Below are 139,231 nucleotides of genomic sequence, written 5' to 3'. Positions count from 1 at the left end.
TCCTACTTGTAAGTAGCTGTAAGTATCCTACTTATGCTGTTTAACTCCCAGAATGTAGCAGGTTTAGTCCTGCATGTTATAACATAGTAAGTACGTCAGAATGTCAGTTTACACAGACATTCGTTAGAAATTTGATTAAAATGGTTTAAACCCCCAGACTGAATTTAAAAGTGAACAGTAAATCTCTAACATCCCCCATTTTCTCAATTTAACACTTGTACCACAATTATACTTGATTTTTGAAAGCATGCCTCAATTTATACCCTAATGGGAACTATAACTGAGAAACATAAACATCATATTTGAACTAGTTATGAGACCACACACAGGATAGTGTTTTCTGTGGTCACAAAGCAACAGAGCTGAGCCCTGTTGCTACAACACAGCGGCGACAGGACTTTTTAAATGACGAATGTACTTGTGACAATGACAATAAAGAATATTCATATTCATTCATTCAATGCAGTTCATGAAGCAGCTTTCATGCCCAGTTGTGTCCTAACAAAGTATAAATCCAAGAGTAAGCACTTTTAAAGGATCTTTGTGCTCGTTTTCATTACATGTCTCCCTATCCTACATCTACATGCACCCCTTTTAAAACCTCTCATGATTGAAAATTACGGCACTTGGTAATGATAACTCCGACTTACCGATTGTGCTACGGAGATGTTTAACTGCTGAGAAAACACAGTGAGAAAACAGAGATGAGCCATCATATTCTTGAATCAGTAAACCAGCATTTGTCCTTGTGCTGTTGTTCAGTACGAGGACAAATGCAAGAGTTACAACTTGTTTTACTTGTTTCAACTACTGACAAGAAGGAAAGTGGATGGGTGCACTTTATAAGGATGTGTTTCTGTATGTATGTAAAAAAAGAGATGAATTAGAAAGCAAGCATCCTCCAGTCAACAAAGCTGCACATGAATAGCTGAAATTAGTTCAGATGAGATAAGAGGGAAGCAAAGAGGAAGTGGTAAAGATGCAGAATAGAGCACGCATGATAGAAAATGCATTTGTGAACGTTTTTGAACATTTTTTAGTGACAGTCAAAAAAGCATTATCAGTCTGTTTGCTTATTGTATATCACATTTAACCTCGTGTGAATTATAATTTTATATTCTGTTGTTTTTTTTAGAAATGATTTATGAATGCAAGCTGTGTTGTTAGTCCAATCTCTTCCCTCCTGTTATATAACAATCACAGTCACAGAATGAAAGCACGGGAAATAAAAACGCCACCGCTAATGACCAGCGTTAGAACAGAATTTGTTGTGCACTGAAATACTTACTACTCATGGTTCAGTATCATTACTCATATGTTTTCTCACAAGTGCAAGAGCAGTGTAATTATATAAATATATAATGAATGGAAATAATGTAGGAAGCAGGAATACAGATAGACATTGTTCAGAAAGAAAGAAAGCAGAGGCCGCTAAGGGCTAACAGGCTCATGAATTTGAACTCCAATCAATTAAAATGACAGAGAAGTTGGTGAGAAAAGTCATAAGTTCAAGCAACACAAGGTGTCAAATGGGAAAAAATAAATTGTAGGCTTACAGTTTTGCTGGACTTGTCAGAACACTCCTGTCAAAAGGAGAAACAGAGTTGAAGCAACAGCAGTAACAGACAACCTAAATGTCAAATAGATGCCAAGCAGCAACATCGGCTACTTTATCAGCTATCTATTCCGCACTTCACCCACACAAAGTCAGCAGTTTTCTTGTAGCTTACATGAGAATGGTGCAGGTGAATCCCTGAGAAGAGGCTTTTGATTCACCAATTCAAAGTTTTACCCCTGACATACTGAAACCCTACGTTACACGTCTATATAACAACCTAAAACCTAAACGAAAAGAGAAACACTTTGGATAACAAAGTATGTAATCAGATAAAGCAGACAGGACACAATAACATCTGACTGCTTTTTAAAAGATGGTTTTGTGCATAATTTTGTTGAATTTCTTTATAGTTCTAAGTACCACCACATAAAAAGAATCACAATACAATTTTTCACTCACTGGTTGGTCAGCTTACCTTCAGAGCATTAAGCTCTGTATTGGTCGATAGTACCGATCGTGCTGATGCACAATTATTGGTAGCAGGAGCTGAAAAGGATGAAATGACAAAAAGAGCCAGAAGCATTGGGAGCAGCATCCATGAAGAGGTGGAGGTAGAGGATCCAGTCATGATGACAATAATAGATATAGACCTGAGAGCTTACGCTGAAATATTCTTTTAGATTTTCAGTCAATATTTTAATTCAAATAATTGAATAACAGGCTGTATTTTCAAGCTCAGATTCGGTCCCTGCAAAGGTACTGTTAACTGTATAAACTGTTAACTGTTTATACAGCTTTATCAGTTTTCGTCCCAAGTGTTGTTGCATGAACCTTCTACTGAGTTTGTGGATAGGTGATAGCTTGCCACCTTTTTAATACACCGGGTCGACACATTTCCAAACTTTGGGGAATCCCTACTTGTGTGTCCATTAGGTGATGCTCCCACACAGGATGTCCTTAGTCAATAGGACCCTGACATGGTGGCAAGACTGATACAGCATGTTTGTGCTCATGCTAGCCACATATCAGTGAGATCTCACTACTTATGACTGTCGCGGCATTTCCTCACCTCTGTGAAGAGCTGGCCGTCACTGTACAGAGGAAAATAAGTCAGATACTTTCTCTTTTGTAGTTTGGTGGCTGTGCACTGAAATCAGGTTTTATCCAGCCAGCAGCTCTGAGACTTGGTGTCAACTTGGTGAAACAGGTAACAATGTAGCACGATGGTAGAACTTGGAGAAAATTTAATTTGATTGTATTTATACAGCTCCAAATCACAACAAGTTCATCATATTGTAATGATAATAATGTCGTTTATTGATCCCCATGGGAAAATTACTCTCTCTGCAATTGAACCATTCTCTCAGTGAAGCAGTGGGCAGCCTCTAAGCAGGCACTGTAAAGTGCTTTGAGTGCTCAGAAGAGTAGTAAAGCACTATATAACAACCAGTCCATTTACCATTTAGCAGTAAATGCATGTAAATGTCACTTTCCAGTGATTATTTTCATGTTGACTTGTAATAAAATATCTCTGCTGTTACTGCAGTTGTAACTTTGCATACATTTCATCTTTTGGAGCATGAGAAGGACACAGTGGACTTTACAGTTCTGTGTAGCATAGCAGAGAAAACAAAAGACATGCATAGATTCATGCTTTTGTCTAGTTGGCTAAGAATCTTACAATAATAGTATTTTTGTGGGCTAAGTGAATGAGCAGTTGTATTATTTTGTTGGCCATTATATGCACAATGCCAGTTACAGAGGTTGGGGACCGCTGCTCCAGACCATGCACCTGAACATATAAAAGTGATGAGCACCACTTTCATTGAATTTTGAGTGTTTTAATCAACCTTGTTACACCTGTGGGAATCCACTCACTCGCTTACTGACTGAATTTGGTGGCAAAAAAATGTTTTTGTGCTAATTTAAGAGCAGTTAAATCACACCGGTCCATCTTAACCAGGAACACTAAAGTAAGGGGCGGGAGGTGAACACAACCGGAGGGCTAATCTGTGCTTCTCTTTTTACTGTGTGAGAAAAGGGTGATGGAGAACACAGTGTAGTGGAAGAATGGGTGAAACTGAAGACTTACGGAGCTCAAGGCTGGAGCTGAACAAAAACACCCTGATAACGACTGTGTTGAGTCTGTTCCTTCCCATTCCATGCAAGGCCACCTGGGTTGGCTGGAAGACTGTTTACTTAGCCTGGCAGGGCAAAGGACACTGTCTCAGCTGAGCTATGGACACGCACACACATACATATACTGATAAGCACTCACTGACGCATCACCCTCCCTACCCCGGATCCAACGCTTACCTCCCCTCTGATGTGGACATCGGGTCAGCTGGAGGCGCAGTCGAAGATTGCAGCGGTGCCAGATCAGATGTACACACTGGAACTCTTTGCCATGCTGCTGTCTGTGTTTATTGTGCTATGGTGTGTTGATATCTATGCATTCCTGTATTATCCTTCTGTGTTACGTATTTCCATGTTTTTTTCCTCGCTACCGAGCCTGACCTGTCTCCCCAATGTGATGTTTGTATTGTATGTACGGTCAGCAAGGTCTGTCATCTCGGTTGTGGGCAAAAGACCTGCAGCTGACAAATAAAAGCTATCTCTCACAGGCTAGCAGTCTTGGCACAAGCAGCGAAAGCAGATATGAGGAGATGTGTGGAGATGAGAAATGAAATGAGAAGAAAAATTCTCCCTTGTTTTCTTGTGAACCTATAAACATACTGAAAAATTATGCAAGTAACTGACATTTGTTTGTTATAGAAATCTGCAACCTGCTGTTGTTTAGTAAGATAAAATGTGTCAGACAAAGTTGGATGAACAAATATTAATTTTCATGTAATTACTTGTGCTTTTGGAAACTGTAAAGTTTGACCTTTTATTATGGAAATAAATGTTGGCATTTAATAAAAGTCAAATTCACCCAAGAAAAGCTTAATAATCTTTCATGTTGTGTTCGGGTCCAATTTGACTGATTTACAACTTAAAACACTCATAAATATTGTGTTTTACATCTGATTGCCTCAAGGCCTTCTGACATCCTCCAGACCAGCGGTCTCCAACCTTTTTTTGCGCCACGGACCCGTTTATGCCCGACAATATTTTCACGGACCGGCCTTTAAGGTGTCGCAGATAAATACAACAAAATAAAACTAGTACCAGTACTGAAAAACAGAAAATTTATTCATAACACACGTGAAAAGACCCAGGAAAACAGAGTTAACGATAAAAACGATGACAAAATAACGCTGGAAACCGATAAAAACCCTGAAAACCAGACATTTCACACCTGAGCCTCAACTCTCGCGGCCCGGTACCAAACGACCCACGGACCGGTACCGGTCCGAGGCCCGGGGGTTGGGGACCGCTGCTCCAGACCATGCACCTGAACATATAAAAGTGATGAGCACCTCTTTCATTGAATTTTGAGTGTTTTAATCAACCTTGTTACACCTGTGGGAATCCACTCACTCGCTTACTGACTGAATTTGGTGGCAAAAAATGTTTTTGTGCTAATTTAAGAGCAGTTAAATCACACCGGTCCATCTTAACCAGGAACACTAAAGTAAGGGGCGGGAGGTGAACACAACCGGAGGGCTAATCTGTGCTTCTCTTTTTACTGTGTGAGAAAAGGGTGATGGAGAACACAGTGTAGTGGAAGAATGGGTGAAACCGAAGACTCGGACTTACTTAACATTCTCTTATTAACTGAAATTAAAATCAAGCCTTTCAGAACCTTAACTCTGTGTTTTATGTGACAGAAAGAAATTAAGGCAAACATCTCTAATTTGCACGTCTTCACCCGAGCCATGCAAATGATCAGTTCTGAATTTTGATCAGATTCTGGAACAGCATTCATTATGATTTTGGTAGAAGAACATTACATCAGGAACTGAAAACAAGCAGTACATGACCAAGTTTTCAGAGTTCACTAGAAGTGTTCAATACAAAGTGTATTTCACCCAGCTGCAGTGAAGGGTTGCTGCTGTGGTGAAGACAGATATTAGTAAAGTGTCAAGATTAGCTTTATGAACCATCCCCATCCTTGCATTTTGAAACTAGACACTCTGTTCGGCTTACCATTTACCAGTCACATCAGCTTTTGACATATCATGCCTTTTGAACATGTTAAAGTAGTTAAAATATGAAATAAACACAAGAGAATAAATGATCCTATTAAAATAAATACTAAATGAACATTGACGTTTTTGTAAAAACAAGTTTTGAGGAGTGATTTAAAAGCAGACAGCTTGCTAACTGCAGCTGCTCCATCCCTTTTGCATTGAGGCGGGCTGTGGGAAGAGTTAGGAGAGGTGGGGTTAGGTTAAAGTAATAAATAAAAGTTTAAATGAGTTTGGTATCTTAAACTGATTTAAACTGGTTTGGTATCTGGTGGCCAATGTAGTGGAGCAAGGGTAGGAGGGATATGCAGTCTCTGATAAAGGTTTTGAAAAGACTGGAGGGGAAATATTCCTCTTCCATACTGGTCGATTGCTTGTCATCTTTATTTTAGTCATTAGACACCATCTTGCTCAATTATTCCATTACATTCCCCTGGAATTACCGACCAAGACACTTTATTAATGTTGGTGGCAATGTGGGTGCAAACCTCACACAGAATTCCACTGATGAAGTAAAATGATAACAACGTGGCTTTGTTTCCTCTGCAAAACTAATTTTGCTTTGAAGGTTTTCAAGCTGCCGTGTGAAAGAAAGAAGACAAAAAGTTAAAAGATCATTTTTTTAAAAGAGGTATCGTGACAAACAAAACAAAATCTAGCACATTTTCGCACTAAAAGCCTAACATATCGTTCGTTTGTGACACAGACGAACTCAGCAGCGATTCTTAGAAAGTAAAACCACCTCGCCACATCTGAGAATTGCTGCTTTATCAGAGGGATACGAAATGGAAGAGTTCAGGAAGTTAGGGCGCACAGAGGTGCACGTCGCTTTGGTATCAAGCTAGTCTCCAGTATAAATGAATTAAACTTAATTTTATACCCATAAATCTCCATTTGAACTGGTCTGTGTTATGTAATTCATTTTGCTTTGCTAGATGACCTCATACGCCTTTGTTAAAAAACAAAACTAATTACAAAAAAGAAGCAGACACCTTTTCATCTTTCTTTCAACAACATGTTATAAAAAGGGTTGTGAAGTAACGTTTTGTGTATCTACAACATTTTGCGGTGTGATGTTGGCCCGCCCTTTGCAGCTATAACAGCTTCCTCTGGCAAGACCTTCCACGAGGTGCAGCTGCGTGTTTATGGACCATGCCGGCCTGACAGGTCTTTAACACGGCAGTATCGCTTTACCCAGCTGTGCTAGCTAATTATAGGTCACTCTCCAACCTCTCTTTATTTTCAAAGATTCTTAAAATATCAGGTTTATTTGGTTTATTTAAAGCAGGGGTCTCAAGCTTAAATGAGCTGTGGGCCACTGCTATCACTGTCGTCTCCTGTGAGGGCCACAACAAACAAATGAGAAAGCACAAACATTTCCAAAATTCTAATGTTTTGTTGTATTTTTAAAATTTCAAATTTTGTATAACAAGACAAATTTTTTCCTCTCACTCTTAACTAACTGAAGCCTTTCATTAAACTACCAGTTAAACACTTTTTCTGTCCGGACCCGTGGCAGCACCTCTGCTATAATTTTGTTCCTATTTGTTGAAATTTAATGCAGACATAAGTGTACACATTAGTTTTTGACTGCTCACACGTGTGTACTCTCTGCTGCACATATTAAACCATTTTGTGCTTTTAAAAAAACGTATTTTAACATTGCACTCAGCAATGAACAGAACAAGTAACTTCAAGGGTCAAACTGCGTTGTATTTATTCACGTCAATATATGGGGTCACAAGTATGGGTGGCGTGGGCCACAAGTGGCCCCCGGGCCACGAGTTTGAGACCCCTGATTCAAATCATCACAGCGACAGTGATTCGGAAATCAGAGACTTTTAATATTAGGCTTCAAGCTTTCCCTTCTAATAAAGCATATAGTTAGGCCTGGATCAGGTGACCCTGTCACGCTGCACAGGCCTCGGCTGCTGGGGATTCCCATGATGCATTGAGCATTTCTTCTTCTCTTCGTTAGTAAAGAGTTGTGAACAAATGCATTTACTGAGACTTTAAAGACAAACTTCAGCTCTCAGCTTTACTTATTGCTTTTGCAATAGGAGTTGGGAAATTCAAATACAATTTCCATAACTGAACTTGTTTTTGCTTTTTTGTGATTTTAATAAATAAATCACCCTGTCTAATGTTTCTTTAACTTTATGGATGTTTTCTTCTTTCGGGACTTGATGAGCACTCGGGCCATATTTTTATACATTTACAGCAGTTGTTGTACTCGTAGATGTGACAATGAGTTTTGTTTCTGATTCACCAAAAGTCACGTTTTCTAATGTTTTCTAATGTAAATATCTTTGCAGATCTTTAATTTGTGGAGCCTTTCATTCAGACCAAAGTTCACTCTAAATGTTCTGTAAGACCTTTTCATCTGAAGTTGCTGATATAAGGTCACCAAAAACACCAGGACACAAACTTGTCAAGGGGTCATCAAAATTATTCATCATGTTGTAGAAACGCGTTGTAAACGATCCTATGAGAGACTCACACCTCGTTTGTCAGCTCACTGAGGTTAACCACTCTGCAAATATGAAAGCGTTACTAAATAAACACAAAAGGATGTGAAATGAGTAAGAGGCCGTCGGCATTCTCTGTTTAGACATTTTGGGGAAAATACTTGTTTTACTTTTTGGCCAGATAGGATCAGACCTGTTCATCTCAGTAGGTGATGTCCATCAGAGGAGGTGGGGTTTGTGTTACTTCACCAGTAAGCTGAGCTACAGTGGAAGTGGCAAACACAATGCAGAGTTGCCCTTTCTGCTGTGGTTAGGCAGCAGAAATACGAGGCCCTTACTCTGCGATTACTGCTGATGAAATTTCAGTGTTTTACACTTGTTTCAATAACATTTGGCAAACTCAAGAAACGTATCATACATACACACAAACACACACACACACACACACACACATATATATATAATATATATTTAATATATAATTTATTACGTGATCCTCTTTGAAAGCAACAGATAAAAACAATATAGTAATATAGTATATATAATATAATGTATATAATATAATATAATATAATGTATATAATATAATATAATATAATATATAATATAATATAATATAATATATATAATATAATATAATATATATAATATAATATAATATAATATATATAATATAATATAATATAGCAAAAAACAAAAACAAAACTCCGATGTACAAATCCTGGAATTACCTCACATTTGACTTAAGATAACGGAAATTAGTAACAATAATAATAATAAAAAAAAACCTACTTAGATTTTTACACATCTGGCATCAAAAATGTGTTTTTGGTGTGTGTGTCATCAACATGTAATCCATTTTTTTCTGACTGCAGGACATTCAACTATTTGATGCAAACAAACACAACTTTCTAGGGAAACAACCTCACACCATCTCTAAGTATGTTTGTGGTTTGGGGTTTCTTTAGTGCCTCGAGGTCTGGGAAACTTTGAAGCATGACACTTTGAAGATAATCTGAGGCCAACTGTCCAAAGTGTCAAAGGCTGAACACACGTTAACCTTTTCCTCAGAAAAACATTGAAAGCTAAAATGTATTTGCTCAATACCTAAATGAATGGAGGAGTTGATATTCCTTGTGATTTTGTGATTTTCAGCTTTATCTGTGGCTGACGAAAGTAAAATAAATTAAAAAAAAATCAGCAAAAATGTGATGTAGCCGACTATCTAAACTGATATGGTTTATAACACATAAATATATCACATTGGTAGGATATGCATAACATAAAATGCTACAACAATAAATAATTTCTTAATTAAATATTTTTGTTTATAGCAAAGTGTAATATACAAATCTGTACTTCCCTACTTGGGCTGTGTTTGAATTGTGTGAGCCGTTGTGGAGTGCTGTTTGGTTCATTTTCTTAAGCACACATCTGGTTGTGGTCTATCCACTCCACTGGGGCACAAACTTGGGTTCATCAGGACCCTACACCACCAGGCAGAAAAAAGGGAGCATATAAAAACACAAAAAATAAAGAAAGCAAGAAGACATCAACCACGGAGAAACAGAACCACAGACAGGGTCAGTTTGAATGTCTGAGCACACCCCAGACCCGGAAACACCTTCAGACAAAAAAAACTGGTTGAGCCAAAGAAGAAAACTCCCCACCACAAGCTAAAGAACATCTGTCATGGTCCTCCGGTTTGCCTTGGGTTGCTGTCTTCACCCCCTCCCGCCAGGGCAGCGCCTTCTGCAGACTCATCATTCCTGATCATTCCAGCCTGTACTTAAGACCTGGGCGGCGTACTGTTCCTCCCTGGATCGTTGTACTTACCTCAGTTAGTGTAGTCTCTTCTTAGTGAATTCCCTTGTGTTTCCTGGTTTTCTTCAAACAGCTGTTTGTCCATCTCCTCATACAGATCTCCCTGGATCCTTCTTGGCTGAGGATCAGTGAGGATCTGCGTGGAGTAGATGGAGTACAGGGAGTGCAGAATTATTAGGCAAGTTGTATTTTTGAAGAATAATTTTATTATTGAACAACAACCATGTTCTCAATGAACCCAAAAAACTCATTAATATCAAAGCTGAATGTTTTTGGAAGTAGTTTTTAGTTTGTTTTTAGTTTTAGCTATTTTAGGGGGATATCTGTGTGTGCAGGTGACTATTACTGTGCATAATTATTAGGCAACTTAACAAAAAACAATATATACCCATTTCAATCATTTATTTTTACCAGTGAAACCAATATAACATCTCCACATTCACAAATATACATTTCTGACATTCAAAAACAAATCAGCGACCAATATAGCCACCTTTCTTTGCAAGGACACTCAAAAGCCTGCCATCCATGGATTCTGTCAGTGTTTTGATCTGTTCACCATCAACATTGCGTGCAGCAGCAACCACAGCCTCCCAGACACTGTTCAGAGAGGTGTACTGTTTTCCCTCCTTGTAAATCTCACATTTGATGATGGACCACAGGTTCTCAATGGGGTCCAGATCAGGTGAACAAGGAGGCCATGTCATTAGTTTTTCTTCTTTTATACCCTTTCTTGCCAGCCACGCTGTGGAGTACTTGGACGCGTGTGATGGAGCATTGTCCTGCATGAAAATCATGTTTTTCTTGAAGGATGCAGACTTCTTCCTGTACCACTGCTTGAAGAAGGTGTCTTCCAGAAACTGGCAGTAGGACTGGGAGTTGAGCTTGACTCCATCCTCAACCCGAAAAGGCCCCACAAGCTCATCTTTGATGACACCAGCCCAAACCAGTACTCCACCTCCACCTTGCTGGCGTCTGAGTCGGACTGGAGCTCTCTGCCCTTTACCAATCCAGCCACGGGCCCATCCATCTGGCCCATCAAGACTCACTCTCATTTCATCAGTCCATAAAACCTTAGAAAAACCAGTCTTGAGATATTTCTTGGCCCAGTCTTGACGTTTCAGCTTGTGTGTCTTGTTCAGTGGTGGTCGTCTTTCAGCCTTTCTTACCTTGGCCATGTCTCTGAGTATTGCACACCTTGTGCTTTTGGGCACTCCAGTGATGTTGCAGCTCTGAAATATGGCCAAACTGGTGGCAAGTGGCATCTTGGCAGCTGCACGCTTGACTTTTCTCAGTTCATGGGCAGTTATTTTGGCCTTGGTTTTTCCACACGATTCTTGCGACCCTGTTGACTATTTTGAATGAAACGCTTGATTGTTCGATGATCACGCTTCAGAAGCTTTGCAATTTTGAGACTGCTGCATCCCTCTGCAAGATATCTCACTATTTTTGACTTTTCTGAGCCTGTCAAGTCCTTCTTTTGACCCATTTTGCCAAAGGAAAGGACGTTGCCTAATAATTATGCACACCTGATATAGGGTGTTGATGTCATTAGACCACACCCCTTCTCATTACAGAGATGCACATCACCTAATATGCTTAATTGGTAGTAGGCTTTCGAGCCTATACAGCTTGGAGTAAGACAACATGCATGAAGAGGATGATGTGGACAAAATACTCATTTGCCTAATAATTCTGCACTCCCTGTAGATGGAGTGTGTTTTTGCCACAGACTGAACGAAGAACCTGGAGCCCCCCTTCCCCAGATCACTGTATATGTATATATTTCGCTTGGTGTTGATATTAAATTCCCCCTTCGACTGCACAGTTTGAGACATGGCTCACCCAGCGTGACAGCGTCATATCTGAAAAAACAAACAAAACACTTAAATGTTTGCTTTATTTCCTGTGTTTACCTTTACTAATAGCTCTATCTCTAATATCTCTCTGTGTGATAATAATGTCTGCTATAATGAGACACAACACATTTCCTTATGAAATTTCTCCATGCCTGCAGTAGTGGGCCTACTGTTGCTTTTAAACAAATGTTAAACTGCATGTATCTGACTGTTTTGAAGCGGTTAAGTTAAATTATATTGTACATCAAATTATGTGTGCAGTGATTTCTGTTTTTATTTCAAAGGGGAGAGGTGTAACAATTAAAATGTGCACGTTGTTCAGTGAATGAATGAAATAATTCAACCATCTGTAGCTCCGTAGCAGAAAAGACCCCATCTGTTTTTCACATGTCAATTTCTACGTCCTGTCTTTGTCATCTCTACTTTATGAACTCACTCCTCAGACTGCTGTCACTGTCAGAGAAAGTGAGAAACTCCTTGTCCAAATCTTCCCCCACAGGCCTCTGGGATGTCTGTGCGTTCCCCTCTCCTCCTCTATTTCCCCCAACTCCTGCATCTTGCTTATTTGGCTGACGTCAAAAGAGTCAACAAAGTGCATATCCACGTATACTCACAATGCTTACATATCAAAATTAAGTTCCTGGGAACCATCAGGTGAATGAAAGAAAGCTTCTTGTGATTCTCAGGTCAGAGGTGCTCCCATCATTACTGAGCTGCCAGAGCCAGACTGCACACTTCCTGCTTTCAGCTCATAGAACAACTTGAGTAGCACGTTTCCATGAAGCTGTTACCTGTAACGATAGATAGCATCAATCTCATGTCTTCATGATGAGCCTCTGAGATTAAAGTAAACTTTTATTATTTATTTAAATTGTACAAATTACTGTGAATGATGTTAAGCAAACTCTGTGTACTCAGGCTCTAATCATGCCCTGTTCTCCCTGCCTCAGCTCTTTCTGAGGGTCCTTGGCTTTAGAAAACATTGTTAGGAAAAACTTAACTTGAAATGACACAACTGCAGAACTGATCCAGCATGGTTTTATAATGATGCAAAAACAGCATTGTACGACATGTGCTGGGTTGGCTGGCAGGGAGATATCTGCAAAGTCCCTGGACTTATTAGCAACTGGTGATAATCGTTGGTAAGGACTGGAAGATGGAGACTTGTGGAAGCAAAGTCACCAGCCAAGGATACGTGGTTAGAATTGTCTCCTATGGCAGTTGGAGACACGATAACTGGCGCCTGATATCAGTCACCACCAACTGCTTAGACGGATGCACATTCTCATATGAAACTCTGTGAACTACTGGGAGAGGTTACTCTCTTCAGGGAAGTTGGCTGCAGCTGTGCCTGGTTTCTGAACACAAGAGATCCACGTACATGCTCATATTTAATCATCTAATGACTTAATAAACAACAATCACAAGTTAAGCCTTTTGGCTCGTCATTCCTCAAAGTACATCTGTTGTCACACTTTAATAATTATTTTGCTTTAACATCCATCCATTGGAGCCTGTCCAGCTTCCAGATTTATGAATGCATATATAAGATCTAAGGTATTTGTATTTGATTTTAGTTTTTGAGGTATTAAAGCATGTCAGTAAATGATATGTGAGTGACCCTTGATGTGACAGGTTTCCACAGTGGCCCTTAGTAATAGTTTGACTCACCTGCTTAAACGTTTGAAGAGTTTTGGATAAGGTTGTTTTTTTTGTTTCTTTCATTTGCTCAGAAGTTGTGGTTTAAATGACACCTCATTAAATGTCATCATTCATTCTGGCAGTATAGAGTAGATTCATGATAACTAACCTATTTCCTTTGCTGAATTTTAATCTTCTCTCCATTTCTTTTTTGTTTCTCTGGAGGCCTGACTTGTTCCAAGATTTGAGCTTCCATGGAACATCGCAGAAAAACCTGTCAGTCAATTTGAAAAGTGAGAAAGGTCTTTATTTCTCAGTTCTGAAATGTTGACTAATTTATTGGTGGAAAGGGCTCTGTGTGGCCTGACCAATGTGATGGTGGTGATAGGGAGAGAGAAGAGCCGCTGGGTTGTCTTATCTTGTTTGGTTTGAATGCAGAAGCACAAAGTTTTCCACCAGTCTGTTTGTGAAAGTGAAAAATCACAATGTTTCTCTGAACAATCCACAATTCAGTGAATTCTTTTCACAAGAACAATGTTCCTCAAAATGTTTGCACTTTTTGAGGTTTTAGCTTTTTTTACTGCCTTCTTTGTGTCTCTCGGTAGTTGTACATTCATTAATAACTGAACTCAAACATCTGAGGGCTGCGATGTGTTCCTAATGAAACGCTTTGATTTTAGTGACGTCACTGAGTTAAAGTATGTTCCAGGTTTACATGCACATAATTTTCCACAATCTCATCAGAAACTACTCTTGTTGAGTTGAATGAGAAGCAATGCAGCTTATCTTATTGCTGCTCTTTCTATGAGTGTAATGGGAAAGCCTCACAGCTGAACTTGCAGTAAAGACCGTTGATGAGATAGAATCTTAAGATTCCCCTTTTCAGTGTGTAGCTTATCCAGCTGGGGGAGTTCCAGTGTGGGATGTCACAGGGCTGAGACTACAAATGAATATATATTCATTAATATATACATTTAATTTTCTATCTATCTATCTATCTATCTATCTATCTATCTATCTATCTATCTATAGATATGTAGATATATCTATAGATAGATATGTGTGTGTGTGTGTGTGTGTGTGTGTGTGTGTGTGTGTGTGTGTGTGTGTGTGTGTGTGTGTGTATGAACAGAATCAACTTCTGGAGAGTTACTTGGATGATTGAGCATGCGTCAAGACGGCAAACATTTAGTTTTGCTCACTCAGAAGAATCAAGTTATTCTCAGTACTGTTTACTCACAATGTTGTGCTAACTTAGTTATTTTAAGTTCATTTTTTAAACTTTACTTTTTGCATAATTTCCCCCCCAGTTCTGTGGACAAATTAGATTTCCCTGTGTATGTATGCTCACCACCCAAGACTCTGTAGAGTCTTCAACAGCATCTTGAAGCACATGGCAAAGGCACACTTCATATAATTGAAGGGAATAAAATCTGCTGCCATCTTCATGATGAAGATGAAACAAAGACGTTTCAGGAAGATTATGACCCAAGACCAGCCAAGAAAACTCTTAAATGGTTTCAGAGGAATAAAAAATAAAGTTGCGCGAATGGCCCAGCCAATCGCCTGACCTGAATCCAACTGAAAATCTATAAAAAGAACAAAAAAGAAAGTTTTTCCCCTCTCGCACCTGCAGGTGATTTGGGTCCTCTACCAGAGGCCTGGGAGTTTGAGGGTCCTGCAGTATCTTAGCTGTTCCTAGCACTGCGCTCTTCTGGACAGAGATCTCTGATGTTGTTCCTGGGATCTGCTGGAGCCACTCGCCTAGCTTGGGAGTCACCGCACCTAGTGCTCCGATTAAGTTGAAAGTTGAAAGCCTTTGTCATTATACATAGTATAACGAAATTAGAAACGGCTCTATAAAAGTGCACACGTGCTTATAGCACATTATAAAGACTATACAATAATTTAATATACACTTACTATAAATATAAATACACACATAAATACAAATATACTGACAGAGACAGACCGGCAGAGAGTTGATGATATTTCAGTGCAGATTGCTTTTTGTACAAGTTTGAGGTGAGTACGGTGATGGCTTTGGGGAAGAAGCTGTCCCTGAGTCTGTTTGTTCTGGCCCTTATGGATCTATAGCACCTGCCAGAGGGCATGAGGTTGAAAAGATGGCAGCCGGGGTGGGTAGTGTCCTTTAAAATCTTTCTGGACCTACTAAGACAACGGGAGTTGTAGACAGCAGACAAATGGTAAATGGCCTGTATTTGTATAGCGCTTTACACATCCAGTCATTCACCCATTCACACACACATTCACACACTGGTGATGGCAGCTACATTGTAGCCACAGCCACCCTGGGGCGCACTGACAGAGGCGAGGCCGCTGGACACTGGCGCCCCCGGGACCTCTGACCACCACCAGTAGGCAACGGGTGAAGTGTCTTGCCCAAGGACACAACGACCGAGACTGTCGGAGCCGGGGCTCGAACCGGCAACCTTCCGATTACAAGGCGAACTCCCAACTCTTGAGCCACGATCGCCCACACATGGGCAGCCGATGATTTTTTGTGCTGTGTTTACCACCCTCTGCAGCTGGCGTGCCACACTGTCACTGCACAGGTCAGCAGGCTCTTGATGGTGGATCTGTAGAAGGTCACCAGCAGCAGGGTGTTTAGTTGCTCCTTCCTGAGCACCCTTAGGAACTGTAGCCGCTGCTGGGCTTTCTTGACTAGGGCCGTGGTGTTAGCTAACCAGGAGAGGTCTGCAGAGATGTGGAAGCCAAGGAATTTGAAGGACTCCACTCGCTCTACACATTCTCTGTTGATGTGCAGGCGGGCAGGGGTAGTTCTGTTCTGCCTGAAGTCCAGGATGAGTTCCTTGGTCTTGGTGATGTTAAGTGCCAGGTTGTTTGATGCACACCATTCTCCCAGTCTCAGGACCTCATCTCTGTAAGCCGCCTCATTTCCTCCTGTGATCAGCCCCATCACTGTTGTGTCATCAGCAAATTTGACAATGATGTTCTCTGGGTGGGCGGGACTGCAGTCATATGTGTAGAGGGAGTAGAGTAGTGGGCTTAGTACACAGCCCTGGGGGGAGCTGGTGCTGAGAGTGTGAGGGGAAGAGAGGTGAGGACCCAGTTTCACCCGCTGGGGTCTGTTGACCAGGAAGTCCTTTATCCAAGAGCAGGTGGATGGCGGGAGCCCCAGGCTGGCTGACTTGGTGATCAAAATGTCTGGAATGATTGTGTTAAAGGCAGAGCTGAAGTCGATGAAGAGCATTCTGACATAGTTCCCCTGTTGTTCCAGGTGGCTCGGTGCTGTGTGGAGTGTGATGGCTATGGCCTCCTCAGTGTCTGGTATGTGAATTGGTGTGGGTCCAGAGTAGGGGGGGGAGGCAGGTTCTGATCATATTTCATTTAGTTGAACTTGAAATGTTTGTCAGTAAGTAAACAATTAGTATTGTACAGTCAGAAATATCAAGTTATTCTTAATACTGCAGACTTGCACTGTATAAGTCGTCCTAACAGTCATCTTAAGTAAGCTTTACTTTTTTGAGGCAACGAGTTTCCTTAATTTTTTTGAGTTCTGGGAACTAACAAGGCTGTACAGTGTACTCAAAATGAGTAAGTTGCCCTAACTTGGTCATCTTACGTAAACTTGATCCAATTTTTTTGAGTTCTGGGAACAAATGAGCTTGTACAGAGTACTCAAAATAAATAAGTTGTCCTAATTTAGTCATTTTTAGCTAAGCTTTACTCAATTTTTTTGAGTCAACGAGTTTCCCCAATTTTTTTGAGTTCTGGGAACTAATTAGATTTTACAGTGTGGGGTCTGACCGCAGCCTCTATGGATCTTGTGCTCAGAGCTTGTTCCTGTGCTGCCATGATTAGTGCCACTGTGCTGTCTTTCAGTCCAGCTTTGTCCAGCCACTGGAAGGATTTCTGCTTAGCGTACAGCCTCAGGGTGCTGGACTTAGGGTGAAACCCTCCATGCATGGTCAGGAGCTTCCTGGTCTTGATGTTGGTGGCTTCTATCTCCTCCTTTGTCCATCTTATTATCCCAGCAGGGGTGTGTTTCTTTGGAAAGGTATTTTATGTTCTCAAATGCCCCATCCATAGACATCCATAGACATCCATAGACATCCATAGACACTGGAATGCTTGATTTAGACCTCTATGTAGTAGCTTACGATGTAACCTGAAACCCCTTTTAACTCGATGCCATAATCTTCCAACCCATTCAAGCATTACGGCACCAACATCAGGAAAAATGTTCATGAGAAAATAGAGAAGTACCATGGGAAACAGCAGTCCCAGTGGTAAAGGAGCTGTAACCCACAAACTGGAAGAGTGGGTCCTGCAGATACCAGGTACAACATCAGACTCTAACCAGTCCTACGATACAGCGGCGCTCTGTTAAGACAAGGAAGGCAAGGACTGACTGCCTAATCAAATCTAAAAATAGTCATAAACTAAAATGTACTACAGTAAAAATGATGTCTCACCTTTCATTTCAGCATCATAAAGCTCCTTGTCTGTTTGTATCTATCCTTTACATACCTGCCATCTTGTGGCTGCAGATGGCTATTGTCACTGGAAGCATTCACAAGAAACCTGATTGGTTCTTGCCATAATATGAATTCTAACAGTTGTTAAATAGGGCCGCCAGCTGTGTACCAACCTGACTTCTGCACTGATGATCCCAAATCCCATGAAGAAGGCAAGAAATTCCAGAGATGAACCCTGACAAGGCAAACCTGTGGGGTGAAACCATTTCAGGTGACAACGTCATGAAGCTCAGTGAGAAAAGTGCAAGGGTTTGCACTGTCAACAAAGCAAAGCGTGGCTCCTTTCAGGAATCTCAAATATAAAACACATTTAGAGTTACTGATCATTTTTTTCTACAATATTCCCCATTTGTTGTGGATTATGGAGTTGAAGCAGCAGCTGCAGAATGCTTTGACAAAAGTTGACATATTTCAGTTACTTCATTTCAAACCCTATTTACAGGAATATCATGATCAAAATCAGAGTTCAGAACAAGCAGGCAGTCTTTAAATAACAGAAGGGCTCATAAGCACATCGAACTAAGTAAAAAGCATGTGAAATAGCAGCAGCAGGCCAGAACAACAACCTCTAACAACAAAAGACAGAGGAGGGAAGACGCAGTAAGAAATGCTTTTTCTAAGAGAGTACATCACACGTGCACCATTAAAATGCATAGTTTATGTAAATGCTGTTAAGATGAATGGAAAATGGGTAAAAATAAATGGTCAGAAAATAGAGCTCAAACTATTTCTCTCGTGTGTTGTTATGTGTTCAGAAGCGATTGTCCGTTCTTATTTAATTCACTTAATGTACAGACTTTACCTGCTTGCTGCATACATGCTACTACTGCACATCCACCTAATGTATATGTTATATTATATAATGTCCCCCCCCCTTTTGCTCAAGTCAAGGAGCGTGTCAGGTTACATTTGATTGTGTGTTATAACTATGCATGTGACGAATAAAGACCCTTGAACCTGAAACATGTGGCAGGATAATGTTTTTAAGTTTGATAGCTGTCCTTAAGTGATGTCACCTGAGTCAGGGTCAGCTGCCCTTTGAGTTATTAAAAGTGCAAATTGGTTGGTGTACATTTACACTGCTCAAATCTGCTGCATGCTAAAGGCTACCTCCATCACTGACTGCCCTGTTGGAGGTTGGTGTTCAACTGCAGTAAACTTAGGCTTTGATAAAAAATAATAATAATGTCATTTATTCTCCTTCTTCATAGATTTTTATCCTTATTTTTAAACAGTGTGTGCTTGCAGACTGTCACCTATGGGACGGCAATAAGAGAAATTAACCAGGAAGGTGAAATAATAAAACCACTTAATAAAGCCACTACTCCACTTTTTGTCTGTATAAAGAGAAACTTAGTTTAAAAGCTACGGTGGGTTTGGGGTGAAACTGGTCAAACTGAAATTAAAATATTATCAAAATGATATTAAAAATGATCTCTTTAATTTTAACTTCCCCAAACCACTTTCATTTTCTAGTGTGGTGTCTGTGATGCCTGGGATAGATTAGTATTGCTGTAAAGTACGAATGTAAAAGTAATACAGAGATCCATACATACATTTAAAACACTGATATCTGTAAATACAAGCATGTCAAATTATCAGTCAGTTAATGTCTGCGTGATTATTATTTATTATTGTTGTTTTTGTTAATAATTGATTTTGGCAACTTCAGTCCTTCACAGATGGAACCAGTTTTCTGGTCATAACTCACAATATGACCGGATGACTGGTGGACAGGTAAATAAATATGCCTCCTAATTAAAATAACACTCGTAATTAGCACCGCTGCTACCTGAAACCAGCAGCACATTTCTAATCTCACACTCAGACAGGAGTACAGGGCGAGGATGCGAGTGCTTGTGGAAAGGTTGTACACACACTCTGTTTAGTCTAATAAAACCTCAGTTTTTTCTTTCATTGTGCACCTTTAAACAGCTAACAGTGCCCATGTAACCTGCAGCAAGGCAGCTATCAAAAATGTTGTCCTGCCCCCCAGGGCTCCGTTTCGGCATGTGCATTTTGTCCAGATGTGTGAACCTCTGTCCAGCACCTCTTTGTGTTTAGTTCCGTCTCTGACCCGCTTTCTTTTTATCAGTTCTTCCTCCTCTCCCCGATATCTCCAACTCTCCCTGGGCTCCTCTCTTCCTCCAGGTGATGACAGTGAAAAGGAGAGGTCCTGCATCCCAGGTGAGGATGAGTCAGTGCAGCCCAGCCAGTCTGCAGCAGAGGATCGTGGGTATCCATCATGCAGTGATGAACCTGGAAACATGAACTTCCAGTAGGACTCTCCTTTAAAGAGATAGACAGAGCCTGGAGAGAAATAAAAGAAACTTCACTGAATTTAGTCTGGTTCTAGTTAAATTAAGTCAACTTTGTCCGTTTATTTCATCCTTTAATAGAAAGATCTCACACATGAATCAGATCCTCACCATTAGTGTCTGTAGTGATTCCATTCACACCCTCTTTGAGCAGTTGTGTCCAGGTGTCTCCTTGATTCTTTTGTTTGGCATCTCCAATTTTTCCCCACACAGCCCCCTCCTCCGGGTCCCAGACCAGGCCCCATCTCTCTAATGCTCCTGCTGCCTGCTCGTCATCATCGTCGTTATCAGTGTCTGCTAAATCTAAGCTGACGCCCGTCCTGAGAGCAGACAGGGGCTGAGGGTAACCTTCTTGCAGAGACAGGTCCTTGAAGAGCCAGAACTGGTGACCTGCAGCAAGACGTCACATGAAAAGGTTAGTAAGCCAGTTCGATGATTCGCAGTGAAACACCATCGATTGTTTCAAAAAGGTTTAAGCTTGTCCACTGTGACTGCTTTGATGTATTATTTTGTATTTACACTCTCACTTTATCATTGCATGCATGTTCTAGGCAGTGGATGTCTGTTGCCAAAGAAATAAGAAGGAAAGGTTTAAAAACCTGAAGCCACATCCAAGGCCAGATAAAGTTTAATAATTGGACACATCAGTTTTGATGCTGGAGAATTTAGTCCTTAACTATGCTAAAAGTATTTTGGTTATAGAGAATGTAATCTACAGCCAAACTGTAGGAGATGTTCAAAGAAGCTATAGGACAGGTGCATGTAGGTCTTCTGAAAGTAGCAGGAAGTAAGTAATAATCTCATAAATCTCAACAAGTTCTGCTTTCTGAAGACATCACTATCTCTCAAACGTATCACTGCTTGCTTGAAAAGTAATTCAGGAATGGCTATAGGCAAATTCTATGAAAAAGACAATTTTGAAGAACACATTCAGTGTACTTCAGTGTGCAAAATGTAAAGGCTAGAAGAGATATGAGCTAAAAAAAACTCACGTCAATCAATTGTTACAGAAATAAAGAAATAAGGAATCTTCTTAGATTTTTTAAACAGTTTCAGTAACGATTTTAATAGCCAGTTATGGTGCGTAATCTGCACTGACTGTTGTGGCCTTTACACCGTTTTACCCCTCTCACAAGTAGGTTACTGTACTGCACCACTGATAAAGATGATCGCATGATCCGAGCGCCTCTCCAGCACAGCTTGAAGATGAAGCAGGTCAGGGGGTAGACCCCTCCACAACCTCCTCACTGAAGAACCGCGCCCCGACACCAAGCCTCCGCCATTGACCCTCCACATCATCGGACCTGAAGCGATGACCCAATGAAAATAATGAATTGTGGTATCCTGTTACTATAGATACATCTTCCATAGTTAAACTACATAAACTACATTTATAAAAATCTGTTTTCAGACCTTTGAAGAAGAAAGTTTCTCCTCGAATCTTTGCCACAGCATCAAAACTGGTGTTACAGTGATCTATGGAGGGGCTGAAGGGCAGAAGCACACAGGGATACTTGTTAAAGGAATGTCGGGGTTTCATTTGGTTAACAGTAGTAGACAGCACAGCCATACTCTTTGTCCTGAGACAGGGGCGAATTTAGCCCAAAAATGGGCTAAAATCGCCCCATGAATCAACTGACATGTCAGTGCGCCCCAGGGTGGCTGTGGCTACAATGTAGCTGCCATCACCAGTGTGTGAATGTGTGTGTGAATGGGTGAATGACTGGATGTGTAAAGCGCTTTAGTATAGCGCTTTACACATCCAGTAAAGTGCTATACAAATACAGGCCATTTACCATTTTTAGTACAGACAGACAGCCAGGTTCATAATGGATATAAGGAAGTTTTTTTTATTATTTTTTTTAAAAGGAGCCACATTCAGGTAAAAGTGTAAAATCAAATGATCCGTCAATCAAGAATAATGTTGGATCAGTGTTTCAATATTTATCTTTTATTAGATGTTTGTGTGGTTTGGTTATTTTCCTTTTGGTTGAAAGTACACTGAGAGAGGACTTTTTGTTAGTGATCTTAATAGTATTTTTTTCATATTAATGTAATTTATCATCTAATTGAATACAATATATTTGTGTATGATTGTCAGTCCAAAGAGGGAGAGAGGAAAGAGGGAACGTGAGGAGAAAGAACAAGGTCAGGAAGAACCAGGTAAGCAAACAGACAGGGAGCAGTGACAGGCACAACAGCAACTGTTAAACTGACAAAGAGGAAAAAACCTGATTTTACTCACAATCTGGAAGTTGTGTCCTCCCTATATTAAAGCTGCTGTACAGAATCTGCTAAACAAACTGGTTTGAAACATTTCTGACCCTCTTTAACAACATTCCAACATAACATTATCATTGATCGGGGAGATTAAAATTAATGATATATTTTTATGTGGTTCAGCCACAACTCTACTAAAACCTCAGCCAGTAATAGGTCGGCCAACCTTTGGACCGTCCAGTTGTCTGTATGACTGCCGCATGTACGTGCATCACATTTGCTCACTATCAGAAAGAGCCAAACAGCCCTGGTGGAGTGAGCAGCTGTAAAGAGAAGCAGATGCTCTGTTTCTACAAATGTTTTAAGCTTGTTTCAAAGATTCTGTACAGCAGCTTTAAATGTTTTCCAAAAGCACACACACACTTATCAGTGTTTCTCACACTTTTTACAGTGTGGACCACCTGATAAAAATGTCAAGCTCTCCTAAGGACCACTATGAAAGCATGAAAGTCATAAATCTTACAACACAAAATTATTATTATTAAATTAGTAAAATTAGTGTCTGCAGTAAAGATTTTTATTTGTAACAATTTATTCTGTTTTGGGAGTGTTTTTCATGTATCTGTATTATATTATACAAACGCATTAAAAGTGAATCTCTGTCCAAAAAATGCAGTCAGTTCACTTTTTACTCACTATGAGCATCATTCATTATTAATAAACCAGTAATTAAGGCTAGGATACGTATTTTTATTATTCCAATCCATTCTTCTTTGGCAGCATTTAAATAACCTTTATCAGATTTGACGGTTTTGTTACAGACTTTGCAAAAAAGTGTTTTGCTTTTCTTTCACAAATGTGGGATTAAATTGTGCTAAAATGTACAAAACAGTGACGTCATGTTTTGAGACGAGGACCCAGGCACAGAGTGACTTGATGAATTTCAGAATCTTATGATTTATCTTGCCTGGCTGGGCAGCTCTCTGGGTGCTCAGCACCCCCAAAGCTCTGATCCTAGACTCGCCGCTGTCCTCAGATGGTAACGAATGTCTGTCTGTTGTAGCTGTTTCAGGCGGAACTTGCTAGCATTAGCTGTTAACTTAGCACTGTAAACATTTTCCTGTTTACAAAATCTATCTATTGTTTATCTAGCTTGTTTATGTAAATATCTTTGGTGGCTGAAATTAAATTTAAAATCTTAATACTGATATTAGATGATTTTGCAAAAATATGGAAGAAAAGAGGCACACAGTAAGAATTCTTGTAGCCATCTAGAATATTTATGACAAAGAGTTTTTGTCTCCTTCTGTCCGTGTGAACGTCCCTTCCCCCGTTTGGCTTTTATGGGATCTAGACCTTCTGCTGCTCTGCTCCTCGCCTCTGGAATTCCATCTCGCCAGACATTCAGAACTCTGACTCTCTCCATCTTCACATCCCGTCTCAAAACACACTCCTTTAAATGGGTTTAATTACTCATCCTGTCACATGAATCCTCTGCTTTTTATTTTTTTTTTATAGTCTTATGATTTTATTTATTCTTAAATGTATTATTATTAATAATGATAATATTAATATGATTGTTATTAACAGAAAAATCTCTCAGTAAGTCATACCCATGCCTATGATGATGCTGACGACGATGATGATGATGGCCTCTGTGGTGCAACTCTGTGGTGATACGAGGAGCCTCCGTAGACAGCAGCTTGTTCATTTGGCCTAAATCAAAAATCACAACAATTTAAATGGAAAAGCTTAAAAAAAAAACTAAATTCCCCCTCCGCCCCTGTGGAGAAGAGAAGCTGTGAAGAGAAACTTCGAGCTGCAGGAAGAGAGCCATCAGTAAGATTTCAGGATAAGACAAACCCATAAATCTTACAACACAAAATTATTATTATTAAATTAGTAAAATTAGTGTCTGCAGTAAAGATTTTTATTTGTAACAATTTATTCTGTTTTGGGAGTGTTTTTCATGTATCTGTATTATATTATACAAACACATTAAAAGTGAATCTCTGTCCAAAAAATGCAGTCAGTTCACTTTTTACTCACTATGAGCATCATTCATTATTAATAAACCAGTAATTAAGGCTAGGATACGTATTTTTATTATTCCAATCCATTCTTCTTTGGCAGCATTTAAATAACCTTTATCAGATTTGATGGTTTTGTTACAGACTTTTCAAAAAAGTGTTTTTCTTTTCTTTCACAAATGTGGGGATTAAATTGTGCTAAAATGTACAAAACAGTGATGTCATGTTTTGACTACCGAAGACATCACAAGATGGTGATGGCCAGCACAGTCTCCAGACTTAAACCCCATTTAACTGGAATATAAACGTAGATTCTCAATGGAAAAATTTAGCCAATGCAGAAATGCCTCAAATCTGCTTCTATCTAAAGGGCAGCAGCCAGTGATAGATATAAAAAGTCTTGCAGCACTATATGGGTCCATACACAGCAAATCCAGCATGTCCAAATTAACACTGTCGGATTTGATTTCAACACTATTAAAGTGTCTATATGGGTCCACACCAGAGAGTGTTAATTTAACTCTTTTTGGAGAGTTGGTACGTTAACTCTGATTTAGTGTTAAACACCAAATCTGTCTGGAGTTGATAATTTAACACTTGGTGTTAAGAGTTTATATATTAACTCTCAAAGAGTATTTTAGTTTAACTACGTAAGAGTTATCTTCTAATTCATTCTAAAAAGCGGGAATTTTACTGTTCTGAACTTCTAGAAATTTCTTTTGGAAATAAACATTTACTAAAAAGACGCAATGGTTTTTGAAAAACATTTATTCTGAACTGTGCACCACAATTTCAAAACATTTTCTGAAAGATGTAACAGTGTACATGTTCTCACTTTCATTAGAATTTTGTTTATCAAAAGGTCTGACATGGTAAATGCAAATAACAGCATCTCATCACTTATTTCTTCAATACAACATGCATGTCCTTCATTCATCCCTTTGTGGAACTTCAGCGCACTTCTGCTCTCCCCCATATTCCATCTTCACAAGCATATCCTGTGCGGAGATTGAATACAAATTAGTTGACACTAATTAATGGCACAAATAATCCAGTAAACAATTGCAGCACAGTAAAAAAAAAAAGGAATCCTCTTTGAGCCAGGTAATACTGAACTAAATGTAAAACTTTTTCATTTTTACCTAAACCGTGTGCACAAAACTCTGGAGGGATCTATGCTAACGTAGAATCCAGTCAGGACGTCTGCTACTGCTGTTTGCTCGTTTTTTTTTATGGGCGATCGTTTTCAGGCTTCAAGTAGCACCATTATACCAACATTTCACATTCTACACATTGTTTTAGGTGTATTTGACCAAAGATTTGACTGAAAATTCACATGCAAGCTTTTTTTCAAGGCTGTGGTATTTGCCCGCAAACAATACCTTTCAGCTAGCTAAAACAGAATATTATGCTATCAGCGAGCAACATGGCTAATGCCTTTCACACAGCTTTGTCTCAACTCCAAAGAGCCACAGAAGTAAAAGCTCATAATAATAATTGAAACAATCTTTGAAAAAATGACTTACCAAGCATGGCAAACAACTCAAATATGTAGAGCAAAATGTTCTGAAACGGCTTCACTTCAGCTTCGATTGGAGCCGTGCTGAGGGCGGAGTCTGTGAATTTACTCTGTTGGTGTCATAGCCCCTCTAGGAGTTCAGAGTTAAGAGGTCAAGAGTTAATGTTTCCATTGTAACACCTCCAGATTTGACAGAGAAACACTCATTTTTAACACTCGATTTTAACTACTATCATTTTACACCTCAGAGTTACATTAAAAGAATGTGACTCTGCTTAGAGTAAAATTAACTCTACTTTTGCAAGGAGACTATTAACACCAAAACATTTAACACTTTTGAATTTGCTGTGTAGGAAAACGTCATTCCTGACCTCTGCAAACACTTCCCTGCTGAGTTCACGGTGATCCATTTTGGGTTATACTGACTGGTTCTTCAATGCTCCTTCTGCGGTTGGCTCCATGCACCACTAAAGGGGCCCACCTGACAGTCTAAGAACCACTGCTGTCATATGCTGTGGGAGTGTCTGGTTGGGCGTGGTCCAGGTTCCTGTCATTTGTCCCTGGGAGTGGAGTTGGCCAGCTCATCACCTGTTGTCAATCTCCGGGGCTCCACCTAGAGGGTTTTTAAGCCAGCACGGCCTGCCACTCCTCGCCAGTTCGTCCTGCTACCATCTGTGATTCTCCACCCATCGCACTCACCAGTAGTGCTGTTTTGGTCTCCATCCTGTTCTCCCGTCTGCTCGGAACCCGAGGATTATATACTCCACTTCTCCTCAGCCTGCCCTTCAGTCTGTATTCTCCACCTCCTCGGAATCTGGACCGGACTCTCCACTCTTGACCCTCTCTGGAATACACCCATGGCAGCCTTTTCCCCGCCTAATAACTAGGGTCTCCAAGTAAGCCCAAGACTATCCACTGGCACTCCGTACCTCTGTCCCTTACTCGTTTTTTCCCATTCAGTAACATCTCTCTCCTGTGTTTACAGAAGTTCCCGTTAGAAGTTTCCCCGTGCTCTACGCCGGTTTCTCCGCCCACGGATTTCCTTTAGTTTCTGCGTATGGTTTCTGTTAAACCCAGTTCCATTCAAGTTTTGTTCTTTTCAATAAATTATACACAGTTCTAAGCAAATTGAGTCTGCTCTTGAGTCCACCGCATTCTCGCCCTTGACAACTGCAGGTTGGTGGGACACAGCCAGAGCTACTGTCACTTCCAGTGTGTCACACATGCTTGGTTAAGCCCAGCCTACTGTGATGATTACTCATTTAGCTTCATTTTAGAAGGTTAGTACAACACAGTTCAATGTCCCAAACTATTGCCACAGTATTTGGTAACCAAGTATTTTACAGAAAGGCTTGTTTTCTCTCCAGCGTGCTTCATATTGTGAAATTATTCATTTATAAACTACTTGTCAGACGATAGTTTTGCATTTCACTTAAAACCACAGATACAATTCCATATCATATCTGTGGCAAAGATATTCAAGTTTAACTTCTAGGAGCCACAGACCTTAGTATAAAATGTTGTGCCAATGAATAATATATTTTACATGTTCATTAGTTTAAGTACCAAACATTAAAAAATGGATTGTGGTTAGTAAATTTTCACAATGACAAATTGTTAAACCCGAGATGCAAATATAGTTAATGAACCTGGAACGACACTGAGTGGAAGGATGTATTTTTTGGAACATGTGGGCAGAAGCTTGAATATCCACAGACACAGCGGTTTGCCTGTCAAGCATTCATGACATTATGCAAAAGCAAAATGAACTGAAAAAAGTTAAGAATGGTTTCTGAGCAACAGCGCAGTCAGACATTTCCTCGTTTTTATATTTTACAGTATGAGGCTTTCATGAGAGTCTTCGCTGAATGTGGAGGCTAAAGCTGTGAAGAAACTAATTCTGTCCTTCCTCAATAAACACACCAGAGGTCAGACCAGGGAGCTATTTCACAGCTGTCCTCATCCATCCTTTAAACTGCACTTCAGTGTTTATCCTTTTACATCAAACTTTATATTATCCTATGTGTGCTAATACTGAAATTTTACATTCAGTCTAGTTTACACATCCTCACACATCAACTATAATCAGTATTAATGATTAAATCATGGTGTGAGAAGCTTCACCATAGAGCTGAGTGATGTGCTCCAGGTCTTGGGGTCCCAGGCGGTAGTGGAGAGGGTCTCCGACGGGACCCAGGTAGTATGGCCTCATGACTGAGTGACGGGATGAGGAATGAGGAAGGCCCAGTGCGTGGCCAAACTCATGAACCAGCACTGTGAATAGGTCGGTACCCTCAGAGACTGGGAAGGAAACAGAAGAGGAGGAACAGAAAACAAAATGATGACCTGATTAGAAGAAGAAGAGAAACAAGTCATGGTTTACTGGTATCCGGTTGTTCAGTCTGACGTCACTAGCCGTGTCTGGGTCTAAACTCCGCTGCAGGTCCATATATCAAACGATCACTGTGGCATTACTGAGAGTTGAAAAACTGTCTAAAGTCTTTCATCTTTAATAAAATGATCAGCATTCTGCTCTACTAGGTGTAACAACTGAGTTTAACATCCAGGCATCCACGAAAACGGAATTTATGACATTTAACGGAGTTAGAAGTTAGCACGGAGTTAGCTCGCTAGCTTCTATCTAAATACAATATAACATGTCCTGACTGCGGGGTTTTGGAAACAAATTAAAACGTACAGCTCTGTTATCACTTCCAACATAAATGAAGACAGAAAACTAAACAGCAGTGACGTTTGTAGGGTTACTGAAGTTGGGCTAGCTGGTATATAATGATGTGCTACGTGACCGCTAGCGACACAGCTATGTTAGCATAATATAAACAAGCTAACTTTTTTTCCACTCAATAAAAGTTAGCGTGAGTGTTCTCGGTGGTCAGGAACAAATGTAATCGCATGGCAGGATGCTGTAAAAGGACCAAACTTCAGCCAGGAGAACAACTGAGATAATCCATCCACAATACGAGGTTAGTCACTTATATCATGCTGCATGGGCTGGGCTGTAGTTACATCCTAAGGTTTTAAAAACTGAGCTTAAATAAATGATTAGCGGTAATAAAAGCCGAGGGAGGTCAACAGTGATCACTGACTGTTTTAGGAGCTTTTTGAGATCAAATAGAAGAAAATACAAAACATTAAACATGTTAACAACACAAAAGCCATATTAAACGCAGACTACTTTAGGCCCGGAAGTAGGATTCGTCGCGTCATCACTGAACAACCGGATAGTATGGCCATAGAGTGTATGGAGGTAGCATTGTGGTCCAAAGCTCACTGGTTTTGGACTCAGTGTTATTGTTTTGTCCACTGCCATTTGGCAACTTTGGAGCAAGAAAGGACCATAACTGAGTTACCACCTAGCACTGTCAAGCTTGGTCACCAAGCTGCATTAATCTACACCATGTGAAGACACAAGACAAAAGACTCATAAAAGGTTAGACTTTTATGTTTTTGAAGTGTTGTTCTACCTGGCTGTCTGAATGCCCACTCTTCTTCCGCATCCAAATGAACTACTCCTGCCCGGGCTGGGTCTGAGGGGAAGAAAGCGTGGCCTACTGCTCCACCTGCCCCATCAAAGGGGTAGTCATCACCATGGTAACCATGGAAGAAGTCTACCCACAGGTCAGCTGCATCCGGACTGCCCACCTGGAAACAGAATGAATGAAACTCATCGACTGTGTGACAGAATGGCTAGTTCTAGTCAAAAGTGGCATCTGACAAACCTCATGGAACTCCAGTGGCGTTGGCTCGGCCCACACTCTTAAAGCGTAGAAGATAAGTGAGCGAATTGTTTCCCGAGACAGATGAGAAGAGGAGGGATATGATTGCAACCTGACGAGGTAAGATAGACGCAAAGACCTCACCGAGTGGCAGATACTTCACCAAGCACAGCTTACTGACAATAGGAAGCCATTGTGAACTACTACATCGAACTGATCACAGTCTCCTCGCAAGTTTTATCCCACCTCCAGTTGATGTTCCTGCGCGTCCACATGGAGACAGCCCATCTTCTCCGCCTCCTCATATTTATTTTCTCTTGGTTGGATGATTCCTCCTGGTCCGGTAGTGAGCAGCGTGGCGTGTTCATCACCGCCATTGTCTCCTCATCTGGACACCAGAGAACAGACTCTATCCAATCACACAGAGAACACTAGATTTGAGAAGCAGCATAAACATCTTTTTAAGACACCATCTGTATTCCTCACCTACAACTCCGCTGTCTTTTAGGCCTGCAAACCTTTGCATGGCCCTCACAGCACTGGTGACACCTGTCCAAGCCTGCAGCTGACCGGTGGAAGGGTCTGAGGGTGGGAGGTAACCATACTTCATCAGCCAATCCTAACAAAGGGGGTAAATGATCTCTTTAACAGGGTGTTCTTCTTCCATTTCTATCCTGCAGTCCTGTATCTATATTATATATAAAGCTCACTACCAATGTAATATATGAGAGAGTTGGTAAAGATATTATTAATTTCCCATCAATAGTTGTATGGTTTCTATTACCACAAGTTTGGAGCTCTCATCTTGAGTGGGTGTCACTGGTGCAGAGGATGGTGACAGAGTCACACTAGCAGCACAAGTTGTTTGCATCCATCCACAGCTCAAGCAGAGGAAAGTCATATACATCTTCATCTTGATTACATGTTTTTGGAACTGAATATTCAGTGGAAAGCAGTATTTTCAGTGTGTGGAAATCCACTGGAAATGAAGCAAAGGCATTTTAAAACATTAAAGACAACGATACAGACAGGGCAGCAAAAAACCCTAAAGCCCGACATTTAAAGAGTTTTCCTTAAGTTATCCAAAGTAAACAAAAATATTTTAACATTTTGCACAGTGGTACAGAGGGTGGCTTGACACGGACACAAGGTCGGGTGCAGTGGTTAGTTCTGTCGCCTCACAGCAGTCACAGAAGTTTGCATTCTTTGCAGTTATTAAAATAGAAAAAACACTATATTCTCTTAAAAGGCCGCAATTCATTTGTGTCCTCTGTGAAGGACATGAACCTCTACATCAACCAGAATCTATGCAATCTGAGTCCTACTGTGGTGTCGGGGGACACGCTGGGCTTTTATTGATGCCACATTTTGGGGGATTGGGCTAGTAGAGTAATAACAGAGTTCTTTTCCAAATGAAAAGGCACTGGAGGTCCCACATTTCAGATTAAGTGATATGATATCCGGTTGTTCAGTCTGACGTCACTAGCCGTGTCTGGGTCTAAACTCCGCTGCAGGTCCATATATCAAACGATCACTGTGGCATTACTGAGAGTTGAAAAACTGTCTAAAGTCTTTCATCTTTAATAAAATGATCAGCGTTCTGCTCTACCAGGTGTAACAATTGAGTTTAACATCCAGGCATCCATGAAAACGGAATTTATGACATTTAACGGAGTTAGAAGTTAGCAGGGAGTTAGCTCGCTAGCTTCTATCTAAATACAATATAGCATGTCCTGACTGCGGGGTTTTGGAAACAAATTCAAATGTACAGCTCTGTTATCACTTCCAGCATAAATGAAGACAGAAAACTAAACAGCAGTGACGTTTGTAGGGTTACTGAAGTTGGGCTAGCTGGTATATAATGATGTGCTATGTGACCGCTAGCGACACAGCTATGTTAGCATAATATAAACAAGCTAACTTTATTTCCACTCGATAAAAGTTAGCGTGAGTGTTCTCGGTGGTCAGGAACAAATGTAATCGCATGGCAGGATGCTGTAAAAGGACCTAACTTCAGCCAGGAGAACAACTGAGATAATCCATCCATGAGGTTAGTCATTCATATACTGCTGTATGGGCTGGGCTGTAGCTACATCCTAAGGTTTTAAAAACTGAGCTTAAATAAATGATTAGTGGTAATAAAAGCCGAGGGAGGTCAACAGTGATCACTGACTGTTTTAGGAGCTTCTTGAGATCAAATAGAAGAAAATACATAACATTAAACATTAACAACACAAAAGCCATATTAAACGCAGACTACTTTAGACCCGGAAGTAGGATTCGTCGCGTCATCACTGAACAACCGGATAGGGGTCTACCTACAATATAAAGCACCTTGAGGTGACTATTGTTGTGATTTGGCGCTATGTAAATAAAATTGAATTTAATTGAATATTTTAATGAACCCTCAAATTGTTTCTTCAATATTGTCATTGTCCACGGCCCGGCGTCCGGGGTGCTGATGGGATGCCCACGCCCGTGGGCGTGGCTGCTAACCCCACACCTGCATCCCATCCCAGGCGATCACCAGGTGGACTATTTAATCCTGCCCTACCTGCTGCTCCACGCCAGTCCGTAGCCGTCGCTCAACGGTAACGCACACCTGCGGGAAAGCCCTTATGAAAACTTATCCGTCTGAACTAACACTACTCTGCCCTGTGTACTCAGATCACAACTCGGCGTGTTGTGAGCCACCTGCCTGTCCGCCTGCCCGTCTGAGATTTGGATCACGATCAGCACCCGCCGCCTCGACCCTTTTGGTTCTGCTTCTGGGTCCAGCTTGTGCGCGGAACCTCGGTTCATGACAAATATTAGATTGTTATCTTCAATTTAGTAGAATTTCAGAAATGTGCAGTAATGTTAACACTTTTGAAAGAGAACTTTTATTCAGTGTCCTTTGTAGTGGACAGAGGAATTACTAACTCTGATTTGTGAATGAGATTTTAAAGGATTTCACTCAGTTTGTAGGCAGGGAGTCAGACGAATAGCTGTCCCGGGATGGTGAAAGGTCAGAGGACACACTGGTATGTTCTGCACTCATCTTCCATTATGTATAAGAAGCAATGTGTAAGCTAGGCCTTGGAGGTTTTTTCATTAGAGTTCAACTCTTTTGAAATTGGGTAGAAAGACTTTTTAATGAGAAAACAGATCAACTACAAACCAGAGGGAGGTGCTCGTCTCTTAAAATTGAAAGCATCATTCAGCATATCTGTATATGTGACATGACTCGGATTATCTTGGGTCCTAGTTATAGCCAGGACCCGGTGTATAACTCAGCATCTGGCAGTCAGTCAAAGTCACGAGTCATCTTTATGTCTCGGGTGAGAAAGAAAGAATGTCCTCTGGCTGGTGATGCAACAAGGCTGCATTAATGAGACCAACTAAAACCTTTTTCTGGGTCTCAGAAGGATACAAAGATGAGTACATTACATTTGCACCTGCAATGTAATAAAATATAAGAGAATAATGCCTGTACCAGTGTGCTTCACATCCACCACCATCATCATAGTCCCAAAGAGGACAGCTGCTACCTGCCTGCATGACTGCTGCCCATGGCGCTCAATCATCATGAAGGTTATTCATGGCACGTCTCTGGATGCTGTGCAATTTGCACTCCAGTCTAACAGATCCACTAAAGAGTTACTGGTAATCTGGCATGCCCGGTGTGCTGATGTGTCAATATAATTTTTTGGTCGATATAGTTACACAGGCCACAGACTGGATTGAAGGTCTGCTGTGCACTGGCCCTACAAGCACTGACAGCAGCCCATCCATTCATTTTTATCAGTGACACTAGATTACCCAATCAAATCTCTTCATGCAACCAGGCCCTTCCCAACCTTCCCTGTGTGGTGATGCACGTCCTGTGGCTACTTTTGCTACTGCTAGAAAGTAAAGTGCAAAAACTGTCACAGAAGAACAGGAAGCACACTGTGACACTCCATGTCACAATAGCACGGACGCGTTAAAGCAGTGAGTCAAAGAAGCTGATGGGAAACGTTGTATATTCCCACAGGGTGGAGAAACCTACCAGATTCAATCACGAGATGGACGAGAATTTCCATAAAATACAGAGAGGAGGGCATTGTGCCCTGCCCCATAGGACACTGCTAGATATGTGTGTGCCCATGTCAATCAGAAGATGCCTCCATTAATTAAGTTAGAGGGTGTACCATTTCAGTTAGAGCACTGGGGCAGAGAAGGAGGAGGGAGGATGAATGGAGGACAAGGCAGCTTTAAAGTAATGAGATTAAAGCAGCCACAAGAGTAGAGGGCGAAGGTCGAAGGAGCCGACTGTCAGAAAGAACATTCTGAATTAAACAAGCTGGAATGAACATTAGAGGAACTGCTTTGGTGGCAAATCACGTTGCATCAAAGCAGCTGATCAGGTAAAGTTCATGCTCTAAAATGTAAGTGCATACATTTTTGTCTTAACCCCAAAGCTGACTTATTTTTGCATTTCACAGCGTTTGACTAGTTAAGTCAGGCTTTAAATGAAAAGCAGAGTTTGGAGGAATTCGAGCAGCGGTATTGGCACAGCTGTACAGTAATTCAGGCTGTGTATTAGTCCCTGCACATGTAATATTGTCACCATCTGACAATGAAACCTAACATCTCACACCACTGACCACGGCACATTCATTCATTACATTAAGTTACACTAACTCCAAATTTAGTCTGAAAGCTGAATCACAGCAAGTTAAAGATGAGAAAAGTGCTTTTAACACTTACCTTCCTGCTGCTCTGCCTTCTGCTTCTCCCTGCTCTCTCTTCATTTGCCACAATGGGAACAGATGGATCCTTTCTACTCTCCTGCTCGTTTCCTCAAAGCCTGACTCCTAACCCCCACCCCCTACCCCACCCACTGCCACAGCAGCATGACAAATGAAGAGTTTCATCTTTGCAGAAATATCTTCCTTCCTCTATCCCGAGATTGTGCCTTGGTTTTTCCCAACTTGTTTTTCCTCCTATCAGTCAGTTATTTGCCCTCAGTACACAATTTATGAACAAAGAAAATCTGATTTGAAAACCATTAGTTGTGGCACAATACTCTGTGAGTGCAGAATGCAACATTTGACTCGTGCAGGATTAGTGATGCACAGTAAAGATGGGTTTAGACACGTGTGTGTGCCTTTGCATGTGTGCAACATCTGCATGTTTATGTGTATCTTCTCTCATGATGACATTTTTACACACAATCCTCTTAACATGAGGATTAAAACAAAACCAAGACAGATTTGTGGCTCCCTCTCGTTCTGCTGCAGCTTTTTCCTTGTGTTTCTTCTTTGTGTTTAATCCACTGAACTGGTGGGAGGGGTGGTCTCATGTTGGCCTCTTTCTTTAAATGCAACTGATATCCTACTGTTCATGTCAATGAAAAAAGCATGAACTGCACTAAGCCATGTTCTCCATATTCTTGTCAATGCTAATGTTATTTCTTCCATTGGTGAGTCCCCTTCATGTGAACCCTGCACCATCCTGCTGGGATCATGAAGCTCAATCTAATCTGGTCTTTCTCTGCTGAGAGAAAAAAGCTGCAACTAGAAACACGTGTAGGACGAATGCAGTGTGTTTTCAGGAAACCTGATTCCTGTTATGTGTGTCTGTAGCAGAACAGGCAGATCCAGTGACGGACTGATGCTCAGGACTGACCGTTCTCTGCTCTTTGACTTCAATTTCTTAGACTGAAGTACATTTGTCACGGGTGTGCTGACACACAGGATGCATAGCCAGCAGTGATGGTGCATGTCATTCATGATGTTCATGAACATCATTAGTGGCCTATCCCTGGTCAAAACCACTAAACGAGTCTACAGATGCCCTCGTTGTAGGGGCCAAATGTTCAGGCCTAACTAGCATTAGTCAAATGCTCATTTCAGGCTCCTTTTGAACCGTCTCATGTAAACTGTTATACTTGCTTTATGCTTTCTGTTGCTTTCTGTGCTCACGTCACAGCAAAGTCAAGCAGTGTTTTCAGTGGGAAACATTAAGTAATTTAAAAAGACAGCTGCTGATGAATTACTGTAACAACTTAACAACAATTTCCATCTCTGTCTTCACCAGAACCTGTTGGTCTTCATGGGTCCTGGGTTATATGTGTGTGTTTGTGTGTGTGTGTCATTTTTCTGGGTATTTAATTATAAAAATTACAGCAAAGACTGAGTGAATCGTCCTCCTGGTGTACAAGTAGAACATGACTCATGAACCAAGAGAACCAAGTCACTCCCTCATCTAACTCATCACTCTTCTGCACTTCCATGGGTTCAACTTCTGCTCGCATCCTCACACACCTCACTAATGCTCAAGGATCGCAGCCATCAATGAGCACATTGAGCAATCTCAACTCAGACAGTATTCCTGTTCAAACACTGGCCAGTCAACCAGTTTTGTGACTGAACGTTCCACCCCAACAGTGAATCCTCTGTCAAAGACCTTTACCTCTCATTATGAGAAAGATAGTAAAATGTTTTACTAATAATTTTTCCCTTTCTTTGTTGAACAAAATGTCCTTCGCTGCTTCTTTTATTGCAATACGATACGATTGGTGTGATGCAAATTTTGTGTAAACTGCAAATAAGAATGCAGTTGCATGTAAGACATGCTTTTCTTACATGCAAATGCATGTAAGACATGCTGAGGAATGCAGTTGTTTATAGGATAGTAACACAGCAGAACAAGAAGATATTTAAACTGAAGTCAACACCGTCAGGAGAGGACAATAACTCACATTCCTAATGGATCCTGTCTCTGTTTTTAATTGTGGACAGCTTCTGGCTTTGAAAAGTTGCCTTGAACCTGCGTTCTTTTTAATTACCAGCAGGGGGTTAGCTACTGTGGCAGCCAAAATAATTTTGCTTGTATAGACCTACAGGGGAAAACAACGCTAAGCTCCTTTATTCTATGATCGCAGTTACTTTCCTGGTGGGCTCATGGCTTCAGTTGCTTGTTTCAAGGGTTACTGAGTACATCATGAAGCTGATTTTGTAAAATATGGTCTCCTTTAGCTGCTACAGTATATGAGAGTGCACTGTCTGTGATATCCACGTCTAAAAAGCTAAGATTACAGTACAACAACTGTTCTAGTCCTGGTTAGTTACAGCATATGGTACTCCAGCTTAAAACACTTTTGCAGTCAGAAACATTACCATATATATTTCCATACAGGGATAAACATGTGGATAATTTACAAAGAAAGTCAGATTTTAAACTTTTTATTCCTTGTGTGTTTTTGTTCACTGTTTAAGGGGTAAATGAAAATAAAACTGCTCCTCAGTCACCATGACAACAGCCTATTTCCCGATAAATGCAGCTGCTGGGAGGTGTCAAAGGTCACTCTGGGGTAATGGGTGATGGATGATGGGTGGGGGGATCTTGGTAAATATGTGAATGGGGCTGTGTGTGGTTCATCTTGCTGTTACCCGTAGTGACAGAAATGGCCCTTTTTGGTGTGCATGGTGTCTCTGTTAACTTGTCTGAATGAGCCTTTCTGAAGCGCTGCACACATGGGATCGCTCTGAGCACATCTGTGTTGCAGTGGGACTGATGTTCTGAAGGCCATGTGGTTATTTTGAAGCTCAAGTTGTTAAAAGACAATATATTGTTTCAGTATCCATGATTTTAACAGACATGAAGTCAGGGTGTCCGCAGCTGATTACCTTATGATGGAATATGCCATTGGCCTGAGGTCAGGCTGCACTGTATGGCGCTAACAATGGCCAGCCTGGTCCTGATGGAGCTGACCTGGTGATCTGATGATGGCAAACCCCAAACAGAGCTGTGGGTGGAGGAGAGGTCATGACCACAAAGAAGGCAGTGTGAAGAGTGATTACTAATGTAGATGTCAGAACTGAGATCATCAGACTTTATGAAACTCACAACAAAGTTAACTTGATATTTCATGTAAATCTTTCTTAAATTCATAACAGGATAAAATCCTTACTTGGTTCAACAATGACACTGCTGTCAGCTGGAATAGTACAATAGCACATGCTGTATTGCCAGTTTTGAATGCATTTGGCTACGGATGCATTTTCTGTTGCCCTGAGTGTTCTCTCTGTTCCAGTAAAGGTGATGATGGTGATGAAAACTACGGGAACCTTTTTCTGACAAATCATTTGGTTCTGAATTTCTTACACAGGTGGATCTCATGATATGTAAAGTGGGCAGTGGTGTGGTTGTCCATACTGCTGACTCAGAGCAAGAAGATTCTGGGTTTTGCTCCATTCTCCATGCCCTCTCTGTGCCGAGTGGTGCATGGATTCTCTCCGTCTTCCTCCAGCAGTCCAAAGACATGCATGAGTTTGGTTAATCGGTGATCCCCCCCACTTAGAATAAATGGATGGTAGGAAAGAAGTCTCAAAGGAATTGGATTGAGCAGCCAGAACACAATGACAAAAATATAATTGTTCTTTACAACCTAAAATCGTCTTTAAAATATGGGAAACGGGGATATGTCATCTAACTGAAACAGTCACTTCCTGCACTTTGTATTTTGTCTCAGACATCGATTAAAATATATACTTTAAAATAAATAATTAACTTAATTTTACTTTGAGATCTTCCTGCTTTTGTTTTGAACATCATACTAACAGTGCTTTCAAACACAGAGTAACTAGTGCATTTGGCAAACTAGTAGCTTAACCATGAAACGAGATATATATTACTAATTGCTACTTTTTTAAAATGAGAAAATTTGACTCGGACACAGAATCCAACAGTCAATTTATGAATTTATTAAAAAACAAACAAACAAAAAAAACGTTGGAGATGCCGGGGATTGAACCCGGGGCCTCATACATGCAAAGCATGCGCTCTACCACTGAGCTACATCCCCACACGAGCGGAGGCTCACACCGTAGCCTATATAAACATGGCACGTTTCGTACTATTATACTCTCAACGTAAGCATAGATTGTCAGTGGCAACATTCCGTACCGTCACTTAGAAGGACTTACACAGGCTACCTTGAAGCACACGTTTCCTTAACCATACTGCGAACTACGAAACACGTGACACTAAAAATGTGCTGCCTACTAAAACTTGGGCTAAGGTTTATTTCGCATGCTAAACCTGAAATATTACATAAAGAGATAGTAAGACTTTCGATTGCTACTATTTATTTTATTGTTCTGTGGGTTCCTGTCATAGACCGGTTCGCCCGAGGCTGTGAACGCCATGACACGGCCAACAGGTGTCGCTGTTGGCCGTGCGTGCCTACAACACGTCAGATTGTGCTCTCGGAGAATTTCACAGCGTTTTGTCAGGAACTGTCATCATGCCACCGTGTAACAACGTTTTCAACATGCGGAAAAGCATGAAAGCGGACACGCGTAGATGCTTGGCTTTGACGTAGGCTAGAATCACAGTTTGACCAGACACTAAGCGTTTCTTCTAACTTACCTGCATTTACCTGGTCCGCTCACATCCACCTGTTGTCCCATCGGCGGCAAGTAGGCACACAAAGACGGTGGGACTGTGAGTGAGGAATGAGATGAGGTTTTACCCCTATAAATTAGCATGTCTCTTGGCGTTCGGGTGTTTTGTGTCGGTTACTTGGATTAAATCGATTCCCAGTGATGAAGGTGAGTGTACCTGCTTTTACTTTTCACATGCTGACTCAAACGGAAACTTTATACTCATCTGCTGTTTATTCTCATGGAAACAGAAAATACCGCAGGGTTAAAGTTCGCGTCACAGCGTAGCATGAGCAACTTTTACATTTTTATGTTTTTAAATTATTTATTTATTTTTACAAATTATTAGCATAACCTTCTCGATCGTCGGGCGACGGTCTCTCTGTATACAACACTCTGTTTCACATGGAGTACAAACGTCTTATTGAAGAGGCTGTGGGAAATGTTGTTTCCTAAGAAAAAAAAAGAAAGTTATACCGGTTATAAAGTCTTTCCCTAACGTCATAACATCACCGTGTGAGTTTTAGTAGTAAGCCAACACACCCACCATCTCGGCCTGCCGACCTGCTCCATTACTAACAGCGAGGTATTCAAGGAACAAACGCTTTCTGCTGTTGCTTTTTCACTCTGTTCTTCTCATTCCGAGCTCTTGTATTTTTATTGCGAATGACTTTGTTTATCTTTTAGGTACAAATACTTATTTTACTGGTAAACAGAAGGGAGTAAAATGTCTGTGAAGGTTCTCAGTCATCCAGGTCATCGTAGTCAAAGGAGCTTGCAAAGAAAAGCGTCTGGACTTCTTTAAGTTGCTTGAAGACGTTTCACCTCTCATCCGAGAAGCTTCTTCAGTTCTAAGGTCAAATGGTGGAGAGTCCCAGATATAAAGATAAGATAAGATAACCTTTATTAGTCCCACACGTGGGAAATTTGTTTTGTCACAGCAGGAAGTGGACAGTGCAAAAGTTATGACGCAAAAATTAGAATACAATAAGAATAAATACAGTACACAGCTGTACAGAATAGAATAAAATAAAATACTATATACAGTAGAATAAAATAGAATAAAAATATACAATAAGATAAAAATAGAATACGAATGCTATATACAACTGAGTAAAAATACAACGATGCCAGAAAAGATTATTGCACATGTGTGGATGTGTTTGTTTGTTCAGTTAACCTAGTGGGAGTGACCCCCCACAGAGGGACAAAAGGACCCCCTGATGATCCTCTAATCACCTGAGCCAAGGTGTGAAACTGGGTGTGGGTCCCAATCAACCAGAGTTTCGGGTGTGTTCATTGTGAAACCTGGCCCCACCTTATCATGCGAATTCCTGAGGTCAGAAGGCCCAGGATGTGAGTGGGCGTTAAGGCGTCTGGGAAGGGATCTCAAAACTGGATTATAGATGGCAGAGAGTTGGTGTCGTAAACCCCCGCCTCTGTTCAAAGATGGTCGCTCACAGTGGACTTAGATGGCTTCTTTCTACAAGAAGACAGCTCCTTGGAGGACAGGACCAACTTCACACCCGATCAGATCTGCACACTGTTAGACCTCTGCCTCACCACTACATATTTCAAGTACAACGAAGGCTTTTACAGACAAAAACATGGCTGTGCCATGGGCTCCCCCGTATCACCTATTGTAGCCAACCTTTACATGGAGGAAGTGGAAAGGAAGGCTCTTGTCTCTTTCAAAGGAAGAGTACCCAGCCACTGGTACAGATATGTGGACGACACCTGGGTCAAAATCAAGACACAAGAAGTGGAATCCTTCACTGCGCACATTAACGCTGTGGATAAAAACATCAAGTTCACCAGGGAAGACACAAAGGACAACTGTTTGCCTTTTCTGGACTGCGCCGTGCACATTGAAGAGAACGGCAAACTCAACATCGAAATTTACCGGAAGCCCACACACACGGACCAGTACCTCCTCTTTGACTCCCATCACCCTCTGGAACACAAACTTGGAGTAATTAGGACCCTACACCACCGGGCAGAACATGTTCCCTCTAAGCCTGAAGGGAAAAAGAAGGAACACACACATGTAAAGGAAGCACTCAAAACATGCGGCTATCCTAAATGGGCGTTCTTAAAGTACAGTGCAGCGAGGAATGCCCAGACCTCTACATTGGAGAGACCAAACAGCCACTTCACAAGCGCACATCTGTTATCCAACTGCAATAACACATCTGAATACTACAAAAAAATGTCCATCACGCCACTCTTGTGTTAATCTATGCACGGTCTGAAGCATGTGTGTGGGAATGTATGTGAATGTTTTACTGTTATATCTTATTAGTATTTTAAGTATTCTATCTATTTTATTTATTGAATTTTATTGTTTTATTTATATTTTGATATTGCTAGGGATGATGCAATGATCGGGGACCATTCTTAATTTCGTTGTTCTCATGACAATGACAATAAAGTTTCTGATTCTGATTCTGCATGGCACAACACAGAAGAGCCACCTCCACAGGACAAGACTCAGCAGTCCATCTGCATCTTAAGGATAAAGGTCACTCTTTCGAGGATGCCAATGTTCACATTTTGGACAGAGAGGACAGATGGTTTGAAAGAGGAGTGAAAGAAGCATCTATGCCCACTGTGAGTGACCATCTTTGAACAGAGGCGGGGTTTACGACACCAACTGTCTGCCATCTATAATCCAGTTTTGAGTTCCCTCCCCAGACGCCTTAACGCCCACTCACATCCTGGGCCATCTGACCTCAGGAATTCACATGATAAGGTGGGGCCAGGTTTCACAATGAACACACCCGAAACTCTGGCTGATTGGGACCCACACCCAGTTTCACACCTTGGCTCAGGCGATTAGAGGATCATCAGGGGGTCCTTTTGTCCCTCTGTGGGGGGAAACTCCCACTAGGTTTATATCTGGGACTCTCCACCATTTGACCTTAGAACTGAAGAAGCTTCTTGGATGAGAGGTGAAACGTCTTCAAGCAACTTAAAGAAGGGAGTAAAGGCCTAGCAAGCTGAAACACAGTTTTAATGAAACCAAAAGTTTTATTGAACATATAATATTTGCATGATTAATAAGGCACTGCAGCTCAGACAACAGACATCTTAACATAACAGCGAAAGCACAGGTATCTTCACAGCTGGGCTCCTCTCAGCTGCTGTCGTGGCTTATTGGGACGCTTGATGGAAATGAGCCATTGTCATTAGGCTTGTCCTTTTTCCTCCTTACCTTGACAAAGTTTTATTAATAGTGGGATAGTAGTTTAAAACTGGAAGTTAATACTAGAACTTTATTTGGTATATTTTGAGTTATTTGAGGATTTTCTTTTTGACATATTCAAGCTGTGCAGGTAAATGTTCTATCATAAATACTCCAATAACTGTAGACACCATTAAGTCTGCTGCAATACTGGTGAGCTCTCATACCAGAGCTTTCATCTTAATGCCAGAGCCACACCTGTGAAGTTGGGTAGCTGCATTTTACATTGTTGTGAAGGTATTGTGTTGACAAAACCCGCCCACAGAAAAGCAGACCTATACGGCTAGCTGTAGAAAAGCTAAATGGAAAGGCACATACAGAGTGCTCTTCTAATCAATTTGAGCACCTGATGTGCTTTGTTCCTACAAGCCTGCATTACAACAATGCCTAAACAAAGTCTTATATGAGACTCCTCCTCACCCACCCTCAATTGTATTCCACAACTTAGATATTCACATTATTCACACTCTCATAACACATACATATAGGACCTTGGGGGTGGGCACGCTACACGCTACAAAAAAAAGGGATGGGTATCGTTTAGGTTTTATCCGATACCGGTGCCACACCGGTACTTTTGAAACGGTGCTGGTGCTTAAAGAATGGAGAACACAAACTTTGTCCAAAAACCTCTCATGTTTAGCTGTTTTTTTGTAAAAAGATAACAATGTTAGCCTTTTCTGCAGCTATAGTTCACCGTACATGCATTAATGTAATAACGTGGTTGGCCTACTCAACATAAATTACACACGAATATGAAGCTACTCACGCAGAGAAGAACGGCTGCTGCTGCATCATCATCATTTCTGCTACACTGGCAGGGCTAGGGGCCAGGACTCTCCTCTTCGGGTTTTTGGGGGATGTTGCTAACTCCGATAACAAGGACCACACCCGCAGTAGGTACGGTGCATTTCTCAGCTTTAAAAAAGCTGATGTTTCATCAGATTCGAGGTGTTACCTCCTTTGACAGTATTACAGTATCACCTTAAAGCACTTGTTGCTGCTGAGTTTTCATCTTTTGCTGTGAAGTACAGCCAGACTTTGGACCGCTTCGCCTTGGACATTTTTAATCTGTAGCTCGGCTCTAAAAGAACGTACGTACCTGGGCCCTCCTACTATCCTCGGAAACGTAAAATGATTGGCTAGAATCCAAAGTGTATCACAGCTCAGGAAAAAAAAGCACCGAAATTAAGCACCGAAATGCAGTGTTGGTCAAGTTACTTGAAAAAAGTAATCAGTAACTAATTACTGATTACTTCCCCCAAAAAGTAATCCCGTTACTTTACTGATTACTTATTTTCAAAAGTAATTAATTACTTAGTTACTTAGTTACTTTTTAAAAACACGATTTACAACCTGAATAGGCGATAAAGCGATAGATCTTTCAGCCCAGTTCTACTTTTTCTGCATAATCCATCATACAAAATGTAATCAAATGGAAAAGTCTCTTTTTAAAACTTGTTTTATCAGTTTTAATCTTTTAACTTTATGCATCAAGCAAAAATTTAATTATATGCAACATTCTCTGAGTTGAATAAATTAGTTTAACATTTAAACCTATTTTCTGCACATTCCAGCACATAAAATAAAATATTTTTTGTGTTTACACTCAGTCTTTCAAATAGATGCAAGTAAAACACAGCAGAACATAAATAAAGTCAAAGACTCAGCGGTCCTGTTGCTCTATTTTCACCTGTAAAGCAGGAGTGCGGTAGGCGGAGGTTTACCCTGGTGCAGGTGTGCCGCGGTCAGTTGAAGAATCCGCGAGTTTCTCTGTGAGTTTCCCATTACGTCGTTACAAGTAACGCATTACCGCCCATCTCGGCCGAAATGTGCGCTGCTTTTCGGTCTGGTTACTACCATTTATGTCAGAACCCAGTACCCATCCCTAATACTAATGTGACCCTAAGAGCCTCTACAGCTTAGGAAAACTCAAAGTCATTCATGCATATAAAAAAAATTGATTGTTGAACGTGTAACATGTCCTTTCAAAAGTAATCAACTGTCATTTATAAAAGTGGCAGATAAAAGCACAAAGTGTGAACTGATTACATGAAAATGTTCCGTGAGTGAACGTTGATGTCGGAGAGTTGAAAGCAGTTGAACAAAGAGATTGGAGTGATTGAAAACAAGAATCTCTTCAAGTGCTGCAGACGTGTCTGCACTATAAATAGAGCTGCCTGGTGTATAAACAGAGAGAGAAGCGTCTGTTAGAAACATGAATGTCATTGTGAAATACAAAAATATGGGGAGATGCTGAAATGCCAGCTCCCAAGCAAAGATGACAAAAGCTTACTGATTCCAACTTCTTTGAAGATTTGCATATTTATTTGTTTTCTGTGGTCATTCAGATAAAATAAGGAAAGTTGACTCAAGTTAGGCTTTCCACCATCTGAAGGGACATATCTGCTTAAGGTGGGCGGTTATTATGGAATGATGTGACTTTAAGTTAGAAATTAAGCCGATAAGCAGTCAGTTTGCTGACAACTAGTGTGTCTTAACTCTTTAAACTTTGCTGTATGCATCCAGGTTCAACAGTGATGCCTGACCTGCAGATCCTGTACAAGCGTCTGCTGGTGGCCGAGGAGCTGGGGGGGCAGGTCAGTCAGGATCTCAGCAGCATCCTGGAACAGCTAAGGAACCTTTCCAAAACTGGCAACGACACCTATCTTTACTCTGTCCACAACAGGACAGGCTTTAAAGGTGGGTAGCAGAGAACCCAGCACTATTTGTTTTTATGACTTTGAATAAAGGCAAATGTCTTTGGAAATGCGTCATAAGAGCAAGATATTAGAAACAAAAAAGATAACTACATGGATACAGTACACAGCATCAACAGACCTAAAGCTGAAAACACTGAACACAGTCCATGCTGGATAGCATGTACTGACCAATGCTATTCTCCACTCACTGGGAATCATTCTTTTATGTGTAAGGCAACACTGGACTCAACTTTAAACACAGATTTCTTAACTTTGTAATAAGAATGATAAAAAACAATAAAAAAGACAATCGTGGTGCTAAAGTTCTACAGCATCTTTGAACTTGCCAAGGCCTGTTCATTTCTTATTAGTGATCACGACTGACTCAAACTGGCAGTTCGTTCGACTGCACTGTTTGATGGCATTTATTGGACTGAATAATAGGCCAAGTAACTCAGCGAAGATCTAAGGGGAAAAATTGTAGTTTGGAAGATCTGTTGGAGACATTTTTTAAGCAACTGGAGGTTCCAAGGTCATGAATTCAAACAACTGTAAGTTGGTACAGATTATTCAGTTGGAAGAAGACCCAAAGTGTCACTCTCAGATGAGAGGAAATTGGTTCAGAACAACTCAAAGGCCAACGAGGCTCAAGCCTGCCGAACTGAAGTTAGTTTTATATTGCTGTGGACGGAGGGCGTGCCAAGAAAAAAGGCCTCTGCTCTAAAACTGATCCCTTCGAGCTTGACTGGAATTTGCAGCTTGCGCTATCTGGCTGTAATAACAAAGGTATGTTTGGAGGAGTAAAGGTGAGGCTTTCAAACCTAAACAGTAAAGCCAAATGTGAAGCATGGTGGTGACGGTTCCATGCTCTGGGGCTTTTTTGACACCAGTGGTAGTGGAACATTGCACAAAGTGGACGGAACAATGAAGGAGGACTAGCTCTAAATTCTTTAACGTAACATCAGATGAAGAGCTAGTTGATTGAAACTTGGACACAATTAAATGTTCAAACAGGACAAACACACAGCAAAGCTGCTTTTAGAATGGAAGCAGGCTAACATTATTCTTTCAGAATGGCCTTGCCACAGCCCTGACCTCAACCCTATTAAAACTTTGTAAATGTTTCTTAACCCTGGAGAACCAATGGGGTCGGCTCTGACCCCATTGGTTTACTAGGAAACCATGGGGTCAAATTTGACCCCATGGTTTCTCCAGGGTTAAAATGTCAGTGTTCATGCAATGGTGAATACACAGTATTTCTAGGATTTCTCTGAATCTGGTTAATTAAATTGGTGTTTTTTGGCTTAATGAAGAAAAAAAAAAGTCACAACAGAGACCTCTAGCTGAAACTGTACTTTGTTTAAGCATTTCCACACAATCAAAAGAAATGTGGACCTAAGTCATTTGACTTGTAAAACATAAGGAGATCACCCAGGTTTCTCTCTGTGTAATGTACCACGGGCAGTTTATCTACAGAAGTTGCAGTTGATGGTTGACACAGGAGCACAGGTCTCAAATTTTGTCTGTCTGCCATAATTCCTATTTATTTAGTTTCCTGTATGTATAGGAAACAAAATACATATGAAAGTTAATCATATATTTTTACCTGGCCTATTAGCATGTTGTGTGCTAACTGTGCTAACTATAACACCACATGCCTCTATCCCTTTTTCTTTGTGTTTACAGAAACAGAAAAGCAACCTACAGGCTTGCAAACATTCATTCAGCCCAATATTTACATTTTCATGCCCCACCTCAGACTCCATCCGGGCAGCCTTGTACCTAATGTAGTGCTGGGACAGGGACGTCGTGGAGGTATGAAGCCCTCACATTTAATAAAAATGCACAGCCCTAGTATTCAATGAATCTTGGTAGGATTATGTGTGTGTGTGTGTGTGTGTGTGTGTGTGTGTGTGTGTGTGTGTGTATGGTAAATGGCCTGTATTTATATAGCGCTTTACTAGTCTCTAAGGACCCCAAAGTGCTTTACATATCCAGTCATCCACCCAGTCACACACACATTCACACACTGGTGATGGCAAGCTACATTGTAGCCACAGCCACCCTGGGGCGCACTGACTGTATATATATATATATATGTATATGTGTATATAAATAAATAAATAAAGTGAATGCAAGAGTCAAATAAGGGATAGTCAGTTTTACATCTGCTGTGCTAATGGAAGCAGACAGTGACTATAGTTTTTCTCTGGTTCTCTATCCTGTCATCTCTCAGTGTCCGTGGTGCTTGGCATTCCCACTGTGAAGCGTGACAAGCAAAGTTACCTGGTCAACACGCTTAGCTCTCTGCTATTTAGCCTGACTTCATCACAGTGCCAGGATCTCCTCATCATCGTCTTTGTTGCTGAGGTCACACACACACACACACACACACACACACACACACACACACACACACACACACACACACACACTCTAGCTGGCTAACTGTCCGTAAGTTTGCTGTTACTTTACAAAACAAATGTAAGTTATTTATATCTTTGCTTTGAATCATTGGATCATTTCCTGCTAGACACAGTGTAGTTTCATATTAAACACAAGTTACTAAGAAGAGTTATGTTAGCCAGTGAAGTAATTTGGCCTGCTATATAACTTTAATTTCTGCTGCGATGCAATTATGCTAAGGTATAGTTAGCCAGCTACATGTAACTTAGCTACGGTGCATTCATGTGGTGGTGGTTAATTTATAAAGTTAGCTGATAACTTTAAAAAACAACCACCAAATCTCAAGCACAGTGGTAAAAGTTTCACATTGTGGGGATGTGGTTTTCCCCTCTCACTCAGATGGGCTTCATTGGATTAAAGTTGTTTTTTTTCCTTTCCAGTTTATGCTAGCTAATTTTAGCTTGCCTATAATAAATTCCTTGATATGCAGTGTAGCAGCTGGCTTGGCTTACCTAAGGCACATCAGTGTTTGTTAGCCTATCCTAATGCACCTGACCTCATAACACTCCTGAACTCAAACACCATAATTTAGTGGTGAACAAGGTAAATTGTTCCCTACTGCAAACAATTAATTTCAATTGCATGTCATAAATTATAATAAATCATAAATAAATACCATAAATAAGTATTCAGGACCAGAATGACCTTTGCTTCCTTCTTTGCTCCCACATGCTGATTTACTTATTGGGTGAGATGTGACACACAGCTGTTATACAGTGCCACTAAAGAACTTTTTTCTGATGTCAGTCTGACTCACTGAGAGTGCTCTTGCATATGGACTATAATGTGCTGTTTGCTAGACATCTGAGAGAAAGGACACATGAACACCTAACGACTTTCATACCTGCTCATCTTTGGGGTTTTCTTTTATTGTTTTTTTTTTTTTTGTGAGTAACAAAAACTATAAACAGGAACACAACGAGTCTTTATCAACCCCCAAACTGAAACTGATAATATGTCTGGCCTTCAAAGGACTTGCACAGTTACAGTCTCAGTCTGTAAGAGCACCAGCGTGTATTCATTGTTGCAAAAGCCTCGAGGAGCTCAAGTTTTATATTAATTCAGTCAAATATGCCCCCCCTCCCCATCACTGACCCAGTCCTGTCTCTCTCTCTGTCTTTCAGACAAACTTAGACTATGTGAACAGTGTAGCAGAGACCATCATGAAGAAGTAAGTGAGCTAGATTGCCTCCCATGGGGCAGTTTCTCTGTTGTATCAGTGTTCACGTTAGACTTAAGTTTCATGCTCTTTATTGCTTGCAGCACCAGCAGCAGACTGCTGTTTCTGTCTGTAAGTGTATAAAAAATAAGATGTTTATTATTACAGTAGGATTGTATTGCATGTGGGCATTCACCAATCTATTTTTCTTTAGTCAGCCATGGACTAACTATGGCTGATGGTCATATGTGTGAGATTTGTCTACTGGGGAAATATTTCTCTTTATGTGCAACTTCAACATGGAAATGGTCTGTTTTATGTATCGCTTTACAAATAAAGGAAAACTTAGGCAGCTACATTTCCATTTCTCTTCTTTGAGATTCAACCACAGATTAAAAGAAATAAACCTGAGATAACAGGGGTAATCTGTAAGCATAAAACTACACATTGGCATGTAATTTTATGCAAAGAGAACACAAGAAATGTCCAAATCTTAAATGACTGTATCACTGGAGTGTATAAAACTTATCTTCATACATTCATTCATTTTTTTGAACTCAATTAGATGTTCTGGTAAAATGGAACTGGAAACGCCTGATTACATTTCTGTTTACGCAAATGCTTCAGTGTAGTCTATGTGCACTGATGCTTTACATTAGCCTCTACTACATGCTAACAAAAGCTGTCACAAAACAGGTTTTTAATGTTGTTGCTGCTCTTCCTCCCGGCAACGGGAAAGTGTGAAAGTTGGTTCCCAGCATATGTTTTCAGGAATTTGTTCTCTGATTAACCTAAACGCCTGTTGGTCAAATACAATGTTTGATCTGTGATTTAGGAAGAACTTTTCAGGACAGCTAGGTAAAGTGTGAGAATGAAACGCCCTACAGTTCATAAGACTTGTTATTACATATTTTGTTAGCATACACATAACTGTTTGATTAACCTCTAAATACTAACAAAGAATGTCTATTATTTCCTTTGTATCTTGATGTTGATCTCTGCAGTTAACTAGCTCATTCTTTGCAGTTTTCCCAAGGAGGTGCAGTCTGGATTGCTGGAGGTCATCTCTCCTTCACAGTATTACTACCCTGACTTCGCCAGCCTTAAGGAGACTTTTGGAGACTCCAAAGAAAGAGTCAAGTACGGTGCATATACAAAATCACATGATGCAGTCTCGAAATGCTACAAATGTTTTGTCAGTGATGGTAATTCTGAAGTGTTTTTTACCGTATTTTTCGGACCATAAGGCGCACCAGATTATACATTACAGAATCCTGCCATGCAATTGCATTTGTCCATAACCATCGGGAACCTTCGCATTAACATTTTTGTCGAGTGGGGAAAAAAAGTTAGCGTTCATCCTCCAGCTTCACTGTGTTTATGTTATGCTAGCATAGCTGTGTCGCCAGCGATCACGTAGCACAACATTATATACCAGGTAGCCGAACTTTAGTAATGCTACAAACGTCACTGCTGTTTAGTTTCATTTATGTTGGAAGTGATAGCAGAGCTGTACGTTTGAATTTTCTCACAAATCTGTCAGTCAGAACATGCTATATCATGTTTAGGTGGAAGCTAGCGAGCTAACTTCCTGCTAACTTCTAACTCCGTTAAATTTAATACATTCTGTGTTCATGGATGCCTGGATGTTAAACTTAATTGTTACACCTGGTAAAGCAGGAACGCTGATCATTTTATTAAAGATGAAAGAATTTAGACAGTTTTTAACTCTCAGTGATGCTGCAGTGTTTGTTTGACTTTGGGACCTGAGGATGACGGAGTTTAGGACCCAGATTACTGCGCGAGGCTCCTGCCTATGGTAGCCGTAATGCTCCAAAAATCCATCAAGTTGTGCGGCTTCGTAGCAACCAAAGTCGTACTAAAACATTTTTTGACAGATTTTTGAGCACCATGTACCACATAAAATCGGTTCAAGGTCAGTAAGCACAACCAGAATTCATACATAAGACGCATCAGATTATAGGGCGCACTGTTGATTTTGGAGAATATTAAAGGATTTTTAAGAGCGCCTTATAGTGCAGAAAATAGAGTAGGTGCTGCTGCAGTGGCACAGAGGACACAAAACCAACATATACACTACATAACCTAATAAATAAATGATGAAGAGTAGGAGACTTATAATGTGTTTGGTGTGTTAAACAATAAACTGTTATTTATTGAATGCAGAGTGGTGTATAAACACACAGTGAGTACCAAAACCAAAAAGGTGAGTGAATTTCTGCTCGGGTTATATTTGTGCTTCTTGTTTGATTTTAGATGGCGAACAAAACAGAATCTGGACTTCAGCTTCCTCATGCTCTACGCTCAAGACAAAGGAACGTTTTATGTTCAGGTTAGGGTCAGACTTTAGTTATTATTTATTAAACACCTTATTTCTATTGTGTTTTGCATATCATGTTTCAGGAAAGTTATTTTTAGCACCATTTATTTGTTTGTGATATCAGCCAGAGTAGCTTTGTATGTTATAATTCTTCCTTATATATCTTTCGCTTTCACATTGCTTGTCTGGGTAGGGGCACTGCAGATGAGCTCAGACTATAAATGCTTACAGAAGACCCAAAGATGACATCACAGAAATGTGAAATACAAAAGTCTGAAATGATAGCCTGTTGTAAACTCTTTCTCCTTTTCACCAGGAGTGGTCTGATTGGGCTGTAGCTGTGCTTATGTTTAAACTTTTTATAAATAGTGTCTACTTCCTGACACGTCTGTTTTTAACAAGCTAAGCAGATCTAAAATGTGTGGTCGAATGCCTAAGTGCAGCACAGAGTCCTGTTACGTTTAGGATAACTAAGAAAAAGGATAAAGGAGCAAATTATTATTTGTTGTCTGTTGATTTCCAGTTAGAGGATGATGTTGTTGCTAAGTCGGGCTACTATGACGAGATGAAGGCCTACGCCACAAACGAAGCTTCAAAGCCATGGCTCTACCTTGAGTTCTCCCAGCTTGGATTTATAGGTGTGCTTTTGTGTAAAATACTGAAGTAATTTTTGTGTGTGTGTGTGTGGATTTTTTTAGGTAATATTACACGAATGCATTTGTGTGTATGTGTGATTCTCCAGGCAAGTTGTTTCGCACCCGGGACCTCCCAATGATCGCCGAGTTCTTCCTCATGTTTCACAGAGACAAACCTATTGACTGGCTGCTGGATCACATTCTGTGGGTGAAGGTTTGCAACCCCGAGAAAGATGATGTAAGTCAGTTATATCAAGAGTCAAGAAATGCAAAGTATAGATTCATTTGTGTTTTGGGAAAGAGTCAGACCACTTCATTTTTTTTTTTTTTACACACTTTGCTGTTTGTTACAGCCCTACAAATAAGAAAAAACACGTTGTTGTTGAGGATTTTTGTTAAAATGGAGCATAAATCTCTAAATAAATCTGTGGTTAAATAGATCTGGGACTCAGACTCTACACACTCTATGTAGATGACACCTCTTGTCTATACAAAGCATGGTATTTCCAGTACTGAGAAAGCATTGAACAGTACATTTTTTCCTATTGCTTGTTTTTTTTGTTGTTGTTGTAAAGAGCAGCTTTTACAGTGCGTTTCAAACTCACATGTTCTCATATTGTATATAGAAACACTGCACAGAGCAGAAGGCACTACTCAAGCAGAGGTACAAGCCTTCCCTCTTTCAGCATGTTGGTCTCCACTCTTCTCTGCCCGGGAAACTGCAGCATCTGAAGGTGAGAGTTCTGTTGGGGTTTGAATATATAATCCGAATGCGTATTTGCTGATTATATTGTTTTAATATAAGAGAGGCCTAACTCTGAGTACAGTCTGTGCCAAAAAGCACTGACAGGGAACTGCATGCTTTTGCAGAGCAAGCTTTTGCAGCCGGAAAGTGAAACTAAGCAGAGTCTTTGATTGAAACTTATAGTGGTGTGATGTAGAGAGCAAGTATATAAATACCTCCGTTTGTGCTTCAGACCTGGGGTTGTGTGTTTTGTGTTCAGGTCTCCATATCAAGGATATGTAAAATAGAGATCATTTTTAAAGTAAAAGGACCACTTCTGAGCTGTGTCTTTCTTGGCCGTAAAGAATACAAAAGAACCGGATTTAATAGTTCAAATTCAAATTTTACTGCTTTGAAAGCAGAGTTATCCAAAAGCATGAATCTGCCGTAGTCTGTCTTATGGCTTCTTTGTACACATGACTGCTCATTTTAATTTTTCATGGGTTATTGAATTTATGTTTGACGAATGTAATTGTCTGATAATTTACTCATGATTGTGTTTTTCCTTGCGAGCGACCTTTAGAATAAATAGAACTCCACAGATGTCTGCCAACCTGTATTTTACAGAGAGAGAAGGCTTGAAGAAGGTCCTTGTAAACACACAAACAGAGCTTGGTGTTCCTTCCTGGAAGTCAAGGTTCAAGGTTCAAGGTTCTTTATTTGTCACATGCATAGTTATACAAGTATAACACACAGTGAAATGTAGCCTGACACGCTCCTCGACATGTGCAAAAATTGGGGGGGGTGTAGAGGAAGAACATTATATATATATATATATATATATATATATATATATATATATATATATATATATATATATATATATATATATATATATATATATATATATATACACACATAGTATATACACTGGGTGAATGTGCAGTAGTAGTAGCAAGCAGGTGAATTCTGTACATTAATATGAATAGACATCTGACTATTTTACAGGATAGACAATATAAACATATTTAAAATTAAAGGAATTGAAATGTACATTGTGCCTTGGTTTAGTGTCTGGAAGAGTCCTGTCTCTGTCAATTATAGATGATGTGAGAGGGCGGGTGTGTGTGTTTAGGGCACGGATGGCTTGGGGATAGAAGCTCCTCTTGAGTCTCTCTGTCCTTGCCCGGAAGATGCGGAACCTTCTACCAGATTGCAGAAGTTGGAACAGTTTGTTGCCAGGATGGGACGGGTCCTTCAGTATCTGCGCTGCTCTAGTCCGGCATCTCCTGGTGTAGGTGTCCTGAAGCGGGGGGAGAGCAATCCTGCAGCAGCGTTCTGCTGTACGGATCACTCTCTGGAGAGCTTTTTGGTCCTTCACACAGCTGTTCCCAAACCACGATGTCATGTTCTGTGTGAGGATGCTCTCCACAGCGCCTGTATAGAAAATCCTGAGGATCTTTGGAGAGACCCTGAACTTCCTCAGTTGTCGTAGGTGATACAGGCGCTGCCTAGCCTTTTTGGTCTGGACCTGAATGTGGGCAGCCCATGTCAGGTCTGAGGAGATGTGGACACCAAGATACTTGAAGGACTGCACCCTCTCCACTGGAGCTCCATTGATGATAATGGGCTTGTAGTCTCTGTGCTGACCCCTTCTGAAGTCCACCACCAGCTCCTTGGTCTTGCTGACGTTCAGCTGGAGGTGGTTGTCCTGGCACCACGATGCCAGATTCTTCACTTCATCCATGTAGGCCGCCTCATCGTTGTTGGAGATGGCACCCAACACCACTGTGTCGTCAGCAAACTTCACAATGGTGTTGGAGCCGTGGGTGGCCACACAGTCTGAAGTGTAGAGGGAGTAGAGCAGTGGCGAGAGGACACATCCCTGAGGTGCTCCTGTGTTGATGGTGATGCTGTTGGAGAAGCACCTGCCCACCCTCACCACCTGAGTTCTGCCAGTGAGGAAGTCCAACACCCATGCACACAGACGGCTGTTAAGTCCCAGTTCCCTCAGCTTTGTGAACAGTCTGCAGGGCACTATTGTGTTAAACGCTGAACTGTAATCTGTAATCTGAACTGTAATTTGATAACGAGGTTCAAGGGTCACATGTGCAGGGGTTGCATATTACTAGAATCTGGTGGTAATGGTGTCAGGACACCTGAGTGGGAGTAAAAGAGAAGGTGCTTTTCTAGTCATCTTTTCTTCTGTTACATTAGTAGGCCTTTATTGAAAACTTGTAAAATATTTTTCAGATTTAAATATTTAAAACCTGTTTTACAAATATGAACCAGGAAATGTGTCAAACGTGACTTAAACAACAGAAGAAGGCTAAAGGTGAACAGGGTGGTAAAACAGCTCTGTGAACTACCTGTGAAACTAGTAGAGTTAAATAAGGTGTGACAGCTGAGCAATGAAAAGCATTCCTGTGAAACACTTCAAGGCTTTGGAGCGTGATGTCACGGGAGGGGGCGTGACCGCCGAGGCGCCATTTTAGCAGGCCAAACAAAGGAGCGAAAGCATCAGCAGTGGTTCGCACTTGCTGTGTTGTCGGTTGTAATGTTAGATCGCACGATCGGGAAGGGAATAAGCTAGAAAATTGGCTCTGTTTTTATCATTTCCCCACCTGGAAGCAGCATGAGGGAGCTCATGTGTCGGATGTTACCGAAAGAAGGCGTCTAGCCTGGATAGCAGCTGTGAGATGAGCTGATATCCAGTTCTCTTCCATCTCCAGATATCTGTTGGTGCTCCAGACATTTTCATTCAGGTAAGATCTAAATAAGTTCATATTACTCTTTATAGCCTAATAGTTGTATTTTCAATGCGCTCTGAGGTCGTAGCAAATTAGAACAAACATCCTAATGAGTGATTTTGTAGATATATATATATATATATATATATATATATATATATATATATATATAAAAAATAGAATTCAACTTTATTGTCATTGCACATGTCACAAGTACAGGCAACGAAATGCAGTTTGCATCCATCCAGAAGGGCTTTAGCCATAATATAGCTATATTACAGAAACGGGTCTGTTATAGGTATGAGGGTACAAAATATGGGTCAATTATGGGTATGTTACAGTGTACACAGTATGAAGGTATGTTATGAATATGCTATAACTATAAGTATGTACAGACTATGAACAGGATATAAATATGAAAACTATACAGAAATATGAACTATGCAAGTTATAAACAGTTATAGAATTATAATTATTATATACATTCTCTTTATAGAGTTGCTAATTGTTTGTCATTATTGCAGCAAACCAGTCTATGAAACGGATGAAACAAATCCTGACTGGGTTCCAGCGCTACACATGGGGCACTACGAAATCCCTGCTTCAAACCACATGCTACACACCACCAGGCCACTCAGATTACTTCTTCCATGTGAGGGTGAAGAGGTGACCCTTCTGGATAAGATGGTGAAGGTTTTGGTGAACATGTGCCCCAGTGTGGTAGTAAAACCAGGGGAAATGCTCTTGTTAAATACTCTCAAAAGTCTTGTGCTGTATATGTAGTGATAAGTTTTCAAAAGAGACAGAATGCTAGCAGCGGGTGATATTATTTAAATGCTCTCATGATTTTATGTGAACATTTTGTCATTTGTAAACTATACATTGATTCTACATTGTAACTGATGTGATGTTTTAATTAAAGGCAAACATTTATTTGTTTCTTTATTCAACTTTTGAACAGTGTTACTTAGTAAGTACATATTCAGTAAATGCTAATTATTTACATGGCAATGCACTTCAGGCACAAATGTAGACCCCCTAAATACAACATTATGGGTTATCCCTCCATTGAAGAATGAAGGCTTTGGCTGGATCTGCCCCTTTGACCTAGGTCAGAGCCACGTCACCAGGCTCCTGATTGGTTGTCGCGGCGCGATTTGACGCTGGAGTTCAGATTTTTCCAACTCGAGCGGTAGACGCGAAACGCGCGTATGCACAAAATGCAACGCAAAAACTGGGTTTGTTTGCGAGTCAAACGCGCCAGACGCGCTACACTGACGCGCGTTTCACGTGTTTTCGCGACGCAAATCTGCTTCGGAATTTTCGCGGGACCCGCAATCGCGTGTCATCGCACTTTTCCATTGACTTTACATGTAAACCTGACGCTCTGTTCGGTGTGGACACACCGTAAGTCAATAGCGGTTGGCCTAGTGTTTCTACTCCACTGTCGTTATTTCATACGGGTCCACATTTCCAGTGCACGCTTTTTTTTGCAAGTACCGTGTCTTTGCATCCGGACGCAATCTGTCTCTATACCGTCGTTTTTATTTTGAGCTGCTTTTAAGTGTGGTTCGTAGCAATCTTCCTTCCAACACAGTGTGGTTGTTTTGATTCGTGGCCTGCTGAAATGGTGCCGCGCTCCCACAGTGCATTGCGGCGTGACGTCAACTCCAAGGCCCTATAGGATCAGCCGTACAGTTTAACCTGAGCAGAAAAAATGTTGTTGATCTGCTGTTTGCTTAGCTGACAATAGAGTTCAAGACAAGAGAAAGCGACTGAGATGAGTGTGAAAGAATGATGGTGTTTGTCATGGAGTAGCTACATGACAGCACAGCCTGATTTAACATGAACACTGGCATATAATGTGAATGTGCAGCTTTAGCATTTTAACTGTATGTGTTTTGAATTGACCCAGAATCATTCATTCATGTTGTTAAGGCAAGGCAAGGCAAGGCAAGTTTATTTGTATAGCACAATTCAAAACAAGGTGATTCAAAGTGCTTTACAGAGACATTAGAAACAAGAACAAATAAAAAGCATGATTTAAAATTGATTAAAACAAGCAAATAAACTAACTAACTAATTAACAAACAAACAAACAAACAAACAAACAACAGTATATAAAATCAAAACAGATAAAATCAGAACAGTAGATAAAATCAGTAGTTAAATGTAAGTTTTGAAATTTAAGCTTAAAGTGTGGATTTGGTGCTTTATTCAAATGCAGCTGAGAACAGGTGAGTCTTCAACCTGGATTTAAATAAACTGAGTGTTTCAGCTGATCTGAGGCTTTCTGGGAGTTTGTTCCAGATATAAGGAGCATAAAAGCTGAATGCAGCTTCTCCGTGTCTGGTTCTGACTCTGGGAACTGATAAAAGACCAGATCCAGATGACCTGAGGGATCTGGATGGTTCATACTGGGTCAGGAGGTCATTGATGTATTTTGGTCCTAAACCATTCAGAGCTTTATAGGCCAGCATCAGAACTTTAAAGTCTATCCTCTGACGGACAGGCAGCCAGTGTAAAGACCTCAGAGCTGGACTGATGTGGTCCACTTTTTTGGTCTTAGTGAGGACTCGAGCAGCAGAGTTCTGAATGAGCTGTAGTTGTCTGACTGATTTTTTAGGTAGACCTGTAAAGATGCTGTTACAGTAATCAAGCCTACTAAAGATGAATGCATGGACTAGTTTTTCCAGGTCCTGTTGAGACATCAGATCTTTTATCCTTGATATATTCTTGAGGTGATAGTAAGCTGACTTTGTTATTGTCTTAATGTGTTTTTCTAAGTTTAGGTCTGCATCCATCACTACACCCAAATTTCTCGCCTGGTTTGTGGTTTTTAGATGTATAGATTGAAGTTCTCTGGTGACCTGTAATCGTTTTTCTTTGGCGCCAAAGACTATTACTTCAGTTTTGTTTTTGTTTAGCTGGAGAAAATTGTGGCACAACCAGTCATTGATTTCCTCAATGCATTTACCAAGAGCCTGTACAGGGCCTCGGCCTCCTGGTGACATTGTGATATATATTTGTGTGTCATCTGCATAGCTGTGATAGTTTATTTTGTTGTTCTTTATAATCTGTGCCAGTGGGAGCATGTAGATGTTAAACAGAAGGGGTCCCAAGATGGAACCTTGGGGAACTCCACATGTGATACTTGTCTGCTCAGATGTGAAGTTACCTATTGATACAAAGTATTTCCTGTTTTCTACGTATGTTTTGAACCAGTTTAGTACAGTTCCTGAAAGACCTGCCCAGTTCTCCAGTCGTTTGAGTAATATGTTGTGGTCAACTGTATCAAATGCTGCACTGAGATCCAGTAAAACTAGGACTGACATTTTTCCACTGTCTGTATTCAGACATATGTCATTAAACACTTTGGTCAGAGCGGTTTCAGTGCTGTGGTTCTGTCTAAAACCTGACTGGAAGGCATCGTAGCAATTATTCTGTTTTAAGAAGTAACTGAGCTGTTGAGAAACTGCTTTTTCAATGATCTTACTTAAAAACGGGAGATTTGAGATCGGCCTGTAGTTGTTCATTTGTGTCTTGTCAAGATTGTCCTTTTTCAGTATAGGTTTGATTACAGCAGTTTTTAGTGATTCTGGAAACACACCTGATAATAAAGAAAAGTTGACGATCTGTAACAGGTCTGACTCTAAAGTCTTTGAGACCTTTTTGAAAAAACTTGTTGGCAGGACATCTAAACAGCAGGAGGAGGAGTTCAGTTTACCTAAGATGTCCTCCAGGTCTTTGCTGTTAATAGGTTGAAACTGTTTCATGGTGTTTAAACAGTTTTTTGGTGGACACAGTACATATCCTGGATCTGCTGTTGATGTACCAATTGCTTGTCTAATTTTTTGGATTTTTTCAGTGAAGAATTTGGCAAAGTCATTGCAGGCCATGGTCGAATGAAGTTCAGCTGCCACTGACACAGGAGGGTTTGTTAGCCTGTCAACTGTAGAAAATAAGACCCGAGCATTATGGCTGTTTTTAGTGATGATGTCAGAGAAGTAGGACCTCCTTGCACTCCTCAGTTGTAAATTATAATTGTGAAGTTTCTCTTTATAGATGTCATAATGAACCTGGAGGTTTGTTTTTCTCCATCTGCGCTCAGCTTTCCTACACTCTCTTTTTTCTTTTTTCACTAGTGTGGAGTTTCTCCATGGAGACTTTTTCCTTCCAGAGATAACCTTCACCTTAATGGGAGCAATAGTGTCCATTACATTTAACATGTTAGCATTGAAGCTATTGACGAGCTCATTGACTGACCCTCTGGGCAGGTCAGGTGTTAATGGGAAGACCTGGTTAAAAATTGCACTACTGTGTTCAGTTATACACCGTTTTGTGATCACTGTTGTTGATATATTTGTGTGGGCTGAGATTTTACTTTCAAAGAAAACACAGTAATGATCAGACAGGCCCACATCAGACACAGTAACCTTTGAAATGCTCAGGCCTTTGGAGATCAGTAGGTCAAGAGTGTGTCCTCTATTATGTGTGGCCTCTGTTACATGCTGAGTCAGCCCAAAGTTGCCCAGAGTGTTACTCAGGTCTTTAGTCCCTTTGTCCTGAGGGTTGTCCACATGAATGTTAAAATCCCCAGCAATAATTACACAGTCAAAATCAACACAGATCACAGACAGCAGTTCACTGAGGTCATTAAAAAAGTCTGTGCAGTATTTGGGAGGCCTGTAAACATTAAGAAACACAACTTTGGATGGGGCCTTCAGCGGCCTTCTGTTAAGTGTTCTCGCCTGTGGATGTGCTGTGGTATGTGCAAAGATATTTTTCTCTTCTTTCTCTTATCCACTTCAGGACAAAGACTTTGGGAAGCAGACGCTGTACAAGGCTCACAATAACCCACCTGCAGAGGTGAGCAGCACTTTGAAACACTACCAGACGCACAGTTTGAAAAGTGCTTACGAAGGACGAGATTTCTTCTGGGCAATAACTCCCCTCCAGGGTGACTACATCCTCTTCAACTTCTCCCAGCCAGTCTACACTTCTGGGTTAGTTTGTTTAGTTATTTTCCATACATTCTGTAAATTTTGCAAATGAATGTTTTCTATTTAAAAAAAAAAAGAAGAAGAAAAGAAGAGGACAAAAACACAAATGATGGTGACCCAGTCTGCACATTAAACTGCTTTACAAACTGCTTTCATTCATACACACGCATGAAACAAGCAGCAGCTAGAGGATGACAAGGTACAGCACAAATGCTGCGGCAAGGCAGAGCTAGGATGTTGGGTCAGGGGGAAATGTCATTATCACCACCCTCAGAGATTGGGTACCAAGCCCTAATAGCAACTGGTGCGTCGAAGGTGTTGAATGTGAGAGCAGCTGACCCGAAAGTGAAGGTCATGGCTAAGCTGGAAAACATGAAGTACCCTCTGAAAGTCTACTAGACGATGTGAATGCAGCATTAGAAACAATCCCTACTGTGACCATTACTGAAACTGACTGATGTACACCACAGCAACAGTGATCATCAGTGTTGGGAAGGTTACTTTTAAAATGTATTCCACTACAGATTACATGCCCCAAAATGTATTCTGTAACGTATTCCGTTACGTTACTCAGTGACAGTAACGTATTCTGAATACTTTGGATTACTTAATATATTATCTTGCTTTTTACAACTACATGAATGTACTATTGCTGTGTGATTTATTACTTTTACTGAAGGTTACTCTCCATATCAATACCAACTAGATTTTTAAATCTGAATATATTTGCAGCGATCTCGTATAGAAAACTATTCCTCGCGTATATAAAACAGGTCCGCGGCTCCAAACCGTAGTAAAGGGACCTCTGGCTAATACGTCGGGCTCGTAGCCGAAAACTAGCTTTACTTTGTTGTCTGGGTCAAGTTTTAGAAAGAGGCGTTGAAAGGCTGCTCCAATGGAGCTTATTGTTTCAGAGGAAAACACGAACACAGCGTACAGTCGAGTCTTAATAGCTTACTTACAGCTGGGCTCGTCAGGCTCTCTGTTTGGCTGCAGTGGTTATTATTATATTTACATGCTTCCAGCTCCCGTTTCTGCTCGGTGACAGCTCGTACTTTTCCTTTCTCTCCCTCCCTCGCTCACAGACACATAACGGGTATGGCAGTCCATTCTCCCTGCAGCACGGACTACACTGCCCATCAGGCTGCATGCTTTAGGGCGATGCCTGTAACACTCTGCCTTCATATTAAATCATTTTTGTGAATAATTCTTTAACATATTTCTTCACGTCATTATGCTGCTGCAAGCAGTGGTGACATGGGCGGCGAGATTGAGACACAGACATTAGAGCCTCTTAATGCGTGTTTTGTTTGGGGCGTGGAAACCAAAAATAGAGAGGGCAGAGCCGAACATATGAAACAGGAAAAGACCGCCGTGTAATCCCTTTATTTCAGCAAAGTAACTGTATTCTGAATACCACCTTTTTAAACGGTAACTGTAACGAAATACAGTTACTCATAGTTTGTATTTTAAATACGTAACGGCGGTACATGTATTCCATTACTCCCCAATACTGGTGATCATTCAGATGCTTGACTATAAGATGAACAACGGCTACAAGGAGCCGTACCCTCCATGGAAAACTGGAAATCAAGGCTGCATGGAGGGAGGTTAGCCAACTATCAGAATGGCAGAAAGGATTAATGAAGATTGTAGTGGCAGATTGTTGTACAACAAACTGCCACTACCTGAGGCCTTAGAGACAGTCAAACAAAGACTCAAAGCCTTGGCTAACTGCTTGAACAAGACCGATAGGACCCAGGAGAATAAACCAGCCCTGCCCCACTGAACTATCCAAGCTGTACTCTCAGTAGTAGGGAAGCAATGTGAGAACAACCCCATAGAGTCTGGAGACGGAGCAATACTGGAAGAACATATAGGAGAAGGACACAACGTATAACAACAATCCTTATTGACTAGTGGATCTAAGAATAGACCACAGCAACCTCCCTAAACAGGACCAACCATCACAATGGCAGAAATCCAAGAAAAGGTTTCCACTATAAAGAGTTGGACAGCAGCACACCCTGACATGATTCACTCCTGCTGGCTAAAGAAGCTAACTGCACTCAGTGAATGTCTAGCAGCACAAAGGAACCAGCTGCTACCGGATGAGATGCACCCAAAATTAAGGCCGGACCGCCCTTATCCCCAAGAAACCCAGGAGTACATCAGGAAGATGGCCACAACCAACCACGTGCTTGGTGAGAAACCAGAGAAAGAAGAGGAGCAAGGAGAAGAACCATAATGGACCAGGTAGAGGAAGTGTCTGACAGCACAGAGGCTGGGATCTATCACACCAGGCAAGACCCCAGGTGCAGGCTGGTGCAAGATGCTAGCATACATGGAACGCCATAACCAAGCGGTTACTATCACCCGCTAGGGTGATTGAAAATGACCGAGCTAAGATTCTGTGGAACATGTACAGACAAACGGTGATGGCTAACCAACCGGGCTTTCAAAACATGAGATTTAAAATGTGTAACTAACAGATATCAGGAAGAAGGAATATGGGTGGCTCAAGAAGTCCCAATGATTGAGAGAAGAGCGAGAGAAGATGTGGAAGGTGAACGCATTAGTAGTCCCCGTGGTAATTGGAGTACTCAGGGCAGTGACGCCCAAACTGGGCGAGTGGCTCCAGAAGAGCGCAGTCTTAAGTACATCAAAGATACTGCACAGGAAAAAGATACTCAGATAGTAATCTGAGAATCTTTTTAAAAAACGTTAGCACTCATATTCTCTACCAAATTTGATAAGAACTGATTATTTAATGTGTGATGTATTTCCTAAGAATGTTTAAATCTCCTTGTGCTACTAAGTAAAGAGAAACTGGAGCATCAGAGTCAGTATGTCACTCGTTTTGTGAAACCTGTGCTGTTATGGTCGAACAAAAAGCGATGATTGGTTGCAGCACGTCTTTCTGGAAAGTCAACATTCTAACTGTATGAGCTTCATGACTTTTCCTGTACAGTACATGTGCCAGACTGTGATCCTGTGCTGACAGGACTGTCTGGTAGTCACACAGCTGTTTGCTTGGTTCCAAAGAATGACTTCCCTCCATAATATGAACCAACTACAAAAATGCATCAAGACGAAAACTAGAAAAATGACAGTTTCTTTGTTCAATTTTAAATATTTTCCTCCTGTCAAGTGATGCTGTAGCAGTTTAAAACATCTTTGCACAGGTTTCAGTTATTATTCAGAATCATTTCTGTATGTTAGAGCAGTAAAGTTTAAAGTGATAGGTTGAAGTTTGTTGGGGGTTTTTTTTCATTGCACAAATGAACATGAACGCCAGTTTAAAGGAAAATGTAATTTAGAAATGAAACTGATATGACGTGATAATAATGCTGCGTGCAGTATTTGAGCCCAGGAGCATCTTTGTGTGTAGATGTTACCAGTTTGGTGTATTTATATTCCACCTGTGCTCTTTTCTTTAACAATGCAGGTACCTGTTTCGCAGTGGAAATATCGAGACCAATGGAGATAAATTCTTCAATACAACAGTGGAAGTACTGCCTAGCAGTGTGAGTAACGTGTGTAAGATAAGATAAGATAGAACTTTATTAATCCCTCGGGTGGGTTCCTCTGGGAAATTCGGTTTCCAAAAGCACAACACCGACAGAAGTTACAGTTACAGATTATTATTTATATATATATATATATATATATATATATATATATATATATATATGTATATATATGTATATATGTATATATATGTATATATATATATATATGTATATATATATATATATATGTATATATATATATATATGTATATATATATATATATGTATATATATATATATATATATATATATATATATATATATATATATATATATATATATATATATATATATATATATATATATATATATATATATATATATGTATATATATATATATATGTATATATATATATATATGTATGTATATGTATATATATATATATATGTATATATATATATATATATATGTATATGTATATATATATATATATATGTATATGTATATATATATATATATATGTATATGTATATATATGTATATATATATATATGTATATGTGTATATGTGTATATGTATATATATATATATATATATATATATATATATATATATATATATATATGTATATATATATATATATATATATATATATATATATATATATATGTCCGCGTCAGGTGTTGAGGAACCAGGGCACCCTGACGAAAAGTGGGCTACTGGAACAAGAAGGCATCGGTGGGCAAGAGACGAAAACAGGGCGTTGTTGGAATGCTACTGTGCAAGTAACCCCGGCGGAAGGGGCTACATGAATAGGATGAGGGACCTATGGATTCTTCGATACCCAACATCCACAATGACGGCGAAACAACTAGTAGCTCAGTGTTCCAACATTCGAAAGAAGGGACTGCTCTCACAGCTAGAGATTGACGAGGTACAACACAAATGCTACGGCAAGGAGGAGTCAGGACGCCAGGTCAGGGGGGAGATATCATCACCCCCACCCGAGATTGGGTACATAGCCCCAAGTGCGATAGGAGAAGGATCGTTGAGTGCGAGAGGAACTGACCTGAAAAATAGGATCATGGCCAAGCTTGAAACCTGGATCCCGCGTAGCCGGTTACCAAGATTACGTGAAGTTCCCTCAGAAGGTCTGCTAGATGATGTTAATGCAGCACTACGGGCAATACCTACAACCACGATTACCGACACTAACAAGCTGATCTACAATACGGCAACAGTGATCAGTGAGATGCTTGGCTACAAGTTGAACAGCGACAAGGGGCAGTACCCTCCATGGAGAAGGAGGCTAGAGGGCAAGATCAAAGTAGCACGGAGGGAGGTTAGCCAACTAACGGAGTTGCAGAAAGGTGCGACAAATAAGGTGCCTAAGAAATACAGCAAGCTGTCCATACCTGAGGCCTTGGAAACTGCCAAGCAAAGACTCACAGCCTTGGCCAGCCGCTTGAGGAGGTACACCAGAGAGATAGAAGGCAGGAGAATAAACCAGCTGTTCTCCACAGAACCAGCAAAGGTGTACTCTCAGTGGCAAGGGAACAATAAGAGAACAGCACCACCAAGGCTGGAGACGGAGCAATACTGGAAGAGCATATGGGAGAAGGATGCAACCCATAACGGCAATGCTCAGTGGCTAGAGGATCTGAGGGCAGACCACAGCGACCTCCCTGAACAGGGTCCAGTAACCATCACAGTGGCAGATATCCAAGAAAGGGTCTCCAGTATGAAGAGTTGGACAGCACCAGGGCCCGACATGGTTCACGCCTACTGGCTGAAGAAGCTGACTGCACTCCACGAGCGTCTGGCAGCACAAATGAACCAGCTGCTAGTTAACGAGAGACACCCGGAATGGCTAACTGAAGGCCGGACGGTCCTGATCCCCAAGGACCCCAAGAAGGGACCGGTCCCCTCCAACTACCGACCAATAACCTGCCTCAGTACTACATGGAAGCTCCTGTCAGGCATCGGCATCATATCGGCTAAGATGAACAGGCACATGGGTCAATACATGAGCGGGACACAGAAAGGAATTGGCAAGAATACCAGAGGCGCAAAACACCAGCTACTGGTAGACAGAACAATCAGCCGAGACTGCAAGACCAGACTGACCAACCTGTGCACTGCCTGGATTGATTACAAGAAGGCCTATGACTCAATGCCCCACAGCTGGATACTGGAATGCCTAGAATTGTACAAGATCAATGGGACCCTAAGAGCCTTCATCAGGAACTCAATGGGGATGTGGCGTACAACACTAGAGGCCAACTCCAAGCCCATAGCACAAGTCGCCTGCACGGTATGTACCACCGGCAGATAGAGGAGGTGGCTGATATCCAGAAATCCTACCAGTGGCTGGACAAAGCTGGACTGAAAGACAGCACAGAGGCACTAATCATGGCAGCACAAGAACAAGCTCTGAGCACAAGATCCATAGAGGCTGGGGTCTATCACACCAGGCAAGACCCCAGGTGCAGGCTGTGTAAAGATGCCCCAGAGACAATCCAGCACATAACAGCAGGGTGCAAGATGCTAGCAGGCAAGGCATACATGGAACGCCATAACCAAGTGGCCGGCATAGTGTACAGGAACATCTGTGCCGAGTATAACCTGGAAGTCCCGAGGTCAAAATGGGAGATGCCCCCAAGGGTGGTGGAGAATGACCGAGCTAAGATCCTGTGGGACTTCCAGATACAGACGGACAAAATGGTGGTGGCTAACCAACCGGACATAGTGGTGGTAGACAAACAGAAGAAGATGGCCGTAGTGATCGATGTAGCGGTTCCGAATGACAGCAATATCAGGAAGAAGGAACACGAGAAGCTGGAGAAATACCAAGGGCTCAGAGAAGAGCTCGAGAGGATGTGGAGGGTGAAGGTAACGGTGGTCCCCGTGGTAATCGGAGCACTAGGTGCGGTGACTCCCAAGCTAGGCGAGTGGCTCCAGCAGATCCCAGGAACAACATCGGAGATCTCTGTCCAGAAGAGCGCAGTCCTGGGAACAGCTAAGATACTGCGCAGGACCCTCAAGCTCCCAGGCCTCTGGTAGAGGACCCGAGCTTGAAGGATAAACCGCCCGCAGGGGCGTGCTGGGTGTTTTTTTTTTTTTTTATATATATATATATATATATATACACATACACACATACACACACACACACATATATAAATACAGAGACAAATATAAATAAAATATACGAAGGGGATAAATAGAATAAATAGGAATAAAAATACAAGTGAATTGCACATTTCAAGTATTGAGTCTATTGCACCATTGACTATTTACAAAAAGTATTGCACAGTGAGGTGAAGAGGCACTACAGCTTAGTTGTTCCCTTAGTTGTGTGTGCGTGTGTTTATTTTCTGGGCGTGTATTCTTTAGTTCTAATGTTGCGGTTGAGTGGGTCTTGGTTTTCATCTCGGGTGTTGATGAAAAGAGTAGCAAGGCAACAAGAAACATCTACCACAACAAGCTATCTGCTATCAGCCTGCTGCCTCTATTTAGCCGTGTGTGTGTGTGTGTGTGTGTGTGTGTGTGTGTGTGTGTGTGTGTGTGTGTGTGTCACGCTGAAGGGGAAAAGTGGTCAGGCCAGCGGTGGCCTTTGAGTAAAGTTAGACAGACATGGAATCCCTGTGTGGAAGATAAGAGGGAAACCTCATCGTTTAGTTCCAGGTCCACAAGCTTTTCAGTTCACAATAACAACAAACAAACAAAGGATTGGAACAAGATTTCTGTTTTTATTTTTTATTATGAAATATCCAGTGCTAGATGTGGTTCCTTAAAGGCCAGGACAGTTGATTCTGCTCATCTGCACACAGCAGTGTCAGTGGGAGAAACGTTTCATCTCATCCAAGTGACTGAAGTCAAGTCATCTTTATTTATATAGCACATTTAAAAGACATCAAGTGTCGGCCAAAGTGCTGAACAGAGGGATAATGTGATAAAAAGAATTAAAATAGATAAGATGGAAACTATCACCACTCACAACAAGTTTTTCAGTCGCAGTCACGCACAGACAAATCCCACAGTTGTGCAACTGATCACAACCATAAAACAGCCGTTTCAAACAATAACGCTGCAGATGTGGAAGCAAAGTAATTGTGGATGTCTGATCAGGCCTCATAGCACAGAGTGTACCCGGGGAAATTACACCAAGTCTGTATAGTTTGTCTAAGATACACAGCATAAGCAGCTGAGGCCTTTAAACTTCTCATAAGTGATCGTGATTGACTGCGAGGGCTAGTTTCTTTTTGCCATTATGTATTTTAACAGAATGACATCACTAGTCCCCAGAGTCCGTGTCTGTTCCCAGATCAGCTAAATAGAACTTTTGACTCAAACAGTAAAATGATCAAATGTGGACTATCCAGTATTATGTTACTCTTTTCTAAGTTAATAAATGATTTAATAATTGATCAAAATACAGATTTATTTTGTTTTCCTTCAAAAACCTGGCTGCAGCTGGATGAATTTGTCTAAATGAATAACCCTCCCAGAGTTCTGCTAAACCGCTATCTGGGTCCTCACAGCACAGGCTGAGGACGAGTGGCAGCAAATTTTTACTCAAAGAATTATCAAGAAATCCAAATAATTTGACAGATTCATGATTCATTTGAAAGCCTCACTCTTGGCCTTGTTACCCTCTAACACATGAAGAAGTTTGGTTTTGTTTCTGTCTGATTTCTTAGACTTTTTACCTGAATTGTTGCTCATAACATTCACGTGGATGCGCCAAATGACAACCCCTACACTGCATTGTTACTCTTTGCTAAATATGAATGAACTGACTGACTGTTTTGATCACACACGACATAGAAACTGACCAATAACCCAAATCTGTCTGGACAGTAACGTCCATTTTACAATAATGGACTGCACAGTTTCAGTACACTCTTCTTCTTTTTTTTTAGGAAAGTGCTGTAAGGCAAGGCAAGTTTATTTATATAGCACAATTCAACAACAAGGTGATTCAAAGTTCTTTACAGAGACATTAAAAAACAATAAAAAGCATGGTAATAATTTTTTTTAAAGGTGCTTCCTTCTTATCTTCTTCAGTGGAAGAATATGCCACAATAATGTAGAGCAGCTATGTAAATGTTATTCTCAGAAGTCAAATATCTCGTGTTACATCCTCACTGCATACGTTGCAGAAAACTGTGGCTCCTCTGAAAAAAGCTTGAAATCAGAGGTTTGATCCCCTGATGTAAGACAGATAACTTGAAAACTGGAGAGGAAATGACATTGCACTCATTTAAAAGAACTTTGTTTTGCACGGAAGGATAGTTTGCAGCTCTACAAAAACCCTTCCACAGACTAGGTCATTTTACTACTGGCTACTGATGTAGTAAAATGAGATAACCCCAGGCTTCTTTCAGCACTGTTGCCAGGCTGACAGTCAGGGCCAAGTCTTCCTTTTTTACCTGTTTTATCTGAACTAATAATGAATTTCACCACAAATAAAATGTTCCAGTCACAAAGAAAAAAAACATGTACATTTTATTGCATATGTATACATTTTATTTTTGCGGGTCATACCCAGATGTATTGAGCTATGAAGCTGGATGACACCAATTTAAAGCAGCGGTCCCCAACAACCAGGGCACCGGTACCGGTCTGTGAGCCGTTTGGTACCGGGCCGGGAGAGTTGGGCTCAGGTGTGAAATTTATGGTTAACTCTGTTTCCCGGGGTCTTTTCCCGTGGTGTAGCTGTGTGTCTTATTTTGAAAGAAATATTTACACGTTACCATAGTGACCAGAGAGCGTTAAGGGGCAGAGAGGAGGATGTTACTCTGTGTTGTCTGCGAATTTCAGGAGGGCGCTGCTAACAAAGTTACACGATTACACAGTGAATTCACGTTTGCTATTATTATATTTACAAAATACAGTTTTTGTCTTTGTCCTATCAAAGACAGCTTAAAGGTGAAAATACCGTCTGATATTAAACCGACACGTGGCGCAAAAAACGTTGGACTGCTGATTCAAAGTCATGTCTTAAAGACATAAAAGGCTGGCTGACTTCTAATTTCTTACTTCTGATCTCAGACAAAACTGAGATTATGTTACTCGACCTGAAAAATCTTAGTAACATTGTTTCTAACCAGGATGGCATTAGCTTAGCCTCCAGCAACACTGAGAGAAATCTTGTCCTTCAGGGTCCAAATGAAGCAAATATGTAGCGCTGCTTTCATCCACAGAGCATCTCTAAAGTTATATCCTGTCTCCGAGTGATGCCGATGCTTTGGGGCTGGACTGCTGCAGACCAGGATTAGGAGGTTGTTCTAAAAGTTCCTGAAAAGCCTCCAGTTAATTCAAAATGCTGCAGTGGGAGCACAGAGAGAGAGTTATTTCTCTAATACCATGATGTCTTACCAGTTTGGATTTGGGAGACAGACATCCTCTCTTCTTTTAAGATTAGATTCAAAACTTTTGGATAAACCTTATAGTTGGGGCTAAATCACATGACCCTGAGCCATCTCTCATTTTGAAGTGCTATGACATCAGAGACAGATGGCACCTATGTGTGCAGTCTATTCTGATTGTATGGGTAGAGAGCTGTCGGGAATATGTCGCGCAAACCTCAGCTTAAAACTGACTAAAACTCTGCAGAAGACTGCCTGCGCGTCCTCAGTCTTCTTGTGGTGACGTCTTCTTGGCACACCTTCAGTTTGGAAACGGTACTAGTGCTTGTACTGAGTTTACACTTTCAAATGATGACATATAATCGCATGATTTCTCCCCTTATATTACTCGTTGACTCTGACTACATGTCCTGATAGGACTTCATAAAAACCTGTAAAAATGCCAAAGCAGTAAGGTAACCAAAAAGACAACACGTGTGGTCGTTACGTAAATTTACAAGTTCGTAATTGTTCCATAAACATGGGCAGCATTACCAGTGTTGGGCAAGTTGCTTTGAAAAAGTAATTAATTATAGTTACTAGTTACTTCTTCAAAAAAGTAACTGAGTTAGTGAGTTAGAAGATTCTAAAAGTAATTAATTACTTGAAAAGTAACTATTGCGTTACTTTAAAAAAAAAAAAAAAGTTTAGCCCTCTGGGCTCCAGGGTATAATTGGCCATTTTTAACCACTTTTCTTCCTCACGTGTCTGAATTTACAGTTATGTTTTCATTTTGACAAACTGTAGTAACACAATTGATCTACAATCAGACAAAAAATATAACTTTCTACTCGGATTTTATATTTTTTACTGTAACAACCACAAACATGTTTATTGAATCATATTTCATAACTTTAAATTTCATGTGCACAAGTTTTGCAAACAACAAAGATATTTGCAGCCATTTACCTTTTACCCTTTTTAAAAAAAAAAAAAAAAAAACTATTTACAGAACAATCAGCTGTTCTTCAATAAGATGCCACACGAGTTATTTGTGCCACTGCAAATATTTCTGTCCACTATAAAGGAAACATCACAGCCTGATACCTGCAGCTCTGACAGCAGCAGGTGTGTCACTCCTGTTTCTACCTGGAGACAGCAGTCGCCTCATTGTTCTGACACACAACACAAAACTATCCACAACACTACACACTAACTACACAAGACAACACATGAACTACACACTCCAAACACGCTAAACGTCACATCTCAAAACTCTCTCTCTCTCTCTCTTCCTAAACAACCAAACATCATGTTGCCATGTCATTTCTGATTGGTCGACATGGTGCATTTTTCCACCAACACGAACGGGCTGTTTTTTGTTTAGTTTTTTATGTTTTGCTCATAAGCAGAGAGCGCTCGCTGCGCTGTCTTTAGACGTTAAATGTGACGAAACTATTCAGGAAAAAACACGCGTACATATTGTTTATCATGACTCTGGTTTTACTGGCCCATCAACACAATTTAAAACCTGGTATATATCACATTGTTGCTTTGTCATCTTGAAGTGGTCATGTGATTGACCACGACTCTGAGGTCTGAGGTCTGTTGTTCGTCTGTGGCACAGTTTTTAAAATATAATCATCCATGTTTGCTTCTGTGGGGAATACGTTACCCGCTGTCTCTGGAATACCACAGCTCCTGCTGATCATGCTGAACTCCAAATGATAGGCAAATGTCAGTGTTGTGCCTTTTACACCTGAGATACTTGTTTTCTTCTTTTAGGTGCTGGCAAGACACAAAGTGGCCATTCCTCATTACAGGGAGTCGGGCAATGGCTTCATCATTGTTGGTAAGTGCATAAACCAAAGGAAGGGGCTCCCAGCGTCTCAAAAACGCTCATTTATCGTACATTTAGCAGCAATCACACATTATTCATCAACCATCTCTGTTAACCCTCTCAGGCTCAAATTAAGTTTTAGTTGCTAATGCACAACCAAGTCCTGCAGTGGTACTTCTGAGTAAAAAAACCTCATAAAATATGTATGTGGGGGAATCAGGTTGTTAGTTTTTAACTGTTGTAAATCTGCAACGCCTGCCTGGAGAGGGTTGAAACTAATGAAGAAGGAAAAGCATGCCAACAGGTTCCTATTAAACGCTGTATGGCCGAGGATGAAGTAGCTACTTATTATTCTAAAAGGGAAATATTATTGTACATTTAGCCGCTGCTCAGGTTGCTCTACCTGTTGTACCAGCAGCTGGTGCTTTGAACCTCTGCTGTGATGCCTGAGTGAAGCTTCCCTGTTATAAAGCGGCAGGTAATTGGCCAGTAGTTTGATGGTGTCACAGCCTTGTAGGGATCCTTCATAATCAGGACTGTTCTGCCTCTGTTAGCCAGTCCCTTTGTGGTGTTCTTGTTCTGGGAGAGTACTTCACCAAAGCTCTGAGCAGCTGTTCTTAGTTTGTTCTTATTACCATTAAACGTGTTCACAGCACTAAGTATTTCGCATGTTTGAAAAAGCTTTTGCATTATATGAGAAAAGGAAGTTACTCTGTTACCTGTGCTTTTTATAGACACCCCCCCCCCCCCCCCCCCCCACACACACACACACACACACACACACACAACCAACCTACTGCTGTGTGTTTCCAGGTGAATTTGTGAATGGATTAGCTGAAGGAAAGATTGAAGCAGCACTGCAGCCGGTCTCTGCACTGCGCCTGGTGGTCCACTCCGACTCCGATGTCTGGGCTCTGCTGAGTGAGGTCTGACCCAAATACTTGTGTTAAGTGTGTTTTTATGCACTTAAAAACAATCTCGTGTAAGAAAATAAATAAATAAAAACAGTAAAAAAAAAGAAATGCACGAAACTAAAAGCAAGCAGCCATCAAACAAACAGTTCTTCCCTGTTCTTATGTCACATGATGTAATTTGATGTTATGAAACGTATGTGATCAAAGTATCTTGTTGGATTTCTGTCATTCAAGTTGCTGATTCTTAAGATGAACCTTTAAAACGGACTCAGTACCACTGTGGTCAGCTCACAGTAGTGCTAGTAGGCCACATGCTCTGGATGCAGCAGTTTCTCCCATCAGTATCCCAGCCACTTCACATACGGCTGCACCCCCACTCCCACAGAGTGCACTGAAGATCATCAGGAAACAGGAGTTGTGGCAACTAGTACAAGAAAAGAGTCAATGTTGTGGTTTCATATGGGCTCAAAATGTGGTCATAAATATTTTGTACTTGTAAAAAAGATTTGTGTGTGCGTAAAAAAGATTTGTGTGTGGACTTGTGTGCCAAAAAAACCCTGCAAGTTACAAGTACGAATTTTGACCCTATTTTTCTTCCTTTCATCTGATTGGTCAATGTCATGTCAATCACAAATGTAACAATCCAATCAGAGAACAGATGGGTTTGGCTGTCAGAGGGGCGCTTTTTTGAACTGCAGGTCCTTGAAGGGTGATACAGTTTGAAGCTGGAGGATCTCTATATAAATATCCGATAGCAGCTAGGTCCCCTAACTTTCAGTAGCTGTTGAAAGGATAAAGTTGTGGTATATCAGTGGTTAGAAATACCATCATTACTTTAGGATTAGTTTAACACAACGTCAGGGCTGACCCGGGACCATTGCTGTGAGTCACAGTGCGCAGCATAAAAGTCCTTTCACATCGGACGCAGGATGTGCTGCTAATGCTAACTGCTAACTAAAAGCAAAGGATCCAGAATTTGTTGCTGGCTGCTGGGCTCTGTGGGTTTTTGCAGCAGCTCTACCTGTACTAGATGCACCTGCTCCTTGTCTTTTCTATCTCTGACTTTATGTCCTCTACAAGTAGGGTTGCCAACTTCCTGAAAAATAAATAAGGGACACCTCGTGGCCAGGGCCAGGCGACCCAGTTGTCTTCACCCTTCCCAGTTTGGTGAATTTTCTAGCTCTTTTTTTTAACCATTTGACTTGAAGTTGATTTAAGTAGATATGTTCTACTTAAATCCTATTCTATTCTTTGTGATATGAACACATGTGAAACAAATGATCATTTAGCCATTTATTTTTAGCTCAAAATGACAACATTAACACATAAAACAGGTCTCTTTCTTAAACAGAAGCCTGTCATGCTTAACTTTTGAGAATATAAGTAAATCTTTCTTTAAAAGAACTCTGTCCTGCTTAACTTAAAATAATAGAAAACAATAGAAAGAAAAATATTCTTGTAACAGTGCACATTTAGTGCATTTAGTACAATTGGCTTCAGTTGAGGTATTATTTCAGCTTTTCTAAAGCTAATCAGCTGCTCCTGTTTGTAAACCCGCTTGTTCCCATGATTACGCATCTTAACTCATCATCATTATTCATCTATGTATTACTTTTATGTATTAGTCATCTATTTGTTGTAATCATCTATCCTTGCAGTTGTTTCTTACACAAAATAAGTTATATTATCACACTTCTGGCCACATAGCGCTGATATTCACTGCACATGCCCATATTAACTTTTTCCAGCCAGGTGTTTTCCTTTTCCCATTCTTCCCTTTCTCTGAGCGAACAAACATTGCTGCTCTAATGCTGGGCTCACACTGTGCGATTTTTGGCCCATTTTGAGCCGATTTTTGAGTCGTGCGACCGATTTGGTGATCGGCCCGATTTTGGCCTTCATCGTGCGTCGTGTAGTATACGTGGGGTAACGAGAAGCGGTTAACACCTCGAGCAGCTCCCGATCATCAATCGCTCGTGAGGGTGTCACCACAGCCGCTCACACTGCTCACGCACAAACACGTAAACGTCGGTGAAAAAGACGGAGCAGCACGGCTGTGCAGCGTGTGATCTGGACACAAGCGATGGAGGCACAACTTGTAGAACTTTGGAAAGCTCATCCGAGCCTTTTCGATGTGGCCTCACAAAATTATCACGACCATAACAACCGTGAAAATAGTTGGATTTACATGCTGCTCAATCACAGCTGCCTGATCAATGTTTTTCATTAGCAATTTAGCAAAGTTGATGGTGGTGTGTCTGTGTGAGTGAAAGACAGAGAGAGAGCGACAGATTTTCTGTTATAACCTTCATGTTATGGAGGCACAGTGTGAGCACTCAGGTCGCATCAGAGCATCGGGCCGTATAGTGTGAGACCTGCATCGTGACCTACCAACTTCTAACCCCTGCGAGTCAATCGTGCAGTTTGAGCAGGAGCTGAATAACGCGACTGAAAAAAAAATCGCACAGTGTCTGCCCAGCATAAAGCTGGGCAAACAGTGTGCGATAAGTGTGCTGTCAGCTCATTGGTCACAAAGCAGGAGAGGGGCTGGGAATTATGTTTTCAAACAAAGTGTTAATTCCATTAAAAGTTATAGACTACTTTTGATTCTCACTGTATTACGGGACAAAGTGCGTCCCTTATTAGCTCAATACGGGACGTGAACTTTTGTTTCGAAATACGGGACAATTCCGTATTTTAAGGGACGGTTGGCAACCCTATTACAAGAGTTTCTGTTTTTTTTGCTGGTTCTTCAAATGTTCAATAAAAACATGTATGCTAATTCATAACGAAGAAAGCTTTGTAATGAAGACTGTCATTTCCAAAACACTGCCCGCCCCCACCCCGCAGCGCTGTTGAAAAGGCTGTGGTAGTCCCTGTATTAAACACGTAGACCTGTGACACAAAAATCACCAAACTCTGACGACCACAGACTGTTTTCCTTCGTGGTGATGAAGGAAAACGCTGGGTTGGCATGTAAAAGGGCATTTATTCCCTTCAAAGACCTGCAGTTCAAAAAAGCGCCCCTCGACAGCCAAACCCATCTGTTCTCTGATTGGATTGTTTAATTTGTGATTGACATGACATTGACCAATCAGCTTAAAGGAAGAAAAATAGGGGTCAAAATTCGTACTTGTAACTTGCAGGGTTTTTTTTGGCTAAGTCCACACACAAATCTTTTTTACGCACACACAAATCTTTTTTACAAGTACAAAATATTTCTGACCACATTTTGAGCCCATAGTTTCAGACTACTTTCAGTTCCTGTTAAATCAAACAGGAATATTCATTAAAAACAGATCAGGTAGAAAACCAGGCTTGTTGTACAACCGGTCTGACCTCTAACTCTCTTCCTATGAAGTATGAGGTCAGACTGGAAAGAACAGAAATAATAGAGAAAAAAAAATTATGACGAAACGCCCTTATTGAGCTCCGCTGTTACTTTCACAACTGGGCTTGTGGTGGCATGCAGACGTTCAATCACACAGCAGCTAGTCTGACTGAAGTTATTCTGAGGTGCACCAAGTTGTTTCAACATATACCTCATGCATGCGTGCAGGTTTCCCTGCAATAACTCGGTCTGTGAAAATCTACAAAGCTCAGTTTTTCTTTGTGTTACTTGTTAACCTAAACAATAAGCCAGGAAGAGGTAGGTGGTGGCGTCAGTGGATGCTGTGTGTGGTTAACACTTTTCTTTTTCTTTCTGTCTGTCAGATACTCATTAAAGTTTGAAGACCACAGACAAGAAGGAAACTCTCACTCAGGCTGATTAGTGCGACACCTGCTGCACAAAGACTTTGTCTACATGGACGTCCAATAAAAGGCTTACATGTGCCTAAACTGCCTGTTATGTGAATAAGGATGGATGGAAGTGTCCAAATTGGCCACAGTGGTGGCTCATATTAGCTGCTTAAATTCACTCCACCCAAACGTTTCACTGATGTAACACCAGAGCTATTCACTGAGTAAATTACTGCACTATTCTATTTTTGTTACAAATAAAGAATATCAAGTTGTCTTGTAAGGATTTCATTTCAGCTCATTTTACATGAAAAAAACGCAAAACAGGTTCTTCAAAGTCCAAAGAATCCCCTGCAGCGACAGCACTCTTTAGTTTGATGCTCAAAGATGTCAAGTTTCATCTCATCATGCATCTGATACAGGCCATTCCTATAGGCTGTCCAAGTATGGTGACACTCTATATTTTACTTGACGCAAGCAAAATCCAGCATTAAAGCATGCAGAGGATTCTGATGTAGTGTTTGTATCCACAGTCTGATGCTATATGGATGCACAGAAGGTAGCAGCTGCATCAGTTCCCTGAGAGCTAGACACACACTGTAGTTTCTTCTGACTCAATGATACTAATGCACCGCTGATATAAATATAACCGAGCAAAATATTTTGAAATTCACATCTGCAAAAATTTAATATTGCATTTTTTTTGTTCTTGAGCAGCAGGTCTCCAGGCTTTCTTTGGATAGTGGCGTTTGATACTGGTCACTTTCACTCTAGTCCTTTAACTGACCATCCATCCATCCATCCATCCATCTTCATCCGCTTTGTCCGGGGCCGGGTCGCGGGGGCAGCAGCCTAAGCAACTTTTAACTGACCACTTCCAGAGAAATCTTTTGTTTGTTAAGCCACTTAGCATAAATCTATGAACCATTCAAGCATGAGAAAGGCACCAAACTCGAGATGATCCAGTGTTGTTTAGACCAGCGGTCCCCGACCTTTTTTGCGCCATGGACCGGTTTAATGTCAGACAACATTTTCACGGACCAGCCTTTAAGCTGTCGCAGATAAACACAACAAAATAAAATGATACGACCAAGACAAAATCTGTGGTATCTTGTAAATATAATAATAAATGCAAATTCACTGTAATTGTGTAACTTTATTAGTCCTTTATTTTATTAGTCCTCCTGAAATGCACCAACAACACTGAGAGTAGCATCCTCCTCTCTGCCCCTTAATGCTCTCTGGTCGCTATGGTAACATGTAAATATTTCTTTCAAAATAAGACACATAGTCACAAAGCAAATATAAGGCACATGAAAATATATCGAAAAGTTATAACACACAGGAAAAGACCCAGGGAATCAAAGTTAACCATAAAAACAACTCAACTCTTACAATGCAGATGTAACACTGTAGCAAAGATACTATTTTAAATTGCATCTTTGTCATCATTTGTACATATTCTTCTTCTTCTTCTCGTTATTATATAGTTGAATATACCAAAATAGTTTCTTTCCTTTTTTTAGTTTGACCACCTTTCTGTGTTCTTATTCATACACCAGCTGTTAAATGCATAATGGATGGTATCAGGTCCTGGTGAGCACCTTTAGTTGACTCCGTGAGCGGCAAATAAAACAAAGAGATTGTTAGCTCAAGAAATATCACTTAGAAACGTCATGAAAAGATCGTAACTTTATTTAACTAAGACTTGCCAAGTCAAACTGGCAATCGAACAAAATGTAAACAGTATACAGCATGGTTAAAGAGAAGTTCATCAATCAGCGCACACAGGCTCAAATCAAAATGACACATCATGGTTTTAGCTGTGAACTCAAACAGTGCCACTAGTGTTGTTTAATCCCAACCCAAGCAGCAAGAAAGAGGAAGTGACATCACGCTGAAATGACAAAGACCAGGGGTTTGGAACTAAAGTAGCCATTCAAAGATCCACTGGAGCTGTAGCAATGGCAGCAACACTGACTCAGAATTAAAACAAGGTGTGTCAATCCCATCTTAGATCAAGCCAAGCTCCTCACTAACAAGTATCGAGAGCAGAAGACAGAATTTAATGTAAACACTTCAACATCTGTGGTGTGGAAGTTTTCTTTTTGTGTGTCAGGCCTGTGTGCAGCGCTCAGGAGCAGTAACGTCACCGGTATTTTCAAAGCATCATCTGAACTGTGACAATTGTAATCCAGTGTCAGTTCTTCGGTGATGCCTTCCTGTGTATCAGAAGATCTGCAGGAGGTGTAACACTAACCACACTGACTGGAAGCTAATCTATTATTCTTGTTTCTGCTGATTTACATCTGTGAGCACCGAATACATGAAAACACCGAGACTTTTGTCACACTCACAGAATAGCCATATAAAAGCAAACCATTATTTATTTAATGACTCCAAAACGTACATGCAGTACAGCTCACAAGACTGCTGCCCCTCGGCAGGCTTCCTAAAGGTGGAAACCTAACCACGAGTTCAGCTTGTTTGCTGATACACAAAAAGCCAGTGTAAGATTGCACTTTTGTCTTTGCTTTGTATGTGTGCAAAATGCCAAAAAACAAAGTCTGAATATATGAACATGGCACAAAAGCTGAGCTCTTACGTCTTCTGAAACTCAAAGCACTCACCGTCGCTTAAACGGGAAGCCCGTCTTACACACTGATTGGGTCTGGTTTCTTTGTTTACATCAACACATTACACAACAGGATTCTAGAAAGTCTAGTTCCAGGTATCTCACCGGTTTCCTGTTTGTGTGCCACGAGTTTGCAAACATAACTGAACTGACTAACTGTGATGTCCACAGAGTTGGTGTTACAGTTAACCAGGTGACAGCTGCTTGAATCGTATCTCATCATTTAGATCAGGGGTGCTCAATCCCAGTCCTCGAGAGCTACTGTCCTGCAGCTTTTAGATGCATCCTTGTTCCGACACAGCTGAATCAAATGAATGGCTTGTTATCAGGCCTTTTCCAAATGGCATGCTGAAGAGGTAATCAAACATTTGATTCAGCTGTGTTGGAGTAGGGATGCATCTAAAAGCTGCAGGACAGTAGCTCTCGAGGACTGGGATTGAGCACCCCTGATTTAGATATTCCAGAAGAACAAATGGGATTGACAGTGTCGTGTAGAAGGGTTCCTCCAACTTCCTGAGGTCTTTTACATATTTGTCACACTTACATGTTTCAGATCAAACAAACGTTCATATTAGACAAAGATAACCGGAGCAAATATAAAATGTAGTTTTTAAATGATTATTAATTATTTAAGGGAAATAAACGATACAAACCCACCTTTCTGTCCCTACTTATGGTTATTACCCCCAAAGACCAAATAACTGGTTGTGCAACAACTGCTGTCAATTATTTGTGTTAAGTGGCAACGAGTGTCTCACATCACTCAATCGGATCAAGTCGGGATTACTTTTCCCACATAGGTTGGTTTGCACAGCTTTAACATGTGTAACAATCATTTAAAAACTGCATTTTACTCATTTCAAAGTCTAACTTTTGATGATCTGTAACAAATATGTAAAGAAAATAAGAAATTAGGAAAGTGCTAAACACCTCACAGAACTGTACTTTATGAAATAGGACTCATTATGTGGGAAAAACAGCAAAGCATGTTTTCCTTCTGTAGACTTGCACAGATTTCAGGCACTCAGATATCAGAAGAGGATTCAGGCCAGCTGTCCTTCCTGACAAGTGTGTGTCAGCTCGTGAGTTAGGTTTAATATTAATGTGCAGCTCTGGATCAGGTCTCCCTTTCTTCTTTTTCTTCTGGACATTCTCTTTTAATGAATGCAACACTGGCCACTGCAGCCACATTACGAAAACAACAAATTCCCTTATTTGCACATGTTAGAGACAGAAACGGGTTTCAGGTTTCAGCAGTATTAAAGGGTCCGTGAGTCCAGTCCTCTGGTACGGTCTGGGCTCTGTTAGGGACGGTGGAGGGGTGGATTTAGGTCAGGCCTCTCTGAAGGTCTCCTTACTTTCGTTTGCTCTTGGTGTCAGTGGTCTGAAAGACACTGGAAGCCGACATGAGGTTCTCAATGTACTGACCCAGGACCTGGTTCTCTGACTTCAGCTTCAGGTTCTCTTCCTTTACAGCATCGACTCGGGCAGACAGGTCTGAACACGTCAACAAAAACATCAGTCAACCATACAGGAATGTGGAAACTACAAGGGTGGTAAACGTATTCATTACAGTTTAAAACATCATCATTATCCAAGAATCCATTAAAAAAACATTTAAAGCTCATTCATAGTTCAGCAAACACTGTTATGTTAGGTGCACCTATTCTGTGTTTCCTTCATTTCTGTCACACCTCCTGATCTTTCCACTCTCCAAACACAAAATAAATGTGTGTGTCTGTTCACACAACACATCTCAGTGCTGCACGTGCAACAGGGAAATTATATTTAACCATAATAAGAAGATTTGTATTGATTCAGAAAGTAAGGCAATCGCTGAGGCCACCATCGACCACTGACTTGGCGTGAAACACCAAGGACTTTGTCCACACTGCAGAGACTGTAGGGTTGTGTTGAAGTCACCTTTCCCCACTGATGTTCAAACACTGTGCAACCAGAACTCTCAGAATGAGTTTCTACTATCAGCCAGACGGTGCAGAGTTCAACGGGCCAAACTAAGCTGGTTTAAAAATGAGGCTAAACAGCTCAAATCCACTCTGAGTGATGCAGTGTTGCTGTGTGTTATCAATCTGTGAACATTCTGCTGGCACAGATACATTTATGAGTAACATTCACATAGAGAAATCAACATTCTGATGCTTCCCACCAAAAGCCCATCCACAGTGTGTAAAGTTAGGGGCAACTTTTAAAAATGTAAATGCACAATTTCATCTACAAATCCCAGCGTGACATGAAGCTGCAACACGAGTCTAAGCCACCCCACAAGAAACCTTACAGTTTATATTTAAAGAATTCATTTTCCATTTTAGCAGGTAACAGCTGTGAGGCTGCACGTGCCTACCCTCTAAAGTGTGCTGAAGCTCCAACACCTGGTTGATGAGCCTGGTCTTCTCTTCCAGCTCAGCCTGGTTCTCCATGTCACCTGCAGCAGGCGAACGCAGCCGTCAGGCGCAGGAAAGAGTGAACATGCACACTGTGGAGCGGTGTGTGTGTGTTGTCTCACCATCCTCTGAGCTCATGGTGAAGTACTCGTCTTCCTTTTTGGAATGCAGGGCTGCGACTCTCGGGGACACTGCAGGAACATTTGACAGTTAAATATCTGTAAGTTAGCTTATCCACTGTTTGTAGCAAAAGCTACGCATGCTTGAAAACGACCGTACAGCTTTTCACACGTATGTTACACAACGTGATGAAATGCTGTTTACCAAAACTGCTCTGGGCAGCTGCCTCAGCTGTCACTTGGCAGTAAACGCTTACATTTTGTTGTCATGCGGTGCACACAATTCTTTTTAATCATCACTTTTGCCACACCTATAATAATAACAACACATTTTAACAAGAGTTTATTATTCTCAGCACACCAGTGCAGCGCCGTGACTAAGAGACAGTGCCTACAACAGCGTTAATAATGCTAACAGCTAAACCCTATGACCGCTTGTTTGTCTGGTATCGGACCCTTCTAAAGGTCACGTGAACCACGGGTATTTTTAAAACTGATCAAAGAGACCAGCTGGCCAAAGTAAACCACACCGTGCTAACAGTGTGGTGCTAACTAGCTGCTCCTATGCTAATAACCGTTAGCCGGAGGCTATTTAAAATTAGCTGCCACACGCAGTTAGGTATAAGCCGTGAAATGAAAGGACCCATACCCAGCGACGTGGAAAAACAAACGTTGCAGCGCTAAATATCGATAGGAAAATTAAAGACTAGCGTAATTCAGCACAGCTTGAATGTTCTCGGCAGTGCTAGAATTCATTGGCTATTATCAGGCACTTGCACCTCACAGCCGCCAGGGGGCGCCGTACACCCCGCTGGGACAAACAACAGAACGACATCATAGTTCATCTTTTCCCCCTTTTTTCCACTGTTTGCAGTTATTTTATTGTACCACAGTTCTTGCCGGAAACAACACTTAAGGTGTTGCACACTTGAAGGTAAATCGCTTAAAGCCACTCCTTTTTTGAAGTTGGAAAATGCTGTTTTAGATAAGCTATGCAGGCCATGGTCACACAGTTAAATCTAACAGATATTTATGCTATTATATGTCTTTGTTCCAAGATTATATTAATGAATAAAAACCAAACTAAAAGTATAGAGAAAGAAAATAGTTAACTCGAAAAGTAAAACTGAAAAGTTAATCGTAAATACACACATAGTATAATAATAAGGAAACATACAGCACTGAATCAAACACTGAAACTAATTTAGAAACAACAACAACTGAACATGTAAACCTAGTCTAAACTATAAAGAACTGAAAATATAAACATTGGAAAATAATTTTATAAAAACTTCTACCAAATACAAATAACTTTATTTGTTGGTTTGCACAGTTTGATGACATTTTTCAAAGTTAGATAAGAAAGTATTTGTATAGTATTCCACGCAGCACTCCAATCGAACCCAGCAGAGACAGAATGCCGAGGACAACCAAATTCAGAATAAAGCCAGGTAACCTGCAAACCAGAAAGTACTCAGTCAGCGTGCTGTAATAGGTCAAACATCAGATACTTTAAAGTCAGCGCTGCCACCATGTGCTTTTAAGTATTTGATATTTTAGTATCATGAAAGACCTTTTCTTGGGGGACGTGATATATCCACTGAAATACATCTGTCGAGCGACCATGTACACTAGCCCTCCTGCAGCTGCAATCACCTCACTGAAGAAGGTACCACAGGTCCACATCGACACCAGGAAGAGAGGGTAGAACTCCACACAGTTCTGACTGAGAACAAACACAGGTAATGTTAGGACATCCTTGGAGCTCCACCTTGTCCCTACTCTGACTGCAGATCAGCTCCCTCCGCCACACTGCTGCTCACTGATTGTCAGCTCTCTTCTTAACCTAGCTTCAGAAACTCCTTTGAATAACTTCATGGTGTGGTACCAGTAAACTGTTTCTCCATTCCTCAGGCATTCTCTCCCATATCACTCTGTAATCAGACTAAACAGACTACTTTAAAGTAGTAAACTAGTTTTACCCTTCAGTTCATTTGACTATAGCATTACAATCAGGTCTTCTTACTGTGCACGGAATGTCCTCTCAAATTCTGGAGGTCCAGTGACAACAGGAGGTACGATGTTGTAAGCCATCCTGGATCTTCCTACCCGCCGAGCCAGGTAGCCTGAGAGGAGACAGTGACAGAGGTTTCTTTACATGTTTCTTTATACAATTCACAAGTATATTTCCTATTTTAGCCACCTAATTTTTTTTTTTGCACAGTTTAATAAATTGTAGATTTTGTTTTCAAGGGATAAAATTGAACATTGGAACAAAATCCAAGCCATGAACTTCTCTCTGTAGACCACCATGATAAATCTGACCAAGCTCCATGAAGTGTCAGTTGAACAGCAGGCACTTCTCAGCTCCTCCGTCTCAAAGCAGATTCGTAGTTGTCCAAATGCTCTACAGAGTCTAGATTCTACCCAGAAGAATATTCTGAGCTTCATGGTGAGCCGTGGTGTTCGCATTATCATGTTTTTGACATTCTCCTCAGAATGATTCCACATTAGAAAATGCATCAACAACAGCCATGATCAAGAATTCCGGTTAACACTGGCCTGGTGATAGTTAAACCTGCACACAATTTTTCTGGGCGAAGAAACGCTTGAAGCCACATTAAAGGCCCACAAGAATCAAAGTCTGAAAATACTATAAGAATACTATACTATAAAACACGGCAACATATACTGCTCAACATATGTGTAAAAAGTGGAGATTGCTCAGTATAAATCAATAAACTAGTATAAAGGGGAGGACCTTCTATCACTGTGCCATTGAGAGCATCCTCACTGGATGCATCACCACCTGGTATGGCAACAGCACCGCTTACAACCGCAAAGCTCTCCAGAGAGTCGTGCGGTGCTCTGAACGGATAATTGGAGGTGAGCTTCCCTCCCTCCAGGACATCTACAGGAAGCGGTGCCTGAGGAAAGCGGGGAGGATCATCAAGGACTCCAGTCACCCCAGCCATAAACTGTTCAGACTACTTCCATCAGGAAGGAGGTTCTGCAGCATCCGGTCCCGTACCAGCAGACTGAGAGACAGCTTCTTCCATCAGGCCATCAGACTGCTGAACACGTCATAGACACCTCAGCTTCACTACTGGAACTTCAACATTATGCACTCCATACTGTATAGTAATGCCACTTGTTTTGCACAATATCCAACTAACAACCTCTGTATATTTACAGATATATATAAACAAATAATTTCCCCCAGGGATCAATAAAGTATTCTGATTCTGATTTTATATATTTATTTTATTTTAACTCTATTTAATTTGTAAAATATGTGCACACACACATACACACATGTAGACATACATATTTAGTATACACATTCAGTAATGTGCATACACTCTTATATTGTACACATATTTCTTCATATAATTCTCAGATTTAGCCATTCTTATATTTGCTTATGTTATTGTACTTTGCACACCTCTGTTGCTTGTGAAGCTCGCACACAAGAATTTCACTCACATGTGCTGTACCAGTGTACCTGCACCTGTGATGTGACAATAAAAGTGATTTGATTTGATAAATGCACACATTTAAAATAATAAGGATGTTGTTTGCATTTAGAATGTATGTGCTTTTCTGTGTGGGAAACCATGTTCAAGCTGCTGACAAGAGGAAATCCGCATCCTAGATGTGATCTGATGATCACTAAATGAGTGGAGTGCTAAGTGTAAAACTTGCCTAGTCTTGCTGTTGCACAGTACCTACACAGGAGTGGGAAACCACACCCACATTATTATTAAGTTGGGACAATACCTTGACATGCACAACATCCATTAAGCTGCTGTGTTTTACTTACACATGTGCAGAACTGACAGCAGGGACACTGCAGCCAACAAAAGAGGGGAGTCCGCTTCCATCAGACTGTTGGGAAAAAACAGCCGTCCTCACAGTTTGCTCCTAAACACAAAGTCAGCTTTACATAACAAATAGGAGGTACTTCCTGGGGCAAAGGGACTTTAGCACATCCCACAAGTTGTGCAAGTAAGAAAGTCCCGTGACTCTTATGCAGCTAAAGATCTGCCATGAGTGGGCAGAACTCTCTATGAACTCTATCACTAACACTCCACAAGAAAAACCTGGCTAAAACTTTAATACCTGCTGTTAGTTTATCATCAGCATATCATACAGTTATATATGCACATGTATAAATGCATGCACAGAACTGAACAATTAAAGTGTGATGGTCCTTAATTAATTACAGTGGCTCGAGCTTCATTTATCATGCCACTGTATACCACGCACTGTTATCAGTGTGAGTTTATTCTGCAGGCCTGGTACTGTAGGGGGGGCATTTCTTAGAGCATAGTCCAGGGGTCGGCAACCTGCGGCTCCACGTGGTTTGAAAAAATATATATAAGTATTTAACTGAAGTGTATTTTATTTGTGTTAGTTCTTTTTTAACTTCTAGTTGTAAATTGGAAGATTCTCGTGGTCTTCAAATATCAAAATAAAATCATATGTTATTATCATCGCTCAAAATAAGCGTCACACTCGCATAAACCATATCAGCCGAAATGCCCTGCATTTATGGAGAGTGTCAACCCCAGGCAGGCCAAGTATGGAGCTTCGGATCCACATACGTATGTGAGCAGCTGTTCTCCACCATGAACTACGGTAAAAACAAACAGCGCTCACGCCTCACAGATGGCAGCTTACAGTCCTGCGTAAAGACGAAGTGACTTCGTACAGCCCCGATTTGCAGACGCTGTGCGCCATGGCAGACCCAGCGATGTTTGCATGTACATGCTTTTTTTCTTTATTGAACATTTTTACACATTGTTGCTGTAGCCACACAGTCGACACAACAGCAGAGAGAGCACAGACTTTAAGCCGGGGGGGCTTGATTGCGGATGCCGCTCAGGTGCGTCCGCCTCCCCTGTAGCGTGCAGACCACGCCCCGCCACACACGTCAACCACTTAAAATAAATATTTATACAGATATTTTGCAAATATTTCTTTTTCTTTCTTTTTTTAGCAGTTGAGTGAATTTTTCCAATTACTTTTAAAATTCAGCTCAACGCTACAGTTTTTGTTTGGTATATGAATAATTTAAGATCAGCTTTTTAATTCATTTAAAAGAGACCTTCAACTGTCTTTCCTTTGTGTTATATTTTTTAAGAGTTCAAAATGTGTTCATTCCATAAATAAAATTTATTTTTCTCTGTAGCAGTTCATTGATTTCATAAGTCAAAGTCAAGTCAAAGTCAACTTTATTGTCAATTCTGCCACATGTACAGGACATACAGAGAATAGAAACTACGTTACTCTCAATCCCTAGATAAAATAGCAAATGAACATTTAAATATAAGAGTGATTAAAAAATGCAGGTAAAATAATTAAAAAGTAAAAATTTAAATAAATACAATTTTACATATAACAAGAAAGCTATACAATATACAATATAATGGGTAAATGACATTGGGTGTAAACCAGGCAGAGTAGTGCAAGTAGGCAAATAGTGCAAATGGAGATTTAGTAATGTACGGTAAGAGATAGTGTAACAACAAAGTCTTATGAGGTAATGGCAGTCCAATGCTCCACAAAGTGACTGGTAACTGGTGCAGGCCAGTGAGTGAGTCAGAGAGTGTGTGTGTTTGTGTGTGTGTGACAGAGTTCAGTGAGACCGTGGAGGAGAGAGGGGAGAGGGGGCAGAATCGGGAGGGAGTTAAGCTTCCTGACAGCCTGATGGATGAAGCTGTCCTTCAGCCTGCTGGTCCTGGCCTGGAGACTCCGCAGTCTCCTCCCCGACGGCAGCAGCTTGAAGAAGCTTTGCATTGGGTGCGTGGGATCAGCCGCTATGCAAAGGGCTTTTTTAGTGAGACGGGTGCTGTAAATGTCCTGGAGGGAGGGGAGAGAGACACCAATGATCCTCTCTGCAGCTCTCACTATGCGTTGGAGGGTTCTATGACAGGACGCGTTGCAGGCTCCAAACCACACAGTGATGCAGCTCGACAGGATGCTCTCGATGGTGCCTCTGTAGAAAGTGTACATGATGGGGGCTGGTGCTCCTGCTCTTCTTAGTTTGCGGAGAAAGAAGAGACGCTGCTGTGATTTCTTGGCCAGTGCTGTGGTGTTGTACGTCCAGGAGAGATCCTCTGTGATGCAACACAATACACAATACAGGTGTATACAAGGCATAACAATAACAGTGTTATCTTCATTTTAGATGACAAAAAGTATTTGCGGCTCCCAGTGTTTTCTTTTCTGTGGAAACTGGGTCCAAATGGTAGACAAAAGTCCGTCGAGACCAAGACCACGTAAAAGTGGTCTTGAGACCAAGACCGGTCTCGAGACATCCAACTCTACCAAATGGCTCTTTGGGTGTTGCTGACCCCTGGCATAGTCTGTATAAACTGCAATTGTATGTGAATGCTACGACAAAATATAATGTATGTATTTAATGTTTGAGAAATGAATGATTACATCTGTATGGAAGCTTTCACCACATATTTTTTGTTTGGACATAGTGGTGATTGGTTGATTTTAGTGGATTTGTAGGTGAAAGAAAATTGATAATGAGAAGATGTTGGGTAGGTATGGACATGAGAGTAAGAGGATGACATAAAGGAATGTTAATGAATCAGGAAGTATAAGGAGGAAGTGAGGGCAGCTGTGGAAAGGTAGTGAGTCCTGATGATTTACATGTGGAGGTATAGAGATGTCTGAGAAACAGGGCAGTGGACTTTTTAAACCAGATTATTTAACACAGTTTTGGAAAGGACGCCTGAGGAACGAAGAAGAAGTGTTCTGGTACTGATCTTCAACAAGGATGCAGCTATAGGAAAATCAAGCTGATGAGCCATACAACGAAGTAGAAGCTAGAGAGGTGACGGTCAGCAAGCAGCAGTAGGGCTTCATGCAGAGAAACAGTGTTGAGAGAGTTCATGAAGACGTACAAAGAAGGCAGGTGTAACACTGAAGCTGCAAGTAGATGTAGGGAATGAGGAATGGTTGAAATACCAGGAGTCAACCATGTAAAGAGGCATTTTATAGAGAGGTGATGGAGAGATTGTTACAGAAGGATAGGAGTAAGAGTGAATGGGTGGATTTACAAAATGGCAGTAGGACCTGTTATGATGTTTGGTTTGGAAGTGATGCCACTGACAAAAAGACAGGTGGCAGAGCTGAAGGGGCTTTTCCCCTGGGAGTGACCGGCACTGACAACATTAGAAATGACCACATCAGAGGGACAGCTCAGGTGGACTGCTTTGGAGATGAAGCTGAGCAAGTTTGCACATGCATGTTGACAATGAAGTCGCCCGGCACAAGGAAAAGAGGAAGACCACACAGGACGTTCATAGATGTAGTAATGGAGGACACGCTGGTGTGACAGAAAAGGTTAGGGTGAGATGGCCTTTTCTTCTTCTTAGTGCAGAAAGAAGAAGAAAATGTGACCTTATAGCTATAATGGTTATTTTGTAGAAAACCCCACTTTGAGCAGCGACGGCTAAGAAATGCCATTAAATGTTTACAGAAATTCTTTATGTAAATGTTGGCTCTACTGGGGGGATCTAAGTGCACTGTCAGTTTATTTACTCTTATGATTTTTTTTTATTAAAGTAAGCTCGTTGAGATTTCTTATTTTTAATAATAACCTACTAGTTTTAAACACGCTATATTTCCGTGCAAATATAATGAAATGCCCACGAAACGTGTGGCATGTGAAAAAAGGTGTCCCCGGTTGTCATGTTACCGTCGCCACATGGGTGGCAGGAAAAGCAGTCGAAGCCGTGGTGCGGTCACAGCGGTCTCCTGCAGCATGGACAGCGACGATGAAAATGTAGAAGAGGTTGTAGAAGGTACGTAACCTCTGCCATTCGTGCCGTGTACGCGTGAACGACTGCATTTGCACCGTGGAGAAGGTATTCTCAGCGCTTTGGCTGAGTGGTGTCGATTGTCTTTAAACAAATCTTCATGAGTGGATCTGTCGGCGGGCCTGCTCGGGAGCTCGCAGCGCCAGGCCCTCTGTTTGACAAGGAGATCCGCCGGTCAGGCGCGTGAGGGCGGTGTGTGGGGTATTAGTGCTCCGCTGCCAGCGTGGCTGCTGTGTTTAGTCAGCAGGGCAGGAAGTGCAGAATGACACCAAATGTTACTTTTTGTTGTAGTGCTGCACTCGTTGCTGCGCGTCTTTGTTGTTAAACTAGCACCACCGTTACACGCGGGTTCTTTCTCCCTCGTTCAGAGGCTGGACTGAGATTTCACTGCGTCGGACTAAAGTAGTGCTGTCGCGTTAGGAGACCCGGGCTGAAAACTCCGCTGTGGCGCACACAGTGCTGAAAGCTACGGACCCGAAGCCCCCGTTAGCACGCAGCCCTCACAGAGCTAATCACAGTGCTCTTTCAAAGGAAACCGACTGGACACGCTGTAAGAAGTCAGAAGGTTTAAAAAGCCCCAACACCGCCGTAAAGGGTTTCTACCCACCCCGACTAAATAACTGCCCTCAGAGGTTGAAACGGTTTAACCCGTTTCCCTGACTCAGTACTGCTTTGCACGTTGGAAGTCTGGCCTACTGAATTCTGCAAATACAACGGTATCGTGTTGCGCTGCTGTTTGTTTGCCTCATTTATATTCTAGCTGTAACTTAGTTTCATTTGCTGTAATCTCAGTTATCTACTCACTGTGAGTGAGTAACGATTATGTACGAATATGCTGTCAACCAAACTCTCACATAACACATATTAAGAAATGTTATTGTTACTTGGTGGTTGGTTAAAAGTGTGTCGAGTTATTATTGTTGAATTTATTTATTTCCAGGAGTGTTGTGATGTGATTAGCACGTGCAAATGAAGCTTTTATTTCCACTCCAGGGACGTACTGATGCTTCCTTTTGCAATAAAATAGATTTTAGTTGGTGTTTTGTCGCCAGCATTGCCGTTTCATTTCCTGACTGAAGTAAAATATTGTAACTGGTTCCGTGTGTCATTAACAACTAATGGGAACTGATTGAATTATTCTTCTGTTCGAGTTTTCTTTGAAAGGAACTTTAGTGCAATTAAACATAGAGGAACAACAGTGTTTGGTGTTTAATTGCATTAGAGCCTGACTGATTTATCAGCAGGCTGATGATATTTGCTGTTTGCCGGATTATCGATGGCTGATAAGAACCTATAAATCCAATAAAAAGAAGAGATGGGAGAAGCACTCAACAACTTTGAGTGTTGATGTTGCAGTTTGTCCATCAGAGGGCACTCTTCAACGTCATTGCTTTTTAATTTGCATTGTCACGATCTTATCACAAAACCTGTGATATTAGAAACCCGGGTTACTAAATCACCAAATATGAGTATCAGTCTTTAAAGAAACAAAAAAACAAACCTTGTATCAGTTGGGGTTTAATTTCTATCGCCGTGTGTAATGACCAAGTGTTTCTGCTGAGCTATGTCAGCACCACTGAAGAAACCACCTGATGTAACCTGCACTGAACTTCTGGAACATTGAAGGATACTTTGTTTATTGTGAGGATTTTGAAAATAATGACCCATCTATGCTAAATAGACTTTAGGCATCATTTGGTTCATACTTTACAAATCACAACTGATGTTTTGGTTGGATGTAACGGTTAAAGCAAGAGGTTAACAAGTAAGTTGTTGGAGTAGACCGAGAGAGTAAAAAATAGAGATGTCACTGTTAGCAAAAGTGTCCAAAAACAAATTATTAGAGCTCTAGACTGACATGTCCTTTTAGCCAGGTGCCTCTGTAATCATCCACGGGTCTTGTTGCTGCTCCATGAGGGACGTGGCTAAAATGTAACAGTAGATACAGGAAGTGCTTTAGGCGTTTAAGAAAGGAGCTTGAGGACCTCAGCAGAAACCTTTACAGGCTTTATTTGTAGTACTCGTTTAAATCAGCTGAACATGCTTTGTTTAGTATTTTATGGTAGATCCATGAAAACAAATGGATGGGCCTATCTGGGATCTATTTCTATAACCTGATTTCATTAAAAACTCATCCTCATCACACTGAAACATTGTGTCTGCATGAACTTTCAGGTCCATTGGATGAAGATGGTCAGCCCCATGGTTTCTGCACTGTGACCTACTCGTCCAGTGATCGCTTTGAAGGACATTTCACCCATGGAGAGAAAAATGGCAAGGGCAAGTTCTTCTTCTTTGATGGAAGGTACTGTAAACATAACAAACTAAGGACTTAAATAATCTGTTAGGATCACTGATGGGGACGTAAATCTGACATTACTTGAATTAAAAACATTTACTATATCTGACCGCTGTCACTGCCAGATATGAAAGATGTATGTTCTGCATTTATCTGACAAACGCCTCATTATTGTGGATATATTGGTAATAATAAAAGAAAAGTACGATTATGCATGTGACAGCAGAGGACATGGCTTTGAGCAGCGGTCAGTTTCCTCCAAGGAGAAGAGTGTAACACTGCAGGAGCAGTCAGACGCAGGTATTGTGATAGTGTGCTGTGCGATAAGTGAACATCTGTGTTACTGCAGCTGTGTAATGGCACCTTTCCAAAGCTACATATGTATTTGCCAATAGAAGGTTTTGAGACTTACTTATTAATATTGTGTTAATGCATGTGTGCTTTTCAGTAGAAAAACAGAGTAAAGTTCTTGAGCATTACAGTTACAAACATTACTGGATTACAGGCAGCGGCATCAGAAGTAAACAAGAAAACAACTACTCTCCTCCTCCAAGTCCAAACATGCAGTACAACACATGACTGAGCGGCTTGCCCCGTAGATGGAATAGATTATTAATGGGACCATTGCAGATATACCAACACAGTCTGATTGTGGGCTGCCAGAAAACCTGTGACCAAACCTGTCCGATGTAATTACAAAACCATCACAGATGTAATTTCCTTTTAAAACTACCCCTAAAATTGTCGTGCAGTATACATTGAGTTATTTTATGCCATACCACCACTACCTCTCTCAAAACAATACCGCAGAAATGTGAAAAAGTTTTGTTTGTTCTTTTTTAATAAATGATATCATATGGCTGATATAATGATAATATTATGTTGTACTTTTTAGAATGTCAGCACTGGTTTTGTTTTTCAGGATTAAAGTTTGTCCTGAATAAGAAGGAACAGTTAGACAAACCTCAGAAAGAAATACTGGAGACATAAATAACCTTTGTCTGGCCCTATTCACCTTGAAGATTGAATTTAGACTTCAAATGTAAAAATCTTAATTGCAGTTGTCCTTCTTTTCCCTCTCACAGCACTTTAGAGGGGTTCTATGTAGATGATGCTCTGCAGGGCCAAGGAGTGTACACCTACGAAGATGGGGGCGTCCTCAACGGGACATATGTGGACGGAGAGCTTAATGGGCCTGCTCAGGAGTTCGATGGCGAGGGTCACCTGGTGTTCAAGGGCCAGTACAAAGGCAACAACCGCTGTGGGGAATGCTGGGTCTACTACCCTGTGAGTCAGCTTACTGTCTAACTTCTGCTTATACAGAACATAGCAGAAGTATTTCTAACCATGTGTATTGTGCATGTTGGCGTGTACTGTGGTGCGTCTAGGACAGAGGCTGTGTGTTTGGGGAGGTAAACGAGGACGGGGAAATGACTGGTGACTCTGTAGCGTATATCTACCCTGACGGTCGAACGGCTCTATATGGAAGCTTTGTGGATGGGGAGCTCATTGAGGCCCAACTTGCTGCTGTCATCTCCAACCAGACTGGGAGACCACGCTTCGAAATCAGCCCCAATAGTAAGGAGTGATGCCAACGTCCACATTTGTTTGTCGAGACTTTTGTTCAGGAGTTGATGCATTTAATAAGAAATTGCCCTTTTCCTAAAATTGATTATGTTGGATTTTCAAGATGCAAAAGGCTAAAGCGTTAATAGATGTGAATAAATAATAATACATTTATTATCAAGAAACTGTGTTATGGTATAATGCATGATGACATGGATTGTTTCAGTGCAATGTAATATACTGGAAACGTAATGATAGAAACCTCAATCATGTGCACGGGCAAGCTGTTAAATTGTTTAGCAGTTTAATAGCTTGCAGCTTGACAAATGGACCAGACTAAAACATCCCATTTCATAATTTGTACTTCCTGTGTGAAAGTCTCTCCTTTGCATTTTGCTGCACTCTGCCTGGACAGCTTTACTTTCTGCTCCTACCAGGTTTAAGAAGATTAACATATAACCAAGTTCACGGTCCATGGATGCTAATATGAAAGTTTTCGGTTGAGCCAAATTGTGAAACTGTGTTAAAACCTACAAGAGCTGATCTTATGTTCTTGAAAGCTTCCCCTTAAAGTTCTAAAGGATTTATTAAAACTGCTTTAAGTTATACACTAACTTCTTCACATCATCACTAAGTGCTGCTCCTCTCTCAGCTGGTCAGTGTCCAGAAACGTGAGACACAACGACTATTAATATTTAGGCTAGTTTCAAGAGCCGAAAGCCAGCAGGAGCCATGGATGCAACCGTTTATTTAAGCTGGCTAATGTGACTGAACAGTTCTGAGATATATGTAGAGGAATTACTGTCACTTTGGTATCATTCTAATTGAAGTTTGTTTTTTTACATTTCACTCATTAACCAATGCTGCCTTGCATGTGCTGTCCACCACCCATGCTCGTGTCATTTCCTCTGGCCCTGGTTAATATGGTTCCACTTGTATTTCATGGAGAAAGGCCTGTGGTTAAAGAATCCCACTAATCTGACAATCTTCTTTTACAGGTCCTGTGTACTCGTATGACAAATCCACATCCACCTGTATCGCCACCCATACTCTGCTTCCAGATCCTTATGAGAGCCAAAGGTAGATACGTTTTATAGGAATCCTGACCAATCACATTGTTCCTCTTGAATTCGTGGTCAGTATTTCATTGTCTTACCCCTGCCTCTGTTTGTCAGAGTGTTTGTGGCAGACTCTACAATCAGAGGAGCGGGACAGGGACTTTTCGCCAAGACAGATGCTGAGGCCAACACTGTGATGGCTTTTTACAATGGAGTACGCATCACCCACTCTGAGGTATGAAACACAGACCACAAACAACGCACCAAGGTCATTAAGAGTCATCATGTAGCAGTTTCAAATATCCAGTGGCCTTGAGGTTTCCAGTGATGAAGAATGGACCCACTATCGTTGTCCCCCATATACCACACCAAACCATCACTTTTGTTGTTCCAACAGTCTTGGAGGGATCCATCCAGTGTGGGTTAGTGTCAGACCAATAGCGGTGGTTTTGTTTGTTAACACCATTCACATAGAAGTTTGTCTCATCACTGAACAAAATCTTCTGCGTGAACTGAGGGTCCTGTTCCAGTTTTTGTTTTGCCCATTCTGCAAATTCTGTGGCCGATCTGGGTCATCCTCGCTGAGATGCTGCAGCAGCTGGAGTTTGTAAGGGTGCCATTTGTGAGTAGCTGATATCCGCCGAAGGGATGTTCGACTAATGCCACTCTCCAGTGACATGCGGCGAGTGCTACGCTGTGGGCTCTTGCTGAATGAAGCTAGGACAGCCACTGATGTTTCTTCATCAGTGACAGTTTTCTTGCGTCCACATTTTTGCAAATCCAACACTGAACCAGTTTCACCAAACTTAGCAAGCAGTTTGCTGACTGCAGCATGGGAGATGGGTGGTCTCGTAGGGGGTCTTGCATTGAAATGTGCTGCAATGACCCGGTTACTGCGTTCACCAGAAATCAACACAATTTCAATCCTCACGTGTTAACCTTCGACATGTCAATGGCTGTGAACAAAGAGAAACTTGTAAATAACTCATGAAAGAATAAAGTTACGTTGAAACCAAGCACACCATTGTTGTGACATTACCAATAAGTTTGATGTGTCACATGGCCCTCTTCCTATTGAAGAAACAAAAGTTGTATCCAAGATGGCCGACTTCTAAATGGCCACCATGGTCACCGCCCATCTTGAGGAGTTTGCCCCTCACATATACTAATGTGCCACAAACAGGACTTTAATACCACCAACCATTCCCATGTTGTTACGCTGTATCCATATGAATGGCCCACCCTGTAGAATTATCCCCATTAAATGCGCTTGTGTTTTCTTTGTGTTTTTATCCGTGACTCATCAGGTGGACAGCAGGGACTGGGCACTGAATGGAAACACAATTTCACTCGATGAGGATACCGTGATTGACGTCCCTCAGCCATTTGGCCAGACGGACAGATACTGCGCGTCTCTGGGTCATAAAGCAAACCACTCTTTCATCCCCAACTGCAAATATGACCCGTGAGTATAAGCTGACAGGTTGACCAGCAGAGTCTGACATTTAAAAAAAAGAAGCCTGATGTGATTACAAATTGAACAGAAATAACCTCACTCAGACCAGCTGAAGACTTTCTGTAGTCATGCACCACCAATGTTGTTACTGCTCCCGAAGACATCAAGCAATCTTTGATGAGTTATACAGAAGGGAATTATTTTTAATAGAACTGTTTTTCCTCAGCTAGATCAGTGGTTCTCAAACCTTTTCATCATTCCCCACACATTCACGCCCCATCGAAGCAAAACAGTGACAGAAAGCTGCAACTTTATTTAGATAACAAAGTCATTCACAATGAATCCTTCAGTAATTTTTGTTTTAAACAAACAACTTTCATTTAACTATTTGAGGCTTTTGTCACTAGACTGCTTCATTAGTCTGCAGCACTTCTTCAAAAACGCAACAAGTTAAATAGAACGTGAACATTGCCAAACATGGAAAAATAAAGTTCAGTCTTAGTTTTATTAAAGAAAAGAAATCCAGAAACTTGTTCACAGAGATGAAAACATATAATTCAGTGAGAGTTTAATACTCTTCACTCTTAGTGGCTGCAGTGAGCCTGTTTCTGACTGCAGAGCTGTGCTGGGGCATGGTCTGCAGCTGCAGGGGAGACGGGCACACCTGATCAAGCCGATCACGCCAATCCCCAATCATGCCTCGCTGGCTTAAAACTGAATGAACTGGGTCCTGTTGTTGTTGATGTGTGTAGGCTGTAGCACAAAAGCTTCAGCCCAGTGTGTTAGTGGACAGCTGCAATAAGAAGTATTCTGAAAATGTGAACACGTGGTCGGGTCTCTCGTGACCCAGTCCTGGTTTTCGGCACCACTGTAAACGATGCACGACAGACCCGACCACGTGTTCACGCTTTTCAGTGCACTTCTTCTTCTTCTTCTTATGGACACACGGCTGCAGCTTTCAGCAGATGTGCATATTATTAATCCTAATTAATTATAAATTTCTTTGTTCTGCCGTAAAAGTTAGTTCAGCGCGACTTTTCTGCCAGGTAACTTGTGCCCCACCTGTCAGAACTGAGAACCACGGAGACAGTTTGAACAGTTCAGTGGTCATGCTGTCTTAATAACACACAGTGTCGTATAGTGGGGCTGGAGCCGTTTTCAGCTGTCGGTAGGTGAACAGTGAGCCATAGCCTGGACAGTGAACACCTGATTTGCATGTGGTTATTCCCCTTCCAGTAACAGCAAGTTAAAGATCAAGAGAGAAAAAAGTACATGTACCCCGCTTTAACCCCCTAACAGCAATGGTCCCATTAATGTTGTTATGGAAAATATCACATCAGCACCAGCAGTGGATTCTTTGGTTTTGGTTTTTTTGGGGGGCTAGTCAGTGTAAGGAGGCTAATGCTATATTCATATATACCTCTTGACACAGGTTGCAGTTATTCTGTGTAGTTGGCCACACTTGTACAAAGATGACAAACGATACAGCTGCTCAGGAAAGCCTGAGCTAAGAGCTCATTGAACTAGCGACATGTAGTGATTTGATTATTTTATTTTACTAAGCTTCAAATGACAAAAAGCTAACTTAGCATGTGAGCACTGTCAAGTTTTAAAGTTAAACCAGTAGTTGTTTTTATAAGCAAATATTAGCATTAGCAGCTTATATCTCATCTGTGTAGAGTAAACACTGAGTTCAGGGTCATCAATCAACCATCATTACTCTCATCATGCACACATTTATTTATTTACGTGTTCGTCTTTGTAAACCAGCAAGGTTTCTTTCCAGGAGCAGGTGCTTAGAGCATTGTTTGCCATCCCATTCAATAAAATAACCGTTGTACCATTCATGTGGAAGCTCCGTGTATTCTATCCTTGTGTTAGCCTGCGTTAGCCTGCTGCACCATCTGAGAGTACAATGTAGAAGTCTCTAAAACACAAAGTTAGATGCTTTGAGAATAAATTCAGGCACCTGTTTACTTTAGTTAACTTTAGTTAACTATTTTAAACAACACTTTCAGTCACTGCCACTTAGGGCAGTGGGTGATTCTAATAGGACCAGTCCATGGTACATCCTGCCTCCGGCCCTGTCTCATATCACCTTTCCTACACCAAAAATGTTCCAAAGATTTGCCCCGAGACCCAGTAATATACTAAGCATCTAACTTGTGGTACCATGACAGACGTCACTGTAGCATATCTCACAATGAAATCACAAAGTAGTGTTTCTTGCCTGACTTTGTGCATTTGTGTTTATCCTGGGTTTGCACAGGTTTGTCCATCCTCGTTTTGGGCCGATCAAGTGCATCCGAACCTTGAGGGCTGTGCAAAAAGATGAGGAGCTAACGGTTGCCTACGGTTACGATCACCAGCCAACTGGAAAAAATGGCCCGGAGGCTCCTGATTGGTACAAGCGAGAGCTAGAGGCGTTTGAGCAGAGAGGAGGGGCTCCTACTGGACAGTGAGATTGCAGATGAATACCTCTGGACAATGAAAACGTTCCCCTCTACCTGTGCTACCACCTTACAAGACTGCTGGAGCATTGTGGCAATTGATATTAGAGAAATATTTGCAAAGTTACCAAGTTTAGTATTCAAATGGAATACTACTTGAGCAATTCAGGATGATTGGAGGCCTCTCTCAGGCCAAAGAAACACAAGAACTATGCAAGAAACCAAATGATATTAGAGGAGACACATCTGTGGCTGGAGGCGCCGCTCTGTCTGACATCCTCTTCATCACACACACCCTCATTCAAGTCAAGATTTCTGTGCAATGATGACTTCCTTCAGTTTCCACTGTCTGAATCCTCACTCGCTGTATGTGTCTTCTAGCTGCTGTTTACCTAACAGAGCTCCCCTCCAAACACCACTATTTGGACCCCACAGTCTTTGTGTCATCTGTTGCAAACTGTTCAGCCCACACTTCATTTGCACTAATTTACGTATCCCAATCTATACATTTCATAAAGTGTAACTTGACAGATCTGTTTACTTGCCGTACAGGATAAACATCGCAGTGGCTAATTTATTTCTAAGATCTGAAGTGGTTAGGTACTGTACGCCCTGAGCTTTGTAAAGGGCGTTTCTAATCCAAGAACTCTGGGAGAAAATAATGGAATGTCTGCCATTACTCACCTGTGAGCTTGTTTCACTTTTCTAACCAAACTATCTGTGTGCATATGCTCTCGGAAATAAAAGTACAAGGTAAGGAAACCCAGTCTGCATGCATCATCATCTTAAGACACAAGAATGGAAAGTTTCGACTTTTTTTGTTTTAATTTTTAATTGGTAGAATCTCCTGTAGCAGCAACGACCCCCATAACATCGCTGCTGATTTATAAAACGATGAGGACAGACTATTGACGAGTTCTCATCCTCTCTTTACCCATGTGCTCATTATCCTGTGTCCTGATTTATCACATCAGCCAAAACAGCGCTATCATTAATATTTTAATGTTTACAAAAACACAAATACAGTCACTGAAGAAAACAAGTTTTCACCGCTCTGGTTTCAGATGTCCAGGAGGCTACTTGGTAAACATGAAAGTAAATCTTGGCTTCCATATTTTTATTCCTTGACTCTAGCTTTGTGTGATTCACAGTTTACTTGCGTACTTGTAATAAGAGCCGTGTGCCGGACATCATACAGGTGCACGAATAGAAAGACTGTTTGGATCCTAAAGGTTTGGTTCGTGTGGATTAGGTGTAGATATCACAAAGAAAATCATGATCAAGATCTTAAAGATAACCTGTAAACACACACTCACGGTGTACAAGAACAGCTTCTTACTGCAGCAAAACAATGTTCTGTAAACTTCTCCATAAAGCTACTTGTGCAATAACCATTAACCTGACAGAGATGAGAGATGGATCAAAATGTTGTCTAAATCGGGAAAGTCTGGGGGCTCCAAAGCAAGTTTTATTTCAGGGAAAAGCCTAGCTTCTTCTATGCAACGTGTCTTATCGATTTAATTGATTATCGTGGCTCAAAAGTCCACACAGTTGAGAGGATCGCTGTTTTCAGAGTCCATCCATTTTCGTTCCTGGTTTTGCCCATCGTTGTGCAGCTTAGGAGACCGGGCCGGTCGCAGGGCTGAAAGTCTTTGGACCGTGGAGAGCACGGACACTCCACGCCGAAAGGACCGGGCTGGATTTAAGGTCAGGAGCTTCCACGGTGTGCGTGTTAAACCTGCAGTGAGGGTGGGGCTTGGCTGCCCACGGTCCAGACTCTGGACTCGGAAATCCCTTCCTGCTCTCCACCTGCCGCCGGGCACAGGTTAATGGATAAACTTCCTACCTGCTGAACCAACATCGAGATCCGTCGAGTGCCCGGAAGATTCACTTTACCCGATAAAAGGGCCGTCGGACGAGAACAACAACGACACAGGTGTCGGTAGCGGGACTCATGTTTCTGAAAGCCGCTGCGAGCATCAAAGTAACTTCAGGTTTCCACCGTCGAGCAGCTCCACTTTTCTTCTGACCAGAGTTGGCACACGAAGGACTTCAGGGTGCTTTGCGTCGGGTTAGCACCCGGACATGGACCGGTACAGGTACTTTATTTTTAACCAGAAGGGCGTGCTCGGCCTCGGTATCCTCCAGGTGGCTTGTGCTGGTCTCTGTGTGGTCTGCGGGCTCATGGACGCTGTTTTTCGCAAGGACACTCCGCTGAGTACCACCAGGACGCCGCTGTGGGGAGGACTGGTGAGACTAACGGGCATTCAGTATAACACAAACCCGCAGGACACCTGCCTGTTCGGGTATAAAACTAAACGGGTTTCGTCACTTAGATCTCCCGCTAGGATCCTTGTTTTGTCATCACTTTTCTTCTAAGCACTGTTTTGACCAAAGCTTTAGGCAACGAGTCTAGCGTTCTCTCCGTGAGAAATACACGGAGGATTTCCGCGTGAACAGTGTTAAAGACTTTCTCCCTGCATTTTAAACTCTGTCACTTTCTTTAGATCATGGCCTCTCCAGGTGTGCTGGCGCTGTTTGCCTCCCAGAGGAAGAACCCAGTACTGGTCAGTGTGATGGTTGCCAATTATTCTTGACTGATAACATCAGCAGGACTTTTAGAATGAATGACCGTGTCCGTTTCTCTGGAAAACAAGCAAACAAAAATAACAAGTAACACAACTAACAAGAAAATAAAAATAAAAAGATTCCGCAAAGTAGTCGGAGTACATTCAGAGTTGTACTTTAGTTAAGGTGTTGGTGCATCTCTCACATTCGCATTAAAGGCCAACCATGCACCTTTGCTGAACTCATCTGTTATTTGATGCCTGGCCACCATTGTTATGTTTGTCCCCCACACTGCACTCTGAGCACTACAGCCAGTGAAACTTCACACAGATACAAGTGTGTGATGGGTGTTACTTCAGCAGCCCTGTCACAATAAAGAACCGTTTAAGGACCTCTGGTTAAAACTTGGATTTGGGCCTTTCCTCACCTGCCAACCTGCTAATGTTTACATATTAAATCTGCCACCAGCAGGTTCCTGTTCAGTCCATCAACAGGGCTTTGGACTAAAAATAAATTATTTGGATTATGATGGTCAAGGATGCAAGGGACCAGGCGAGGTAGATGCAGATGGTCCAGTGTGGAAGAAGAAAGTTTATGATGTACTTAATTTATTTTCCTCTTCAGACAACATGTTCTCTAATCGAACTCTAACAAACCGATACCCCGCCCTACACCTAATTCTAAACCAATACAAAACTCATACAGCTCTTTGGAGCGCTGTAAGAACCAGCCAGACTGTATTCACTTTCTAAAAATGTCCTTTCTCCAATGGTTTGAAACTCAAACTTGGCTTCATTAAAAGGTAGTCGTACACACATAAGCACAGAGTCCTCTTTCTTTGGCTGAACTTGTGTGTCTGTCCTCAGGTGAGTGTGATGGTGGTGGCCTCAGGCCTGTCTGTTTTGGCTGCAATCATCATATCAAGTTACTCCTGTCTGACCCTCACCTATGGGCAGGAGGATAAAGAGGTCTTCCATCACCACAACAGTCCTGAAGTGGTAACCTGCACACACACAATCACTGTTTTAATCAGTGACTCATTTCTTGACGAAGTCAGTTGTAGTAAATAAGACCTGGTTGCATTTCATCAAGAACTAACAGGTCCTGCTGTTGTGAATGACCAGCTTGAGGTGCTTTTACACAACGAGTTTCAGGAACTTTAACTTCTCAAGATCATCTGCAGGGGTAAAGTGGTTGAAACATTCAGGAAAATACGTTCAATCCCTGTCTGCTCCAGTCTGCATGCCAAATATCCTTTGGGAAGATACTGACCCCAGGTTGCTCTCCAGTACATCCATCGGAGTGTGAATGTGTGTGAATGTTAGATAAGAAGTGCTTGTGCAAATGGGTGAATGAGGCAAGTTGCTTTGAGTGCTCAGAGTAGAAAGTGTTATAGGAACAGGTCCATTTATCATGTTCCGGAGGTCTCCAATTATTTTAGATGTGACACTGGTCACCTGCATCTCCTGCACAGTTACTTGTGCAGGAACCTAGCATAACCTTTCTGAATGTCCTGACACATTAATGTTGTTCAGCAAACAAACGAATCAAATTCCATGTTTGGAGTTTTTTGTTGTTGTTGTTTTTCTGTTCCTCTGAGTGGGTTGATGATTTACATATTTACCAGCAGCTCATGTTAGCATGCCTTTAAGCTCACATCTTCCAACAATGTCAGAGGCGTCCTATTGGAGAGGGAAACCTTGCTATGCGCTCTCCTGATGTGATCTTGACTCACATCAGCAGCACTTCTGGCCAGCTGTTTCGCAGTAGTGCAGACACTAGGATGAAGCATGGATGTGTGAGTTGGTGTTGCTGCTAAGGATGTGGGACATCAGTGCTGCCTGTCTGTCACATCCTGATGTTTTTTATATGCCCTCCTTTGTACGACTCTATATATGCAGACTTATCCACAGTTCATGGAAGTTGATTACACACAAACATGTCTTGTGGCTTTCCAGTTTTGTTTTGTTTTTGGGTAGTTTGCTGAAATGTGTAACAAAAATGTCCAACACATGGAGGGATAAATAAATGTGCAGCTTTTTGTTTCGGTGCTGGTGTTTTAGAGAGATAATTTCACTCTGATCTCCCCCCATTTCTTTATTACACACACACTTCATGGCTGTAACATTGTTCGTCTCCCTGCACAGACGTTTGTGCTTCATCGGATGGTGAAAGGTGCCAACGCCACCATCCTGCTAACCTGCGCCATCAGCCTGGTTTTCTCCTCTGTCATCGGCTACATGGGCTGTCGCAGCATCCCCTTGTGTGCCTGCTATGATGCCAGAACTGGACTGGTAAGGACAGCATAGTAAAAAATCATAACATGTTTTCATCTCAAATTATTTATTTAGAATGAACAAAAAACACAAAGGTCAAATTTACTCTAATGTGCTGTAATTGTAAGGAACAAGAACCCTGAAAGTCATGATTTCATTTGAAAACGCTAAGATTAAAGCAACATGATAACCCTCACATTAAAATATGAGTAACAGTGTATTTCAGAGGAAGACGACTCTGGTTTTTAACTAAAGAAAAACATGAACTAATAACACGTGCAGAATGTTTTTATGTTGCAAACATACTTGGACAAAGACACGGGTCAGGACTAAATGTGTTTGCCACACAGATTTAAACAAAAAAAGAAGCTACCTATGGTTGTTTTCGTAGGATTGTCCACATTCACTAAGGAGCTGCTAACATTAGCCTAAAATATTAGTTACAGCTTGCTAGTTCCAGCATAGCTCCGCATGTTTCCAGACTAGATGCTGCAGATTTTGGTCCATACTGACAGTTGCAGCAGTTGCTATAGATTTGCCATTTGCACATCCCTGATGCAAATCTCCCACTCTGCCACATCCCTGTAATGGATTGAGGTGTGGTGACTGTGGAGGTGATTTGAGTGCAGCGAACTCGGTGTTACTGAGCTGTTTGAGATGAGCTTTGTGACGCTGTGCAGCCATCAGAAGATGAGCACACTGAAAGACGACATGGTCAGCTTCATTTATAACGAGTCTCCAAAAGTGTCTCCACCATTACAAGTGGCACCAGCATCCTGAGGAGCAGCTGAAAGCCAGGATGGAGCCGTGCGCAGTTGATAACATTTTGGTGAGTCACTGTGACCTGATCGGCTCATAGGAGCAGCACCCAACGGCGTCTTCTGCTTTAGCCCGTTTGATTCAAAGTTCAACAAGGCTGTGCTTTCTGAGATTCTCTTCGCCACACCTTGGTCATAACGGGTGCTTATTTGAGTTCACGTTGCATCAGTGTCAGATTGAAATAGTCTGGCTCTGATCTCTGGCATCAACAGGGAAGTGCAGCACACTATACATTTACATCAAAAGGGCTTTGGACAGGCGTACCTAATGAAGCGGATCCTAAATGTTTGCAGGAAAATGGCCCAGCTGTTTGAGCTGGTTTATTGATTGTGCGATATCAGCAAGCGCTCTCTGATTAGTTTAACGTCTCATTACAAAGTGCTGTGAATTTCCCAACTGTGGGACTAATAAAGCCTATCTTATCTTACGCGTCTTATGATTATTTTCAAAATGATGGTTCCAGTTGGAGTAAACAAGGCAATTAAGGCCAGATATGATTAAGGGTGGGCGTTGTGGTTGTCAGGTTGCTGCCATATAAGTCCAGCGTGTCTTCATTTCTTAGTTGGGTCCACCCCTTGGTTCTCATGTCCAGTTTCCTAAAACCAAGCTGGTGACGTCTTTAAAAAAACCCTTTACTAACCAGTGTGACATAATCACAGTGGGGTTCTCACGAGGCCACACCTGGATGTTCTGTTTTCACTTCAGTTTGTTCACTATGTGTCGTGTGTGTGTTTTCAGGAGAGCCTGGTTCCTCAGTGTGATCCCGGGGACACGGAGATGTGCACTTTGCAGAGTAAGCTTTAAATGTGGATCCTGTGTTAGGAAATTTTCTCAATAATCAAGGTGAACCCAGCATATAACATTTTAATGTGGTGGATTTAGGTTAAGTGTGTGTTGGTGTTTTATCACCAAACAATGATAACAAAGAAAGAAATTTCAGACACTACTCAGGAAATCTCACCATGAAGCCTCTGACAGAGAATGAGACAATCATGTACAATGAAGCAGCAGGTTCAAAGGTCACGGGGGCATCCACATTAGTGTGCTGCTCTGTCAGGTTTGTGTAGCAGTGTGCCTGATTGGTCTCTAGTGGTAAAAGGAAGTAGCATGAGCACTCTTCCTCTGAAACATATTCATTAATCTTTTTTCTTGTACTTGTCACATGAAGCATTGTGGGAGGGGCTTGAATCGAATCTGCAAAACAACAGCATCGTTTTTCTGATGCCAAACAACATAGGCTGAGCGGGCCACCATTATGATCCAGAGACTTCTAATAAACGTCCCACCCATTAACTAGTCACGCCTTTATGCACCACAAACTCAGGGGACCCAAGTCTCGCCCGTGTTTCTGTTTTTTGTTGTCCAACTCTCAGCAGTCCTGTAATGAAGTTCTCATGTGTGTCCAGCAGGAGGAGACAACAGGCTGTTTAACTCTCCAGCTCAAACGACTCACAAAGACGATCCAGAAGAAGAGGAGGGTTCCTCCAACCTGCCCCCATACAGCAGACTGACCTGACACCATGCCTGTTGGGGACTTCATACTCCTGCTTGCTTCCTTCTGACTGCAGGTTCATTATATTTAAAGCTAAAGTCTATGGGTTTACTTCTGAGCACAGGCAGAGGCGGAATTACATAATTCAAGTGAAGCTCAAGATGCCAAGTCTTGAAAAACAGGACTTTTTACAGATCTGTTGGAGAGACACGAATTGTTGCGCTGTGGGAGTTTCTTTTGGTTAATGGCCTCACAATTCCACAGTCAGACTCATTTAAACTTGCCAAAGCCTGAACACCTGTGTGTGCGTCGTGTCAGTACTTTCATGTTTAATTCTTTTTACGCTGTGTGAATGACTTTTGCTCTGACTTAATATATTTGATATGTATGCATTAAATACAAATTGGACTGAACTGTTGGAGAGCTGAAACATTATTGCACATAAAACCACAGAATCTCCCTTTTTCTCCACCAGTTTAATGGATTTAATTCATTTCTTTCGGCCCATTTACAGTAAGATATACAGCAATCCTGTCTTGCATCTTTAAAGAACAAAAGTAAACCAAAGGAAGTTACAGTAGAGCCCAGTGTGAAGGCGGACTTGGAATGAAAACAAAGGACACTTTGCGAACAGAAAAAAGCAGCCGAGCCCACAACAATTAAAACCCACGCAGTGCCCACCCCCCCATTCCAGTCACATCACTGACAGGCTCCACAGATGCTTGGGCTGTGAACAGCAAGTCCTGAGAGAAAGTGGTGTTTTCATTTACTGTGTGTCTCTAGTGTACCAGCTGTGGTCAGACATGCACAAACTGACACAAAGCCACAAAATGACTCTATGGACACCAGCAAAGGGGCCGTCGCTGCTTGTGGACGGAATGATGGCATTTATTGTAGAATGCTGCCAGACATGCTTAGTATTATATCACAAGCTTATGTGTAATCTAAGTAGCGGATGTAGACATTACTCCACATGTTAAGACACCTGAGCGACGCACTATGAAGTAGGGAAATCCAAGGTCAGCGCAATGTCTACAATAACAATTTGCCTGATAGTTAATTTTCCCTTTTTTGTAAAGAAAAAACTATTTAAAACTTGAGTCCCGGGTATTTAACCCTTTGATGAACTGTCCTCTTGGAGGTGGTTCCAGAGCAGATTCACATCTCTAGGTCACGCTAGCCAAGGTGTCAATCCTTCATCAGGTGTCCCCCCCTCCCCACCATCCTGTGAGTTGTTATGGTCACACAGACAAAGGTGTGAGTGAGGGCTTAATGACCTGGGAGGGGATCTGAAGAATGCATCGTGGGTGGATGATGGCTGGCGTCACCGCCACCACATTGATACATACTTAACTTATTTGTTTTAATCATCTGATTGGCCAGCAGAATTGTACCCTACACATAAAAAGCAGTATTTAACCAGTATTTCCCGTAAAGGTTCCCGTTTGACTGACTGAGCACATTCCTTATATGTCATTGCTCCTGAATTACAGACAAGATTAGGAATTGGAAAAGCAATAGCGCCATATTTTTGTGGGGCATCTTAGAACATTAGCATCAATCTAAAATGTTTCAAAAAGCCAAAGGTTTTTCAAGATTTATCGATATCTTAACAAAAATGTATTTAAATTTATTTATTAAGCTATAGGTCCTGTTACATTTTATATTCCTGGCAACTTCTGCAATGCCACAATCTCAGTGTTCATCAGCAGGGTATTTAGTCCCAGTTTTTATGTTATAGGAAAACTACAGATCTTGTTTCAGGAAGCAAATCCATTCAAAAACAAAAACCTGGAGAAAAGAGAGTGAAACAGTGCTAGCTCTTTTCAGACTGTGGTACTCTATTGCAGTATACAAAGGTTCATTTAAAGGCCTAATAATAACAACTGCTGCACACAGACTGTACATACATAGTGAAACAAAAACAGAGGAAATTAGCAAACTAGATTAGCAGCTAGATGGTAGCCATGATTTCCTGGATATTTTAGCTCCAATTATGAGGAGCTATATTAAGGCCTGACATGAAAAAGACTTGATCATTTCCTCACCTTTTATTGGCACAATGTTTCAGTAAAGGTGCGAAAGATAATACCATTTGTTAACTGTCCGCTAATGCTACGTTTACAAACAATTTATTAGCAAAGATTTTGCTCAAAAAACAAATTTGAGTTGTCTCGTAATTATGTGGATGGTTTTGTGCTTCCCTGGGACATTTATCAGGACATTAAGTACCAAGTATATCTACTGGTAGCTGTGGTTAGCAATGACTGTACATGCACTGAAAACACCTTAGCAGTTTCCCCCACTGTTACGAGGAACAGGAAGTGGATTAATATCGTTTTCTCTGAAGCAGCTTCAGCTGTAAAAATAAAAGTGAGCTGACACAGACGGGAGTGGTTCACTAGGTGCGATGCCAGTAGCAGACATCACGGCATGAACTTGATGTTGAATCTTTTTGTTTGGCTGGAAAAGATGTGATGAATTGGTCATAATGGACACATGATTGTTGTACATGCTCCCAGACCCTGCTGTGGTTTGAGGTTGTCCTAATAATTGACAAATAGCTAAAATTTGCCTTTAACTTTACGATACCACTCTGTAAAACTGTCATTGAAGTAATCATACTTCTTTACTTTCCATCTACTCTTAATATTAAACAAACTTCACTTCGGCATAATAATAAAGTTCATATAGTAGGAGGAAAAAGAAAGGTTGTCCATAACTCAATGAATCAGCCCAAAACCGAGTGGAAAAAACTCCACTTTTTCTATAAAAAGTCAATAATGTGGATATTGTTCCCTCCATGCATTTCATTCCAATTTAGTATTTCAGTGAACTCGTTATGACTAAGTTACACACAGAATATTAATATAAGTGGACAATTTTTTGATCACTGGAGTAAAAGCAACAGGATTTAAAGGCACCCTGTGAAGTTTTCAACTCATAGTTGTAGCCGCTGTTTTTAACGGTCTGCACACTCTGCTAGCACGCGCCCGTTTCTGCTTCTTATAATTAACTTTAGCATTAATGGTGATAACAAGCTAAGAAAGCAAGCAGTTCAGCAAAAACACCCTCAGCTTCTGGAGGGCGACCAATCAGAAGAAAGTGTATGAACAGAGGGGATACACTGGAAATTCAAAGTCCCAGGAATAAAGAATTAAATGTAGTGTTACTTGAGAAAAGTTAGTCTGATGGTGTCCCAGAATAGAAACATAGACCGTGGACTGGGAAGACCAGATCCCATGTGAAATATTCAGAATACTGCATCTGCATATTCACACTCAACATAAACAAAGAGTGAAAATACTATTTAGATGCAAACTTCACATGGAGCCTTTGATGAGACAACTAAAACCAGCCACCTGTGGAGTGTTACACCCACGAGGGGGGCAGAGATAACATGACCAACACCTTTAAGATAATGCAGTCTACAAACATTATAATACCACAGTGACACCGCTCTTCTAACATACAGTCTAATTAAACGGCATGTAGTGCATTACTTTGTAAAGTGCTCTGTTATTTTGACCCTACATATCTGCCTCTACTGAAGGAGTTAAACGAATAATTACTGATTTAATATCAGATTTTTGGCCCCAGTTTTCCAATCATTCATTGGCACAGTTCATTTCCGTGAACCCTGCCAATCCTAGACAGTCACATACTGCCTCAAATGGTTATAAGTCAGTTAAGCACAAGCAGTGAACTAATATATCCTCTACTGGAAACATTCATCTGTTGTTCTGATTGTGAAGCCATTTTTTAAGAACAATTTTCTCTTTTTTGACATCCGTTCTTCGCTCTGCCCCGTCTGCCTCCAACCTCATCAGCCATCAGCCACCTTGGGCCGAGCTCGTCTCCTTCTATCCTCTCCGTTAGCCTATCTCAGCAGCTGGTGCAGCCCCAGCTCCTGGTCCCGTCCCCCCCATCATCCTGCCCCCTGTTTAGGTTGATGGTTCCCCCTGATGCCTCAGGGGGCTGGCTGAGCACCAGGGGCTTCTGAGACTTCAGCTTATGGGCGACTGTCATGAAAATAGCCTCGACATGGTCACTATTTCCATAGTTTCTGTCTCCTTGGCTGTTGGGATTCTTTGCAGATGTCTCAAACAGCGGCATGGAGTGGGCGTCTGCGAACTGTTGAGCCAAGTCCGTGTTTACTTGCACGGAGTCTTGGAGGTCACACTTGTTTCCGACTAAGATCCTGGGTACCTCTGTGCCCAGTGCATGCTGCTTGCACTCTTCGATCCAAGCAGGGAGGCTGTGGAAGCTGGCAGCGTTGGTGATGTCATAGACAAAGACAACAGCGTGCACGTTGCGGTAGTAGTGCTGCACCATGGACTTCCTGAAACGCTCCTGGCCTGCAGTGTCCCACAGCTGGATCTGTACGAGACAATACAGAAGTGAAATCCTGCCAGAAGACAAGCAGTGATGTCATTTACTCACAAATTACATTCATTATTACAATAAGATTATTATTATTATACCGTTTTTCTAATCTTACTGACTGCTCCAAGTGGTTTTAGTTAGAACAGTCCAAACTAGAACTGTGTTTTTATCCATATTATTGTGTCACTAAGTTCTACTGTCAGCCAAAAACCATTACAAACACAACACTGACACACTGTTTCTACATTGTTGCAGGTCTCATGATCTGTGCATCAGTATTAGAAATTAGGGAAGAGTCAGTTAGTCTTGAAATGTGGCTGTCATTGTTAATGCCAGTTAACTGAATTAACTGCCAACTGGAGATACCACAGCAGCTGTTCTTATTGTATTACTTCCTATGATGACGTATGTGTCGCTGGCACTCCTGTAGTGCAGTGCCTGCAATTGTGCAGCCACAGCAAATGAAGCCCTTTACGATCACACTTATGCAACACAGAAATCCAAATATCTGTGCAGATCATTGATGCAGCTAGCTCATTAACTGAAATACCTGGTCTAAATATGTGTTCAAAGTTCTTTCTCTTATAAAGACCCCCCCCCCCCCCCCCCCCCAAAAAAAAGGTCAGATTAAGTGGTACATTGTTCTAAAGTGAGCGCAGTGGAATAGGCGAGGTTAAACATTGGCCACACAAACATACATTTGAGTGGATTTAGGAGCCATTAAAATCTTTGATAATCAAGTCATGTTTTAAATGTTGTAGGAATGTGTGGCACTTTGTAAATATTACTGAAAACAGATTCGTTTGTAAAGAGTGGCTAATGTTAGCAAAGCTAGCAACAGCAACCTTTCCTTCTTTACAGGCTCACAACTGTACAGACAAAATCAACATGGTGTGGACCAAACTGTTGAGGCAGTAGAGTGCAGTAAAAAAAATTAGAATCACAATTGACAGAACATTTTACTCAACTCGATTAACATTCTTTTATACGCTTGTCTTCCTGCATGGTCAGTGACTGTGTAATGCTTATCTATAGCCATTTTCCACTAGTACCTACTCCGGTCGGCTCGACTCGACTCTGTTGTTAGGGTTTTCCATTAGCTGGTACTACCTGGTACAAGATACCTTTTTAGTACCTTCTCGGTTGGGGTTCCATACCAGCCAGGTGGTCTGAAAATGTGACGTCAACAGACTGCATACCAAATATTGGCTAGTCAGTGGCACCACTTCTAAAACCAGATCAAAGTGAGGTTATTGTACTTGCTCCTAAAAATCTTAGAAATATGGTATCTAAGCAGGTTCTTACTCTGGATGGCATTACCTTGGCCTCCAGTAACGCTGTGAGGAACCTTGGAGTCATTTTTGACCAGGACATGTCCTTCAAACAAACTTCAAACAAATATGTAGGACTGCTTTCTTCATTGTGTGTAATATGTGCACCAACATCTCTAAAATCAGAAATATCCTGTCTCAGAGTGACGCTGAAAAACTAGCTCGTGCATTTATTACTTGCAGGCTGGACGGCTGTAATTCATTATTATCAGGAAGTCCTAAAAACTCACTGAAAAGCCTTCAGCTAATCCAAAATGCTGCAGCAAGAGTCCTGACAGGGACTAGAAAGAGAGAGCAGATTTCTCCTGTTTTGGCTTCCTGTTAAATCCAGAATTCAAAATCCTGCTCCTCACATACAAGGTCTTAAATAATCAGGCCCCATCTTATCTTAATGACCTTGTAGTAGAGTTGGATGTCTCGAGACTGGTCTTGGTCTTGAGAAAACTTTTACGTGGTCTTGGTCTTGTCTCAGTCTTGCTGTCTCAGATCGACATAGTGCTCCAATCCCTCCATATTGTGGCCAATCACATGCGAGGATATAGGATAATATCATTATGTGAAAAACAGAGAGGGTGAGAGACGCGACAGTCAAGTGGAGCGTGCGTCTGTCCTCTCGGTAAGTCTTGGTATTGTCTTGGTCCTGGTTTAGGCGGTCTTGACTACAAGTCTACCTTATAGTAACATATATTTTTTAAACCTGGCAACGAGGCTTTATAAATAACAACGTGGCCCCCACATGTGACAAATAGCCATAGACTAAGCAATAGGTATATCATTGCTCAACGTCCTCCATTGTTGTGGTGTTCACAACAAATGACATCACAGGACTTTTGGCCAGTTCGTGGACGAGTTGAAAATTCCGACTTCAACTGGAAAACACTACATGATTTAAAGGAGACAGAATTTAGAAAGAAAAGATGGGCAAGAGTACTTCAATTAGATCTTCTGAATGTTGGTTTTCATTTAATATCGATTAAGTGCCCATGGCTGATGTCACGATGACTACGTCCATCGTTTATATACAGTCTGTAATCACTTGCCTACAGATGAGAACTTGTAACAAGGATTAAATAGTGCTGTTTCAAAGTGACCATCCAAATGATCCTAATGACCTGCACATCAGGGTTGGTATCCAGTGAGGTCGAAGTAAAACATGTCCCAAGTACTACAGAAGGCATTTTTTACATAGCTGCTGCAGTGGACCTGATCAGAGGCCCACTGATAAGACCTGCCACTAGCTGTCAATCACCATATAGCATAAACCGTTTTGTGTTGTCGTTGAACCTTGAAGTCCAGCCAAGACACCCTGAGGAACTGGATGTGTAACAATGAAGCTCCTCTGCAGTACACACCTTGATATTTTCGCCGTCAATCTCGACCAGTCTCTCCCTGAAGTCCACCCCGATCGTGGCCTCGGTCTTCTCGGGGAACTTGCCGGCACAAAAGCGGTAAGTGAGACAGGTCTTCCCGACCCCGGAGTCCCCGATGACGATGATTTTGAAGATGCGGGTCCTCGGCGGTGGAAGACTGGAGCTCGTCAGGGAGCTGGAGAATTCAGCTGACGACCCGCTCTCCGCCATATCACAACGAAGAGCTGGACGACTCTGGGCTCAGTGTCCACTAGCTGTCAGTTATCAGGCTCCACTGCAGCTACTGCTCGGTCTGAACTCAGGCGGTTACAGGACGAGAAGAGCAGCTGCTGCGTGAGCCATCTTTAGAAAATGTCAATGTATACACTGATCTTTGTCTCTAAACGAGCGCATCCCTGTAAACACTCCTATCCGCAGCCTACCTAGGAAGACACGTTCAACGTAGTCCAAACAACGTGGCGTCTCGCGAGATTGTATTTTACGTGAGGTTCATGTCCAGTGAGAAATAATGTAAAAATGAACTTCATATAAGAAACCTCTAATCACTAAAAAAGGACACTGAATTTAACCGGTCATCCATGAGCTGTGTGGGAAATGCATAAAGATTGGGATCACTGAATTACGTCAGAAATCTTGAAGGGACAAAAACAGATAGCAGAGGATGGTTTCGATCCATCGACCTCTGGGTTATGGGCCCAGCACGCTTCCGCTGCGCCACTCTGCTGCAGCTGAAGACAGTTGACTGTTACGTGTATTCGTTTTTAAAAAAAAGCATAAAAAAGGACTAGGTTTAATTTCCGAGTTCAGACTCCGCTTCAGGTCCCAAAGTCAAACACACACTGCGGCATCACTGAGAGTTAAAAACTGTCTAAATTCTTTCATTTTTAATAAAATGATCAGTGTGGCTGATCTTTTTATTTAATGACCATTCGAGCTCGAATGCACATTGGATGTGCTTTTGGCAGACTGAAAGCGCGGTTCGGGGCATTGTGGACATTAATCTAAATGCCCCCGCGCGATGCTTGGGTTTGTTTAGCTAAACGGCCCTAAACTGTTTCCCATTCATTCTCTATGGTAGCGCTAAAGCACTACGGGTGTGATATATTTTTGGCCACTACGGTCTTCCGGCGCTGTTGCGAGTTTGAGATGCGGCGGCACTTTGAAAAAATCTCCTCTTTTACGTTTCGGGAGAGAAAACAAGTAACTCACCTCTCGCAACACATCCCAACGCTCCTCATTCATTGATCAAAGGTAAGAAACGTCGTTTGAAATAAGAATAAACAAACAGAATACATTTACAGCTGTATATTACAGGTAATAGGCGTGTTGCGATTGCATTTACGAAGCATCCATCGCTTAGTTAAAGACGGTGGGAGTTTATCTGCTGTTGTAAAGTGGCACGGTAAAAAATGAATGAACGTGATCCTTAAATAAATTGCGTGTTTCATTGACGTGTTTTACTGTTAAATAAACTTTGTAGGTTTCTGACTGCTGTGACACTGACATTACTATAATGTGGTACAATTAAATAACCGATAAGTTGCTTGTTATGAGATGACATGCTAAATGACTGAACCTGCTTAAAAAATGTATTGCTTTCATCTTGTAATGGGCAGTAATCTTATCAATGCGGAAGTCTGTCTTGATATCTCTCTAACATGAGCAATGCCCACTCGTGTATGAATAAACACGATAGCTTAAATAGATATGTTGATAATCTACCAGCAATTCTTATGTGCCATGACTGCTAAGCAGTTATCACAAATTTTGCAGATAATCATTCAACCATGAAAGGTTTTTATTTACAGACAGAACAGTTTGTTATACCTGGAGGAAAAAACAATTTTATCGCAAATGTTGTCAATGTTCTTTCAAATTGTGTCTCTTTATTGTTCTCCTGCATCCTGCTGTCTAAACCAAGCAGCAAGATTATAACCTGGAATGTCTTTGTTTCTGTTTGGAATCAATTTTGTTTAATATAATTGTTTATTTTTTCACTGCATGTCAAGATGCACAAAGGTTTGTTGCGCCATATCCAGGGAAAATCTCTGTGGCGTTCCGCAAGAGGCCACTTGGATATTAAAAATGACCCCAAGCTTCAGGACAAGTCTGCACCTGTGAGGGAAGACGATGCTCTGACTGTCATCTATCAGAGAGGAGGCGATGCCTCCAACATGAAGGAAGTGCAGGGAGAGTACATCCTGCAGTTTGGAAAATATAAAGGGAAATCTTTCCGGTGGCTTCTGGAGAATGATGTCGGGTACACCATGTACCTGATCAAAGATCTCAGGAAAGAAGTGGATGCAGGGACCTCTTTGGAAGAAGGGCATGGCAAGGAGAGCTTGCATTCATTTGTACAGTATACCCTCAGCTTTGCAGAGATAAAAGCTCTTCTGGACTATGAGGCCAGCAGAGTGAGTGTTGCTGCAGAAGCCTCTGAGGATGATCAGCTGGTTGGCTTTGGCTCATGAGCCAAGAGCACCTGGAAGGAGATTTGGGACGGCAGAGGTGACGGCTATGCAGACCTTATCATGAGGAAGAGCTGCAGTCAAGGAACACGGATGCATAAGCTGCAGCAGTCTGCGCCTGCTTCCACAAATGCTCCAACTAAACCCCTGGGTAAGTTGTTTTAATAATATTTTAATAACAGTGTTGATGTGAAATATAAGTTCATTATATATTTATCTAATTGTTGCCCGCATCATAGGGATGGATGAGGATAAAGACCTGGAGGACGCAATGCTGAGCATGTCACCTGTAAAACTACACATGCAGAGCTGTAAGTACTGCGTTATTACTAAATGTCAGAAGCGATAATTGCTAAGTCTGTTTCTGTCTCATATGTCCCTGTCCTCTGTCTCTGTATAACTAGTCACTGTGCCAGCAGCAGCAGGGTCCACACCCAGAGGAGCTTCAGGAGCAAACACAGGTTTTCAAATGAAAGGTTTCAGAACTGGAGTACAATTGTTTTACATAATAATAATGGATTGGATTTATATAGCGCTTTTCAAGGCACCCAAAGCACTTTACAATGCCACTATTCACTCACTCTCAACACTGGTGGAGGCAGCTACAGGTGTAGCCACAGCTGCCCTGGGGCAGACTGACAGAAGCGAGGCTGCCATATCACGCCATCAGCCCCTCTGGCCAACACCAGTAGGCGGTAGGGTAAAGTGTCTTGCCCAAAGACACAACGACCAGGACAGAGAGCCCGGGGATCGAACCGGCAACCTTCCGGTTACAGATACGCTTCCCAACCCCCTGAGCCATGGTCGCCCATAATTGCTCTCCAAAGCTGAGCCTGAACTTTTATATATTGTCTTGTTCTTGTTTTGTGTGTTCTGGCCACGTTCTGGCGATGTTCCGCTAATAGTATAGTTGTATGCTGGTGTTAATAGGAAAATTGTACTTAGTAGTCAGTATAATCTTTTAATGATATAAGTTTGCATATGGTAGAATGCTGCATGTAATTATTTGTGTGTAGAAGTATATAGTTGGTGGCATATTGAAAGAATGTCTCATCCTAGGAGGTCTGTAACATTCTAGGGTGTTCACCCCCACATCCTAGGAGCATGGGAGAGGTCGTACCTTGTCTTATTGTTTTACGGTAGGATTAACGTAGCTATGTCAGTTTTAGTCTAAGTGCTTTTTGGTTTGATGAACTGCTTGACTTCGAGACCAGCAGGTTTAGGGAAGTTGTTTATGGGGCCACACTCTGACCACACACACACACACACACACACACACACACACACACACACACACACACACACACACACACACACACCTCCACATTCCAATGTAAGGAACAAACGCTCACTGAAGTATAAATAAAGACCGGGGCAGTTTCTCAGCGCGAGTCTCTCAGTCTGGAGGCTGCCCTTGCTAGCAAGAAGTTCTGTGTGTTTCTCTTCTCTGAGTCTTTACTGAAGAAGTGTTTTAGAATATATTTCTTAACAGCTGGCATTATGCTAACTGTCCTGAGGACTCAACCACAAAGGGTGAGTATGTGTTCTTGTTCTCTATGAATGTGTTAAAAACAAGTAGCAGTAGTTACTAACACCTGAATGCATGTTGTTCACTGACTTATACCGCTCCTCCTGCTTCGATGAGAAGAGGTTAAAATGATTTGGTTTGGCATCTCTGTTGCATATAAATAAATTACATTTGTTCTGCAATGAGAAACAGGAGAAGTAAGAGTATGGATGTGTGAGTTCCTACTAACAGCAACACTCACATACAGTGTAAATTATGAAGCTGCTGACACGTTTTCTTGTTGTAGTTCCATCTGCTGCACTGTCCATACCACCGTCCAGTACAACTGCAGAACCTCAGGCATCATCAGCCGATGGTACAAAACAACTATAATGTTTTTCATATAATTAAATGTTCTGTTTATTGTGTCTAGAGTAAAAAAATGTTTCCATTACTCTTTTCGATTACTATACCTGTAGGTGCAGCCTCAAGTGTGAAGAGGAAGTCACCTGCGCCCCTCCCACAGGAGCTGGCATTTCTACTTAAGGAGACCACAGGTCAGTGAAACAGAAAGGTCTGAGTCAAATCCTGGTCCCTCTCTATTTTCATTTACAGTTGATGTTCAGTTAAACGTCTGCTTAAAGCATAGATCATTAATGATAGCATATTATTCACGCTCAGGTTACATTTTGTCATCTTGCTCATAATTTGCACAAATGAATTACAGAATGACTGCATTCATTTGTTTCAGGACCGAGTACAGATGCTGCTTCCACATCTGTGTGCAAAGTGCTGACTTTTGAAGACAGCAGTGAAGATGGTGAGCGTATACTGCATGTCTTTTATTTTTTTCTGTGTATTCCAACAGTAACAATATAAGAGTAGCACTGTTTTGTCAAATATTTACGTTTCAATCCCAGATCCTTCAGCTCAGCCAGCTGTTCCAGTTCCAGTGGCTGGTTATGAGTATGACCTCAGCAGCTGGAATTGTTCTACTCACCAGCAGCTGTGGATGAAGACTGAGCTTCAGGACCTTGGACTGTGGCCTGGGTCTCGACCAGTGCGTCACGCAGGGAACGCGACTTCACTCTGGCGTCTCCCTCCACAGCCTGAGCTCATAGATACAGTGGCTGACCTACCATCGCCAAATTTCTTCCAGCTCCACCCCTTCTTCAGCCTTCTTCTCCAACCTGAGAGTGTTAGTGCTATCATGGTCAGGTTAAGAAACAATTATATCTTGCCATGTCTCCATGATTGCTTTGGTTCACAAGTGGTCTCTGCTGGTGTGGGCAGGCCACGAGTAATTGTTGGCACCAGTGGTCAGTATTACATCCTGTCCTCACGACTCTGCTGCAGGGCTTGTCGCAGGAACTGGTTTGCTGACAATCCACGATGGCTGGAGAAACTGCCCAAAAGGTTTACCAACCTTCTCCCTGCTTTACTTACATATAAAAAGGCCATCTGCAAGTCTGTTATGGATAAGCTCAGGAGGACTGGGAAATCTCCAGCAGATATTGCAAAACAATTAAATGAACTCATGCACCTCAAGTACGAGCGAGCTCACCTGGCGTACCTCCATGCCACAGAATCGGTCTGGGATTCTGAGGCAGGAGCCCATGGACAGAGGACCATTGGGAAGTTCCTGAGGAAGGAAAATAAGCCACAGGAGTTCAGGTCTTATGAAGACCCACATGCCTGGTGTGGTGTTTCTGTGTCCAGCCATTACCTGACTGACTGCCTGCTCGACGAATTCCGACGTCAACATCCAGTCATATCCAAACTCCTCCAGGCCACATCTTCAGGTCTGACCACACCAGGAAGGTGGCACGAAAAGTCACGCTGGCATCTGGGGTCATGTCCAGTTATTACATAATGAATGAAAACTGGCTGAGTGTTTCGTGGGTCATGGTTCAGTCTGAGACAGAAAGGTCTCAGACTGAACCATGTACCAGGGAATGGCCAAAAGGTACAGTGATGCAGGAGTGGAAAAGGCCGGCTACCACTGGTACCAGTGGACCCGTTCCACTGCCTGAGGCGAGTGGAGTGTACCTCTGAGCATCATCCTCTGTTCAGCACTTTCTGCCAGCTTCTCTCTGCTGCATTCTCAGTGGTTGATCAGGCGGACCTGAAGAGGCTCCAGGATGCTTATAAGTTTTGTGGCATCCATCCTGCTAATCCCACAAAGCAACACATATGGGAGCACTGCAGGATCCAAATACCACAACCCACTGAGCTGCTGAACAGAGCGGAAAAGATCCTGAATCATTTTCACCTGGCCACAGACCCCAACAATGTCCCACTCTTCAAGCCATCCATGCTGAAGACGTGGTGCATTCAGAGAGTCCACATTCTGCGTGGCTGCCTCAGTGACCCTGAACTCTCAGAGGGTGTAATGTTTAGGTACGGTGGGACTCTTCAGCTTAACCATGTCCCTGGTGAAGGTGCCAAGGTCCCCATCTGGATTCCTGTCCGAGGCACTTCACAGCAGGAGGGTTATCATTTCCACCAGGCCCAGTGGATTACCGGGACTCATGTATCCAATGAACTATTCCAAGTCCAGGGCATGACAGGGGTGGCACGATGGAACTACCAAAGACTGGTGGACCTTAAGCATCCAGGTGTCATTCTCCCTTCTGTTTTTGATCCAGCTCTAGTGGTGGAGTTGAATGCAGCCTCCAGAAGAGTGACTGATCAGGAGAAGTACCCTGCACTTCACCTCTCTGACAGAGACACTGGAGAGCGATTTGGGCTTGAACACAGAGAGCCAGGCTGCCGTCCAGTCCCTCTGAACTGGGACAAACACAAAACCCTGAGAAAAGATGAACCGGCTGCCCTTCAGCCCCCATCCTCTGTTCCAAAACCTGTGGCTGCCCAACTTCAGGTTCCAGCAGCAGGACCCTCCTCCAGCCTGGCACCGCTAGGTGTGGCATCCCCCACACCAGCACCACCTGTCACCCACCCTTTCTCTGGTGCACTTTTAAAGCAGGAGTTAGCATCAGAAGACACCCAGCAACCTACAACAGTCATGGGTAAGTTAACATAGTGGTATTGTCAAACAATTCCGTGTACTTACTATTATTATTATTAATGTATACGTTATTATTATTAGTTCATTACATGATATATGAGTAACTATTATTAATGTTTCCCAGAAATCTCTGAAGCTCTACCTCTGCCGATGCGGGCCTCACCAAGGAGTGCTCGCACTGGACCTATAAAGACAGGTGGACGGGTTTTTGTGCTGGACCACACATGCTGGACACGACCCATGAAAGAGGCAATAGATGATCTGTTGCAAAAGTACCATGGGAAGAAGGACATCCTGAAGCTTGTGGATCAAGATTATGCAGACATGGTCCATCACTCGGCTACAGATCCCAACAGCCTGCTGCGTCCCACATCCAAGGTGCACATATCCTGGTAGTTGAAGCACTTGGCTAAGCTTCTCAACACCAGTTCATCTTTGAACATAAGCCCAGAAAAACTACTGGAGACTCAGCAGCTGTGGCACTCTTTAACTGAAGGCAGTGAAACAACTAGTGTCCCTGTAATCACCATAGAGCCTGCCGCGTTTAACCCACCTCCTCCTGCCCCGTCTACACCACTGACACAAGTCTCAACAGAGAAGATTGTGGACGGCATCTTAGAAAGGCAACAGCAGCAGCAGCCACAGCAGCAGCCTGAGGGGAAAAAGGGCAGACAAAGACTTGTCTTGCCTGTGGACAGCCCAAGTCTCAATGTGAGACAGATGGATCCACCGTCGATTATTTTTACCAGAGAGGGCCTGTGCGCTATTTCTACAGTTCCCACAAGGTGCATCAAACTTATGCTGCTGAGGGAATCACTAACCCTAAAATGACCTTTGAGGAATTTGCCCAGACAGACTTTTTCCAAAGGGAACTGGATGCTACCAGGAAGAGGTCAGAGGAAAGGATGGAGAAAAAGAGGAAAAGGCCAGAAACCCAACAAACAGGCCGCCTCTGCAGGTTCTGCCACATGGACCTGAAACAGGGCCCAAATAGCTCACATGTTCACACAGGCTTCCCTGGAGTGGCAGGGAAATATATCTACTGCCCTTCAAAAGTGCACTCTCTGCCCGGGCACAAGGGCTTGGCCAAGGGGATGACCTGGAAGGAGTTTCAGGAGTCTCCTTTCTATGAGGCAGAGAGACAAAGATGGGTGGAAGAAAAGAGGAAATAGGGGAGAAACTGTTGATATTGTACATAATATAGTTTTGTTCTAGTTTTGTAATGTTTATTTTGTTTATATAAATAAAAACTGATTGTAAATATAAAAATGTGAATAAATTGTGTTCTTTAAAAATAGCAGCACAGCTCTCTTCTTTATAACCTCTTAGAGTTCACCTGTATGTTTATATACCTGTGTGTGCTCACCATCAGGTAATCAGTTTTAAGAAGCTGTGAGTGCTGCCCTGAAAGCTTACATATTATTTCTAAATCACTTCATGTAATGATAACAAGCCATCCTTTCTCTAGTGGGGTCTCACAGCTTTTATCTTTATAATCTTTCTGGTTGATTTATATCATTAGAAACATGACTGCTGTCTTGTATCTGTGTGACTGTACAGCCTATTTCAGACATGACAACCAGACAGTGTCTGAAGTTATCTTTAATGCATGAAACACAGCTGGAGATAGTCCAGACACTTTCTCACTGATATTTTTGGTTTAGGTATTGTTGCTTTCTGGCTTGAAGCTTATCTACAAAAGCAGTTCAATAAGGAGAGATCATGTGGAAAAACCGAACATGATTTATTGAGATACAGAAATCAATGTAACTGTTAGGAAGTTAGACTCCAATGACCCATCATAGCAGAAGAAATCTCAGCAGTGACAGGATTTTACACAAGCCACACCCCAGTCAAAATGCTGGTAGTGATGAAGATGGAGGCTGGGACAGGGTTCTGAGTGACCACGGTGAGGAGGAGAAAGGAGAGAGGGCGGGCTGCATGGCTGTGGATCTGAAACGCAGAATGGTAGAAGCAGAAGAGCAACAGATTTAAAGCATGCAGAGTGGAGGCTGAGTTGCTCGGAGAAGATCTCTGTCTAAATAAATAAATCTGGGTAAATTCCCAGATGATTAAACATGCAACTATTTTGTTGGTAATAACTGAAATGAGTAAAGAAAATCAACAGCCTATTTATGTAAGATAAGATAATTTTATTGAAGAGGTTATATTGGTTGGGTCTGATTATTTGGAGGAAGACCTCTTACACTTAAGTCAAAGTCAAAGTGCTGTTTTGAACAAAGGATTTGAGCTGCATAATAGCTAATAGAAAACATTTAACATGCCAACAGTTGAGCATACAGATGCAGCCCCAAAAGTTCCCAACATAAGTTATTAATTTCCCAGCATAGGTAACGATGCAGATTATTTCAAATATCATCCTCCAAAAGTGCTTGTGTGAAGAAAAATTGCCCTGCTCCCTGCAAAGGTAGGGGTGGGTAGGGTGTGCTGCTTGGCAGCTCAGTTATGGTACTGTTGGGTGGAAATGAGCCCGGTACAGCGTGTGGTGGTGGTGCACATGCATAGATGTGCCCACCATGGTGTGGTGGCAGGTTGAAAGGTTGTGGTGTTGGATGCATGACTTGTCTTAGCAGTAAAAATCCATCTGCAACTGAACTTGTCTCTCAAGAGTGACTTATAATTTACTGTGATGTTCAGAAGCTCGCCTCTCAGATGTCTCCATCATATCCAGAATTCTTTTCTTCATCTGTATGTCCACCTCTGCAACATTACGCAAATGTGTTTCAGTTGAAAGTCTTCTTTCAAGTCTGTCCTGTCTGTGGCCCTTGAGTTTTGCCTTGACAAAAGGTAGAATAAAACAATGAAAAACTAATTAACCACAATAAATGTTAAAAATAAATCAGTGGTGGAATACCAAGATTAATATTTACTTAAGTGCTACACTTAAATATTTTAGGTTAAGTGTTCTCTTTTCCTATACTTTTAACTCTACAACATTCTTGAGGTAGGGATTCAACACCAACACAGTTACACTGCAGATTCAGATGAATATAAATCTGTCATTATGATGACTTCGTGTAGGTTAAGCTACACAGTAGTTAAAGAAATGAAGCCGAGCTGTATCATTACTAGGTCAAACCTAAAGGTGCTAAAGGCATCTATAATTGGGCTACTGAAATACAGTAGGGCATTCGTTTATACATGTATGGTAGGCTAACCTTATTTCCCCTGACAAGTCTCCCAGTCCACGTTTTCTTGTTTTGTTTTTTTTGCTGTTTCATATTCCAGTGTGATATTGAGGAATAATTCCACCTCACTGTCTGTCACATGTACGACTCAGTTCTGCTTCTATGTGATGTCTTATCGGATTTTGTGCTTTTTTACCTAAATGTGCTATTTGGCTATACTGACTCTAGTAGGAAAGACTCGAATGCTTTTTAGTTCTCAAGTAAGAAGCCAAACTTTTTATATTTGTTGTTATTGTTCTTAAGAAATAAAGTTGGAAGTAAAAAAAAGTTCCACCGTCTTTGTTTATGCTTTCCCGCCCTGGCTTCAAGACTTCCGATTGGCCAACATTTCTGCAAGGTTAGGATTATATCGCCACCTGTTGCTTTGGCGTGCTCATTACAGCGTTTGCCTTTGTTTTTGTTTTGTTGGAGGGGGGGTTACGCGTGGACTGAGATATTTTTCTCAAAACTTCACGTGTGGACGGGATTTTTTAAAACGGAAACGGAAAATCTCTGTTTTCAAAAATACCCGTGTACGTGTGGACGTAGCCTAAACAGTAGAGATGTTTGTAGCTTTACGTTAGCTGGACTGACCGGAAGCAGGGTCCATGCGTCACGACTAACCGGATAGAGTTTTGAATCGGTTTAGTCCTGCACGTGCTGGCAAAAGGGAAGGCAAGAGAAACGATCTCCTGGCCGCATAAGGAAATCTATTTAAATATCCGTGATATCCAGTCATCATGAACTCTGAGTACGAGGATAGCTCCGCGTTATCCCCCGTGGAATCTGGGGACGAGGAGGAAGAGGAGGAGGTATCGGAGGCAGAAACAGAGCAGCTGGGGTCCAGTTCCGACTCGGATGAAGATGAAAGCGAAGAGAAAATTGATGAAGCAGCAGCGGCTGGAGATGAAAACGGAGAGAAAATTGATGAAGCAGCATGGACGTCAAAAAATGGAAAAATATCTTGGTCTCCCACAAACGCTGAGACGTTCCGCTACATCCCAGCAGCCACTGGTCTGACCCCGGGACCTACACGCTATGCCACTCTCCGAATCGTTGACCCCATATCCAGCTTCGCGCTGTTTCTAACGGATGAGATCGTGAAGCATATTGTGTCCATGACAAACCTGCATGGGAATCGCAAAATTCCCGGCTGGCGAGATATAGACGCAGAGGAGTTTCGGGCTTATGTGGGGCTGCTCGTTTTGTCCGGTGTTTACAGGTCAAAACACGAATCCACGTTGAGCCTCTGGAGTGAAAAATGGGGACGGAGCATTTTCCGGGCTACGATGTCACAGAAAAGGTTTAAGAACATCAGCAGAGCACTGCGGTTCGATGATAAGCTATCCCGCCCCCAACGCCATGTTGACAAGATGGCTCCCTTCCGCAAAGTCTGGAATATGTGGACGCACCGCCTGGAGATGCTGTTCAGCCCAGACAGAGATCTCTGTGTGGATGAACAACTCGTCGCGTTCAAAGGCAGGTGTAGCTTCAGGCAGTACATGCCAAAGAAGCCGGCCAAATATGGTATCAAGATTTGGGCAGCCTGTGATGTCAAAACATCCTACGCATGGAGACTGCAGGTGTACACGGGCAAAGCAGCTCCAGATCGTGTTGAAGTCAACCAGGGGATGAGGGTGGTCCTGGACATGACAGAGGGGCTCCAGGGACACGTCGTCACCTGTGATAATTTTTTCACTTCCTGTGCACTGGCAGATGAGCTACTCAAGAGGAAAATGGCCCTGGTTGGCACAATTCGCCAAAACAAGCCTGAGCTTCCACCTCATTTGCTCCAGGCAAAAAAGAGAGAGATCTTCTCCTCCATCTTCGCTTTTACAAACACCCACACACTTGTGTCTTACATCCCCCGACGGGGCAAGAATGTGCTGCTACTAAGCACAAAACACCGCCGCCCAGACGTGAGCAAAGAAGGGAAGAGAAAGCCTGTAATAATCGAAGATTACAACAAATGCAAAGGAGGTGTCGACAACCTTGATATGGTAGGTGTCATTACGAACCAGTTATGCATATATTTATTCATTCTTGCTCATATTCATGTCTAATATATATGTATGTTTTATGCTTCTTTTTTTGTTAGGTTGTTGGCACCTACTCCTGCAGGAGGAGAACAAATTATTGGCCACTGGCCCTCTTCCACAACGTCCTTGATGTTTCACTTTACAATGCCTACGTCCTGTGGACATCAATCGAGTCATCCTGGCCGAAGCAGAAAGGACACAGACGGAGGCTCTTCATTGAAGAAGTGGGAGAAATGCTGGTGAACCCACACATAGCAAAGAGAGGGCACCTTCCTCGCTCATCAGCCGCTGCAGCAGTAGTCACAAATCTGACTGCAGCGGCTTCATGGACCGCTCCCATCATTCAATGTAAGAGCAGGAGGCAGTGCGAACTTTGCAAAGAAAAAAGGAGAAGAGTTGTCAACGCCTGCTGCAAATGTGAGAAGCATACATGCAAGGACCACAGTGTGTCCATTTGTAACGACTGTGCCGTCTGAGCAGGACTCTCACACCCAGACACATACTACCTCTCTCCCTGTCTGTCTCTCTCCCCATCCCCAACAACATAAATGTTCATGTTTATCTTTCTAAAATAAATGTTTTTCTAGTTCAAACTGAGCTTGTAATTTTATTTACGTTAGCAAGGTAATAAACATTTAGTGTGGAAAAAGTGAAAAACATCATATACCATTATAGGTTATGATTATTACATTTACTGTGCCCCTGCAAAAAAATAATGATGAATCAAAATCAACCTTGGTGCCAATCTAAAGGCCTAATTATAATAGCAATGAAATCTTTCTTGAAATGTATTTTATGGAAAAAATTTTATTTTTTAAAAATAAAGGTTAAAAAATGCCAAACACGCTACGGAGAAGCAAGACAGTCATAAGAGTTAGTTGTCAATACCGGCCACCAGAAGCTGTTTTTGATACGGGCGGTTGCCCGGGGCGGCATCGTGGTGAGGGGCGGCATCACCGGCACAAAAAAATGCTCGCACTCATGCTGCCCCGACGTCATGCCAGCGCATAGCGGGGATGTCACAGGCACCGATCGGTTTTCTATCGCCCATTTGCTGGGAGTAAGGGCGCCCTCCGTTTGCGAGGTGCGCCTGCTGCTTGCGGCTCAGGGAGGAGAGGGCGGGGCGGCGGGGGATTCTCTGAGTGGCTGGGGCAGCGTCTAATAACCAACTCGCAAAATAAAAGAAAATAAAAACAAAACAACAAACACGAAAACACCAGACATCATGATACAGACTTATAATTTGCACCGATGTCTTTTTCGAAATTCTATACCCGAAAAGTGAGCGCGAGAGCCCTCGGTGCGCATGCTCGCTGCTGAAGTCAAAGTAAACTTTATTGTCATCTCCGCTACATGCAGTCCAGGATATAGAGAGACGAGACGACGAGGCTCCAGTTACAGCAGTGCAAGTAAACCAACAGTATATATAAGAAGAGTAAGAAAATAAATATACACTTTAGGACTCGGGGTAAAGGATCAATAACAATTTAAAATTTATATTTATTTGATGATTTAAAGTCTCACACACAACCCGTCGAAAGGGGAGGAAGACCTGCTGCTTCCAAGTAGAGCACATTTCATTCATAATGTTGTAAATCCAAGCCCATTATGTATTCATGATTTGAATCCTGGGTTGTGTGAAATCCCAGGAATAAACAAAGTGAATCTGTGAACTAAGGTGAGGTCTGTTAGATCATGTTGTGGTGATCCTCGAGTTGGGGGATGATTGTTCATACTGGAGTGCAAAATTAAAACCAAGATGGACAAGAAAAGTTCAAAGCCATCAGGTGCTCAGTTTAGAAAAAAGAGAAAAGAAGACGAGGAGAAACGAGCAACAGATGGAGGTAAGCAGATGTGTGATTGGATGATGGCAGGTCATCCTGAAACAATCAGAATCAGAATACTTTATTAATCCCTAAGGAAATAATGTGGGTTACAGTTGCTCCAAGAAGAAATGGTAAAAATAGCAACAGTAACAGACTAAACTCCAAACATTATGTTACAGATTTTAATATTAATTAGTCATTGTCAGTTGTTGATTTGTCCTGTTCTCATTGTATGACAAATTATGATGGCTGTTTGGTAGTCGTTTGAATACCATGCATACTCTCTCTCTCTTCATATGTGTGTGTGTCTGTTTCTCTGGTGAAATGGTATGGTTCCGACAACAGTTTTGTGTTAATGTACAATCCTTAATATGTTTTGTGTGTGTGTGTGTGTGTGTGTGTCTGTGTGTGTGGTGGTGGTGGGGGTTCTGGGAGGAGGAGTTGGCCGTTCAATTGGGGTCTGTAGCGTGGGGCCTCCCTGCTGCTGCCGAGTCGGGGCGGTCTGCTTCTCTCCACCCCAGGGAAAAGGGTAACACTACCTCGGTCTGGGTGCAGTTTCCCCTCCAGGGGCAAAGGTACCTAGACCTGGGGTATAGAGTATGCTTGGGGAGTGTGATTGTGTGTACAGTGTCTATTTTTGTCTGTCTCCACATGTTGAGTAAGTGCATATGAGAGCATGAGGGTGGGAGTGGATGTTTGTGTCTGTGTGTGCCTGTTTGTCTATGTCAATATGTCAGGTTGGGTATCAGACGCCACCTCTCTGGGGACATCTCAGGCCCTCCAAGGTATGGAGGCCTATCTCCCCCCACCACTCCCCCTGCCAGTGGCAGATGCCCTCAGACATCGGTGCATTGGTGGTTCTTAGTGTCCAGGGATGGGCGTTCAGGTATGCACCGGCTCAGTCCTAATGGCTGCTTGCCGGGGCGTGGAGCCTGGGGCTCCCTTTGGGGCCCGGTCCACTCTGGCACAGCTGGCTGCCGGCAGAGCTCACGGGCGCGTCACTGCAACTCCCTCTGGCTTCTGCTCCGCGGCTGCTGAGTGACCCCTCATCTGGGGCTCTCCTCAGCTCTTTCTGAGAGAGTGGCACGGTTGCCCCTCTGTTGGTCTTCCTTGGTCTCTTGTGCTCCGAGGGACTCTGGATGTCTGGAACCTGAAACTCCTCCATACCTGCTTCATGCCCTGGAGGACGGGGCTATGGCTCCCCACACCCTCTAGCAGATCATCACAGGTGCTCACTGACACAAACTACACCTTTTTTGGCTGCTAACTCAAAACACACTGTGCACTGTCAATCTTATGTGCTGCACAATAATATTCAATATTTAGTATTTACTGTTATATTTACATAGATCATCGCAATGATGTTGTTTATTATATTGCTCTCTTGTTGTTCTCTCTGCTTGTTGTTCTCTTTTTTGTTTCTCAACAGGTGATCCAGGTGATTGATATTTGTATTTTTTGTCTGTTTGTTTGTTTTTGTTTTTTGCCTTTGTTCCTCTTCCCTGCTGTTTTTCTTTCCCTACCTCTCTTTCTTTCCCCCAGTCATGTTTGTCCCGTGTGTAGCAAGTGAAAATAAAATAAACAATAAAGACAAAGGTCAATCGAATGGACCAATACAGTAATGATCAATTTGGTAAAGTAAATCCGTTGGGCATCTTTCTTGGCCTTTAGACAATAATTCTGATGGCAAAAGAACAAAAAGGAAAAAGAAAAAAAAAGAAAAACTCATGCCCTGTATAAACTGGAAGTATTTGTAATGACCAATGTGGTGCAACTGCTGTGGTTCCAAAGAAAAGGCCAGTTGTCTTGCCTTTGGTTTCCATGACCACTGATGTCAGAAACTTTTCAAATTGTATCATTTATTTAGAGTTTATTATTTGATTTTCTGGTTTCAGGTATTAGTGAAGACAGTATACATCATGGTTATTTTGTGATGTATGACAAAATAACCCATTACAGTCTAAATGGACAGTAAAGCAGCGTATGCTTTCAGCTTGATCTTCAGGTTGCTGCTATATAACTGTAGCAAGTCATACAATCACTTGATCAATTTCTCAGGAAGATCCCTCTCTGGCTCACAGCCAATGGGTGAGTATTGATCAAGTGTGCAAACCATTCCTCCCTCAAAGTGGTTTATGCAGTTGATTAATGGTGTCAATTTGGGTTAAAATAGTATTAAATGCCTTTTGTTTTTACTTTAATCAATGCATAAAATCTTGGTCTCGTCTCGACTTTGTCTTGGTCTTGACTCGGTCTGTCTTGGTATTGTCTTGGTCCTGGTTTAGGCGGTCTTGACTACAAGTCTACCTTATAGTAACATATATTTTTTAAACCTGGCAACGAGGCTTTATAAATAACAACGTGGCCCAACACGTTCGCACACCCAAAGCGTAACATTTTACGCTAGGTGACAAATCGTCACCATATTACGTTTTCGGCTACCCACCACGTGCCTAAATGACGACCTCGGAAAAAACAGGAAATATGAGAACCGTCTGGACTGAATCTACACATGTTCGCTCTTTTTCTTCAAATCGCTTAGAAACACGCTATTTAACATCATTAAAGTCCTGGTTACGGTCAGGAATAAGGTTATGGTCAGGGCTAGGGATAAGGTTAGGTTTAGGGCTGGAATACAGGGCTGGAACGTCTATTACCGCGGGAGCGTCATTGCACTGGATTCCAGCCATAACCCGCCACGTACCATAAGAACGCCGAAGGTCTCCTTTCGCGTTCCTCAGGAACGCCGCGGGACGTGACAAAAAGGTCGACATGTTACGCCTCGGGAGTGAGAACGGGCTGCGTGGCCCCCACATGTGACAAATAGCCATAGACTAAGCAATAGGTATATCATTGCTCAACGTCCTCCATTGTTGTGGTGTTCACAACAAATGACATCACAGGACTTTTGGCCAGTTCGTGGACGAGTTGAAAATTCCGACTTCAACTGGAAAACACTACATGATTTAAAGGAGACAGAATTTAGAAAGAAAAGATGGGCAAGAGTACTTCAATTAGATCTTCTGAATGTTGGTTTTCATTTAATATCGATTAAGTGCCCATGGCTGATGTCACGATGACTACGTCCATCGTTTATATACAGTCTGTAATCACTTGCCTACAGATGAGAACTTGTAACAAGGATTAAGTAAGTAAGTAAGTAAAACTTTATTTATATAGCACCTTTCAAGATAAAAATCACAAAGTGCTTCACAGAAGCTAAAACCTAAAAATAAAAATCAACTAAAAGCAAGTTTAAAAAGATGGGTTTTTAGCTGTTTTTTAAAAGCGACCACTGAGTCCACAGATCTCAGGCTCAAAGGGAGAGAGTTCCACAATCTGGGGGCCACAGTTCCAAAAGCTTTGTCGCCTTTTGTTTTCAGCCTCGTGTGCTGGACAGCAAGCAAGCCCTGGTCACATGACCTCAGGGACCTGCTGGGAATGTATGGATGCAAAAGTTCACTTATATATGTTGGTGCTTGTCCATGCAGGGCCCTGAAAGTCAAGGTCAAAACCTTAAACTGGATCCTGAATTTAACGGGGAGCCAGTGCAGCTGAATCAGCAGGGGTGTGACATGGGAAAACTTGGAGGACTTGGTCAGAAGCTTTGCAGCAGCATTCTGAACAACTTGCAGACGATCCAAAGAGGCTTTACATAAACAAGTAAACAAAGAATTACAGTAGTCCAGACGAGATGAAACAAATACATGAATGACAATTTCTAATTCGGAGCGCGATACAATGGGACTCAGCTTAGCAATGTTTCTCAAATGATAAAAACAGGAGCGAACCAAAGATTTTACATGGGCATCCAAAGTCAGAGCTGAGTCAATACTAACACCAAGGCTCCTGATAGATGGTTTTGCAAATGTAGCAAGTGGACCCAAGTTTTCCATAACACTAGGTAGTTAGTTAATTAAATAGTGCTGTTTCAAAGTGACCATCCAAATGATCCTAATGACCTGCACATCAGGGTTGGTATCCAGTGAGGTCGAAGTAAAACATGTCCCAAGTACTACAGAAGGCATTTTTTACATAGCTGCTGCAGTGGACCTGATCAGAGGCCCACTGATAAGACCTGCCACTAGCTGTCAATCACCATATAGCATAAACCGTTTTGTGTTGTCGTTGAACCTTGAAGTCCAGCCAAGACACCCTGAGGAACTGGATGTGTAACAATGGTACACATATTTTCGATATTTTCGCCATCAATCACGACCAGTCTCTCCCTGGTCATTGGATGTGCTTTTGGCAGACTGAAAACATGGTTTGGAGTATTGTGGACATTAATCTGAATGACCTTCCCCTTATCATTTATGCCAGATTTGTCCTCCACAACTACTGTGAGGCTAACAGGGACATGATAGATTACAGTCACTGAAGTAATTCAGCAGGAAAAGGACAACCACCCAGACACACAGACTTACTACAGAGCTGATTGCATGACATCAGAAAGGAGGAGGGTCAGGAGAGTCCTTACTAAATTCCCCATCGATAAAAAAGGGTTTCTGTTCTATTGAAGGACTGTGTCATATCTACAGAAATTGTAAGTCAGGATATGTGACACTTTACAATCTATGCACTGTGATCCTGAACATGCATCGGTGTAACTTTGTGCTGAACATTGGGGGGGGGGGGGGTTAAGATCTCTGTCTAAATAAATAAATCTGGGTAAATTCCCAGATGATTAAACATGCAACTATTTTGCTGGTAATAACTGAAACGAGTAAAGAAAATCAACAGCCTATTTATGTAAGATAAGATAATTTTATTGAAGGGGTTATATTGGTTGGGTCTGATTATTTGGAGGGGTGGGTAGGGTGTGCTGCTTGGCAGCTCAGTTATGGTACTGTTGGGTGGAAATGAGCCAGGTACAGCGTGTGGTGGTGGTGCACATGCATAGATGTGCCCACCATGGTGTGGTGGCAGGTTGAAAGGTTGTGGTGGTGGATGCATGACTTGTCTTAGCAGTAAAAATCCATCTGCAACTGAACTTGTCTCTCAAGAGTGACTTATAATTTACTGTGATGTTCAGAAGCTCGCCTCTCAGATGTCTCCATCATATCCAGAATTCTTTTCTTCATCTGTATGTCCACCTCTGCAACATTACGCAAATGTGTTTCAGTTGAAAGTCTTCTTTCAAGTCTGTCCTGTCTGTGGCCCTTGAGTTTTGCCTTGACAAAAGGTAGAATAAAACAATGAAAAACTAATTAACCACAATAAATGTTAAAAATAAATCAGTGGTGGAATACCAAGATTAATATTTACTTAAGTGCTACACTTAAATATTTTAGGTTAAGTGTTCTCTTTTCCTATACTTTTAACTCTACAACATTCTTGAGGTAGGGATTCAACACCAACACAGTTACACTGCAGATTCAGATGAATATAAATCTGTCATTATGATGACTTCGTGTAGGTTAAGCTACACAGTAGTTAAAGAAATGAAGCCGAGCTGTATCATTACTAGGTCAAACCTAAAGGTGCTAAAGGCATCTATAATTGGGCTACTGAAATACAGTAGGGCATTCGTTTATACATGTATGGTAGGCTAACCTTATTTCCCCTGACAAGTCTCCCAGTCCACGTTTTCTTGTTTTGTTTTTTTTGCTGTTTCATATTCCAGTGTGATATTGAGGAATAATTCCACCTCACTGTCTGTCACATGTACGACTCAGTTCTGCTTCTATGCGATGTCTTATCGGATTTTGTGCTTTTTTACCTAAATGTGCTATTTGGCTATACTGACTCTAGTAGGAAAGACTCGAATGCTTTTTAGTTCTCAAGTAAGAAGCCAAACTTTTTATATTTGTTGTTATTGTTCTTAAGAAATAAAGTTGGAAGTAAAAAAAAAGTTCCACCGTCTTTGTTTATGCTTTCCCGCCCTGGCTTCAAGACTTCCGATTGGCCAACATTTCTGCAAGGTTAGGATTATATCGCCACCTGTTGCTTTGGCGTGCTGATTACAGCGTTTGCCTTTGTTTTTGTTTTGTTGGAGGGGGGTTACGCGTGGACTGAGATATTTTTCTCAAAACTTCACGTGTGGACGGGATTTTTTTAAAACGGAAACGGAAAATCTCTGTTTTCAAAAATACCCGTGTACGTGCGGACGTAGCCTAAACAGTAGAGATGTTTGTAGCTTTACGTTAGCTGGACTGACCGGAAGCAGGGTCCATGCGTCACGACTAACCGGATAGAGTTTTGAATCGGTTTAGTCCTGCACGTGCTGGCAAAAGGGAAGGCAAGAGAAACGATCTCCTGGCCGCATAAGGAAATCTATTTAAATATCCGTGATATCCAGTCATCATGAACTCTGAGTACGAGGATAGCTCCGCGTTATCCCCCGTGGAATCTGGGGACGAGGAGGAAGAGGAGGAGGTATCGGAGGCAGAAACAGAGCAGCTGGGGTCCAGTTCCGACTCGGATGAAGATGAAAGCGAAGAGAAAATTGATGAAGCAGCAGCGGCTGGAGATGAAAACGGAGAGAAAATTGATGAAGCAGCATGGACGTCAAAAAATGGAAAAATATCTTGGTCTCCCACAAACGCTGAGACGTTCCGCTACATCCCAGCAGCCACTGGTCTGACCCCGGGACCTACACGCTATGCCACTCTCCGAATCGTTGACCCCATATCCAGCTTCGCGCTGTTTCTAACGGATGAGATCGTGAAGCATATTGTGTCCATGACAAACCTGCATGGGAATCGCAAAATTCCCGGCTGGCGAGATATAGACGCAGAGGAGTTTCGGGCTTATGTGGGGCTGCTCGTTTTGTCCGGTGTTTACAGGTCAAAACACGAATCCACGTTGAGCCTCTGGAGTGAAAAATGGGGACGGAGCATTTTCCGGGCTACGATGTCCGAGAAGAGGTTTCACCACATCAGCAGAGCACTGCGGTTCGATGATAAGCTATCCCGCCCCCCACGCCGTGTTGACAAGATGGCTCCCTTCCGCAAAGTCTGGAATATGTGGACGCACCGCCTGGAGATGCTGTTCAGCCCAGACAGAGATCTCTGTGTGGATGAACAACTCGTCGCGTTCAAAGGCAGGTGTAGCTTCAGGCAGTACATGCCAAAGAAGCCGGCCAAATATGGTATCAAGATTTGGGCAGCCTGTGATGTCAAAACATCCTACGCATGGAGACTGCAGGTGTACACGGGCAAAGCAGCTCCAGATCGTGTTGAAGTCAACCAGGGGATGAGGGTGGTCCTGGACATGACAGAGGGGCTCCAGGGACACGTTGTCACCTGTGATAATTTTTTCACTTCCTGTGCACTGGCAGATGAGCTACTCAAGAGGAAAATGGCCCTGGTTGGCACAATTCGCCAAAACAAGCCTGAGCTTCCACCTCATTTGCTCCAGGCAAAAAAGAGAGAGATCTTCTCCTCCATCTTTGCTTTTACAAACACCCACACACTTGTGTCTTACATCCCCCGACGGGGCAAGAATGTGCTGCTACTAAGCACAAAACACCGCCGCCCAGATGTGAGCAAAGAAGGGAAGAGAAAGCCTGTAATAATCGAAGATTACAACAAATGCAAAGGAGGTGTCGACAACCTTGATATGGTAGGTGTCATTACGAACCAGTTATGCATATATTTATTCATTCTTGCTCATATTCATGTCTAATATATATGTATGTTTTATGCTTCTTTTTTTGTTAGGTTGTTGGCACCTACTCCTGCAGGAGGAAAACAAATTATTGGCCAATGGCCCTCTTCCACAACGTCCTTGATGTTTCACTTTACAATGCCTACGTCCTGTGGACATCAATCGAGTCATCCTGGCAGAAGCGGAAAGGACACAGACGGAGGCTCTTCATTGAAGAAGTGGGAGAAATGCTGGTGAACCCACACATAGCAAAGAGAGGGCACCTTCCTCGCTCATCAGCCGCTGCAGCAGTAGTCACAAATCTGACTACTGCTGCAGCGGCTACAGGCCACTCTCCCATCATTCAATGTAAGAGCAGGAGGCAGTGCGAACTTTGCAAAGAGAAAAGGAGAAGAGTTGTCAACACCTGCTGCAAATGTGAGAAGTATACATGCAAGGACCACAGTGTGACCATTTGTAACAACTGCCCCATCTGAGCAGTAGTGATGTGCGGATCGATCCTGAAATATCGATTCCTCCGATACCAATCGTTTACGTTCTAGAATCGATTCTCATATTAAAATATCAATATTTTAGTAATTTAGGGTAAAAATATTATCATTAACAGGAACACAGAGGAAAGAAACTATATCATTCGGATTGTCTACATTCCAAGGAACTACTTCCTCTTCCGCCTTTCATAGTCATGTGCGAAATGCGGCTGTATAAATGTCTTGCTGCCCCTTGGCGCGCGCACTCACAACACTGGCTGAGCGTAATTGGAATCATGTGCGGGCGTATTTTACATCAACAAACAGCCGAGGCGTGGTTTGCGATACATGTGTCAAAAAAGGGAGGTGTTGTGGTCATACTTGCCAACCTTGAGACCTCAGAATTAGGGAGACATTCAAAAAGGGGGGGGGATAAATAAATTACAGTGTTTATTTATCGGATAAAATATGTTAAATATCACCATTCTAATGGGCCGGCCCGGAAACAGCAGGGGTCCAAATTCAGAGGCTGCTTCCACCTGAGGACCCGGCCTTCGCGGTCTAAAGAAGGCCAGGTAGTGCGTCACGAGCTCCCTCGGTGGAGTGAAACTCTGCCGTCTGCTCCTTGCTATCTAAAATATAACCGGGCGCTGGTGTAAACCCTCGACCGTCTCACACTTCTATTTAATCATTTCCTGTTTGACGTTTATTCAGCTGTGTGAAAACCCCGGAGGAACCCTCCCGAGGGATTAATAAAGTTAAATTTAATTTAATCTAATAACTTTAATCTCAGCCAACCCGATTTACTCCCGAACAAATAAAACACTGAAAAAGCCAAACAATAACATTTTTAATTATCAAAGTGACTTATACATCATGTTTAACCCGAGTAGCGAAAGACCGCGGGGGTTTGAAGACGATGTGTCGGCTCAGATATTTGAAGTTCACACAGCTACATTCTCACCTGAAAATATGTTAAAAGTTTTTTTGCGACCCAGAAAGAGAAATAAGAGTAATATTAAAACTAAGTATCTGGAAACTGGAATTGGCTGGGCCCTATGAATTCTGCGATATGGTTTTTCAATTTTGTTGTCCGGGTGTAAAATCGGGAGAAATTCGGGAGAATGGTGGCTCCGGGGCACTGAAATTCGGGATTCTCCTGGAAAAATCGGGAGGGTTGGCATGAATGGTTGTGGCAACATCACTAACCTTGTCAAACAGCTCAGAGTAAATCATATCACAGAATATGACGAGCATATGTTGAGGCGAACTGAAGAGGACAGGGACAGGTGCTCTCACTGAGTCCTTTAGTGCTACAGGCTGGCAAGGTGTTCAAATAGTTCAAATAACAACTTCAGATTTTTTATTTCTATATGATGAATTCTGCATTATTAAGTGATAAGAACAAGTATCTGATGTCCTGTAATCATTATGACGCTATAATTTGAGATACAATAAAAGATACAATAAATAAAATAAATTTTTGTACAAAGTATCGGTATCGGATCAGTATCGTTGATATTAGTTGGTATCAGATCGGAAAGGAAATCAGTGGTATCGCACATCACTACTGAGCAGGACTCTCACACCCAGACACATACTACCTCTCTCCCTGTCTGTTATCAGATTATTCTGTTATTATGTGTTACCTTATATATGTAATCAAAGTAGTTGAATTAGAATACTGCTGTAGATCATATTATACCCTTTAATATAGAGTGTGTGATCTGTATATAGTTTAGTTCTCATTATACTTTTGAGTTAAAAGAACATATTCACTTATTAGTTTATTAGATAAATGTGCATCACTCTGTATCCTTGATCTGCTGGGAATGTATTACACTGTTTTCTTGACATGCTTAATTGTTGAATCATAAAAAGAAGGTTGTAAGCAGGAGACTCTGTGTCTAAGATAGGGGAGATAGACCACATTCCATACCCCCACCTTACAGAGAGCAGAGAAACAACTGCCGAGGTCATAACTTAGGCGCCGTAAGAGAGGAAGAATGTTAATGTTTGGGCTTGCATTTTGAGATTGCTGTGACCCTCTTCAGGCATGTCTCCCCATCATGATGGTTCTAAATGCTCTTTGTGTTGAATTGTATGGAAATAAATGATTGTTGATTGAGCATATATACACCGAGTATTGTCCTTCCTTCAGCCCAAAGATTCAAAGAATTGGGAGATTTCAACACTGTCTCTCTCCCCATCCCCAACAACATAAATGTTCATGTTTATCTTTCTAAAATAAATGTTTTTCTAGTTCAAACTGAGCTTGTATTTTTATTTACGTTAGCAAGGTAATAAACATTTAGTGTGGAAAAAGTGAAAAACATCATATACCATTATAGGTTATGATTATTACATTTACTGTGCCCCTGCAAAAAAACATAATGATGAATCAAAATCAACCTTGGTGCCAATCTAAAGGCCTAATTATAATAGCAATGAAATCTTTCTTGAAATGTATTTTATGGAAAATATTTTAGTTTTTGGGTGTTTTCCAGTTAAAAAACAGTGCAGCTATGTAGTGATGGGACGTTCTGTATCGAGGCTTCGGAGCGTGTGTCGAGTAATGGAGGGGGCGTTTCCGCGAAGCGCGTATCGAGGCTTGCTTCATTTATGGGAGGAGCTGAAAATGATGACGTCCGAAGCCTCGCTGCCCGGCTGTACCACGTGACTGGTTCATGAAGTGGTTCGAACTTTGCCGCGAGATATGACAGCGATATAAACCCCTCAGACTTCATTCAAAATGTGGGTGTTTGATGGAGAGTTGCTGTTAGAGAGAGTTTGGAGACCGTTTGGAGGTTTATGAGAGTGAGGAGAGAAAGTCAGGAGAGAATGGAGCCAGCTAAGAAGAGGAGGATGTCCTCCCCTGTGTGGGAACATTTTGATTTTATTCCTCCCAACAAGGTATGTAAATTTCTACAGAAGATGTATTTTCATGATACTGATGGTGCAATACAATTTATGTTGAGCTGTCTTGACTTTTGTACAAGGTGAAGTGTTTGCTCTGTGCCAGGGAGCTGGGATATAACAGCAACACCTCATCCATGCTTAGGCACTACAGAGCTTTGCATGAGAATAAGAGGAACACCGATTGTGGAGCAAGACCAGGTGAGCCATCAAATGCCATGATAATATAGCATGCAGTAATGTTACTAAATGATATAACAATATTATACAACTGTTATAAGTTACGTGTGTGATATTTATATTTGTGCTTTGTCTTTATTGTCTTTCCTCAGGAGAACAATCTCAAATAGATGAAGACCTGGTCAGCATGGTGATTGAGGACTCCCAGCCATTTAGCATTGTGGAGGACAAAGGATTCAAAAGATTTGTTAAATCATTAAATCCCAGCTATGTTCTCCCCACTAAAGGTTATAAAAGCAGTGAAAATTTAGTTTTTACAGAATAAAATGTGAACAGGCAGGACTGAGGCTCAAAGCCTCAGTGTGTAGCTGTCCATACCTCAACGTTACAAAAGCACAACCACTGTCCACACCCCAACCACACCTCACCTCACAGTAAATGATCATTTCCATTTCAAGCATTTCCAAATAATCATTTCCCATACTGCCAGTATAAATATACACAGTATACTGCCATCACTACAATATACATGTTTTACACACTCCTTTTGTTGTTGACATTTACAGGCTGTGTGCAAAATGCCACACTCTTCAAATTCATGCCAGCTATTATTTTTACGTCCAGTAGGTGTCCTGCTAGAGCAAATGAAGCTTCATGAAGCTTCGCGTTGGGGTGAACCAATTGGATGAAAAGCTTCAGTGCTTCATGGGGCTTCATCTGCCCATCACTACAGCTATGTAAACATACTGGCCTTCAAAGGGTTAAACCCCCCAAAATATAATTATACTTGATACGAATATCTTAGGCAGAAGTAGTTTTAAAAGACTGACTCATTTAAAGTGCAAAACAATATTAATATATAACAGTATTACTGCATTTTTTGGGAAGCTGCCAGTTTTTGTCATTAGGAACAATTACTTTAGGATATTTAAGGATCTCCTTTGGGTTAAAGGGGACATGCAATGCTACACGTAACTGACATAGACGTAACACCGTGTGTGGAGCTGGATTTAAGAAATAAGTGCTTAAAGTTTTAAAAACATGTTTACTGCCATTTTCTGTCAGTGGCGACCGTATCGATAACGTATTGATCCAATATCAGCACTTCATGTTGCAGGATCAATTCCCATATGAAAATATCAATATCTAATTTGATTACATTTGTTTTTAATCATAAATACGACGTACAGACAAAATTAAACTCAGTAGTATGTTTTGTCTGTCCACATTCACTCCGACCCACATACTGAATACATAAAAGTTGTGAGCATACTGCATGCCTCGACTGTACATTTAGTTCAG

General features: G+C 41.7%; 7 protein-coding genes, 1 non-coding gene and 1 pseudogene across 9 annotated transcripts; 4 read left to right on the top strand and 5 right to left on the bottom strand.

The window, feature by feature from the left end:
• Nucleotides 1-19,933: 19,933 nt before the first annotated feature.
• Nucleotides 19,934-30,755, bottom strand: mmp17b (matrix metallopeptidase 17b). The gene is made up of 11 exons (XM_085365650.1): nt 30,615-30,755; nt 30,317-30,449; nt 30,077-30,218; nt 29,834-29,942; nt 29,579-29,756; nt 28,218-28,394; nt 24,158-24,260; nt 21,738-21,811; nt 21,479-21,628; nt 20,436-20,714; nt 19,934-20,316 (listed from the first exon to the last, which is right to left on the bottom strand). Exons 1-11 carry the CDS (start codon nt 30,741-30,743, stop codon nt 19,934-19,936), a joined length of 1,857 nt encoding a protein of 618 aa, XP_085221776.1. The 5' UTR covers nt 30,744-30,755.
• A 7,836-nt stretch (nt 30,756-38,591) lies between these two features.
• On the bottom strand, nt 38,592-38,663 carry trnaa-ugc (transfer RNA alanine (anticodon UGC)). Its single transcript has one exon. It is a non-coding gene; the product is annotated as a tRNA-Ala (tRNA).
• A 657-nt stretch (nt 38,664-39,320) lies between these two features.
• On the top strand, nt 39,321-76,619 carry LOC146638024 (alpha-1,3-mannosyl-glycoprotein 4-beta-N-acetylglucosaminyltransferase B). Its single transcript, XM_085365638.1, has 15 exons — nt 39,321-39,411; nt 45,017-45,190; nt 46,876-47,004; nt 47,426-47,559; nt 48,780-48,826; nt 49,841-49,954; nt 51,092-51,167; nt 51,679-51,793; nt 51,898-52,028; nt 52,417-52,524; nt 60,077-60,270; nt 63,716-63,794; nt 71,919-71,985; nt 72,787-72,899; nt 76,602-76,619. Exons 1-15 carry the CDS (start codon nt 39,321-39,323, stop codon nt 76,617-76,619), a joined length of 1,590 nt encoding a protein of 529 aa, XP_085221764.1.
• Nucleotides 76,620-79,718: 3,099 nt separating this feature from the next.
• Nucleotides 79,719-82,854, bottom strand: LOC146638023 (short coiled-coil protein B-like). 2 transcript variants are annotated; one of them, XM_085365626.1, is made up of 4 exons: nt 82,434-82,854; nt 81,788-81,856; nt 81,626-81,706; nt 79,719-80,760 (listed from the first exon to the last, which is right to left on the bottom strand). In XM_085365626.1, exons 2-4 carry the CDS (start codon nt 81,801-81,803, stop codon nt 80,618-80,620), a joined length of 240 nt encoding a protein of 79 aa, XP_085221752.1. In that variant the 5' UTR covers nt 81,804-81,856; nt 82,434-82,854; the 3' UTR covers nt 79,719-80,617. The 2 variants fall into 2 exon arrangements, with proteins under 2 accessions (XP_085221752.1, XP_085221743.1); XM_085365617.1 differs by lacking the exon at nt 82,434-82,854 and having other exon boundaries at nt 81,788-82,334.
• Nucleotides 82,855-83,086: 232 nt separating this feature from the next.
• Nucleotides 83,087-85,707, bottom strand: mgst2 (microsomal glutathione S-transferase 2). The gene is made up of 4 exons (XM_085365606.1): nt 85,608-85,707; nt 83,811-83,910; nt 83,358-83,510; nt 83,087-83,240 (listed from the first exon to the last, which is right to left on the bottom strand). The coding sequence occupies exons 1-4, from the start codon at nt 85,666-85,668 to the stop codon at nt 83,138-83,140; spliced, it is 417 nt and encodes a 138-aa protein (XP_085221732.1). The 5' UTR covers nt 85,669-85,707; the 3' UTR covers nt 83,087-83,137.
• Nucleotides 85,708-89,513: 3,806 nt separating this feature from the next.
• Nucleotides 89,514-99,389, top strand: setd7 (SET domain containing 7, histone lysine methyltransferase). Its single transcript, XM_085365593.1, has 8 exons — nt 89,514-89,610; nt 91,801-91,930; nt 93,010-93,211; nt 93,313-93,502; nt 94,489-94,570; nt 94,666-94,783; nt 95,856-96,013; nt 98,274-99,389. The coding sequence occupies exons 1-8, from the start codon at nt 89,514-89,516 to the stop codon at nt 98,464-98,466; spliced, it is 1,170 nt and encodes a 389-aa protein (XP_085221719.1). The 3' UTR covers nt 98,467-99,389.
• Nucleotides 99,390-100,023: 634 nt separating this feature from the next.
• LOC146638020 (uncharacterized) lies at nt 100,024-106,064 on the top strand. The gene is made up of 6 exons (XM_085359821.1): nt 100,024-100,704; nt 100,962-101,021; nt 101,889-102,020; nt 103,170-103,316; nt 104,856-104,910; nt 105,524-106,064. Exons 1-6 carry the CDS (start codon nt 100,540-100,542, stop codon nt 105,631-105,633), a joined length of 669 nt encoding a protein of 222 aa, XP_085215947.1. The 5' UTR covers nt 100,024-100,539; the 3' UTR covers nt 105,634-106,064.
• Nucleotides 106,065-108,506: 2,442 nt separating this feature from the next.
• rab33ba (RAB33B, member RAS oncogene family a) lies at nt 108,507-113,116 on the bottom strand. The gene is made up of 2 exons (XM_085365581.1): nt 112,679-113,116; nt 108,507-109,989 (listed from the first exon to the last, which is right to left on the bottom strand). Exons 1-2 carry the CDS (start codon nt 112,904-112,906, stop codon nt 109,495-109,497), a joined length of 723 nt encoding a protein of 240 aa, XP_085221707.1. The 5' UTR covers nt 112,907-113,116; the 3' UTR covers nt 108,507-109,494.
• Nucleotides 113,117-114,963: 1,847 nt separating this feature from the next.
• On the top strand, nt 114,964-120,871 carry LOC146638018 (uncharacterized; annotated as a pseudogene).
• The last annotated feature ends 18,360 nt before the right edge of the window (nt 120,872-139,231 follow it).

This window comes from Diplotaxodon limnothrissa, linkage group LG2, assembly GCF_057381915.1.
Source record: "Diplotaxodon limnothrissa isolate DT_005_m linkage group LG2, D_limnothrissa_male_GT1.1, whole genome shotgun sequence".
In the NCBI taxonomy this organism is placed as follows: Eukaryota; Metazoa; Chordata; class Actinopteri; order Cichliformes; family Cichlidae; genus Diplotaxodon; species Diplotaxodon limnothrissa.
Note: the sequence above shows the minus strand (reverse complement) of the source record. Positions and strands in the feature narration are given on the sequence as shown.

Coding starts and splice junctions, on each gene's coding strand:
- setd7 (XM_085365593.1), top strand. CDS start 89,514: ATGGGTGGCAGGAAAAGCAGTCGAAGCCGTGGTGCGGTCACAGCGGTC. Junction 89,611..91,800: donor TGTAGAAGAGGTTGTAGAAG/GTACGTAACCTC, acceptor ATGAACTTTCAG/GTCCATTGGATGAAGATGGT. Junction 93,503..94,488: donor CTTCGAAATCAGCCCCAATA/GTAAGGAGTGAT, acceptor CTTCTTTTACAG/GTCCTGTGTACTCGTATGAC.
- LOC146638024 (XM_085365638.1), top strand. CDS start 39,321: ATGAGGTTTTACCCCTATAAATTAGCATGTCTCTTGGCGTTCGGGTGT. Junction 47,005..47,425: donor GGGACAGGGACGTCGTGGAG/GTATGAAGCCCT, acceptor GTCATCTCTCAG/TGTCCGTGGTGCTTGGCATT. Junction 51,794..51,897: donor CTCCCAGCTTGGATTTATAG/GTGTGCTTTTGT, acceptor GTGATTCTCCAG/GCAAGTTGTTTCGCACCCGG.
- LOC146638023 (XM_085365626.1), bottom strand. Junction 80,761..81,625: donor GCTTCAGCACACTTTAGAGG/GTAGGCACGTGC, acceptor TGACGTGTTCAG/ACCTGTCTGCCCGAGTCGAT.
- LOC146638020 (XM_085359821.1), top strand. CDS start 100,540: ATGGACCGGTACAGGTACTTTATTTTTAACCAGAAGGGCGTGCTCGGC. Junction 100,705..100,961: donor CGCCGCTGTGGGGAGGACTG/GTGAGACTAACG, acceptor CACTTTCTTTAG/ATCATGGCCTCTCCAGGTGT. Junction 102,021..103,169: donor ACCACAACAGTCCTGAAGTG/GTAACCTGCACA, acceptor CTCCCTGCACAG/ACGTTTGTGCTTCATCGGAT.
- mmp17b (XM_085365650.1), bottom strand. CDS start 30,743: ATGAAGATGTATATGACTTTCCTCTGCTTGAGCTGTGGATGGATGCAA. Junction 29,757..29,833: donor CGCCACTGGAGTTCCATGAG/GTTTGTCAGATG, acceptor TTCTGTTTCCAG/GTGGGCAGTCCGGATGCAGC. Junction 24,261..28,217: donor GCACATCACTCAGCTCTATG/GTGAAGCTTCTC, acceptor TTTTTGATTTAG/GCCAAATGAACAAGCTGCTG.
- mgst2 (XM_085365606.1), bottom strand. CDS start 85,668: ATGGAAGCGGACTCCCCTCTTTTGTTGGCTGCAGTGTCCCTGCTGTCA. Junction 83,911..85,607: donor GCTGTCAGTTCTGCACATGT/GTAAGTAAAACA, acceptor GTCTCCTCTCAG/GCTACCTGGCTCGGCGGGTA. Junction 83,511..83,810: donor GAGAGGACATTCCGTGCACA/GTAAGAAGACCT, acceptor GTTTGTTCTCAG/TCAGAACTGTGTGGAGTTCT.
- rab33ba (XM_085365581.1), bottom strand. CDS start 112,906: ATGGCGGAGAGCGGGTCGTCAGCTGAATTCTCCAGCTCCCTGACGAGC. Junction 109,990..112,678: donor TTGACGGCGAAAATATCAAG/GTGTGTACTGCA, acceptor TGTCTCGTACAG/ATCCAGCTGTGGGACACTGC.